Source organism: Ambystoma mexicanum, chromosome 13 (genome assembly GCF_040938575.1).
Source record: "Ambystoma mexicanum isolate Mex_15411 chromosome 13, UKY_AmexF1_1, whole genome shotgun sequence".
NCBI lineage: Eukaryota > Metazoa > Chordata > Amphibia > Caudata > Ambystomatidae > Ambystoma > Ambystoma mexicanum.
Genome location: NC_090938.1, coordinates 96,057,368 through 96,201,546, shown reverse-complemented (window position 1 = coordinate 96,201,546; position 144,179 = coordinate 96,057,368). Strand labels below are relative to the sequence as shown.

Sequence of the window (144,179 nt, the reverse complement as noted above, 5' to 3'; positions counted from 1 at the left end):
TCTGATTTCATTCAGATTTTGCCCAGCTGGTTGATGGCCTTCTTGCCATTGACCTTCAAACCAATCCCCGTAATGCGCCTCTATATGTTTACGTGCATTTAGCCGCTCCCAAGAACATTATTTCAGTCATAGTCAGTCAAGTGGTGGGGAGGGATGAGACCAAACTTACATGGGGTTGTTTTACCCCCCATTGTGGCTTCACCAATGGATATGGCAATTGGCGCTCTCCTGCCAGGGGCTGCATGTGACTTGGTGGGAGTGGATTGACATGCTTGGGATGGTCTGGCGGATGCCAGGCTTCTGCCTTGCAAAATTGCCCCATGGAACAGTGCAGGTGTTTGTAGACATATGTCCATACCAAGCTGGTGTGACTTCATTAGGGAACACCAACTTATTTTTCTCCTTGAGACGTGGGCCATGGATCAGGTGGATATGCAAGGGTACCAATCCTATCACATTGTGGCCCACAAAGGTGCAAGGGGCATCCTAGTGGGGGCCTGTTCATTTGGGTTGATCCACTCTTAAACTGGCATGTAGAGCCTCATCCAACTGACCCAGCCGAACTGCAACATGTGGTAGTAACAACCACTGACGCCCATTGTTTCTAGATGTACAATGTGTATAATAGGCCCAACTCGATGCTGCCAGTAATCAGCACTTTTGATCTAATACTCTCTTCAGATGGGTCTGACCCACCCAGAACCCATGTACTGGTCATCGGGGATCTGAACTTCCAGATCGAACCATTATTGGACCTAGAGGGGATCTGGGAGGACGAGGACGAGTCTTGGTACATAGCCAACTAGTTGCAGACTTCCCAAAAAGGACACACCGTCTTGCTATTAAGACAGCTCTCACCTTGAATGTTCTTGATCTAAGGGCATGCAACAAGCGGTTTGTTAATGATCAGCCGGCCAGGAAAATGTTTTTCCCGCTTTATGGGTTCCACCCTGATTGAGTATTTTTTTGTAGCTGTTAGAGACTGGAAAGGGGTTACTGATTTTCAAGTTGTAAATAGGCATGATAGCGATCATAGGCCCCTAACCTTTAGTTTTCTTATTGGGAATGCCCATCCACTGGATTGCCAGGCTATTCCCAGCAACCAGGAACTGAAAGTCATAGGACATGCACGCAAGGCTGTTACATAGGCCAGTCTGTTAGAATCATATATAAAACTGGATTTGTATAAGGCTATCCTGTAGCAATAATCTGTATGGGAGGGACGCAGGATCAGGAACTCTTATTTGAATGTAATAAAATTACTGATTTGCTTTGATGATTTGATCTGATTTGATTTGTGCATTTGTCGAGCGCTTACCCCAAGGCGACCAGACATTGACTGCATCTAGGTGCTGGTGAAATAATTGATTCAGTAGATACTGCACCTAAAGATAGTCAGTGAATAGATCAATAGATCCCCCACAGTTCCAATGGAAGGCAATTCCAGGACCGGGGGCCAAAGAGGAGAACCGTCTATCACCCAAAGTACGTGTTCTTGCCAGAGGAACTTGCAAAAGGCGCTGGTTCTTCGAGCGAAGATGTCGTTGAGGACAGTACACCTGGATTTTTGTAGTCAGGTACGCTGGTGCCAACCCATGGATGCATTTGAAAACCAGGCAGAGCACCTTAAACAGAATTCTTTGCTGAACTGGAAGCCAGTGGAGATTCCTCCGATATTGTGAGATAGCTGTCTTTCTAGGTAATGAAATAATTAGCCTAACAGCAGAATTCTGGGCAACCTGTAGACTTTTGATTTGAAATTCTTGAGCCCCCAGAAAAAAGAGCATTACAATAGTTTAACCTGGCATTGGTGAGTATGCCTATTACCATTGGGCGATCCTTCTCAGCAATAAGTGATACAATAGGCTTTATAAGTCTCAATTGATAATATATAGATTTGACTGTCTGGCTAATCTGGGAGTTACAGTCCAAACTCAACTGCCAGATGCAGCCCAGGATTTTCACTGTATCTGGGAATTTGGTAGGGACACCAAACAGTGAGGGACAGGGAGTGCACCGGACAGTATTTGTTACCCGGCTCTTAGGGCCAAGCATGATGATCTCTGTCTTTGAGGGGTTTAGCTGAAGTTTATTTGCCAGCATACAATCTCCGATTTTATTGGTGCATGCCAGGACTCGAATTATTGCTTCCCAATGTTGTTTAAGTCTTACATAGATCTGTGTATCGCCGGCATATGAGTGGTACGACAGACCAAATTCAGAGAAGATGCACAGAAATGCACCGATGTAGACATTGAACAATAATGAGGCACCCGACATTCCATGGGGATAGCATTGGAAAGATGGGCCTCCATTTTCCTCTGCTGAGTACGGTTGGTCAAGAAAGACACAAACCACTTCAGAGCTTCATCAGGACAGCCTGGCAAGGAGTATCTCAAAGTCGACTGTGTCGAAGGCCGACGAGCATGCTGACATCCCCTTCGTCGGCGGCCCCCAACAAGTCATCCCAAACTTTCATCAGGGATCTCTCAGTGCTATGCCCTGGTCTAAATCCCGACTGAAAGGGGTCGAGAATCCTATATTCAGCCACATAGTTCTGCAGTTGACTCGTCACAATTTCTTCTAAGATTTTGGCAGGCCATAGCAGGCTGGCTATTGGGCGATAGTTAGATAAAACCTTATGATCCAGTGTTGTTTATTTTAACAGCGGCTTGAGGTATTATTTTTTTCAGGTCTTGGGGAACACAGCCGTGACATAATTAAGTGTTGACCGTTGTTTGTATAACTGTACTAAGGGCAGTAGCATGCTGCTTGGCCAAATATGCTGGGATCGGGTTATATTCCAGGTTAGTGGGTTTAAGTTTCCCCGGAAGACCAATGATTTTGCCAATTGCCACAGAAGAGAAAGTGAATTCAGGGCATGGTACTGCCAAGTTCTGAAAGCCATTTTTTTTCTGGCACATCATCGCAACCAAGACTCAATAGAACAAAACTTCTTTTCAACACATCATTACATTTCCTGGCATGCTCCCTTCCCAGGAATGTTCTCTCTTTGGTTCATATAAATCCCCTGGTGTACCCTCCTGCCAGATATCCTTTCCCAATATAGGTTCAACAATAAGCCCTGGATATCCTGGTTTACTTTCCTGGCAGAATTCCCCCCCTTTTGACTCGCACATATCACCTGGTGTACTCTCCTGCCAGGTATCCTTCTCAAAAAGGTTTCACTAGCTGATGCCTCTTCATAACATTTACATTTCTCTTCAATATTCTCCCAATTCCACCTCTTCAGTGGCACAACCTTGTTGACTTCAGTTAGCACTTGTACCACTTTCCTCTATACTGTTATCTCTAATATAAGGGTTTCTCAAGCTCCTTCTGGCAACCTCTTTTACAATGTTGCTTGCCTCTTGGCAATGTTGTTCCCGGTTTCTCCCAACTACATCTCATGTCAGGAGAATTGTACAACTTCTGCCTCTATGATCCTCTTTTGGTTTATGGCAATGCGGGTTCCAGTTTTCCCTCAATTAACATCTCTTATTAGATGAAATATCCCATGGTTGCTTTCTTGTTCTTTCTATATTAGCTTTTGACTTGTGTCAATGCTGGTTCCTAATTTCCCACAACTGACATATCTTATCAGGATAATTACACCATACCATGCTTGCCCTGTTGTTTCCTCTGTAATTATATTTGGCTGGTATTCAAAACGTTCACTCTTTTGTCTACACACCTATCTGAACACCCCGGGGTCCCCACTATCAAATCCCCAACTCACCGGTTTCTCCTGGCATCTCCGACTTGTGGTTTGATGTAATGACAGATTTCTGCTTTGGGCATGATGTACGCAACTTGTCAGAACAGTGAGCTAGGTTTTCCCAAACAGCCCTTTAAGATGAGTAGCAATACCCTGGAGATGGATGGGAATGCATATTTTATTCATACATCAATAATCAAGACGACACAAATAGTTTGGCAAAGTTTGTCTGTTTTATGTCAAGTATCTAAAACAGGGAGTACAACGAACATCAACAATCACTTGATACTCTGACTCTACCTACTTCATAAAAAACTTGGGCTTTCGTACCCAAAGTTGGTCATCACTGACGTTCTGACCTGCGTCATTACCAACATCATCTTACGTGGCAAACTATAAAAACCTAACGGGAGGTGGGATTGGTTCTAAGTGAACAACTAAGCAGAGGTTCCATATCTGTATAGGGTAACAGAGAGAGGTAATTTGATAGCTAACATTAGGTGGGGCAACTAAGCCCTACCTTCAAAATGGCCACTATGAACGTCACTAAATGTACAATGTCCCATTGGCTACACAAGCTATAGGACCCCCGACTACGTGGTCCCCTACAATTGGTTGGCTACTGACCACCGTCAGTACTTTTCCACCTATGTTAGCATGTCACCCGCAGGCGTACCGACTGGCGGTTTCTTCTGCGCTGGATTTTGGGACGCAGGTACGGGAGGTACTAGTCCCTCCTTTGTGTCCCTTACTGGTTTCTCCTTGTAGCGCGGGGCCGCTGGGAGTATATCTTCTCTCCCGGCCCAGCGGTCCCTGCGTTGCAACTATCCTTTGGAAGCTCTCGCTCTTCCGGGTTCCTTCACTCCTGCCTCGCTCTGTTCAGGCTCCATTCACTCGCGCCCTCCAGCGAGTGTTCTTCTTGCTTTCTCTCCCCTCCAGTTTTCTCTGCTGCCGCCGCGCCTCAGCGGTCTCTGTTTCTCTTCTCTTGCGGCCCCGTCCCCGCGGATAGGCGTCGCCCTTTTTCCCTGCGCTTTCTTTTTCTCTCTCCGCTACTTCCCTGGCGTTTTTTCTCCTTTGCTTCCTCTCCTCCCGTCCTCGCCGCACTATGGCCTTGGCTGGTGGGTGTTCCGGCTCCCACGACAGGACTCCCCTGTTCCACTGCTGTGTTGCCTTCAGTCACACTAACGGATACTATTTTCCTCCGACCATCTGAAAGTCTACTTTCCGCTGGAACTACACCTTCCGTACTACATACCAGAGGAGTCCAAGGGTTTTTTCCCCATTCAGGGTTTTTTCCCCTATTTTCGGCTTGGTTCCGGAAGGGAGGTCCTCGGACAGCTGTTCTCTCCAGCGGTCATGGTGTCCTCCCTCCGTGACAAGCAAGCTCATCGGAAAAAGGAGAAGGATCGTCTACTTCGACGGCGTCTGCAGGATCCCGACAGCGATTCCGGCGGTCCAGGTGAGGGGAGTTCGACAGAAGGGGGAGAAAAGGGAGACCAGGCAATTGAACTGTCACATAGCAGCACGCAGACTGAACAACCAGGTGCGGGTGTGCTCGTCTTAGCACCAGCTTCCCACCAATTAGCATATCATCCATTATCAGCTCAATGGTCCAGTGTCAATTAGTTCTTTGAATTCGGCCTTGAGTTTGTGCTGTTCTCTGAGAATTTCGTTCATCCAACTTCCTTCTATCACGTGACCGGACACCATGAAATTGAGCCTTTTCGTGTATTTGATTTTATTCTTCAATAGTCCTCAGACGTCTTTTGTTTTTGCTTGACCTTTGGGAACAGGAACTTCTGTTCTTTCACGTTAATTGTATCCAATGTCAGCCAATTCCTGTTTGATAAGACCTTGACTTTCTTGGCTCAGTGAACTCCTTAGCTGAACTTTTATTCTGTTTAATTCAATTGCTTTTCTTAACTGCAACACTGAAATGAGGCGTCTTGCTTTTTTCAGTACTGCTTATATGCGTAGTGGAAACATCCATCCTTTACTTAGTCCACATGTATCTATAGAGGTATATATATGTTTATGTTGGCGCTTGCCACGGTCTATCTATTTAAAAGCATGTGGCTAGCTTCATGATTGCTTTGCTGCTTGCGTTTCATTGCTTCTGTACACGTTTAAACTAAGTAAGTATCTTCATCAGGTCTATGGCATAAGTCTCTTCATCTTGATCCCAAGATGTCACTTATCCTTGGTACCTGCTTGTGCTTTATAAATCGTCTGCCTCTCTGGTCCGGTTATCTTTCTATATGGGTATTGATTCAACTTTGTATGACGTCACCATTCATCTTTGCCATTTAGTTTCTGTGCTTCTTCAGGACTCTCGTTCAAATGGCCATCATATTGTCTTATATGCAGGTATGGTTTCCTCAATGGGTACTTTACCTCCCATATTCTCTTAGATATAGGTATTCTTATGGGTACTGCACAGAGATCACGCCCTTCTCTTTGCTGGTTTAACTGTTAAGTATACGTCACATACTTTGGTTCATACTTTTCAGGTAATGTAGGCGGGGCAGTTGGAGTGGGGGTACTTGGCTCCTCCTCTACACTCCCCCCTCTGGGTGATTTATCGACCACTCTCACATCATTTTTTACATCTAGACATCCTGGTCTGAAGACATGCTTCTTAGGGATCCATATCTTTATGGCTCCCTTCAAGCATCCAGCTGATTTCACAAGCTCATCCTTGTTCCATGTCATGAGCATGCACTGTCCACTTGAACTGCAATAGATCCATCTTCCCACATACTTCTTATGGTCCTTGGGATACCGGACTCTCTGATTTCCTCATCAGTCAGATCTTTAGGCTTCCATCCTGGTTCAACATCAATCATAATTTTCATCCCTATGTCTTTCTTTGTTTGCTGTCTTCTTGCACTGTCAGATTATTATCTTGATCACACAGAATCCAAGCATCACTAATAATAACACAGCTCCAAGAAATTTGAACATATCTGCCATCCATTGTGGAACCCACGAGAAGAGTGATCCAAACCAGCTGTCATCACCAATGTCTTCGACCTCTTCTATCACCTGGCCATGGAATTTCGTCAGCATGTCTATGGCCTCTGTCAATGTTCCATTCTCGTCATCATGAGAAGGTATAAATGTGCAACATGATTCTCTGATTTTGGCACAAACACCACCATCTATAGCTGTGATCATGTCCAAGACGTTTCTGTTTTGGAGAGTCATCAGTCGTATGGCTCTCATCTCTTCTCTGATTGCATTGAATCCTTTTATGTTCGTATTAATCGTCTGCAGCAATTCCCATCTGGTGATCTGAAGCTACTTGGTATTTGCTCCAACATGGATCCTTGGCATGAAGATCAAAGTGAACACTGAAGAAGTCTGGCTGAACAGTCTGTGTTCATATGGAATAGCATCAAAGGCTTCTATTGATTTGGCAGAGAAGTAGTTCTCTCTCTTTATTCGATCTATCAGCTCCACAGATCTCTTCTTCCTAAAATGAGCATATACTTTTGGGAAACTATTAATGTTCAGGTCACCTTTACGAATCACCAATGCAGGAACATGGACATTCACCAATGTGCAGATTCCTCCCCAATCTTTAGGCAGTCTGATTTAGGCCTTGGATCCACAAGCTGTCACCATAGCCCCTGGCCCTGACATTCGGGGCCTCTGGACCAAATCGCCGCATTCCTGAGTGGCCCCAAGGGCCCAATCATGCTCCCAAAGACTCTCTTGGAGTCAGGCCTGGCACCTTTGGCGCCAGGCTCATGTTGCAGAAAGAGGGGCTGTAATTTCAATGGGAATAGCACAACATGGATGCCCCCGCATGGTTCAGTTCCAGAACTGAACCATGCGTTCTAGCTCTTTGGGTGTGGTCAGGTCTGAAGACACCTGGGATACCTACAGACCGTAAAACCCACGCCCGAGCTGCAGAACACGCTTCGCGTTGCTCTGCACTCACAGCGTGACGTTCACCGAGGTCTGTTCTCTGCATTCCGAGCCTGCACCTGTGGAAAGAAGAAGGAGAACATCATTATTCATCCTTACCTGCGAGTACTCCAGCGTCCGTTGTTCACTCCAGTGTCCTGAATCTCTGGCATCAAGGCGGACGCTTCCTCTGGAAATCAACCTGGAAGGAAGGAAAGAAACGAAAGACGACATTAGTAAGCGTTCGCATTTCGCATTTAAACAGTAATTCAGAAGCATGATTACCTGAATGGAATTCGCGGTTGGCTTATTCTCATCCCGGCCTTCCATCAATCTGCCGCAGACTACTCGACAGTGATTTCGGACATCTTCCTCTCACCACTCCACATCCTTTCGGCAGCAACTATCCGGAACATCAAGACAACCTGTAAAGAAGAATAACACAGGTTAGCACATCATAAAAGTGCACATAGCGCCACGCACAGCGCAGTCACCTACCATCTCAGGCACAGCCACAGCCAACTCAGCAAATTCGCCATTCCTCCCACACCTGAGGGAGGTAAAAGACATTAACTGGGGCAATAACAAATAAGGACAAACAAGCAAAACAAAGACTTACCTGAAGAACTGAGTCACAGCAGGTCTGACTCACGGGCCCGCGCCAGTGAAGCAACTTGGCGGCAAGGCGCTCCAACCACAACACACCCCTGCACGGAACTGCAGGACGGAGAGCGCACCATATCCAAATCCAAGGTGAGGAAGGCTCTCAGGGGATCGGTGGGGTCACAAGGGAGGTGGGCCCAGAGAGGAGGACTGTCAAGCTGAATCTCCTCCTCCCCTAACTCCTCCTCACCTGTATCTTCTTGTACCTCCTCCAACCTTGCTACTCCTTTCTTCTCCTTGATCTTTATTCCTTCAACTGGTTTCTTCTTTTTTTTTTTGACGTAGGTAGGGACGCGCTCCCTCGGTGGCCTCCGTGATCTGAAATGACTGCAGACCTGGGGGATACCCGAGGAGCACGCCCTTAAAGCGGGGAAAAAGCCACAAGGCAAAAAACCCCAATCTGTGTTCAGTCCGTCCTTGAAAGCGTATCAGTGAATGAAGGAGTACTGCTGCTTTAAGATAGTCTGGACGGACGATTCCCACTGCTGCGGCACACGGAAGAAGTGTAGATGAAAACCGGCAACTTTCTCTTCTTATTCCTCCGACGAAGTTGACAGAATGGAATCAAGACCATAAAGCTCCGTGCGGTCTCACAGTCTTCCGGTTAGGAATCCTCAATAAGGAAATTTGGAAATAAAGTGACCTGACGGAACGAAGGAGAGGCGTTCCAATCCTGATACCAGGTAAGCAGAAAAAGATAAGGAAAGAGAGGTTTAGGAGAACAGGTAAGAACAGATCAAAGGAACGAACAAACTGTGTAGGCGGTACTTAAAGCCAAACGCATAGGCTGAGAGAGGTAGCCGAGAGAGACATGCATACGGAAGACGCATAGTCACTGGAAAGTAACGCGTTGTGAATGAAAGTATAACGAGAGAAATCCCTTTCACCTTACCTGAAAACCTGGAGGCACCGCAAGTGAAGAATAGCGGAAAGGCAATACTAAGAATAGAAGGCTAGGAAAATGGGAAAAGGTTATAGGTTCCGTCGGCCATGTTGGAAATAAACTAGACCGTTAACCTGAAACCGGCAGCCATGTTAGTAGTACCTCCAATGGTGAACGAACCTCCAGGGCTGGTGCATGACAGTATGCCCCCTTCGATACCTGCTTCCTCCGGGCTTCCCCAGATACAATCTATGGAAATGCTGGACGAGTCTGGGAGCATGCACATGGGATCTTGGTTCCCACATTCTTTCTGCAATGGGATAGCCCTTCCAATGGATCAGATATTGAAGAGTTCCTCTCCTGTAACGGGAATCCACAATTCTGGCCACCTCATATTCTTCAGGTTCCTCGAGAGGGGCAATAACAGTTCTTCTCTGAGGTATTTTATATGGATCTTCTTGATGCGTCTTGAGTAACGAAGAATGAAAGACTGGGCGTATTCGCCACAAAGCGTGGGGTGCTTTAGTTTGAAGGCTACTAGTTGATCTGGGACAAGATTCGGTATGGACCTATATACCTTTCTGCAAATTTTCCCATATGAGCCCAGCGGGGTAGATATCTTGTGGATAGCCAGACAGAATCTCCCAGTTTCCAGAGGGGAGTGGGACAGCGTTTGGTATCTGCATTCGCCTTGTATTTCTTGCGGCTGTCTTCCAATGCTTGTAAAGCTTCCTTGTGTGAGACTTTGAGATCCGTTAGCATCTCTTCTATGGCTGGAGTTGTGGTCTTACTTCCGAGGGATAAGGCTCCTAGTAAGTGGTGTGGGTTGTATCCATAGGTACACTTGAACGGGCTCATCTTGATAGCAGTGTGATATGTATTATTATATGCGAACTCCGCCGTTGGTAGCAGGGTCGCCCAATTATCCTGCTCTCTGTTGCAAAAACAGCGAAGGTACTGTTCCAAATTGGCATTCAGTCTTTCGGTCTGTCCGTTTGATTGAGGGTGATACCCAGAGGACAGAGCCTTCTGTATACCTAGTTGGTTGCATAGTGAGTCCCAAAACTTGGAGGTGTGCCCCTGTCAGAGATGATTGTCCTTGGTAAGCCATGTAGCCTTACTATCTCACGGAGAAAGACTGTAGCCGTTTCCGAGGCTGAGGGAACCCCAGTAAGGCTATAAAATGAGCCAATTTAGTGAAATAATCAACTGTCACCAAGATCACCATTCTCTCCTTAGAAGCTGGTAGTTCTACAATAAAGTCCAACGAAAGATTCTCCCATGGGCGTTTAGGTGCCTTAGCCTGATGCAGGAGCCCGAGAGGTCTGTGACGAGGGGTCTTGTTAATGGCACAAGTGGGACAAGTAGAAACATACGAGGTGATGTCCTTTCGCATCGACGGCCACCAAAAACTCCTGCATACTAGTTTGTATGTTGCCTTTTCTCCCTTATGTCCTGCTAAGGGAAGATCGTGACAAAAACTGATGGCTTGTTTCCGAAGAGTAGGTGTGGGAAGAAACAGTGCAGAGTGATGAAACCATAATCCTTCGCGCTCTTGCAACTGGTAGGTCTGCCTTTCCTCCGGAGAACTGTTAATTAGTCCACTTTGAACCTTTTGAAGAAAGAGGTTAGCTATCGTTTGGAAATGATGCATAGGTAGGATCTTCTCCCTCTTAACCTCTGATAGATCTTCCTCTGACCAGCTTCGGGACAAAGCATCAGCTACGCTATTTTGAGATCCTGGTATGTAAGTGATCTGAAAGTCAAAATTGGAATAATAGTACGCCCAGCATGCATGCCTTGAGTCCCTGCACTCCATCTGTTGGAGGACCTTCAGGTTACTATGATCCGTGCGGATAGTGAACTGGTGTGAAGCTCCTTGCAGAAGATGTCTCCATTCTTGACAAGCAGCTTGGATTGCCAATAGTTCTCTCTCAAGTACCAAGTAGTTTCTTTCACTTCCAGTCAAGGTGCGAGAATAGTAAGCTATGGGGTGTTCAACCGCATTACTATTTTCTTGTAACAGGACCGCTCCTAAGGCGCCTCCTGAGGCATCAGGCTCCAGAACGAAAGGTCTATCCTGATCCGGCTGGACAAGGACAGAGGCCGTGGTGAAATGTCGTTTTAAGGCTTTAAATGCCTCCTGTGCTGCAAATCCCCAATGGAAAACCACACCCTTCTTGAGGAGTGCAGTGATGGGTAAAACGAGATCAGAGAATCTTGGAATAAACCGGCGATAAAAATTAGCCAGACCTAGGAAACGTTGAATCTCCTTTAGCGAAGAGGGTTCTGGCCATCGGTCTATCGCTAGAATCTTGTTCGGGTCCATACGAATCCCCTTAGCCGACAAAATGAATCCCAGGTAAGGTACCTCGGAGGCTTCGAAAAGGCACTTCTCCAGTTTAGCAAAGAGATGATTCTCTAATAACCTTCGTAGAACTTCGCACACATGGACACGATGTTCTTCCAAGGAAGGGGAGAAGATCAGTATATTATCTAGATATACAACAACCGATACTTCCACATATCGGTGAAGATCCTGTCCACAAATCTCTGGAACACCTCTGGGGCATTCACCAGCCCGAAAGGCATCACGCAATATTCGAACAACCCTAGCGGTGTCCTGAAAGCAGTCTTCCATTTGTCCCCGTTCTTGATTCTTAACAAATGGTAGGCTCCGCGGAGGTCGAGTTTGGTGAACATCTTTCAATCTCTAACTGCTTCGAGGATGCCTCTGATAAGCGGTATAGGATATCTGTCCCGGATGGTTATGCTGTTCAAGCCCCTGTAATCTATACACGGGCGTAGTTCTTTAGAGTCCTTCTTGGATATGAAAAACAATGAAGCCCCTCCTGAGGACTTTGATGGTCGAATGAGTCCATTTTCCAGGTTAGCTGCGAGATACTCTTTCAATGCTTCCTTTTTCAGTTAAGGATAACAGATACATACGTCCAAATGGAAGAGAGGCTTCCTCCTTGAGGTCTATGTTACAGTCCTCGTTTCGGTGAGGTGGGAGGAGTCTAGGGTTCATCTCTTCAAAAACTCTTGCAAAAGGCTGATATTGCCCAGGTATGGAGGACACTGAGAGACTGTACTGAGTTTTAGCTAGACTGGATTGGACTTCAATCTGGGAGCACCTTGTGCTAATGCAATTTTCTCCACAGAAGCATGAGTCGAAACTTAGTTTGTTGTTAGTCCAGTCAATCTTGGGATTGTGTCTTCTTAACCAGGAAACACCCAATATCAACGGAAAATGTGCCGCCCTGATAACATCAAAGCTGAGGGTCTCTACATGATGATTCATCTCTACTGTTACTGGAACTGTTTCCATAGTAATGGGTCCGGAGGATAACGGACAACCATCCACGCCTTCTACAGGTACAGATCTATCTTTCTCCCTAAGTGGGATCTGATTCTCCTGGGCCCAGGTCACATCGATGACATTTCCTGTAGCACCGCAATCAAGCATAGCCAATACTGAGAGGTTCCGCTTCGGCTTGTAGGAAAAGGATACCTGGAACACCATCAAACGATTGTCATCTATTCCTTCATTTGTGGGTCTGGTAAGGTTGCAAGGGTGTGGGCGGTCGTCCCCATGGTCTCCCTTGCATAAACCTGGGGTCTGGCGTTTCCCTGTCGCTTAGATGGAATATCAGGACAATCCTTGAGGGTATTTTTAGAAGAGCCGCAGTACATACAAAGGTTTAAATCCTGTCTTCTCCTCCTTTCAGCCTTGGTTAGGGGTCCCCTAGTCGATCCTATCTGCATAGGTTCTTCCAATGTGGGATGTTCCCTTCGTCCTTGAGGGGGCCTGTACCGGTGCGGATCCTCTTCCTCTTCTCTTTTCCGCCCGTCTTTCCTGCAGACTGTAGTCTATCTGTAGGACTAGAGTAACCAGTTCTTGGAAGCTGTTAGGACGAACTACTCTGGCCAGCTCATCCTTCAGATCTTCGTTTAACTCTCTTCTGAATATGGTTTGTTGTGCCGTATCCGGCCATCCAGCTGACACTGCCAGCGCTTGGAACTGCGCAATATAACTCTGCAGGTTCTGATTCCCTTGTCTAACATCGAGAAAGGCTTCATATTTACAATACTGGACTTCTGGACGTTCAAACCGGTTCTTGAAGCCCTGTACAAATAGAGTATAGTCATTAACCAAGGGGTCTTGGTTTGTGACCACAGGGGTAGCCCAGGCCAGGGCACTTCCAGTCAAATTGGCTATGATAAACCCAACACGAGCCCTTCCTGACTCGAAGGCTCGGGGCCTAAAGGAGAAGTAAACAGCGCAGGCATCGAGGAACTCCTTAATCGTCTTGGGGTTTCCATCATACTTGCCATATGCAAACGGCATTGGTGGTAGATCATCCCTGCCAGCATCCATGGCTGCGGCCTGCTGGCGAAGAAGAAGGTTCTCGGCGTGAAGACCTTGCATTTCCGCTCTAAGACTCTGTATGGCGTTACACATCTCTTGGATCTGCTCTGGAGGCGCCATGGGTTCACTTGGCGTTGTATACTGTCAAGCTGAATCTCCTCCTCCCCTAACTCCTCCTCACCTGTATCTTCTTGTACCTCCTCCAACCTTGCTACTCCTTTCTTCTTCTTGATCTTTATTCCTTCAACTGGTTTCTTCTCTTTTTTTTGACGTAGGTAGGGACGCGCTCCCTCGGTGGCCTCCGTGATCTGAAATGACTGCATACCTGGGGGATACCCGAGGAGCACGCCCTTAAAGCGGGGAAAAAGCCAAAAGGCACAAAAAACAATCCGTGTTCAGTCCGTCCTTGAAAGCGTATCAGTGAATGAAGGAGTACTGCTGCTTTAAGATAGTCTGGACGGACGATTCCCACTGCTGCGGCACATGGAAGAAGTGTAGATGAAAACCGGCAACTTTCTCTTCTTATTCCTCCGACGAAGTTGACGGGATGGAATTAAGACCATAAAGCTCCGTGCGGTCTCACAGTCTTCCGGTTAGGAATCCTCAATAAGGACATTTGGAAATAAAGTGACCTGACGGAACGAAGGAGAGACGTTCCAATCCTGATACCAGGTAAGCAGAAAAAGATAAGGAAAGAGAGGTTTAGGAAAACAGGTAAGAACAGATCAAAGGAAACGAACAGACTGCGTAGGCGGTACTTAAAGCCAAATGCGTAGGCTGAGAGAGGTAGTCGAGAGAGACATGCATATGGAAGACGCGTAGTCACTGGAAAGTAACGCGTTGTGAATGAAAGTATAGCGAGAGAAATCCCTTTCACCTTACATGAAAACCTGGAGGCACCACACGTGAACAATAGCGGAAAGGCAATACTGAGAATAGAAGGCTAGGAAAATGGGAAAAGGAAAATACGCTGAGAAGCCAGCCGCTATGAGAGACTGGCAGCGCACGTAACGTGAAACGATACAACGCGCAGGGCGCCGGTCTGGTTTGTATGTTATAGGTTCCGTCGGGCATGTTGGAAATAAACTAGACCGTTAACCTAAAACCAGCAGCCATGTTAGTAGTACCTCCAATGGTGAACGAACCTCCAGGGCTGGTGCATGACAAGGAGACTGTGGGCTAAATTCAAACCCCTGTATTCCAGATCAGATCCTTGGCAGAGTGAGAACCCAGGGGAGGAGAATCCAGGTAGAAGGCAGTCCAACCAGATCAGGAGGCGTCTCTGTGAATACCAGGTGAGCGTTACACAAGCCCAATAATGATCCATGATTACTGCTGTTCCGATATTCATTCCTGGTGCATTGAAGATTCGTCCACAGTTCTGATTCTCCCCCATTTTTCTTGTACCATTGTTCCTGAAGCACAATTTAGAACTTTCCAATGGTACTATCTGCAGGGGGTCCTCCTCTGTCTTCGACCCATGACAGCAGTTTATCAAGGTTTGGCCATAATGGTTTACACAACATTTGTGCATTCCTGATTGTTGGTTGGTATTGACCCATTATTACTCAAACTCTGCAGATTACTATTCCTTCTTCCCAGCCATCTGGTGATAGAACAGTTCCCCAAATCTGCATCTGGCCTCTGTTTTCCATCTACGGATATCTTCTGTAGATTGTCCTGTAACTTTCAGTTTTTGATTTAACTCTCTTCTTATTCCAGTTCCTTTTACTACAGGTTTCTCGTATCTAATCACAATATTCTTTGTCTTGGCATTGTTTCATGTCTTTATATCTTCAACATAGTCATCTTAGTCTGGATCTGTCCATTCAGTTGCCCATTTGAGAGAGGCTATTCGACCCATGAACTGGTCTCTTGAACTACAGAAAGCTAGGTGCACTATGCAGTGTGCAGTTAGGACATCTATTTCAATAGCTATGAAGATCTTCGACTTCCCCATGCTGTATGGCAGGAGTGCACATACAAAGCATTCTTCATCTGACCTCTTCTTCCAACTTCTTTCATGTGTTGGTACCATATGTTGTTTCCCAAATGTGCTGTGCTCTCCAGATAATCATTCAGTTCATTATTATCTTCTTAGGTGCTTCTTTTGGTTCTCAAACTCTTCATGTAGTTTCCTCTGACTACGTCTCTCAATGTATCAACATAGCTTCTTCTGGCTGGTTTGTTTGCAGGAACATCCATCCGGGTTCCCTGCATAGACGAAAGTTCAGCAAGTCTTTCCCTCTCCATCTGCCTTTTTCGAGCAGCAGCTAATGACGGCCATAAAGATTCTGCTATAATCTCTATGTGTGACTTTTCTGTGGGACTTGTGCTTGGGCCTCTTGTCACCTGACCAGGTGTGTCTGCATGCATTATCTATGTAGGCCCAACCTTTATTAATTCCTTACTTTGCCTGATCCGCCGACCCTTTCTCTGGTATTTAGAAACCGTTCTGAAACAAGTGCTGTGTCTGATTGATTACTAAAAACATCAATTTCAAGCTCAGGTATCTTCCCATCTTTTCCTGGGACAGGAATAACTATGTAGTGTCTAGGCTGCCTTGTAGTTGCCACGCTCACCTTTTCCTTCTGCTCAGAAACATATACAGGAGTCTTTGCCCCATGTGCTCCTCTATAAAATGCAGTTCTCACTGTCATCAAAAGCAATATGAGTATGAATATAATGCATGTGTGATGATACAAAGGTATGTTACTTTGCAACATCTGCTTCTTGGACAATGTGTGCGTCTGTCTCATGGTGCAACACAATGTTGCTGTTGAAATTCCCCATCTCGATCATTTGATGCTAAGGAAGGAAAAACAAACTTTAATGGATCTGCATTTTTAGATTGCTTTCTGGAATCTGCTGTCTTCTTCAGCACTCGTCCTCGATCAACTATCAGCTTTCTGAATGCTAAAACATGACTTTCTCTTTCTCTCTGGAACCAATTTTTTCACCAGTCGGGATGCAAATGTTCCTTTATTGTGAAGAAAAATGACCTCTGCAAGCCTCTACAAGCTCTGCGTCATATATCAGCTTCCAATCGATACCTCGAATATGCTTCAGTCCAGATGTCATGTTACTTCCCTGTCAGCATGAACACAATGTTTTGTCTTTTATTCACTTCCTCGATCTGGTCCACAATGAAACTGCCACTTTCGCCATAGATAGGACTGAACACATCAGGTCTCCCAGTGAGTTGTCCTATTAAGGGTACAGTCTCACTTCATCACTCGTGAATGGATTTCCTCCATCAACAGTGACACCTCCTATTCTACGCATCATTGGTGGTTCAGTGTTTGTGTTCTGCTGAAGTTGCATAGGAGATTGCTGCGATTGTCCTTGCGGTTGGTTGCCTGCCATTTGCTGTGATTGCGAGCTTTGCTGCACTCTCAGCGCTTGCTGCTGCACTGTTTGATTTTGCACAGATCCATTTCCGCTCAGCTGCGAATATGCAGGTAAATTTGGCATTCCCTGCCTCAAAAACTAATCAATCTGCACCATCCCTTGGCTTCTACACATACGAGCCATGTGCCCTGTCATTCCACATGTCCAACATATAGGCGGTGGTCTCCCCATCTGCCCATATTGCATATTCTGATTACTGGTATGCATATTCTGAAAACCTCCCTGATTATTCTGCCAATTCCCTTGATTATCTTGCCAACCTCTTCCTCGATATCCCCTTCCTTGTGGAGCATATCCACTATTTGTCTGATCAAACTGTCTGGTTATTTACTTGTGGCATGTGCACTGCCTGCTGCGAATTTGATCCGCCTACGCTAGTTAATATTGCCCCTTCAATGGCGTACTTGGACAGTTTTTTCTGAACCAATTTTGCTTCCTCAGCTTTTCGCGTATTGTCCTTTTTGCGATTCTTTTCCTGCAGGAGTCTGCAGTAATGTGCAATGGTTAACTGGATTTCCAACCACGGTTTGGCTTCTATACCCACTAATTTCTTGAGCTGCTTCTGTACTTGCTCTGGCAGCCCTTGGCATAATATATGATAAAATACAGGTATTGATTTCCCGCAAGCCTCACAAGTCTCAAGCGTCCAGGCATCTTTGAAATTTTGAATGTAAACTAACGGATCATCTCCATCCTTCTCTGACATGGTTGCTTCTTTTTATCGTGGCAGCTTTGTGGACTACCTGTCTATGGTTGCCGACACCTTTGCTGACCTACTCTGGATCCCGTTATCCTCCGTCGGTTCTCCCGCCACTCCATTACATTTGGGTGACAAAAGGCAGCCCCGGATCTTCTCTCTCCTTCAGTCTGGTGCACTCTGGCACGCTTGCCTCTCTCTCTGTGGCTCCGCTTCCTGCTCTGCGCACTCTGCAGCCCGATCTGGATTTTCCTTCACTTTCTCCTTCCTGTGTTCCCAATGTGTTTCCCAGATTTAAATGTCCTGCACAGTTGAATGAATGGACAACAACTAGATTGGATTTGCTGGAACCTACTCCTTGGTAGATTGAAATTACGGGAACCTATTACTCGGTAAATTAGAAATTTCTGTTGCATTGGGTAGTTTGAAATTAATTAATTTATTGGTATATCGGATATTACAGAATCAAATATGTAATTAATTGGTCATATCACAATCAACACATTGGTAGAGTGCACATATCAGGATCAACAATTTGCTAAAAAGAGCTAAAAAGAACAACAAAGCAGTATTACGGTCACCCAGAGGATCAAGTTGGAGGAGAGATTGCACTCAGGTAGCAATTTGATTTATTTACAGGGGACTGAAAGATACAAAGTGTCCAAGTCATTCTTTGGCATTCCCACCACCGAAGCAGAGCCCATCATGCTAGACGCATTTAGCGAACGGATCGCCCAGAATGAGAAAACGAAAGCCTAGTCTGATAGGTAGAGGCCAGACTAGAAGAGTTACCAGTAGATGTCCAGGGAGTGGCTTTGGTAATGACCTAGAGCCTCAAAGAAGTATTTCTCACTCACTGGTGACCCAGAAACCTTTAGGATTCTCCAGGGCATGAACACATTCGGCCTAATGTACCAAGATTCGCACTGGAGCAAACCAGGCGATTGCAGTGAACATCTCCGATGTTCCACCTGCTATATTACACCTGATTGACAAAGCCTAAAACTGGAACAAACCTTGAGACGATGGAAGACTCTCCAAAAGTCCCTTGATGCATGTTATGTGTATCTTATTTGTACATGAGCATCTCAGCGATGTTCCAGGCATCCCCGTGTTTGCACCAGCCTTCAGATTGTGAATCCGGTATAAGGGTCCAGATGCACACCTGAGATGGTTACAGGCCCCACTTCATTCACTCCAGTGCAAATGTGTTAATTGGGCCCTCTGTGTCTTTGAGGCTAAGACATGCAACTTTCCTAATATAAGACAATCGGGGTATGTACAACACAAAACGTGACTCCCTTTTTTATTTTTCAAGATATGCTTCCAGATGCACCCCAGTACATCCAGATGTGTGCCCAATTGGCCTACAGCCCAGGTGTCAGCTATAGGACTCTGAGTAGTCCAGGATGCACCACGGCACTGCATGTCGACAGAGGGACTCCCGCTGACTGCTTCAGTGATTTTCTTACTTTTTCATGAGCTTCCAACAAAATCTTACATGGCCCACAGCTGATCACCGTATATAGCATTCTCCCACAGATAGCGCCTGGAAGGCTGTCATGGGTGGCCTGGCATACAGCTGCGGCACAAAGTCTCCCTGGCACACTTGGCAAGTAATGAAGCAGCGTTACCTCTTCGTTCGTGACATCTGAAGGTTCATGAAAACCTGGCACCTTCTGCGGCCTGCAAGCCCTGCAGCTTCCCAGATGTTTTGGACTACTATTCCCATGATCTCTCAGCGTTGCTTATGCTGGCTCGGACTGAAGGGAGCTGCAGTTCCCAACATCTGGAGAACTAAAGGTTGCAAACTCTAGGTGGTTAAAAGTGGGTACTTCTTTGAGTCACTGCTGATCAACCGCAGACTATGGTTTCTGAGGAATACTGAGGCTCTACAATAAGCCTTTGATGCTTTGGGGTATAGGCTACAGCTTAAACCTAAGGCAAGTTATTTTAGAGGGTGGAAAAAAGCCTTACACTATCCGGTGTACTTAATCCTCGTAGTCTTGGAATGAGACGCTGAAAGTCGTTTCAATGAGCACATCAACCACACCACTTGAGGGCAAAATAAGAGGAAAGGGCAGCACCAGACAGAGCCGTATAGAACCCATTTGGCAAGAGCAAAACAAAGACATGTGTTTCCTTTTAATATAACTGTCCAGGCTTATTTCTACATAAGGCAGCAATATCTCAAGCGAATAATTATTCGGTTTCTGTTAATTTTTGTCAAATGCTTTTGATAGGTCCATAAATTCATGTTCAAAATAGAGGACTGATCCAGAACCAGTAAAGCGAATGAGTGTCAGTGCACCAAAGGGCCTTCGTTTGCCGATAAGGCCTCCCGAGCCCCCACAAAAGCCTGATTCTACAGGTGGGATACTTGGGTGAGACTGTGTTCACCATTAGTTGAAGGTGTTTTGTAGATTAACTGCTGGGTCCAATGCCCTGCACATGCTCCCCTGGAATGCATGAGTGTCCCTCTACCAGCAGAACTTTGGGGTTCTTGTGTTACTGTGGATATCAGACATCACATTGAGTTGCCGCTGGGCTCCTCAAGGATCATTTGCGTACGGCCATGCCCCCATGAGATGCAGCGAGTTCAGTGGGTCATCAAACAGTTAACCGCAGATCACCTAATTCCCTGGCACTTTGCAAGGCCGAGGTTCCCTGTTGAGCAGACCTCATTCTGAACACTGGCAAGCTTGTAAGCATATTTGAAGGTCTGAGCTCCATAGAGGTCTATGGGATGGTGTACAACAATTAATATATTTGAGGAGTGCAGGCACCTGCAAGAGGAACCAAACAGCAGTGTCAACAAAATGTGGAGATGGTAACCTAAGGATAATTCATCCCAACACCACTCCATACCTGGGGTCCTAATCGCATAATCCACAAAATAACTTGTTCCATGTTAGATACCAGGCCATCTTTCATCCACAGCACCCTACCATTCCTTGTCCTGCTCAAATGGCCCAAACTGGCCAATTTCCAATTCCAGGTTTTCCCTCCACCAGGCCAACTGGCAAGATGAGATAGGGCAAGCAGACCCTTGCATAGGGCTTATAGCAAAGGGCGCACCTTAGGAAGGGGTGGGTGTCTTTGGCCACCCAGAGAGATTGAAGCAATGTGAAGAGGCTGGGATGTATTCCACAAAACCTGCCAATCAATGGTAGATTTGATGGCAGGAACATGATGGTGTCCTGCACACCTCTCAACTATGTCCTGCCACACTATAGCCAAAAGTCTCTAAAGAATGAAAGCAGACGTCACGCTTTTCAAGATGGCTGCCGACTTCATGCTTTTCAAGATGGCTGTCTCCACTGCCAAGACCCAGGATCCAACTTTACCAAAGAGAATTGAACCTACTTCCATAACGTTTCCACACTCTTCTAAAACTATATAGACCTCCTAATAAACAACATGCAAAAACTAAACTATAGGCTGAGAGTTGACTTGCACAATTATCGGACCTGACAGTATCCTAGACGTGACTTACATTTTATAAAACAATTAAATCTGTATTTATATTATGCTCACTTATATGCAGCTTCAAGCACCTTAAACACAATCTATTACAACACTCACGTTTTTGAAGGAATGTAAAACGCTCTCCGTTAAAACGTGTTAGTTTAGCTTACAGGCCACAGGCTCACTTAAAAAAAGCTTTTGTTACAGCTAATCTAACAGTCAATTGGCTGTGGATTAGTGGAAATCAGGATGAAAAGGAGTGAAGATGGGGGTAATGGCTGGGAAAATGGCTCAGTGGGTTGAGCGCTCGCTGCTGCGACGTGTGTGTGATCTGCAGGTTGCAGGTACAAATCCCGGCAAAGTGGACTCAGCATTTCATCCTACTAAGGTAGATAAAGTGAGTACCCATTTCGATTGGGTAATAATAATAATGTATATAAATATGTGCTACGTAAAGCGTGTTGGAACAAGCTATATAAATATCAAATTATTATTTATTTATGTATACATTTGTATAGCGCACTTAACCCGTGTGCGCCTATTATTATAATTATTATAATTATTATAATGAGACTGGGACAGTACTAGTCATCCATTGCCCATTATAGTTATTTTTCATTTAGATATTCGGAGACATAGCTCATTCCGAGTATGGTGGTAGTCATGGCGCTATTTGCGCCATGACTGCATCCCATGCCGGTACCGACTCCGGTTTGGTTCAATGGGGACTTACCGGTCCATTCTGACCTTGGAGTGACCGGTAAGTCCCCATTTACCAAACCATTCCCCATTGCCATTTGAGCCCCCATAGGGCTCAATGGGAATGGAGAGGGCGCAAATAACGGGCCGGCGTATGCCAAGCCCGTTATTTGCGCCCAGGTCCCTTAACGGGTCCTGCCCTTAACACCTGGTCAGACCAGGCGTTAAGGAAGAGACCCACTAAGGGACCTCATAGTAGGGCGGTAAGGGATTACTGGCACCGGCCTCCTTACCGGTGCCCCGTATCCCTTACCGCCCTACTTGGAATGAGGGCCATAGGCAGATAAAATGATTAACCAAGCTTAGTGGAGGGCCACAGCCGTGATTCGAACCCAGGTCTCCACATTGTATCTATAAAGATGCCGCTAGAATCAGCCTAAACTCAGGCAAGGAATGACATGACACCTAATCAAAGAGGCGTTTTCATTGTAGTCTTTTCCCTGCAGCCATTCACAAGATTTGTTTTCAGTCTTGTAACTATAGTTCATTTCCTGGGATGTATGGTTATTGCTGGACCCCTATTTAAATGTAAATCTGTTGGTCTATCCTGAATGGTGTTGATTTTGAAAGTGGTAAAAATATGAATACGAAGAAGGATAATAATAGGCAGTGCGCTTCCCCCTAATTCTTGGGGGTAACTAAAGAGTGAGAGTGGCCTAGCCTAACAGCTGAACCGAGAAATGAAATCTACTAGTTAGTCAGTAAGTAAAGTATCAGGTATGAGTTTGTTGGGTTGCTTGGCCCTAGCTTTTGAATTAAAGTAGAATGATCTACACGTCAGGTTTCAATTGCATTATTGTATTGGTTCTAAACGAAGAGAACGTTGCAATTCATCACACTTTATAAGTCATAACAAATTGTCATGTTTCACAAATGCTTACAAGTGTCCAGTGTTGCAAAAGTTCAAGTGCTTTACAAAGTGCCACAAGTGTCCGGTGTCACAAATACAAAGGTTTACAAAGTGCCAACATATACCATTTGGATGCAGAATACCGCACCGACAAGGCAACCAGCGCTTATTCACAAGACACATGTCCAAGAGGGACTTTGCTAAAGAAACCACATGAAGCAAACCTCGAGAAGTAGGACACTACAGGTTCAAGATTACTCACCCTTTGAAGTTGATGCGGCTAATGAAGACCGTAACTTCAGTCATCAAACTGTCTCCAAATCAGCGCCCTGATGGCTTCGGATTGGGTGCGCTATACAAATTGCAAAATAAATAAATAAATACATAAAATTAACTGAAAACCATAGACTAATGGCTCTCAACACTTGTGAGATGTAGTTGCTCAAAAGAGAATGAACAACTATGGATGCTATATGTTATGCTTGTGTTGTATCACAATCAGGAAGGACATTACCAATTGAACTTTGTACTAATTGACACACACTCAATTAGGTGTAACATTCACACCAATATTGTAATTGTGCCTTTAGAAAGCCTGGGAAAGGGCGAAACAATCACACATACCTACAAATGCAGTATGTTGGCACTTCGTAAACCTTTGTATTTGTGACACTGGACACTTGTGGCACTTTGTAAACTACTTTTGCAACACTGGACACTTGTAACCATTTGTGAAACATGACAATTTGTAACAACTTATAAAGTGTGATAAATTGCAATGTTCTCTTGGTTTAGAACCAATAAAATGATGCAATTGAAACCTTACGTGTAGATCGGTCTACTTTTATTCAAAGCTAGGTCCAAGCAACCCAACAAACTCGTACCTGGTTAAAATATTCATACGAGGCAGAAGAAGCTCTGGGCAAGGAGGGCTGTTTTGCCGGTGGAGCATATCATGCTTGAAGCGAAACCTTCCTTCACACCCTTAGCTTTGCCTTGCGGTGATTGCTGATATATAATTCAGACACTTGTTTCAACAGCAAGCGCTCCAGTGCTTTCCTCATTTTAGGGAAACTGAAAGAGTTTCTAGATACTTTTTTTTTGCTGCTAGAGAACAACGTGATAAATGTTATGCTTCATGCACATGAATTATATATATGTATATATTGGAGTCTGTCATTTCCATCACATCACTTCACCGATTTCATTTCTTAAACCAAAGAATATCAGTTAGAATAAATATTGTCTTAAACAACAGTATTGCGAGAATGGTTTCTAGGAAGAAAGTCCTCAAGATTTTGACCTCTCCGTAGCAGCAGCGGATGTATTCTGTCTCTAGTGGGCCACCATCGCCACAAAGTGGCGATGGTGGCCCACTAGGGACAGAATACATCAGCTGCTGTGTAGGCGGGCGCATGCATGGGCATTTGGATCAACTCACATGAGCACAAGCATATCTTTGCACACACTCTGTTCAGACTACTATTTGTATAAGTGTATGTTCAGGAGGGAACATATGTGTGGAGAGGCAAGACCTGATTTTCTATTGTTCTATATGTGTACGTGTGTGTGTGTGTATGTGTGTGTTATTTGGTGAATAACAGAGCACACTGCACAGTGTGGACACCTAGTAAGACAATGAGGCCATCCCCCAGTGCTGCTTCGATATTGGTAGTAAAAACAGAAAATGAATTATAGTTTTTTTTTTTATGCCACTCAATATGTTGCAATAGTCCAGCAATTTCATGTAGTACAATGTCATATTCTGGAGAAGAAGAGAAGCCGACGGTATTAGGCAATGTATACCAGATCCCCCTGGTTCATCATCGGGGAGCACGTCTAATTGAAAAACATTTATTTATTTTATTTTTTACATTTATAAAGCGCTCACACAGCCCACAGGCATCGAGGCGCTGTTACAAGAATTGTTTGTTTTTCTTAGTTGCTAATTATGTTTTATTTTTTTTCTTAGTTACATATTTATAACGTGCTTAAACACCCAGAGGTTTGTAAGCGCGGACCCAGGGATCGAACCTGTGTTGCTTCATGTCATCTTGCTTCCAAGACACGCACGCTGCCGCTGAGCTATCCTGTTAATTCTACAAACGATGAAAGTTCTAGAATTGAAAATCAGAAAATGAAAATTGCACATCTGGCTAAAGTCTATAGTTTAGTTTTGTTTCTTTATTTTTACCGTGCGCCGAACCCTGAGGTAACTGGGTGCCAGAGACTTAGAAGCAGGTTACAGCAGTTTAAAGACATACAAGATAATAACAGTAAGTGCAATGACCGGCTTACATGGTGGTTGAGGGGCAAACACAGGAAAAAAATACAGTAGTGGGACATTGGTAAGTATATCAGACAATGGGAGAATTCTTGTTGGCAAGACAAGACTTAGTTTTTGCTCTGACGGTCCAAAAGGATGGTTCTGCTCTAAGGTTCACAGGTATAGCGTTCTATTGTTTGGCCGCTAGGACCGGGAAGCTGGAGCCGCCTGCTTTTTTTAGGGAGAATTTGGGGATGGGTACGCAATGAGAATACACGTTCTAGTTGGTCTGGCCGAGGGGTGTTTGTTGAACTGCCAGGTACTTGGGGGCATCGTTAGAGAGGCATTTGTGGACGATGACGAGTGATCTAAGGGTGATTCCGTCTCGTACAGAGAGCCAATGTGCATCTTGTCTGAAGCCGGAGATGTGTGCATGCCACGGGATACTTAGAGTCGCTCTGAGGGCATTGTTTTGAAGCACCTGCAGTTTGTTCAAATTTCGCTCTGAAGTGCCAAGGAAGAGAGTATTGCAATAGTTGATTTTTGAGAGCACTAGCGCTCTGGCTAGGGTAATGCAGCGGGAAGGTGCTAGGAAGGCTTTGCAGGCATTGTTGAGCTTATTAGGGTAGGCCGTGGAGGAGGCTGTGGCGTTTACTTGTCTTTTGAGCGAGAGTGTGGAATCCACATAAACCCCTAGGGTTTTGATTTCTTTGGCCACTGTCATTAGGTTATCATCTATGTTGATAGAGGTGTAGCAGGGGTCTAGTTTGTTTAGCCGCAGTTGGGAGCCGATGAGGAGGAGCTCAGTTTTCTCATCCTTGAGGCATACGCCATGTTCTGCCATCCAGGCTTAGATCTCCAGGTAGAGGTTGTTAATCTGTGTGGAGTCCTCTTCATAGCAACCTGATAGGGTAATGAGGAACTGGGTATCGTCAGCATAGTTTGTGTATGTGACATCCAGATTATCAAGGCGGTTGAACAATAGCTTGGTGAAGATATTGTATAAGGTCCGCAAGACGCGCAAGCCTTGTGGAACGCCGCAGAGGATGGGGATGGGGGTGAGCTGGAGCCCCCAGCGAGAAGACCCGGGTGGTTTGGTCGCCTGACTGGAGAATGCCGCTGACGCTGTCAGATGTTCCGTGAGGATCTTGTGGTCAATGAGGTCGAAGGCTGCCAAAAGGTCAAGCAGCAGGAGAATGGCTAGATTTCCCTTGTCCTTCACCTCATCCATCTGAATTTTTAAGTCCAGAAGTGCTGTCTCTGTTCCATGCCTTGGCCAGAAGCCAGATTGTTTAAGGCCCAAAAGCTTGTTCTCTTCCAGGTGCTTCTGGATTTGCAAGTAGGCCACTCTGTCTAAGAGCTTTAGGATTTAGGGGACAGTGGTGATTGATATAATTAGTGGGGTTGTTAGGGTCTAGGTTTGGTTTACATCTAATACAATCTATGTGGATCATACAAATTGATAGAAAATGGAAAAAATGGAAAGAAAATACAAATTGTGATGGTATTAAGAGAGTTCATATATATAATAATGCCACTTCACGTGCATTCAATACAAATACCAATGAAAATTAAAAATGTGAGTTTTAGTACCCAATTGCTAGTTATTATTATTATTATTATTATTAGGGTATTTATTGAGCGCAAACCTAGCTTCGGGAAGCAACGGAGTGTTTCAAAAGGGGGAAGAACACAGTGAGGTAAAGGGAAGCAGAGAAAAAGAGAGCGGGAGAGCTAACAAGAGTGGAGGGTGGGCAATTGGCAGCAAGGGATCTACAAGCAACCAGGGGATGAAACAGTGAGGAGAAGATCACTGCGTCTCAGGTAGGGTGGGGAGTGGACAGTTTGTGGACCTAGGCGTTATGAGGGAGCCATTCCTTGAAGAGGAGTGTCTTGAGCTCTTTCCTGAACTGTAGAAGCAATGGGGTGAGTCTGATGCTGGCAGGGAAGAGGTTCCATAGTCTTGAGGCGTAGACAGAGAAGGCCCGTCTTCTGGTTTGTTCTTTCCTGCACTGGCAGAGTTCAAGTTTGCACTTAGCCTTACTTCTGGTGGATCACAGGCCTCCGGAGATGCTGAGTTTCTCAGTGAGGTAGATTGGTAACTTTAGGGGGACAGCCTTATAGATGATGCAACAGGATTTAAAGATTGTACGGGCTTGCAGCAGGAGCCAGTGCAGTTTGATGAGGGTTGGGTGATTTGGTCGAATTTTCAGAGTCTTTGATGAGTCGCGCTGCTAAATGCAGGACATATTTAGTGGTGCCCTTCCACAGGGCATTGCTACCATACAGGTGGGACAGGACCACGGTTGGCCTCGGATCTGAAGTCTGGATGAAGGTCTTCATTTTCCTCAGGAGATAAAGTTGGTAGCAAGCCCTTTGTGTCTTCCTTGCTAGGTGCTGTTTGAAGGTAAGGTGTCTGTCAATGTCGAACCCAAAGGACTTGGCACAGGTGGCAAGCTAGGGTGTGAATCCCTCAAGGTTCATAGCAGAGAGCCAAGTCTGGATGTCAGGGTGTTCAGTGTTGTTGGTCAGTAATAGGAATTCAGTCTTGGAGGGGTTGAGCTTCAGCTAAGCACTGGAAATGTAGGACTTGATAAATGCGAGGCAGGGCCTCGGTTTGGGGATGTCTTTGACGGAGGCTATCTTGAGGTAGATCTGCTGTTCTTCTGTGTATTGGTGGATTTGGATGTTGTGTGGAGTGAGGAGGTTTCTGGTAGCTCCAAGTAAAGATTGAAGATTACGGGGACAGGACGGATTCTTCCAGGACCCCCACAGGTGATGGGCAGGGTTGGTGGTCTGGAGGAATTTATTTGTACAAACTGTTGTTGATTAGCAAGGTAGGATTTGAACCAGCTGAGGATGATCTCGCTGACTCCCATGCAGCTGTGTAGATAGTCGGTGAGTGTCTGGTGGTCTGCTGTGTCAAATGCTGCTGAGAGGTCAAGGAGAAGTAGGAGGCAAGGATGGCCATCATCGCAGAATTTTAAGGGCATTGTTGATCAACTTGATGGTTGCTGTTTCTGTGCTGTACCTGGGTCTGAAACCAGATTGGTAAGAATTAAGGAGGTTATTGGCTTCAATGTATTCAAGGCGTTGTGTAGCTACTGCTTTCTCAAGGATCTTCACTAGGAAGGGAAGATGGATTATGGGATTGCTGTGGTTGTTTGAGTCCAGTATTGGTTTCTTGAGAAGTGGGAGCTGCTGTCTGGTCTTGTGGGTCGAGGGGAAGGTTCCTTGAGTTAGGGATCTGTTGATGATTGTCAGGTAACGGAGCAGTGCGTCAGTCAAAGGGTCTTGAGTACGGAGGCAGAGAGGATGTCATCTACCTATTATGTGGTCTTGAGTGCTGCTAGGGTTGCAGTGAGGTCTTCCATGGTTAGTATCTTAAAAGTTGCCCACGTAGTTGTGGTTCTGTGACATGGGATGTGTAGTGTGCTGTCGGTTGTGGAGTTGATGTTTATGTGTTGGGGGATCATGCTGATCTTGTTGATGAAGAAAGAGTTGATGCCTGTTCTTAATTGTGTAGGATACAAGGCACATTTGTACTTGTGCTAGAAAAAGTAAAAACCTCACAGCAAGTTTCAAATCGATACGAATTTCTAAATAAGAAATTATATATATATATAATCTGTCCTTAATTTATAACAAGGGCTATTACTAGAGTGACCGCAGAAGTCAAATTAAGCAAGTAAGCAGAGCTTGAAGATTCTAGAAGTCAGTTTACTCAATGTCTACCTATATGTTTTTGTTAGTGTGCCAAGAGCCTCGTGTGCGTACATGCATGATGATCCTATCACGCAAAGCAGCGCAATGACATCATCCACAAACTCAAATTGTCCTTAACTGGAACGTAACTTTGCAATACGGTAAAAATCTAATTATAAACAATAGCTGTATGATAAATAGAACATTAGTAAAGAAGTTACATAAAAAAAAGTCAGTTGAGTGTGCATAATTCTACAATATGTTATACTAAATTCAGATAATCCTCCCTGCCTAAAATGTTGACATTGTATCATTCAATTATATTGTACCAGCTAAATATCAGAAATGTCAACCGTCGATATATATACACAACAAAAATCCTGTACTTGTTTCCATAAAACATGTGGCCAAATGCACTGGTTAGTTATCAGTACTTGCAGAATGATCAACCTCATACATTTCCAAGGATGGGCTGGAAGACCTGGTCATATTCCTAATAAAACACTGTGAATTCATATGGGCTGGTGTTAACTGTAACACCATTAAAATGCACAATTAAAAGTAGTGTAGCAAAACATATTTCTGCTCATGTGTTTACAGAAATCCGATGTACATACTGCCACGTACAGCGTGTCAAGAGATTTACAGTCGTTCAAATAGCTCACAACTAATGTGACATTAACACCTGATCCGGCGGGCCGGATCAGGTATTGACGCCATTAGCACCCAGAGTTACCAAAGTGGCAACCCAAGGTGCTAAAAAAAAAAAGCTTTGCACGCGTCCAGTTGAACGAAGGAAAATCCTTTCCCAAGATGGCCAGCATGGAAAGTTAAGACGAGTTCCTCTTCCTTTCCATGGCAGCCAACTGGAGCGCTCAGGATTACGGGGAGCAGCTGCGGGCAGTGGCCTATGCCGTCGCCACCTCCAAAATGTAAGTGGATGGAGGGAGTTGTGGGGTATTTTATTTTATATGGCGACCCGCAGTCGGCCGGCAGCCTGCGGGTTCTGTAGAACGCGACCTGAGATCAGAGATTTCAGCCCCCGTCTTTCGAATCTGATTGGCGCACCCTGGGTTGCCCGGGCCGATAACACCCGACCCGTCTCACGTCACATTAGTTGTCGGATATTTAAAACACTGTATAGTTCTTGAAGCGCTATATGTGACAATATGATCATCGCATTTCTGTAAACACACGAGCTCCCCATTACAATCTGGTGTATAGATATTGGTCTGCTCATATATTTCATATTTATGCAAATCAAAAGTACATATTACCAGATCTAATAGAATGAAGAGTTTACACTGCCCTGATTGTCCAATAGCAAATCATAAAAAGCAAATATACTTAGCATGTTATGGTGGACTAAAAGGTACATTTCGGGATATCCCTCTGATAAATGTGTATTCTAACTATTCAAAGATAGCAGGATAAGTTATTCATTCGCAGCGGGGGAACATTTTCTAACCTATCTATCCAATTTGCCAGTAACATAATTGCAATGACTTCAATGCATCTAAGGGTCATTTTCGGTTCTGGGTGTATCTTTTTAGAGACGCCTATTGTCATCGCTGCATACGAGTAAATCCTTCTGTGTGTTGCTCCTTTTGTATACAAACACCAGGAGTGTATGAAAAAGGTCACATGTTCGACTGTCACATCTTAAAATATAACAGTTGCTGTGGATACTTTTCTTGATCCTGTTGCTACTGAAAGATGAATGCCAGCGGTGGCTTAGGGCCATTCATTTTTGAACATATAAGCAATTGTCTGATTTTACAATTTACTCAATCCAATGTTTTTTTAGTTCTTATGAGACATTAGAACTAATAACTCTATTTCATTTGATAATTCCAAGTGATTTGAACAAAGAGAGGTCTGCCTGCAAGTCAAGGCCCTGAGAATGGTTCAAGGGGTCCTCGAACAGTTCGGGGTCACCCAGCTGTCACTGTGGGACTTTGGCCAGATTTAAAATGAACTGCTAGATAGGTTTCCACTAAAAACCGAATTAAATCTGGGTCAACACCAGATGCAAGGTGTTTGCGCCCATTTGGCGTGAACGTGTCCGGCAGTTTGAGAAGTAGATGTAGGTAAAGGGCGGTCTCTGAGAAATTGCATTGTGTCACAAATTTGGGGATTCCTCATACTATATATAACTTGACTCTCTTGATGGAATCTCATGAAATGTTACAAGAACATTTAGAGTTGTGCCAATTATTATTTGGTAAAGATTTTGTAAATGTTGGCCAAATGATTAAAAGGTTACAGGCATCTGAAAAGTTGCTGTTCCCAAGGAGAGGTCCACTGTACCATAATTACTGTTCCCAAGGAGAGTCTGACTGTGACATAAGTATTGGAACCCTATCCAGACTTAGTACCATATTGGTCTGTCTGTCTGTCTGTCTGTCTGTCTGTCTATCTATCTATCTATCTATCTATCTATCTATCTATCTATCGATCCATCCATCTATCCATCCATCTATACAGCGCCATACACACTCGCTCACATGCTTACTCAGTCACTTCCATGCTCACTTAAACAGACACACACAGACACACACACTGACTGGCTGACCTCAGAATGCCGATAACAAATGCTATGTCAGGATAATTCATTCCTGCCCGTAAAGATCTAATGTATACCTATTAGCCCCTACTCCTACCTATACGCAGCTCTGCGTTGCTTCTCAACGCTAGGCTCGCACTCAATACATATCCAATTTCGAATCAAATCTGAAATAATGTTTTTTGAAAAACAAATGTCTTCAGGTAAGTGCAGGGCTATTATGCAAGTCTATGAAAAAAAGGCCGAGCATACTCGTCCTTGGCACTTAAGGGGTTAAAAAAGCCAAGAAATAGTACTGCTGGGCAATTAAGTGTAAGAAACAGAAAGTGGTGCTGCCACTTATTAGTTTAAACATACCATGGTTAATATATGTATTGATTAGTCAGATATGTTGCCTAGAATTGATCTACCCTTTGAAGCCATACCAGGTCTAATTTTAGGTTCATACAGTCATTATGCAACTAAAGGAAGCTACACCTTGTATATATCAAGGCAGCCCTCTTTAATTGGCTGTATAATTAATGTTGTTCATGTTGTTACTAATTACATATAGTCAAACATTATGGTGCTAATCGTTTCATTCTTAGCAATTTAACATGTGCCGAACTTAACATATTTAAACAAAAAAAATAATGAAAATGTAACAAGAATGGACAGTGCACAGTACGAGTGCCGTCAATTAGTCCCAAAAACGGTATTAATGTGCATTGTTGTAGATACAGAAGGTACTTCAAAAAACAGATGGTCGCAATTATTAAAGACATATGAAAAGAGAAGAAAGGAGAATTAGTGCAGGATCAATTGTAAGTGCAAATATGTGTCCTCAAAATTAGGTCGCGCTGCAGGAAAAAGTCACCAATCCTGGGTCTACGCTGTGGTGGAAATCCCAAGATGTGTTGTGGACTCTTGATTGCTGGGTCCATGGACGTTTCGGCAACAGGTAAGTGCGCCTTCTTCTGGGCCTTGAACCTTGTCTCTCTCTAAAAGAAGAACAAACATGTAAGTTATGGTGAAGTTTAAAAAGGATAAAATGAAGAGACCCAGAGGGTAGGCTCTGGGAGGATGGCCATGGCTTCCAAAGAAGCTGAGGAAGGCGACTCTTCCAAAGGTAAGTACCACTCACCTTATGCGAATACCCTTGAAGGTGGGGCAAGTTGAAAGTGGAGCTGTTTCTGTAGAAGTGTAGGGGCTACTGACACGCCTCTATGGTTGGGTAGTGCGACGTCACCGCTGGGTACATGGAGCAAGGACGCCCTCTTGGAATATGGGCGGTTGTCCCTGTAGTGCGATGGGCTCTGTTAGAAGAATCACAGTAATCTTGTAAAAAAGTGTAAAAAAGTGCAACCAAAGGCACCACAATAATGCTTCTCGTTGATGGAAAAAGAAGAGCACAGAATAGCAAATTAAGTGTCACCTTTTAACTTACCAAGCTAGCAATTAACTATAAAGCAAATACCATCTTTAAACAAGCACCACAAAAGCAACAGTTTTGGCTTTTGTGAAGGCATGGGAAAGACATTTGCCAGGCACTGGCGTAGTGATAGTACTTGCCCACAAGACGGTAACAGCTGCAAAATGCTATGAGTGCCTGGGAATGTGGTAGCTGAACCTATTCACAAGCCAAAACTGTTGGATTTGACAATGCTTGTTGTTAACAGGAGTTCAGTAAATAAAAGTCTGCTTATACCTAAAGTTTGTGAAGGCACGCTTGGTTAAGACAATTTTATTACACCAGTAACACGTTTAAAGCTGTAATTAAGACGTTGGATGGGTTGAAAAAACACAAGCAAGCCCTCACAGCACTACGCTGGATGTTACTGTTAGATGAAGATAGCTCAGAGAGATTCCAGGGCATTGTGTTTTGGGCAGATGTAGTCAGGTAGTGGGTGGAAATTGCCATAGGGATTACCCTTGCTATGGGCAGTCAATGTGTGGATCAATAACCTAACAAGAGCCACAAGGTGTGTGTCCCTCCTCATAACCCATCTCCCTTCTAGCTGTACTTCAATGCAATAGTTTGGGCTGATGTGTGGAGCGCCAAAACTAAAGAATAACCTCCACAATCCTGGAAGGAGTAGCACAGTGCCACAGAGAGGATGTGCCTTCTCCGGCTAGGGGGAGCTACATGGCTGGTTCCCAGAGGAAAATCAATGCATAAAGATGCAGACACCCGGGTGGGGAAGTAGTGTATTTATTGTTTATGTGTAGTGTTTGTGTTTACTCTGTGTTTCATCCACTAAACCATCAAGCTCCGCTGTGGGATTAGATGGGCTCTTTAAAAAGGATATTGGACTGTTCTCCCCTGTCCGAGAAAGGAGACAGCTGGAGACTACAGAAACATGAACCCTGGAGTGCCATGTCCTCGAGCACCCCCTGGTTCTCAGATGATAGCAAAGACAGGCCACGTAAACCAGGTGCGGCCCGCGTAAACTGCTGGCTCGGGCTGAGGCTCAAGATCCCACTATTCGATGAAGAAGAACAGCAGGCATCAGAACTCAGGAATCTTGGATGAGCGGCTAGAATTGAATAAAGATCATAGTGCCGTGCGATAATAGACACGTAAGCAAGGAACAAGAAATAAAATGTGGCATAAATAACGATTAAACAGATCCAACTTAAAAATTCAGTGTCGAGGAACTAACTGGTATTCAGGGGAAGACATTCCAGGTGTGTACCGCCATCACCTCAGGCAGTCATCTGAGGACACAGGTACATGTAACAAATACTGCAACATACTTATTTAGAGTGCGTATGTGGATGAAACTCCGGGTGGTCCTCTGAGGGAAACAGCTACACATATAAAATGATATTCCATTCCAGTGACCCTATACCCCCCCACCCCCTTCCCCTCCCTGTTCACATCAGGTGAGACTTTATGTTCCACAATAGCCAGAATGATCATTTTATATATTACATCATATATCTGTGATGTCATCATTGTGATCATGGGGTGTGCGACAAGGGCCTCATAGTTGAAGTGGCGAACCTACCAAAACTTGCTGAATTCTAAGTGCTTTGTTCCACTATTCCATAGCCATAATATCACTTAAGCTACATTTTTTCACTGAATATATATATTTATACAGGGCTGAGTTCATAAGCTAAATAAGTAGCTTAAGTAAGTGCCTTCTACTTACACTTTTTTGAGCTTAGTAAATTTAGTTTTACTTACACTTTTCTTTTGTACAGCATAGTGAATTTAGTTTTACTTACACTATTCTTTTGTTGAGCTTAGTAAATTTAGTTTTACGTACACTATTCTTTTGTTGAGCATATTAAATTTAGTTTCACTTACACTATTCTTTTGTTGAGCTTAGTAATTTAGTTTTACTTACATTATTCTTTTTTGAGCTTAGTAAATTTAGTTTTACTTGCACTATTCTTTTGTTGAGCTTAGTAAATTTAGTTTTACGTACACTATTCTTTTGTTGACCTTAGTAAATTTAGTTTTACTTACAATATTCTTTTGTTGAGCATAGTAAATTTAGTTTTACTTACACTTTTCTTTTGTACAGCATAGTGAATTTAGTTTTACTTACACTATTCTTTTGTTGGGCTTAGTAAATTTAGTTTTACTTACATTATTCTTTTGTTGATCTTAGTAAATTTAGTTTTACGTACACTATTCTTTTGTTGAGCATATTAAATTTAGTTTCACTTACACTATTCTTTTGTTGAGCTTAGTAATTTAGTTTTACTTACATTATTCTTTTTTGAGCTTAGTAAATTTAGTTTTACTTGCACTATTCTTTTGTTGAGCTTAGTAAATTTAGTTTTACGTACACTATTCTTTTGTTGACCTTAGTAAATTTAGTTTTACTTACAATATTCTTTTGTTGAGCATAGTAAATTTAGTTACACTTACACTATTTTTTGAGCTTAGTAAATCAGCCCAATACAAATATATATGCGGAACTGATTTACTAAGCAAAATAAGCAGCTTACAGAAGTACCTAAGTCTATTTACACCTTTTTTGTTGAGCTTAATGAATGTAGTCTTACTTAAGCTACTCATTTAGTTAATCAGCCCCATACATGTATATGTCTTTTTCAAACCTTGCAGTCATTGGTAATGCTATGATAAAGGGGCAATAACCTGGTATGAAAATTCTTTGTTCAAATGTAATCTTCATTCGGTTGTAATAGTAAGCAGCATGGCTTTGGGATAAGCCAAGTCTTTTGTATTGTACCAGCCAATCGATCGTCCATGACTTTCAGTGACTGGCAACGGAAGGCAAGCCTGCTCATTACTGCTTCGTGCGGCAGCCCATTCTTCGAGCCGGCGGAACGCATACAGTGTAATGTCTCTGCTAAGATCCAAAATGTAATGTGCATGATCTCTTGTGATTTTGGGCGGATGCACAGCATAGAGGCAATAACTTCGAAATACGATTGAACGAACACAGATGTTTCTGCGCAGAATTATCTTTCACAGCAGGCATCAAGCGGAAAGATGCAAATTTGGGGAAGTAGGTTATCCAAATACTTTCAGAAGGATAATCGACAGCAATTCAGACAGCTACTGCCAATTTAAATACAAGACAGTCTTAACATACTAAAGAAACTGAAGTGTTATACATTAAGCAGTTAAAGGAGGCAAAATTGCCAAATCTTGAAAGCAAAGTTGTGTTGTTTAAAAATCTGGACATGTTAAGCTGGTGCTCTTGACGGACATCAATTGGGCGTTGCCGAGTGTAGAAGATGTAATTTTGCATAGGTTTGCTCCAAAGCAACCTCTCGGAGTGGCCTTAATAAGGATAAGAAAATGTGGTAAGAACTTGTAAATTGCACAATGATCAAAGCCAGGTGTGCCAAAGTCTGTGAAATTATACAATGTATGCTGTGCTGGTGTAATTACAGGCATTGTGAGTCTCTGCATGGCATCTAGCAAACCAGTTGAGAAAATGCCCGGGCCTGTCTCATAAGGACACTTTTCTTTTGCTTATAGATAAGTGATGTAGCTGGTTGAATCCAGGTGCCACATTACCAACAACTGATTAAAGAGCTCATGAGCAGTTGATTCCAAAAATAAGGGTGCCTGCCACCCCTTTGGTGGAAAACCCTGAAAGGAATTACCTCAGCTGAAGACTTGATAGGAAGGGTATCCTTCTAGTCCGAGATGTTGGTGCAAGGGAATTGTAGGCGGTTGCAGGAAGTCAGGACTTCATGGCAGCAGCTTCAAGAGCAGTACACATCCTAACACTGTAAGACTAGACAGGAAGGTTTAAAGGAAGGCTTCAGAAGCAGAAGTAAGGAAAGACTGTGACGGTCAACATAGGAAGTGCAGATCAGCAGAAAGGACAGGGGACACATAAAGGAACTGCTGCCTGAATGCCCACTTTTAAGAGAGCCACTTGCTGAACTTCCTCATGATCTAGCACCTTTACACCATTTTGAGTTGGGGAGTGAATTCCTTCCGCCATCTTGGAATGGGCATTTCCAGTCCAACTCTAAGTGCTGCCAGGAGTTTAGCATGAGAAAAGGAGTTCTGGAGGCTGACTCGCCTCTTGTTTGGGACCTACCGAAAAACAGAGAAACTGACATCGAATCAAAGCCCTTCCCTGAACCTGTTTCAGATCACTACAGGACTTGCCGCTGCAAGGAAAAGGAAAAAGTTCATGTGCTGGAGTCACACATTATCAATGTGTCCAACATGTGTGGGTAAAAAAGTATACTGACTCTGATGTCAAGCTGATGTGAAGTTCATGCTACAGAACTAAGTTTATCCTACTTGACCCGATCTCCATATTAATCATATGATTAATTATAAAAACAACACCAATTCAATTGGCCACGGTTATGACCATACAGGGTCTCAATATGAGTTGGGTTCTGTGGTAAAAAAGTGGCAGAAATTCCATTACTGATATAATATTCCAAGGCGTGACCACTGCCACTTTTATAAGCGGTAAGAGAATAACTGCCAATTTTGCTGCACTGTAAAATTCCGAGTTTGACCTTGACGTGGAGTATTCATCTCCATCAAAATGCTGGTGGTAAATCCTGCACTTTATGGTCATAAATGGGAAGATTTAGCATGCAGAATTACTGCTTGCGGTAAATCCCTCAAAAATCCCCATACAGTCCTATGGATTCCAAAAATGGGGACGTACACAACTGTGCAACCACCCCTAATCCCAGTGTAAACCCACGGTACTGAGTGTGGTAACGGTAAACAAACCGGATTGTAAATCTGCAGATTCACCACCAAGTTCGTTATAAGGCCCATAGCGCATTACTCTTCGAGATATGAGTATTGGACTTGGCTTGCTTCCTACCTCCCTAGACAGGAACCATTTAAGTTGCCCATGAACGTATCTCTTTGTTTTTTTTTGGTCACCATGTTGACATTCTCTAGTTTGTTTGATTTTCTCATCTACATAGTAGTCTAAAAAATAATGTTTTCTTTGCCAAAACAACCCAGTAAAAGTTATATTTCCGATTCACCGAATTTTGCAAACAAGATTTTATTGGCCTTTACGTTATAAATTAATTATTTGTTGTCAAGTATTTATATTCCTATAATGATCTGGTTATGTACATGTTTAACTTATTACAGCACACTAGATCAAAAGGCGAGGGCCACTCCTGAATACTTAACAACAGCATATTTACATGTGGCATACCTGTAGAAGCTGCCCGGACCATGAGGCAAGGGTTTACAGAATGTGCACTCATACGTATTGTCACTCATGTTTACTTGCATACCTGTAGTAGCTGCCCGTACCATGGGGCAAGGCTTTACAGAATGTGCACTCATACGTATTGTCACTCATGTTTACTTGCATACCTGTAGTAGCCGCCCGTACCATGGGGCAAGGCTTTACAGAATGTGCACTCATACGTATTGTCACACATGTTTACTTGCATACCTTCAGTAGCCGCCCGTACCATGAGGCAAGGCTATACAGAATGTGCACTCATACGTATTGTCACTCATGTTTACTTGCATACCTGTAGTAGCCGCTCGTACCATGAGGCAAGGCTTTACAGAATGTGCACTCATACGTATTGTCACTCATGTTTACTTGCATACCTGTAGTAGCCGCTCGTACCATGAGGCAAGGATTTACAGAATGTGCACTCATACGCATGGTCACTCATGTTTACTTGCATACCGATAGTAGCCACCCGTACCATGAGGTGAGGCTTTACCAGAATGTGCTCTCATACTTATTTTGTCATTTCATGTTTGCCTACATACCTGATGTAGCCACCCGTACCACAGGCAAGTCTTTGCCACAATGTGCACTCATACTTATTTTGTCATTTCATGTTTGCTTACATACCTGAAGTAGCCCCTTCCTATCACGAGGCAGGAGTTTACCGGAGTGTATTTTCAAGATATACTCTTATGTTTGTGACCCTTTGCGCGGTCTTTCACCTTGTGGAATATGCTATTGTATGTATTGTATGTACTCAATGCTATTTACTGTATTGACTCTTTTCTCTCTCATTTCCTGTACAAGCGCTGTGATACCTCCAGGTCTGGGCGCTATACAAATGAAACAATAAAAATGAAAAAACATTTTCAGGCCATTGTTCACTCCTCACAGAGCATAGGCACACTTCATGCCCTGAGGCCAATACACACGTATAGTCCCTATGCACACTGTCAACATGAATACACAGTACTATGCGCAAAGCCTGACTTGCACAGGGCAGGCCCTGTTGACGCTGGTGGATTGGGATATGTGCACAGAGAATGGCTTTGGCTCTGACATTACTGGATGCTGTTCTGAGGGCTTGGCTGCAGACTATGTTCTGTACCCTATGTGGGATGGGGAACTCTGAGTTGGGCCTTCAACACGCTGCAGATCCCTTGCAGCCAATTGCCCGCACGCCCCTTTTTTTTAGCTGCCTGCTAATTTTTTCTGTGCTTCCCTCACTGTGTTCTCCCCAATATGATTGTAAAGCACGCTGTTGCTTCCCGGATCTAGGTCCTCTCCCAATAAATAAAATAACGATAATAACAGCAGCAAAAACCGTATGGTTGGTAGCGCAACCGGAAGGGACTCATGGAGGTGACACCCATAAAAAGATTTTTTTTAAAGTGAACATCCAATAGTCAATTTGCCACAACTAAACTTAGCACTTTTACATTTTTGTAGGTGAAGCAACATGGCGCCCACCAATTCCAACACCTGATGCATCAACGCTGAGTGATATCGACGGCCTGTTGTTCATCAAGCAGCGCTAGCGTTTCCATGGTCTTGAGTGACATCCGGAAGCTCGTTCCAGGACGTGACGAGGTGCTCTGCTGTACGCGCGGCCCACCCTGTGGTGGACTCTGCCGTACTTTGCTGACCACAGCACGGCACACAGCGCAGTGTAGCAAACCGTGTTTGCGCGCGCGCGCACGCACGCACGCACGCACACACACACATTAAAATCTAATTACGTTAATCAGAAACTGAGGCCGCATAATTATCTTTCATAACTCAACATGATTACTGCAGGTTCTCGCCAACTGCTGCCCAGCGCCATGAATCAAGCCACAAGTTAACAGCTGAAGCAGGTGGTATTTTATCAAAGTTCACACACTGCTATCAGGGACATGCGTGTGGTAACTGGGCCCGTGCAGCGCAAAGCAGCCCCGGTTGCAATGCTACATTATGTTAAGGTTTGCGGACCGATGTATCATTTTGCAATAGGAAATTAATAGGATATGAGATTTCAGTGTCCTGCAGAAGCCCTGATGTAAGCAATCGTTTGGTTTGGGATGCTCAATTTTGCAAGACCGGAGCATTCGAAACAGCCTGATTTTTGTGAACGTCCATCGGCCATTCAAAAGGTATCATTGCAGCCTATTCCGGGAACCGGCGGTGCACTGAGTCTTGGATTCCCTGAATGTTTTCCAATGGCGTTCTGCCATTATAAAACGCCTGTGTGAATTAGGCCCTTTGCGCTGTAGAAGGGAATTCCCCATTGATTAGTGTGGAGGTGTGGATCGAAGCAATAAACACTGCTTGCGCTGTGAAGTTTGCGCCTTCCGTATGATGATTAATTCTTGGCATGTAATGGCTTTACTGGGTTTATCTGCCTGTTTTCGCTGAGGAGAGCGGTAACACATCTGCGCACTGTCTGGTCCCCCGCGGCGAAGTCCCTTCGCATGCACTTTCTTCGCGTATGTGCTGTGCCGCTCCCCGCGATGCCCAAGTGCTTGCTCCTTGTACATTTTGGACACCTTCCTTGTGCTTGTGGTGGTCGGGGGGGATGATGCCAGGTTGCCCATTATGCACTGGACTAAGTCTGACATTCTTTGGTTCAAACAGAGGCTGATGAACATTTTCAGGATAATTCATAGATTTCAGCGCAGAGGCAGCGCACCCGAGCAGTGCAGAGAGCTAGCGTGCGCCAGCGTGCGTCAGCCGTGTGCGCTAAACAGCATTCTGGCACACTGCGTATTCATGGAATATCAAAGCCATTTTGAGCGCTGGCGCAGAGAACATCCCGCAGCGGCAGCTACGCCCCCAGGAACGCCCCTTGCACAAGGATAAGGCATTGAAATCCCCAATGCAGCGCAAAGGGCCGTGCTAACCCTGCACCAGTTCACAGGGCTGGGACAGTGCATTTGGGGGGTGCGCGGGAAGTTTGACACGCGATAGGCGTTGTGCGAGTGGGGCACGTGTATTTCGGGGGTGCGCGTGAAGTATCACACGCGATAGGCCTTGTGCGAGCGGGGTACGTGTATTCCGAGGGGTGCGCGGGGAGAATCACACACGATAGGCCTTGGGGAGCGGGGTACGTGTATTCTGAGTGGTGCGCGGTGAGAATTACACGCGATAGACCTTGGGGAGCGGGGTACGTGTATTCCGTGGGGTGCGCAGGGAGAATCACACACGGTAGGCCTTGGGGAGCGGGGTACGTGTATTCTGAGGGTTGCGCGGGGAGAATCACATGCAGTAGGCCTTGGGGAGCGGGGTACGTGTATTCCGAGGGGTGCGCATGGAGAATCACATGCGTTAGGCCTTGAGGAGCGGGGTACGTGTATCCTGGGGGGGTGCGCGGGGAGACTCACACGCGATAGGCCTTGGGGAGCGGGGTACATGTATTCCGAGGGGTGCGCGGGGAGAATCACACACGATAGGCCTTGGGGAGAGGGGTACGTGTATTTCGAGGGGTGCGCGTGGAGAATCACACACGATAGGCCTTGGGGAGCGGGGTACGTGTATTTCGGGGGTGCGCGTGAAGTAACACACGCGATAGGCCTTGGGGAGCGGGGTACGAGTATTTCGGGAGTGCGCGGGGAGGTTTACACTAGTTTTCGCTGCCACAGGAGGAGTACGTGTACTCCTGGTGAGCCCCAACGTGAATTGGCAGTGTGTGTCCTCCCAGGTGTGCCCTCTCACCCCTCCCCAGGCCCTGCAGGCAGCCCACAAGACAGAGGACTAGCCTGCACCCTTGGCCATGCCCCGCAGGCAGCCCATCCACCCTGGCCAAGCCCCTCAGCCACCCCACATGTCACCATGCACAAGTGAGTACCGACACATGTCCCCCTGCACCCCACCCACCCAGCAGTGACAGGCACCTGCCAGCAGGCCCCGACTCATGTCCCCCCACCCACTCACTCACCCAGCAGTGACAGGCACCTGCCAGCAGGCCCCGACTCATGTCCCCCTGCACCCCCACCCACCCAGCAGTGACAGGCACCTGCCAGCAGGCCCGACCAATGTCCCCCCACCCACTCACCCACCCAGCAGTGACAGGCACCTGCCAGCAGGCCCCAACTCATGTCCCCCCACCCACTCACCCACCCAGTAGTGACAAGCATCTGCCAGCAGGCCCCGACTCATGTCCCCCTGCACCCCCACCCACCCAGCAGTGACAGGCACCTGCCAGCAGGCCCCGACTCATGTCCCCCCACCCACTCACCCACCCAGCAGTGATAGGCACCTGCCAGCAGGCCCCGACTCATGTCCCTCCCCAACAGTCCATGTCAATGTCCCGGAGGCGGGCCTCTGCCCTGGGACGTCATTTAGGGGTCTCACTTGCGACCTCTGTGGTCACCCTTGCGACCTCTAGGAAAAAAAAGAAGTAATATTATTTATTTTTTTTGTAATGCAAGCTCATGGGCTTTGGCCAGCACCATGTGGCTCTTTAGTTTCAGAGGGGCTGGCTTTCTTGTTAAAGCCCCTTAAAAAAAGGAAGAAAAGGAGTGACACAAGTCTAACACTTTCAGCACTGACCCTAAATAAGAAAGATTAGGAATACCAATTTTAGGAATTTCTGGAATTCTATACAATAATTGATAGACTCATTAAAGGTTTATTTCAGGCACACTTCAAGGGGTGAGTCACTGATTTAGTCTGTTCTTAAATGCCTCAACTCAGCCTTTCATCCTTCTGAGGTCGATAAATGAGTACCAACACAGGTTGGGTGATATTGGGTGTATATTTTTTCTATATAAAGCGTTTAAGCATAAGTGCTATATAATAACACATCATTATCATTTGGTCATGGACGTCTGCTTGCATTCACAGTAATTTGGTAATATGGGCCTATACACACTGATCTTAACGATACATATGGTGATCCATTGTTGTATGAAATGTACATCACATTATAGTGATATAATATTTCACCATATTTTTTGTAATGCTATGTGATAGCACTTCTTGTTTTGTCAATGGGTGAAAGGTAGCGTGCCATCGCATCCAGCGATATCACTTCGGGGTGGGATCAAATTACATCACTTCCTGTGATGTCACCAGGGGCCAAGGTTCGTGTGATGTCACTTCCGCTACCCCTGGCATTTTGGTGAAATGACGTCCCTGGCCCAGAGGTTTCGCAGGGATGCAGTCACGGCCTGTTCCAACTCCCTGCGAGTTGCCTCGAGGCACTCAGCCCGCCTCAACGGGGCATGGAGAACTCCGCCCTGACCATGGTGAGCCACGCCTCTTCCTCCCGCCACCGCTCCGCATCTATCCGCTGGTCCAACCGCTGCCACACAGAAAACACTCCCATTCCAGGGTTCTCCTGCCCACCGGCCGATGCCTGCCCCTCTGATGTTGATGGCCCCGAGCCATCATCGCTTCCACCTTGAGCCTGCTGCTGCTGTCCATGTGCCCTGGCCGATGATGCCGGCACATCCTCCATCTGCTGGGGTCCAGTTGCTGGGGTGTCCACCCCTGCTGGACCTCTGACTCCCAACTGTGGCAGGGATGGGAGCTCAACCAAGCTGGCTGCGTTGGTCGGGCCAGGTCCACAGGGGGCCCTGGTGGAATCTGGGCCGGAAGATGACAGCGAGAACGACTGGCGCATAGTCTCCACAGAGGAGGAGAGGGCCGCCAGATTGCTCGACACATGTAGGAACCCTCCGACCAGGGCCCCTCCCAACTGTACCACGTTGCCACGCAGCTCTTCATGATGGCGTGCATGGTCCCCCCAGGAAGCACGCACGTCATCACCAATGACACACGTGCGCAACGCGACACCAATCAGGACGGAACCCATACGGTCAGGGGTCTCCTCGTCCGCAGGTAGTGGAGTGCCAGATGACGTGGGCCTCCCCCCTACCTGTGGACGGGCCTGGGACGGGGCATCCCTGCTGGTGCATGGTGGTGCAGTCCCAGGATCAGGGACAGTGACATGCACAGGCCCCTCCGTGGAGACCTGTACTGCCTCCTGCCCCGGGCCCTGGACTGCACCACTTGTACCAGTGGTACTACCTCCACCAGGCCCCATGTGCGGCTTAGTAGCGGCCTCCTCCTCCTCTGTGGAGACCACCAACCTGGATGTCTCTGCACCGTCTTCCGCCATTGCAAGCCCCTGTGGGGGCTCAACCGGCCCTTCCGCTACAGCCGTAGTGGCAGACGCAGTACCAGTCCCCCCGCTCCCAGATGATGGCAATTCCTGGGAGGTGGCTGGGCCTTGCGTCGCCGCCCGGTGGAGGCATCCCCGCCGCTTTGCTTCACAGCGCCGTCTCCACCCTCTTCTTCACTCGACGCTGCGTAGAGGGAGACATAGAACACAAGCATCAGGGTACTGTACAATAGTCCCCTAGACAGGAAGCAATAACACATTAGTGGCACTGTCAAACGTCACTTTCATCCTGTCTCTCCACAACCTGGGTCAATGCAAGCAACACACATGTAGAAACAGGCACAGCGCATGCAATCAACATCAGCATCCATGTACAAGGGCCTCTATTGACAGAAATGTTGGCTTCAAACTCACATGCATCATGGCTCATACTGATCCCATGCACACACATCACCGGAGGGTCATGCATCAGGGCTTGTACACCATAGACGCAGTGGATACAAGGATGACTAGACTGCATATGTGAATCAACACATCGTCGCGGAAATGTGTCATGTATCCATGGCATTTCAAAGTCACACACACGCTACTCAGACACACAGACATGTACACCATACATGTACATGAGAGCACCACCCATCTCTCACACCCCATCCATGTCCAAGAACAGAGACAGGCATGCATTCATGTGTGCATTCCGCATGCTGCTCCCCATGTCGCATTGGAACACATGCACCATCCATGTGGTTCACGCATGACTGGTCTCACCTGGATTACCATGATGTCCCTGCACACACACATCCATACATGGCCTAAGTCACACATACAGGCAATTAGCTGATTACCAGCACACTGCAACATGCCCTGTTTCACACAGCAATGCATGGCCACTTACCGCTCAACTCCAAACGGGTCTGCCTCTGAAGGATCTGGACGTGGAGCGCTGGGCTTATGCGTTTCAGGACCCTCATCTGGATGTTGGTCAGGCTGACCCGGCACCCCTCTGCATCCTCTGCCTTGGACCTAAAGTCCTCTCAGCGCTTCCGGACGTGTTTGATGTCGCGGGTTGCCACGCACTCTGTGTTGATGGCAACCACTACGTCCTCCCAGATCGTCTCCCGTCATTCCTTGTTGGCGCGCGATGGTGTGAAGAGGGCATCATAATGCCCCAGAACTTGCTTCATCAGCGTACCAACTTCCTTATCAGTGAAGTTGGTAGCCCTCTGCCTCTCTGGCTAGGGGTCGCCAGTGGTCTCGGATGGTGTTTGCCCCGACATGGCGACCCCCGAGGCAGGAGTGGGTGGGCAACTGGGTCCTGGGGTTGGGCTGTGGAGCGATGATATCCCAGTCCGGAGTCTTCTGTTCCAGCAGGGGTGGACACAGCAACAAGAGCCCTGCAGATGGCTGACGTGCAGGCACCAAATAGCAGGGCACGTGGGCAGCAGGAAGACAGGCAGCAGCAGATGGCAGGTGGGAGCGTGCTCGGGGGTATGGGGGGCAGGAAAATGTCCTTTTGGGCAGGAGCGTGGTCTTCCGTGTGTTGTCGCGTGGCCAGCTTGATACGGACTGATTTGGCACTTGAAAAAACTGCACATCAGCATGTAATTTGAGAAAAGGCCCTTAGCGCATAAGGGCGTCTGTGACGTTAAGTGCATGGGTGTTTCCCTCATGACGGGTGCATAGTGATTCAGCATGTGAAAAAACAGCATGTACGCATGTCAATGCGTGTAATCCGAGGAAAGGGCCTAAGTGCGTAAGTGATGTGACGCGGGTGGGTGTTTCCCTCAGCACGGGTTAAAGGTGAGCGGGGCCAGCAGTTTGCTGTACGTGCCTTTCTTGGAGACCGACATGTGTGTTGCTACTTCGTGTTATTTCGCGCACCATCACAACTTCACAGCAGATCAAGGACGTAGCTCTTCTTTTGGCGGGGGTATTGGCTACGCGTGTTTTTCATTATCACGCTAGTCTGACGGTGAGTCGCGCACGCTATTTTTGCCACTGCGGGTGCCCCTGTGTATCGCGTACCCATTTTCGAGGTCATAGTAACCTGCGTGTCCCACACGTACATGTTTTTCATGTCCCTGGGTGCCACCGCGTACTGCGGGAGGTTAATGCCACAGACATGGGTTACCAGGGTTGCGTGCACGGTTTTACTGCAGTTTTGGGGTGCCTGAGCATTGCATGACCCGTCACTTCATCACCGGGGTCACATACAGCCTTGCAGGTGCAGGGGTGCTTTTAAAATCTTGTATCCCACCCCCTTCACCCCAATTGCACAGGACAATTGTCATGTACACCTCCCATTGGAACTTCTCCATCTGTGCCGGCACTACTCCATCTGTGCCATGGTTAGGAGGCCACCAAAGGTGAGGGGCGCCTCAGCTGGGCGTTCTCCTCATGGCGGCCGTGGTCAGGGACGTGGCCAGGGTGACCAGGGTGGCCGCAGAGGGGGAAGAGGCAGGGGTGCGCCACTTCGACACGATGTTGTGCCATGTCTTGGTGCAGTCATGCCACCACCCCCTGTGGTTCCGGGAGATGCAGCTTCTGCATCTGGCACTGGCACCCATGTGACCCTGCAGTCCGTTTCATCGACTGCCACGGGCCCAAGGGTAGTGGTAGCTGCAAGTGCAGCTGTGGACACCACCACCCAGGCTCAGGGTCTGCCAGCGCAGGCTGCTTTGGCACTTGAAGACTCCATAGAAGATTTCCATCAGGTCAGGAGGAACACCGTAGGTGCACGCAGGGCTGCCCTGACCGAGACACGTGTCCCAGGGGCAGTAATGTCATCTGCTGCCCCGACCAGCCGGGTGCTGGCAAGTGCAGGGGCAAATGCCGCCAACAACACCCCGGTTGTGAGTCTACCAACCAGGACAGTCGTGGTCAATGACCCTGCCACAGCAGATGTTGCTGCTCAGGGTGCATTCCAGGGCACCCAGCAGCCACTGACGCAAGTCAGGCCTTCGGTCATCATTCCACCTGCCACTCGGTTTAATCCACTGGTGCCACTGTCCATACTGATCAGGGTGGCATTTGCCAGCCAGGGTCCGCACCACTATCCAAAAGGAGGAAGGTTGCACCTGCAGCACAGGCTGGGACCCCACACAGCCACGACCTCCTGCACTTTGTGGAAGAAGCCTTTCTGTGCGCAGGAACTGGACTTCCTCGTGGACTACGTGCGGGACCACAACCGTGACATGCTAGTGGGGCCTAATTGTCAAACTACGGCTGCCCATCATGATACCCACTGGAAGCAAGTTGCGGAACATGTGAGTGCATTTGGCCATGAGGTGAACACGGCGCAAGAGTGCAAAAAGCGTTGGAATGACCTCAAATGCAGCACTAAGGCAAAGCGTGCCTCAAATTACAACATGACTCTGGTGACTGGCAGTGGGCCGGCACCTGAGGAGGAAGACCTCACTCCGCACAAGTCACTCGTTGCAGAGTTCATACCACCTGAATTGGTCGAAGGAGTGGGAGAGATGCAGGACTTTGCTGCCCAGTCCAGTGAGTGTTGCTGCGTGTTTGTGGAGGCCATGTGTGTTTTACTTGTGTGATGTGCTGTGAATGACTGCCACTACATGTCATGTGTATATGGTTCAGATGTGCAAGTAATGCAATGATTCACTGATGCATGGCTGCTCTGCAGCATGGTGGACATGTGGAGCAGATGGGTACTGTCCTCATCACCACACTTGCCCCCTACTCACATGCTGGTCACCTCGATGCCCTTCCAGTCCATGTACCAGCTCACTGGCCCTTCTGCATGCAGCCTGGGGTGTCCTTCCTCTCTGCACTGGGACCATCTCATGGCATGACTGAGGTGCATGTGTCCTCTGCCTGCATGCGGGTACTCCACGTAGGCATGCTCCCTTGCCCCTTCACCCCCCCTGCACCCCAATTTTACCTTTGCAGTGGTGTGCATAATTTTGCCGTAATCCAATGGCCTGTTCATGCCTCCTGTGTACATGCTAACTTCCACCAGCCAACCTGCCAGACACATGCAGTGGGGTACATCCTTTGTCCTTGATGCAGGGTGTCTCACTTGGACTGTACAGATGGCAGATGCTCCGCAGGGACATGAGTGCCCATTCATGCTCCATGTGCATTCCATGCATGCCCCTATGTGTCCTTGAGTGGATTATCATTGTAGTACGTGTCCAGGGTGACCTACATTTCATGGCATGTCATCAGCCTTCCCATGCCCACTGTGGCTCAGACCTGCGTCCCACACATGTGTAGGGTGTGGCAGTCCGTGTGGCTCACAGGCCTCACCCTGTTTCCGGCCCACTGACTGTCCAACTGGTGTAGTGTCTTCTGCACACATGGGTGTACTACTGAGGGTTCATCATGTGTCCTGCTTACTGTCCCATCATCATCTGCTGTGTTGTCAGTTGACTCAGATGATGCAATTGATGCTAGTCAACACTGTCTGCCAATACACAGGTCTCTGGTCATCCTTTTGATGCCATGCAAGGCATCCCTGCATTTCCACTTAGGGGGAGGGGCGGTTTGCTTGTAGCCATGCAACCCATTGCATGCACATTGCACGTGATGCCTGAACTTGACCTTGCACTGCCTTCACGTTTTCTGATACACATCATGAAGTACTTGTACATGAAGATAGTGAGTAACGTACACATGTTCTGCACTGCATCGACCCACTTCTGAGCCGTATAACACTCTTCTACATGCCTAATCACTGAAGCAATGTCAAGTTGACCCGGCATGCATGGCAGGTTCTCTTTTGTGTGTGACATGTCTACTTCATGTGTTGGCTGTCTGTGTGATGTCTATGTGTGTGTGTGTTGTGTGCTTCTAACATGTGTAGTAATCTTTTCTTCTCTCTACTTTTCAGATGATGACGCAATGGAGCCAGAGGATGGTGTTGTCCTGCCAGGCACATGGTTGTTATCACTACAGCAACCCGGCACAAGTGGGGGTCGTGGGGTGGTAGACCACGAGAACACACATGTGCTACAGACCATCTTGTCTTTGGGTGGCAATGAGTCCAGCCCAGATGACCACTCTGACGTCCATGTTGAGTTGGATGCGCATCAGGTCCATACGTCAGGGGTGAGTGATTCTGATGTGGACACTCCTCTGTCTGCGACACCTGCACTGAGGGGTCAGACAGTGGTGGGACCTCCGCCTGTGGTGGATCGGGATACAGGGTCACCCTCCTCACCAGTCGCTGATGGGCGTGGGCCATCACGTCGACGGGGGCATGTAGTCATGCAGCCGCGGGCGGTGCCAACCCAACGAGGACGGCCGGTCCTTGGGTCCTGCAGGTGTCAAGCCCAGCAACGCGGTGGCCACGCGCCACCGAGGTATACTGAGTGAGAGCAAGACATGACCGGCAATTCAGAACGCCAGGGGGCAGCAATGGAAAACATCGCTGTGAGCATGGAGCGTGTGGCCCAATCCGTGCTCCCCGAGCTAGGCAGGTGCTTCTCCAGCAGCAGGCGGCACAGTCCACGGCCCGCTCGCTCAGGCTGGGCATGGCGGCCTCAGACAGGGCACGCCAGGCTGAAATGTTGTCTTTGCGTCAAGCAATTGTTGCTCACGCAGAGGCACACATGGAGGTCCTGAGGGGTGAGTATGAGTCCCTCAGATCCACTCTGGGTGTCCTCTTGATGTCCCTGAGGGCACGGTCAGAGGAGAGGTTTGAGCAGCTTGAGCGTACCATCTCGGCTGAGCTACGTGCTTGCCGGGAGGTGCATCAGTTGTCCAGCCAGGCCTTGCAGGAAGAACTCTGTGTTACACGTGTTACCTTGCAAGAGGAAGCACACGTATCATGGGAGGTTCTGCATGCAGACCTACGTGTCATTGCCACACAGAACCAGGCTCACCCATCCGGCAGACTTGCTGCCGACGAGGGCCAAGCTGCGGCTAGGCATGGCCAGGCTCCTGTGCCACGTCCTCCTTTTCAGGATGAGCCAGACTCGGACGACGAGGTATCTCCCACAAAGGTCGGGCTGTGCAGGCGTTGAGCCCATGGAGGTTTTTTTTTTACTCAACTTCATCGCATGTGGGTGTTGAGCTGCACGCTGTACCTCCCCCCTCCTGGGTGCCTTCCACCCCGGGTTATATGGGGCCATTTTTGATTTTTCATTTTAGTTTAGTTAGTCAACATTCAATTTGATAGTTAGTTTAATTAGGTAATGTAGGTTTTTTTATAGTTAGTTTAATTAGTTAATATAGTTTAAAATTGCTTGTCTATTGTGCTTTCATGTGACGGTGTGGTGCTTTGTGGCTTTTACAAGCATCCACTGTCTGTTCCAGCTGGGCCCTTCTAGCTTGTCTCGTGTATGTGTTTGCAGCTTGGGGTCCTGACTCACATAGGCCACTCCTGCTTCCCGTATCCATAGGCTCGCAAGGATGGTTCGGTGTTACAGTCAATTTCACAAGGGCTTTGGACTGTCATATCTGTGCCCTGTCTGCTACTGTACTACTTGTGTTAACACCCCTAGTGGGGATTGTAGGGGTCTTATCGACGGCATTTCAGCATTAGAAATGGGTGGTTTCATGAATCAGGTGTCCATTAATTGCTATACATTGTGTTGTATGTTTATTTTCTTTACTGTACATGGGCTTGATGCACTTCATGCTGTAGAGAGTGTCCGCCACCCTTTGCCTGTCCAAGTCACACTGATGGTGGGATGAAATCTGATGTACGTCTCTGACATGGGCCAGTCACAACCAGCATGAAGAGACACACACAGGGGACTTTCCAGCATTCATTATGTGTTTTGTGCCCTGTCTGCAGGAGAATGAGCCTCCAGACCACCTTTGCCGGCAGACATGGGCCAGTGTACGTTTGGCAGCTGGCCACGTTCGGTGGTGCAGACATGCACATGTGTGCGCAAGCAGTGCCATAGGGCTTGTGCTCATACATCCAACAGAAGCAGACATGTTTACAGGAACTCCAGGCAAGGTGAGCAGCACAAGGGACACACACCACAGCCAACCTTACACCAGGCCTGTTGCACATGCATCCTAAGTAGCGCCACTGACGGTCAGCTTGGACAGTTATTGGTGTTGAAGTGCACAGTGCAGCTAAGATGATTTGGTGGACACATGGCAAGTTGCGTTCCAAGTTGTCAGGGGCACATGCAGGAGCTGTCACACATATCCTCCAGTCCACCATGCTCCATAGAAGCAGATGTATAAACCCAGTAGCGTTCAAAGCCAGAAAAAGAAGCTGCGCACAGGGACACACAACGAGGGACAGACTTGTGTGCAGTGCATATCATTTGCATGTTTAAATTGACACATGCACTACCTCTTTTATTTGGGGGATGCCAGAACACTACTTGAACTGAAGTCGTACCTCACTATATGCATCTAGCTGCTTACATAGGGACCATTGCATGATGTGTGAATCTTGACGCATTGGTCTTCCATTTGCCACGCGCCCACGTGCGCCTGACTTATTGCATTGACAGTGTATGAACCATCAGGGGGGGAATCTTACGTATGGGTACAAAGCAGCAGACAAGAGAGTTTGTTTGTGGAGGAGTTACTTGCTTTGGGGAATGTATGGTGTTGTGTGTTATAGACACACACAGATTAGTAACTCTTACTATCTTTGCAGCATTGAACTGCTCCTGTTACCGGACCTGAGAGTGCACAGGCAGGAGGCCAGCACTCACCCCAGAGATAAGTCTCCCTTTGACTTCCATTTGAGTCATTTGGTACAATGTGCATGATGTACATGGTTTCTCTGATTGAGTATGTGTTATTGTGAATAGTTGATTTTTGTCTTTTCCCTCCTTTCCCTTGTCAATCCGACTCCCCTCTCCTGCCCCTCTTTCCGGTTAGCCTGAATAACAATGCCTGTCCAGACAATATATCCCTGACCCTCCTTCCCCACTGTGGTCTCAGAGGCCTGGGTAAGTTTGACCTTGCAGGCGCCCAGACCATGGAGGGGGTGGTTGGTTCGTGCCACTCCTGCGCACGGACACCAGAGCAGTGACACTACCCATCAGTTGGTGCTGCATCATTGTATATTATGTACCAAACATGGTACACATCCTGGTGTAGCATTGTTTAAGTGTGCTAACTTGGTTGTTCCATCATTGTGCTTGTACATGTGCTTTAAAATTTACTGCTACTTCAAGTCATCTACTGGAGACTCTTCAAGTGTTTTCTGCTGCCTACAGGCTTTTTGCCTGGCTTGTGTGTTTGGCTCCTTTGAGTTCTTTTCGATTTGGTATTTTTGCCAGTCAAGGTGGCCTCTGAGGGTGCTGGACACTATTTACACGCAAAGGTGGAAGATGGTGACAAAGGGGTAGGGTGATCCTGTGGCCAGGTAGACTTCAAGGAAGAAGGCTACATACCCCAGACATGGTTGTTCAGTAGGTCATGGTGATATGTGAATGAGGGAGGATGTTTGGTTGTTGGACAGTTGTCGTGGCCTGCAGTGTGATGGGCACCCTGACATTGTTATTGTGGTGTCCTATGTACATGATGTGTTCTGCTGGTGAATGCCTGTTCCTGTGTTGGGTTTACCTTTCAGGTGTGAGGGGATTGGTGTGTTTTGCCATGCTGGGGTGTGCACATGGGCAATGTTCACATGTGATGTGTAGAGGACACTGATGGTCACTTGATTGGACATGCATGTATTGAGTGCATGTCCCTACTGACACACACAGTCGCACTATGATCCACCACGTGTACATCCACCCTTCCATGTCCACATGTGCACACAGTTTGCCTTCTGGGGACCACTGTGTCCCTGCAGCACATGATCTATGACCATTTGTGGATCCTTACATGCGTTAATTGTTTATTTATTTGTTTATTTTGTCCTTTTCATGTGATGGTCAAGGTGTGTCTCTGACACAATGGCTGGTCACTATGCTGTGTGCTGAGCAGTGGGTTGCAGGAGACGCACACAGCACACAGATTCAGGAGTAGGGATTTTGCCTTGCCCAATATGCATGTGAACAGGCATTGATTGTTATGTTCATGCTACAACTGTTGGAATGCTTTTGGTTATGACTTGTTTTGTGTGGGAGGTTGTTGGTCAGTCATTTCATCTGATTCCATGACAGGCGTCATTGTCTGAAGCCACTTTCCATTTATCACATGTCACTTGGTATATTATTGGTAAAGTGTTTGGCTTTTGCTATTGCTTGCCATGTCATGGTGTGTCAGACAAGGGTGATGTGGTTTAGGAGGGTTTGGATGACATACTAGGGATTGTGATGGCCTGTTTTGCAGGGGTGTGTGATACACACCTTGCATGTGTTCCTTTTGGTCAAACACGATTGTTTATGTTTAAGTAGCTAGGGATGCACACAATGTAGCACTTCCATGGCAACATTCTCAGGGTGGTAAGGTTGTGACAATTGACTGTCTCTTTGTCATCATCGATTGTCACCTGGTATGTGCCAGGCCTGTGTGCACTCCGCAGGGGTGGGAGTTTAAGTGAAAAATGTAGCAACAAGCTGGGTCCGGGCTGCCTCGCCATGTGCCCTATCCCCTCCCATGGGCAGTGCCTGTGTCTGTGGTTGGGGATGTGGGGGCACCACCATGTCCACCGGTACACCCTGCCGTGTAGGAACATTGTGCAGGACACATGCTGCCACAATGATCTTGCACATTACTGGGGGTGCATAGAGTAGCTGCCCACCAGAGCGGTCAAGGGAACGGAAGCGTGAGTTTAGCACTCTGAATGTGCGCTCCACTATGCCCCTGGTTGCAATATGGGCAGCATTGTATCTTACCTGGGGTGGTGTGGTGGGGTTCCAGATTGGCGTCATCATGTGGTTGCTCAGAGGGTAGGCACTGTCCCCTGGGGAGGTGATAATGGTTGTGAGCATTGGGGTTTGTGTATTTCTCTGTGTGTGACATGCATGCATGTGCACAGGCATTTGTACTCACCTAGGAGCCATGTGTTGCCATGCTGCCCAGCTTCCAGGGCCTGGCTCAGGGCGGACATTCTGTATATGAAACTGTCATGGGTGGAGCCTGGGTAGTTTGCATAGACGGAGGTGACGATTCCCTTTGCATTGCATACCACCTGCACATTGATGGAATGCCAGTGCTTGCGGTTTCGATAGATGTGCTCAGGGGACCTAGGTGGACGTAAGGCCACATGGGTGCAATCTATGGCACCAAGCACTTTGGGGAAGTATGCCACACTGTAAAAGTCCTGGACTACGGCCTGCCTTTCTGCGGGTGTTCTGGGCATGTATATGTGCCTGCGGACTGAGGGGTGCACAGTCATGATTGCCAACACCTGGTGTAGGCAGCGTGACTGCGTGGCCTATGAGACCCCCCCCCCACTATGGCAGTAGTCCGCTGAAATGACCCAGTGGCCAAAAAATGCAGGACATTGAGCACCTTCTCCAAGGGGCTCAATGCTTGGGAGCAGAGGGTGGGAGATGTAAGGTCATCTTCCCACTCCCTGACCAGGTCTAGGATGATACGAGGTGGAAATCCATACCTGCCGTAGACCTGGTCGTCAGGCATCCCAAAAAGGCTAGTCCGGGTGGAAAAAATGCGGGCCCTGTCTATTCTCCTCCTGCTGCAGTGTCCCACATTCAGTGCTGCGACAAATGGGGCATTCATCGTAGCTGGATATACGAGTTTGTTGTTTGCACGCACTTTTATACTGTGCACGGGGACGCTTACGCCTGCCTTCCTGTGGCGGACGTGTTGCCGCATGTGCGCGTCTTTTTGCGTGCGCTTGTTTCCCGTATTTGATTCCATGAATATGTGTTGTTCGCGTGCGTGTGGGCGTTCCGTGTATTTCCCTGCAGTACTTCCCCAGTTACGCCTTCTTTTTCACACTTTGTTTCCCATTCCGCGTGTTACGCCCCGTGTCCCGCCCCCTTTTTGGTTTGTGTGCCGACGTTGTGCGCTTTCCCTGTGCGCGTCGCACACGCCGTTTGGGTTGTTGCAATGACGTGTGCGCCTGTGTGTGCCACACACGGATTTGGCGCACAACCAGTGGAAAACACGCGCAGGCACTTCCTTGAATCGCCCGCGTGTGCTTGCTTTTTCATGCTTGCGCCACCTTGCGCCAGTTTGTGCTAAGGTTTTCGGCGCACATTTGTTCCATGAATCGGCCCCTTTAACTCTAGGGGCGTAGATGTATGCGCGTTATATGTGGCAGCGTCCTAGCTTAGCGAGGGTAGCCGAATCAAAGAAATGGGTTTCGGGGGTTGGGCCTCCCTGAGAATTCTTTTTTTAAATGGGCTAAAATGGTGCATTTTACTGCACCTTTCGTGAAGAATTGAGTAAAAAGACAGTTTGCAATCAGTTTTGCACGGTAGCACTTGAAAAAACCTAATAGATGCAAGACAGCAACAGTGCACAGGACCATTTTGCAACACATTTTCATGATGCCTTTGCCCACAATATGTGCCAGTATATAAATCATGTTCATGCTGACTGTGCCCATACATGTCCATGCAGGCTGCACCAATATATACCAGAATGACCATATAAGGCTTCCCAGCCAGTTAAAAATGCCATGCTACAGAATTTAAGCATATCCAGAGTGGCTATCCCAAGATAGGTCAGTGTACCACGCAATCACATTTATGTGCACTTTTACCCTTGATGCGAAGTACACAAATGCCATCACCACAAAGGGGCTCATTTTGCAAGTCCCCGTAATTAGGTGGAGGGGACCCATTACGTTTACACTTTTGTGTAAAAGGGTCCCCACTGCCTAATTTTCCTCATTTGCAGAGCAGAGTGCAAAAGGGGAGGGCAAAGAAGTGGCCTATATACTTATGCACTGGACTTTTGCACTTCATAGGGCAAATTGAGCAAACCCTGCATGCTCTGTACACATGGCAGGCAGCGGTGACTATGGATTCCAATGGAGTCCGCTTGCTTTTTGGCAGTGTCAAAAGCTGGCAGACTCCTGAGGAAACCACACCATTTGGGTGGCATGAAAATCCATGCTGGCGTGAATGCTGGAGTATTTGTATGGTGGAGAGGAAGGTGGCGACGGAAACGTAACTTACGTAAGGCAACAAAATCCAAGACCTCTAAATATCTCTCCTCTTTTGATGCTGCTGCAAGTATAAGAGCCCCCTTAACGTGTCCGACTGCTCTCTCAACCTTCCCATTGCCTGGATCGCTTCAGGGCTGTCTTATCATGTGTTATGCTGCATTTGTCCAGACGTTTGATCAGGTTGTGGGATGGAAGTTGCACCCTATTGTCTGTTATCGCGTAAGAAGACTTCAACCTTTCTTAAATATTTCCTTAAAGTGTGAAAATGGCCACGTCCATTGCAATGTCTTGCACAATATTGCGCTCAATCCATTTTGACACTGAGTCCATTACATCCTATTCTGTGTCAGTGCTCCTAAGGCCTATGGTCCGCAAGACCCATAAAGTCAAGTCACAGCTTTTCTCAAACAGTGCCTGGACTCCCAAGGCTCATCAAAAGCACCTGCCTTGTTGTGACGAATCAACATCCTGGGTACCAGTCGTCCTGGGGTGAATATCAGTTTCTAAACCATCAATCAGCCCCACACCTCTAATACACCAGAAGGGATCCGAACATATTGGAATAACAAGAAAATTATAAACCTCCTTGTCCAATTATGGTAACGTGGACGGAACGGCAGGCTTATTTCTGAAAGGTCATGGATCATTGGTTAGTAGCTGTACAGCAAACAAAAATTATTACCCAATGATAAAAGGAGAGCCCAGTTAAGGTTGTATACAAATATCTAGTTTGTTATAAATGCAACAGACAGTCTAACGACAGTACGAAATACAACCCACCCTGTAAAGGAATGCAGAGGACAGTCAGTTTCAAAGAAGGAAAAGGGATGCTCTCTGGTCATAGACGGGCGAAGTTGGTATGGTTAATAACTACAACAGTTTGTCAAGGTTTCTTTGCTTTAGCACAATGGGAGCAATGGGTCTTAAAATGTCTATAGGGGCATTCTGGGAAGGACCAGGGGGACAGAACCACAATGTACCTTTTGCTGTTGTTGTTCTTGGTGCTCGATAGGGTGAAGTCGGCTTCAGGGTGCTTTGCACTCTTCTGTGACAGAGTTCAAGACGGAAGTCAGCCGCAGGTATCATGCGGCAAAACGGTCGTCAAGTGCAGCTGGTCAAATGGCTGCAGGCTGGCCTACACTGTGGTTTGGAATTGTTATCTCAGAGCTGTCCAGCGGTTCTCAAGCACTGGTTGAGATGTCTCGGATGTCTTTAAGCGACTGTGTCTTGACAACGGTCATCATTGCAGTCGGTTGCGGATCAAGGAACTCGAATGGCTCAAAAATGTCCTTTAAGGGAGACTGCAGTAGCTGATCGCTCAGGCACTTCTCCCACCTTCTTCAATGGCTTGTCTCGTCCTGTAAGGCGGACGGCCCACAGCTTGCAGTGTGTTGCAGGCAGCGGCCTTGTCCCTGGTTGGAGGTTCAGAGAGCTTCTAGCATTCTCTATGCAGGAAACTTTCTTCAGAGTCTAGCAGGGCACGCTGTGTGCTGATTAGGAACCGGTATTGGAGTTGGACAGAGGGTCCTCCGATTGCTTTTCTCCCTCTATTTCCTGGTAGAAGTTTAGGGAATGAATTGTGCTATTTGTTTTTTATTGTTTTTTTCTATTTGGCCACAATTGGTTTGACAAATTGAAAACCTTAAGCCAAAACACAAACATATGATTAACATTTTTTTACACAGACATTTTCACGTTCACGTTGTTGATCACCAAAGCACTCCTAGGACTGGGTGTCCGACCACACTTTCTCAGGTGGAATGTTTCGTGAGGTTTTCTATTTTCTTGAAAATCATGATTATAAATCTGACCAGAGCCAAGTTAGTCGTAATTTTCTCCCGTTCCATGAAAACATTCCGCCCTGTTTCTACGTCTCTATTACGAGTGCTTTTTGCTATGTCTCTCAAACATAATTCTATTTCGTTTAGTAGACCTTTACATTCTAAGGTTACATGTTTAAGTGATTCCACTGTGTTAGGTTTGAGACAGATTCTAAAGTTTAGGATTATGCTTTCTTTTAATCTTCTTTGGATCACTTCCCCCGAAGGCAGAATATTTAAACGGAACCTCAGTAGTTGTGACCTGAAGAACCAGTTTGGAAAGAGTTTTAGATATCCTGGAAGCATATTCAGTTTTCTCGGTTTTCTCGGTGTCGTCCAGTAGTCTTCATAACTCTTATAGCTGGTTAACTCCTCCAATGTCTGTATCCAATCTTTTGTGTATAGTTATTTTTTTGTTTTTGAAGGGTTAGTTACCAAGTCTGAGTTTGTTTCATTTAGCTCCTTTAGAAGTAATTCACATTTGGCTTGCCATTTTTGTAGTTGTATGTCCTTGTTGTTTTTCAAGGCGTTATTCAGTACCTTGAAACCTCCCGTTAGGGGCTTTTCGTGGCATTTTCTGTAAAGGGAGATGGTCTTCCAGTCCACTATCGCTTTCAGTGATGTCAAGCCAAGTTCTCTTCTTATAGCTTGTATTGGCAGCGATTTTGGCAGTTGCAATACCGCTCTCCAAAACGTGCCTTCATACTGTTCCCAGATCTTATCGGGTAAGTCGGGTGTGGGTTCTGCTCCATACGTCAAAATTGGAATCACTTTCATTCTGTAGAAGCTTGTTAAGGGTGACATTGAAAATCTGCAGTATTTTTTTAGGAGGATTCGTCCTTGGGCGCTCAAAGTTTTAACCTTTTTGTATAGGTGGTCTCTCCTGTGTGCCTCAGTGGGACTGTTGTTAACACATACTCCTAAGTATATGATCGAGTTCACCTGTAGCAGTCTTTTCCCTTTGAGAAACCAACCAAAGTCATTTTTTTATTAGTTTTTGTTTTTTTGAAAGAGTCATTATTATGGTTTTTTCCCAGGTTAATTCTTAATCCGTTTGCCTCAATATACTTTTCCAAGGCCTCCAGTTGGTGTTGGAGTCCTATTAGCATCTGATCGATTAAAACGATATCATCCACGTACAGAAGTCTCCCTACCGGTGTTCCTCCAATCTGCGGCGGAAATATCATATGTCACAGAATGTATCGTCTATGTGAGAAGTGTATAGATTGTACAGTTCAGGGGCTAGTGGATAGCCTTGCTTTAGCCCCGTAGTGGTGTCTATTTGGTCGGATGTTAACCCTGACTTCTCCAGTCATATTTTTACAAAAGTATTAGTATGTACTCGTTTTATGTTCTCCAAGACTACCGAGGGGTACTGCCATTTTGCCAGTTTTCCCCATAGATTTTCCCTATTGACCATGTCAAAGACCTTTGATAGGTCCACATATGCTATTTATGTATTTTCTTGTCTTTGTTTTCTTTGATTTATTTTTTAGCAGATTAATTAGAAATATGTTAATGGAGGTTGCGCTCCCTTTCACAAATCTTGATTGCCACAGATCTTTTATGCCTGTTTCCACGCTCCAATGTGTTAATGATTTCAGCAATACTGAGGCAAAATGTTTCCCCAGGACATCAAGGCGGGCTATAGGCCTATAGTTCTCTGGGTTTGTCCTAAGACCCTTCTTGTATATGGGGACCCTCACTGCGTTTTTCCAAGAATTCGGTACCTTTCCCCCTTTTATTACATGTTCCAAAAAATGGTTCAAGAAGGTCGCCCATTCTCGTGGATTAGTTTTTAACATCACGTTTGTGAGGCCGTCTGGTCCAGGTGCCCTAGAGTTTTTAAGTTTCTTGATCATGTCCTCTGTTGTCGCTGTAGAATAATCCAGTTGGATGTCTTTTTCATTTAGACTTGGTTCCGATGTTATGTATATGCTTACAGTCTGCTGCATTTGTTCGTAAAATTTGCACCATGTACTTGCTGTTATTGGGTTTAACATCAAGGCATCTTGGGGAGCATTAATTTGGTTTATGGTTCTCCAAATTTCGTGTCTATTTTTGCTCTGGATTTCTTCTAGCATGAATATGGAATCTTGATTTAACATTGTTTTTTTGTGGGGACATAGCCAATTTCGATATTTTTGTTTGGCTTTCTTTATTTCCTCCTCTGAATTTAGGCTCTTGTTTTTTATTAGATTTTTTTATTGTTTTCTTCAAAAACTTTTTCCGTTTAATAATTGCTTTGTCGTATCAATGTTTTTGTGTACTTGACCCTTTGTTGTTTCCTAACTTTTGAGTTGTAGTAAATACTTTCAATAGCGGCAAATAGTCGATTGTGTTATTTTCTACTTCTCTTTGTCTCTTCTCAATTAAGTTTCTCAGATTGAAATTCAAGTCGGGTAGCTTGTCAGCCTTAATTCTTAGTCTATTTCCTCCCATGTTCACATACAATGAGAGATCTGCACCATGTTTGCTTTTTTTGTTGTCACTCAGTTTTTTACACGTCAGCTGTAAAATGTTATGGTCCCTTGCGACGGTGTCAATTACCTCAAATGTTTCGGTTCTATAAGACACGTTTGAGGAAATGTATATCTAGTCGAGTGTAGCTGTTGAAAAGATACCTCTCCATGTTGGCTTTGCGGGAACGTCCCCTTTCAATGCTCCATTTAATAGGACACAGTCTCTTGAGGTTAGGGCGTTGGTCCATCTTGTGCCACATTTTTGTTTGTTCGTACTGTTAGTTATTTCTTCATTCTCCAGGTTGCCCAAGTTTATGCATGACCAGTTTAAGTCACCGACTATTATAAAGGTGGGGTCTGGCCATTTTTCCCTGGATTCGTCTATCCACCTCCCTATATCTTCTGGTAAATTCTCGTTCACTGGTGATGCCGGGTTCCAGTAAACATTAATAATGATCAGAAGTCTCTGTGTGCTTGTTGGCACTTGTTCTGCCTTAATCATTAATACCTGAACGTAAGGGATAGGATTTCTTTCATCCAGTACGTTCCAATTCAGGTCGTTATTTATGGCAATCAGGAGGCCTGCCTGGGGTCTTCCCTTTTGGCCCTTTATGGCTGGGTTTGTTGATACTTGGTAGCCCTCTATCATCGGTGTTTCAATCAGCCATGTTTCCTGGAGGCACATCACCTGGGCCATTAACTTTTGAAGGTTGCCTTGCCTGTAAAGATGGGTGAAGCCTCTTGTGTTCCTCCTTTTAAAATCTATTTCTGTTGCATTTTAGCAGCTACCAATGTAGCTAGCCAGTTCCATTTGCCGTCATCTTCATCTGTTTTTTTGTTTGTCCCCTGGGTGGTATATGGACTCCTTTCTTTTTTATTCTTGCTCCTTTCGTGCTCTTTGTTTCTTTTTCCTTTAGTGGGTTCCCTCTCTTTAGGTTTTGTGTTGCATGAATTCATGTCTTCCTTTTTTTTTTTTTTTTGGTTGTACGTAGTTGTTTATACTTAGATCAAAACCCATTGGTCTTAGGTGTACGGCTCCTTCCAAAAGCAGTTTTTTGACCAATCTCGAGACCTTATGGAGGAGCACTTTGTCTGTACGGTCTTCTTCAATGCATTCCACTATGGCTATATCATTTGATGTTATCAGTCCCAAAGCTGGGATGTTATGTAGTAGCCGGATCACGTTGGATCTATTCAGGATCAGGCCATCGTTATAGTGCAACATTCTCTCCAGAATTAAACCGTCGGGTTGTTCATTCCTACCTATCGTTTGTTGGTCTTCTCTCTCCTTCGTCTTCTGAATCTCTTTCGTCAGTCTCCATATCTGTTGAATTGTCTGATGTTATTTCCTGGTCACTCTCATATATAGTTTCAAGTTCTTCCATCAGGTCTTCCTCATCTGGTATAGAGTGCGTAGTGAAGTCAAAGAGGTTTTGCTCTGCTTCCTCGTCTTCCGAACATTCTTCAATCTCAGGTATTTGTATTTCAACTGTTTTCTTTTTTTCTCTTCATTCTGGAGTGCCTCTATACCCTGATTGGTAGTTGAGGGACATTGTAATGATACTGTTAATTTTTTGACTTTTGTTAGATTTCTGATTGGGCGGTAGTGGTTGGTTCTTTGTTTTTTTCGTGGTTATACTTCCTTTCCCTTCCTTGGTCTTGGAGTCTGGTACTTTTTTTTGTTTTGCTCCCTGCGGTTTCTGGTTTTCCCTTTGTTTTGGTTTTACGAATATATCACAGAGTTTTTTTTCTTTGTCCTCAGAGATTTCTCTCTGAATCCCCACAGATGTTTCTTGTATGTAAGTTTGTGGTTTTGTCTCCTCTGCCATACTGTTCGCTTCACTGATGATCGTTTTGGAATTTTGGGGCACCTCTGTCACTTTCTCTTTGTCATCTTTGTTAATGCCTGCACTGTTATCCTTTGTTGATTTTGTAACTGGCTGGTTTTTTCCAGTATTAAGTAGTTTGCCAAAGGCCTCAGTATCCTGATTGGGGTCTCTGGTATCCCAGTTTGTGTTGTTAGCCAAATGGCTATCTGTTTTTAGTTCAGGGGCCATTACAATTGATTCCCTCCTTTCTGCCAGTTTTCTTTCTTTTCTATCCTTTATTATCGGCTCAAGTATGTCCTGTAACATTTGAGCCACCTTCACGTTGCTATTGTCAAGGTTGTTTTGCACTGATGTTATGCCTTCCACGAAAATTGTCTTTCAATGGAGCATCACTAATAGCGTAGTTTGGTCTTGTAATTTACCAGGTAGGTCCTCGTAGAGCTTCATGAAGGGTTCCAGGATGGCCGCCATTGTTGAGACTAATAAGAATTTTTCTTCGGGGTATCCTTGTAAATTTTGACCTTTTATTGTTGGGTCTTTATTGAAATCCGTCCATGTTTGGAATTCTCTGTTTCCATCTTGTTTCCTGTTGTTTGTGTCCATGTTAATTAAGAGTTTTTCTTTATTAGGGGACGTTTGCAAAGCTTTGTCATTAAAGAGTTTTCGTGTGTCATTGCTACGAGGCGATGTCTGAACAGCCTTGTCATAAGTTATTCCTGAGGATGAAAGTTTTTTTTTTTTTCCTGCATTATTAGGTTTACCTTGTCTTCCATAAATCTTTAGGTCTCTAATATTACTTAATCTAGGATTTCAAGATGGTCTTCGTTAGCCGCTCTTTGTCCTGGCTGTTTTTGGTAGCTAGTGAAATGGGATTGCTTATCCTGCAGTTCGGTTCTGTTGAAGACAAAGCAGCAGGGTCTTAGGGAGTCAGTCAGTTTCTGGGGTTTCCAGATATTCTTTTCCACTTTTTTTTGTTATTTACATGTGGGGATTCAGTTAACGTATTTCTATTCTATTGTCTTCTGTTTGGTAACCACATTCTTGGTTCGTTGATTGTTTGTAAAATGGACCTCTTCATCTGGATCGTGTCATTAACCCTCTGATGGTCTGTCAACTCGGATTCCTTCCTGTTGGTTTCCTCCTAGTTTGTTAAGATGTTATCTCTAAGGTATTGTTGTTCAGTTTCCTTGGCGTCCCTTCTTTTAAGTGTTGATGAATCTGAAGCCTCTTTCGCTCCACTTTCCTCAAACTGAGTATAATACGTCTCCTGATGTTTAGTAGTCATAGTGTCATTTTGTTCAGGTGGTCCCTCTTCCTCGTACTCCCCTTTACATTTACCATTTTTTTCTTCTAGTGCGTTCTCTTGGACTCCAGCGGGGCTGTTGATGTGCCCTTTGGGGTCCTGTTGTTGCTCAATGGCTCCTTTTGGTTGATTGGTAAGGGGCTCTTAGTCTCCTCGCGTGTTTCCCTTCGCTGTCAGGGGGTAGTCCACACTTTGCTGGCTAGAACTATCTTGTTTGTGTGGTTCTGAATTAATTACTTGCAGCTGAGATAATGGGGTTATTGGGCTACGTTCAACATTTTGTTGTGGTCTCAATTCGTCTCCATGTTTGTCAATAAAGGATGCCATACTTGCTCCTATGTTGACTGTAACAGTAATTGGGAACTTTGACAATGTTCCCCCATTTTTGCTATTATGTGGTTTTTTTGTACGGGTCTGTCGGTGTGACTACCGAATTTGATTCTGCCGCCCATGACGGTGTAGAGCAGTCTACTGGTTCTAAGGTTTCGCTGTGCGTCTTCTCATTGTCTCCATGGTGGGCCTCCATACTTATAAGTATTCAAGTCTCACACAGTTTTCTTGCGCAACTATACTTATCTTGGTTTTGGTTCTTCATGGGTGGTCGCCTTCCGCCGTCCACTGTCACCTGACACCGGACACTCTGACCACAGCAGCAAGTAGAGAAAAACTTTGCACAGTCCTTCGGCAGCAAGTGAACAAAAGAAAGATTCCTATCCACGGAGTCAGTCACAGTAGATTAGCTGATCCTAAGGCGCTTGCAGCAAGATAGCAAGACAGAGTTCTCGGCATACCGGACACTCTGACCACACTCCGCTATGCTCTAAACCCGCTATTTGTCCTTGGGCGAGCGTCGGTGTCAGCAGAGGCGTGGCAGTCAGAGGCGGTGCCAACAGGCAGCAAGCAGGCAGCAAGTAGAGAAAGACTTTGCACAGTTCTTCGGCAGCAAGGGAACACAAGAAAGACTCCTATCCACGCAGTCAGTCACAGTAGATTAGCTGCTCTTAAGGTGCTCGCAGCAAGACAGCAAGACAGAGTTCTCGGCACACCGGACACTCTGACCAAACTCGCTTCCTCTTTGTGTATTCTGGCCTTCCTTCACTGGCGGAAGATGTAAGGCAGATTATACCTAAGCCAGGGTACAAGGTTGAGTTCTTCTTTCTTACTTCTTGTGAAGTTTTCAGGTGATGTCCCGAAAAAGAGTGCAACCTGTACTCCTCTCCTCTGCCCATTTTCCCTGTCCATTTTCTCTCTTTTCAAAATCTACAGACCAGTCCGAGACCAGAGGAGTTCCTGCCCTAAGAGCTGCCTGATGTACCTGTGCGTTGAGGGAGGGTGCCTAGTCTTTGAGAAGGGTGGTAACACTGAGGGAAGGTCAGTGTACCCATCCAGTCAACCCAGGTCCCACTCCCACAGTGGCAAGGCTCTGGCCCGTTGCCACTGTCAGAGGAGGATCTGCACACCTACCCATCATCAAACAATTATACTGGCAAATTGTAGGGGGTACCTTTCCAGATAATATATGTAGCTAGTTATAGCTTTCAGTTCTCAACCCCTAATTTTATCAGGTGTTCTGTTTTAACCCTGAGAGTTCGTCAGGTGAGGGAAGTCACCTACCCTGTGACAAACTGGCCTTATAGGCCCACACTGGAGGGTGAACAAGGGTAGCTGTGGCTCATTGCTCACCTAAGGCACCGCTCCAATAAGAGCCTCATTTTAGAGCGCACTACATGTCGCTTAACTCAGTCTATTGTGCCTGAATATGGGTACATAGAGTGGTGAGGTGGCATCTTAATAGTAGGTCCTTCTGTAGATACCTTTGTGGAGTGTGCCCAGATATCCTTCATTTTGCTTGTGTGGAACCCTCACCCAGGGGTGAGGTGGCAACTTCATGGCAAGTCCACCCGCAGATACCTCCCTGGAGAATACACTTGGCACCCTTCATTTTGCTAGTCTGAGCTGGCTGGCAGCCCTCACCCACCCAAGGTGCCTTATTAAGTTCCCTAGTACCAGAGCCACCTAGTCTGTACCAAACTCATCTCCTCGATGTTCACTGGGACTGAATAAAGCTACTAGAGGGCCCCACCTCACCCACTTACCAATTTGTATTGTGTATACATCCTGGTCGTGAGAGCCGAGTATTTCTTTAGGAGCACGAAAGTGGGCCTCTAGAGATCATCTTTGCTTGCAACTCTTTTGTGTGTAGTGCCTGCCTGACCTACCTGCTATTATGTTCAATGATCCTCCAGACACGGTAAGCGTACATTGCAGTTTTATTTGTGTTCTAGCTGCAGCAGCCCCAAACCTTTCCCATCATCACAACTGCTCTTCTTCAAAGCTAAACATTCTATCCGGAACCAAATGATGCATGAGGCCGGTTCCATAACAGGACTCACATATCAAAATCCATAGATGACCAATTACAATGCAGTAACAGTGCAAGATGAATAACTATGTACAAATCCCCTTCTGGGTGTTGGATCATCCTATTGAAAGCCCAACCTAATTTCATGTATGATCTGTTAGACTTATAACTTGCACTTACCTACATAAGACTCCTCCTCCCCTTTACAGGGTGTGTGACACAGCAACCTTTTACCTGTAGTAACCACCTCACATTTCAGAACGACCACCCTCTCTTTACTTCACCTCTCCCCATTACTCAACAAAACTGTGTTACGCAGATCTTTCACCACCTTCATCGAAGTCAAGGACTTTTCAAACCCTTTATCCACTCTCCTACCTTTGCTTATCTTGACTTCCATACCTTCTTTCAAGACGCATTCCTTCACACAATGTTTCTCATCATACCTCTCTTTGGCCCTCTTTTGAGCATTTAACATCCTCTCCTGCAAAACCCCCCCTTATACCACTCCACGCGCTTCCACGCATTTTTACATCCAACCAGGATGCAACCTGTAATTCGCCACCCTATTCCGCAAAACCTTGAACGGGGGAATACCCATCACCTGGTGTGGAGCAATCCTATATTGTACCGCACGCTCTATAACAGTCCGTTCCCAATCTCCTCCTGACGCAATGGCAATTCTAATGACCTCCATCAGCGTCCTATTGAACCTCTCAACAGTTGCATTACCTTTTGGATTATATAGTGCAGATGTAGAGTGCTCAATATCATTATTCTTCAGAAAGACCTGCCTCTCTCTTCCCACAAACTGGGGACCATTACCCGACACTATTTTTCTGGGAAATCCCTCTCTCCAGAACACTGGTTCCAAGAACCTTTTTATCCTCGGGAACTCATGTCCCTCACAATGCACACCTCAGGCTACTTTGACAAGTCCATCAAGACAACTAAATAGGTGCTTTGGGTTCCCCGAACAGACACAGGACCCAAAATATCCATGGCCACCACATCACAAACAGAACTAGGTGGCTCCACAATCTTCATGGGCGCTACACTGGTACATAGAACCGTATCCATGTCCATACATGACTCACACTCCTTCAAGAACAACTCAATATCATGGCCCATACCAGGCCACCAAAACACTTGCCGTATTAGACCCTGTTGCCTTTCTAATGCTGAAATGCCCCTCATTAACAATTTCCAACACAACCCTCTTTGTTCCTTCCAGCACCACTAACCCATGTAAGGAGGCATGATATCAACAGTAAGACAGACACAAGTGCTCACAGTTCAAGGATGTTTATTGAACTTCAGAAAGGGGTTGAAACACGCCTATCTAATCCTAAATCTAACGAAGGGAGCAACCTACGACCATCAAATAATAGTAAGGCAGTCCTAGTGCTGTCTTGTCAATAGAAAAGGGCCTATAGTAATAAACCTATTGCCAATCCTTACCTCTAAATACAAACAGTGTGGGAAACAATGTTTATGCAAAAGAAAGAAGTGTTCAGGAAATAATATGTCAGGATATTCAGGCGGATGGCCTTCCTTCCCCACGTTTTAAGCACAGGACAAGGTGGCACACTTGAGCTTAGCACTGTCTCTGGCTTCTTCAGCACAAGGGTGAGTTCATGCATTAGCATCAGGGCCTTCTGTGCCCAAGTGTCTTTGCCTTTCAAAGTCTCTTCTTTCAGAGGGCCTCATGCATCAAACAAACAATAAGTTCCTTTCCTCTTAGGATTTCACAAGTACTCAATTTCTCAGGTGATTCACTATTGATATTATATGATAGATTATTTATATAGCACCTATACACAATGTGTTTCAATGCGCTTCACAGCAAGGGAGGGAACAAGGGAAAATACAATGACATTCTTACAGGCCATGAACAGTAAGGATGTGAAATTAACTATCGTACACGGCCTGGCGACATTTCAGATATAGCAAGTGCAAAGATACAGATGGGAAGGAATGGGAAACAGACAGGCGACTAGCGTACTTGGCCTGACGACATTTCTGGTAGAGTCGGAATTTTACAAGAGGAGAGGGAGAAGGGATGAGAAGGAGGGAGAGGAACAAGACAAGCGACTATCGTACTAGGCCTGACGACATTGCAGATAGTGCTTGAAGTGGTGGGGGGAACAAGTATGGGAGGGGCGAGACAAACGTTGCTATCATACTGGGTCAAGGGACAATTCTGATAGAATAAGTGCATAGAAAAGAAAGGGAGGGCGGGAGGAGAGAGGGAATGAGCAGGGAGAGGAGGAGAGAAAAGAGAATAAACAATGAAAAAGAGCAGAGAAGCAGAGAGGGAATACAGAGGGGGAGAGTCAATAAAGTTGCAGAGGTCAGTAAAACACATAATGTTTCAGGGAACAGAGAATGTAGCCAAGGAATCAAGAAGGGCACAGCTTGATTCAGGGCCACCCTGAGTGCGAGATCCAGGGGAGGTCCAACATGAGAGCTGAGAAGGTGAAACACCAAGTCAATGGGCCTCATTATGAGGTAGGAGGTAGCCATGGCACTATTAGCGCCATGGCTACCCCCTTACCGCATTCCGGGTCTGTGTTCCCGGAATGGAGACTTACCATGTCATTCCGACCTTTGCGGGACCGGTAAGTCCCCATTCCGGGAAACATTCCCCATTCCCATTTGAGCCCCCATAGGGCTCAATGGGAAGGGGGAAGGCGGCAATAACGGTACCGTAAATTACGGTACCGTTATTGACCCCGGTGTCCCGAAGCGGGTCCCGTCCTTAACGCCTGCTAAAGCAGGCGTTATGGAAGGACCCGCGAAGGGAACTCGTAGTAGGGCGCAAAGGGATTACCGGCACCAGTGTCATTACCGGTGCCCGGTATCCCTTTGTGCCCTACTTGTAATGAGGCCCAATGTGTCATAAGGTCAAATCCAAGCATTGGCAACAGGTCAGTACTGGTGAGACAATAGTGAATCGAGGAAACTCCTGTAGTGAAAGAAGTGTAGGGGGGTGGCAGAAAGGAGAAGGGAAGAAGAGAGCTGGCAAGCAGAGGGGAAGGACATAATGAGGGGCAAGAAAGGGGTGGACTGGGAGGGGGGCAAAAGGACATCTCAGGGGGCTAGGGGGTGGACCACGAAGCACCTGTCCTCACCCCAGCACCGGAGAAGTTGGTGTTGCCTGATGATGGTGGGGATGGCCCTGGGTCCTCCTGGCCTGAACAGGTCCAAACAGGAATTGCCCTTTTCTTCATTTGCCTATGTCCAAACAGGAATTGCCCTTTTCTTCATTTGCCTATGTCCAAACAGGAATTGCCCTTTTCTTCGTCTGCCCAGGTCCAAACAGGAATTGCCCTTTTCTTCATTTGCCTATGTCCAAACAGGAATTGCCCTTTTCTTCGTCTGCCCAGGTCCAAACAGGAATTGCCCTTTTCTTCATTTGCCTATGTCCAAACAGGAATTGCCCTTTTCTTCGTCTGCCCAGTTCCAAAGAGGAATTGCCCTTTTCTTCATCTGCTCTTCACTTTGGACGCCCGGTTGAGAGACACCCTTGATCTAAGAGTTAAGGACAGAAAGGAAGAGGCAGGGATAAGAAGGAGGTGGGGCTTAGGCCAGGTGACCTAGATACACTTGCACCTGCTCCCCCATCTGCAAAGGAAGAGAGGCTGGAGGGCTCCTTAATTAGGGAAAAAGAACGGCAACTAGGAAGGCACAAGGTGGGCGTGGCTTAGGCCTCCTTAAGTGGGCCAAAAGAGTGGCAACCAGGAAGGCACTAGGTGGGTGTGGCTTTGGCTTCCTTAAGTGGGCAAAAAAAGCGGCAACCAGGAAGGCACCAGGTTGGCGGGTGTTAGGCCAGGTGACCTAGATCCATTTTCTCCTGCGCTCCCCATCTGCAAAGGAAAAGAGGCTGAAGGAGGCACCAGGTGGGCGTGGCTTAGGCCTCCTTAAGTGGGGAAAAAGAGCGGCAACCAGGAAGGAACCAGGTGGGTAGGGCTTAGGCCAGGTGACCTAGATCCACCCCGGATCCCCCTCAGCTGGGTTTAAATCCATTTCAACACAGTGTTCAATCAGTCTCCCTCTGCCAGGCTTGGACCAATTTAAATTCACTTTAACACAAACTTGCTTGGACCCAAAACTTTCAATTGAGCTCCCTAGTCGGGCTCAGATCAACTTTATCTACTTTGCCATCAACTTTCTTTACTGTATGAACATATAAGACTTTCAATTGTGCACATGATTTTGCTTGACCCATTGCAGGACCACTTCGATTCACAATCTTTGCCTCTTTTGCTTTTGCCACCTCTCAGTTGGATACCTTACAGAGTCCTTCAAATGAGCATGTACGCGGGGTCAGACCACTCTTTCAAAGGTATCGGATCTTGGTTTCAAAGTTCAATCCCTCATTGTTGTTCCATTTTACTCGCGTTGGTTATCACATGCATTTCATACACTGTTTCGCGTCAGCGCTGACCATACAAAGTTACCGCCTGCAACCTTGGCTGCAACACAGACTGGTCTGGTATCTTCCACCCCAACTCACTTGCTGTGTTGATTTCACTGGCACTGCCTTGTTGTGGGAGCCAAGGACAGTACCACATTAGCAAGTGATTCTCCTGTTGTGATTATCGACGCGGGAGGACCCCGTGTACTTCCGACACACAATGCAGGATACTTCAGCCGGGTTTCCTGGTCTTATGCTTTCTATTATCGAAGTTTCATGAAACTAACGGTTCCTTGCCGAAAGGGTCAAGGGCACTTCCCTCCTCGCGGACCCCTTCTGTTTCGCCGTCCATCTCCTTGTGTTAAACTGCCATCTTGGAACTGCTGTTTCTTCACATGCTTCGCCTCACTCAGAGTGTGCTCTCGTGCCCCGCCTTTTATCCATGTGGGGGAGTGTAATGGAAGTCAAGTGTGCATGATGGTCAGTAATTGCCTACCTCTGCCTGACTATTGTATTAGGACATGTTAGGTAGTGAGCTGTCCATGAGAAAGTGTCCGTGTTGTGAAAGGGGGGGGGGTTGAGTTCCTAAGTATCCTACCTGGCAGGATGGGGTAAAGGTGTTACAGGGAAGGGGATACCATGTCTCACCGTCCGGCGTCCTACTGCCACTCCGCAAAGACCCTGACCCAGGTGAGCCACCCGCACTGGTCCATCCCACAAACTGGATCCAAAAGTGATGGCCGTGTCCAGGCCACCTAGATGACAGATCCCCGGGGACTAGTGGGTGAGACACCTTCACACCACTCACCTCTAGACAAAATTCCTTTCCCCACACTCAATTTCTGTTTCACCTTCCTTTATCTCTTTAAACTTAATCCAGTTCCTCTACCGGCCACCCTCCCTGGACATATTTTGTCACTGCCTTGTAAGTCGTGCCCTTATCACACTCTTCTCTCCAGTCACTTTCCTTGGCAGCTTTACCGTTCACAAGAACCTCACCTTCTTCCTCCCACATCATAACCTCATTCTCCTCTAGGGGATTGCAAGACAAAGCATCGGCAATAACATTTAGCTCACCCTTCACATGCCATACCTTCCATGTCCAATCCCTGAAGCGAGGAAATCCACCTGGTAATCCTCCTGGAAACTCCATCCAACCCTTTCCTTTCAAAGATGCCCACCAAAGGCTTGTGATCAGTCACTACAACAAATGTTCCTCCCCACACAAATTGGCAGAACTTCTTAATCCTCCACACACAGGCCAAGGCTCCCTCTCCACAATGGAATATCGCTTCTCAGCCACCTCCAGAACACGTGACGCAAAAGCAACCATGTGCAGCACATCCCCTTTCCCTTGCATCAATACGCATCCAAGTCTGTCCTCACTTGCGTCAGTGTACAACCCCACCTCCCAATCATCATTAAATCCAACCCCTTCCCTAGTGCCTGTGAGTGTGCATCTATGAGTGCCTGTGAGTGAGCTAGAGTAACCCTGGATAACAGACTTGGATAGTAGGGACTCAGTGGTGCTGACCTACGCCCTGTAGTGATTTAGTATTTGTTAAGACATCTTAGTTTGTGTACAACATCTTTTTGCCTATCAGAATGTGGAATTCTGCAAAGCAGAAAGGGAGCCTTTCCCCAGATTCCCCTGTGGCCCTCATGGCTACAGTGCATGGCCCGGATCTTGTCAGATGGAGGCCAGTATGGCATCAACAGATAAAGCGCCAGAGCCTACTTCCCTGGCCCCTGGAAGCCTCCTTTGATGCGACTCACCTAGCTGCGGTGCGTGTGGTTCTTAAAAGGGAGAAAGTGAACTCAGCAGTTAGGCAGTGGGAGTCCTACATGTTGTGGTCCCTGTAGTGTGTGTCTGTGGAGAGGAAGAAATGGCTGGAACAACAAGTGACCCTAGAGAGGAAGCTAGCACAGGCTAATCTAGAGAAAATGAGAAATGACCCCAGTTATGGGTGTGACCCACTCTTCCCAGTGTTGCCCTAAATGAACTCTTCTGCCCAAGGATGTCCTATATTTTTCTTCATATGCCCACTGCACCCCCAGCTATTCTGCTCCCTTCCCAGTTCCTGCCCCTTGGGTGTACACCCCTGCTGCATCGGCCCCTGTACTGTCCCCCTACGGGGGACAGTATGGGGCTTCTAGAGGACAGCATGAATTTAGTGGGGGAGGAAGAAGAGGTATCATTCACCACTTCCAGATGCCCCCTCGGAACCCCCAGTACTGGGGCTATCAGAGCACTCAGTACATGCCTCAGCATGTCCCAAGCCAGCATTCACCCCCAGCCCGGTGCCCATCCCAGTTAGGTCACTGCATGCATCAGGACCAGTGCGCCTATTGTAAGGAATAGTACCACTGGAAGTACAACTGTCCTCAGCGGATTCAGCACAGCCCTGTCTGCTCAGAGTAAATTGCTGTTTCCTGCACCATGCCTGCCTGGTCCCTTTCACCTCTGTGCTCTGCCTAGACCCCCCAAATCACAATGCAGGTTCTGTCCCAGAACCCCAGCCTGGACAACCCCTGGCCAGATCCCAGACCAATGCCTCTCATCTCCCAGCCAGTAGTAAAAACAGCTGGGGTGCCTCTTCTGGCACCGCCTTGCAACCCTGTCCCCAGCAGCCAGACCAGAGTTCCTTCCAGTTCCCTCAAGCTTGACGGGAACTGGACCCAGATGAAGGTCCCCCTGGCACCCCAAATCCTCATCCTATCCACCCCTTCCCATTCAGTGGCCCCTACATGACAGACCAGGTGGGTAACAAGTGTCCCAGGATGCTGGTGGAGGCAGGAGCCACCTTCAGCACACTGCGGCTGGGGGAGTTCCCGGAGGCCCCTGTGTCTGGCCGGACTGTCACAGCTGTAGGAATTGAGGACATCCCATCTAAGGTGCTGCCTGTATCATTGTGATACACTGTGTCCTCTGGCCCACTACAGCACTCTGCTTGACCCTGTTGCTACCGCCCTAACCTCTTGTCTGTGCGCTGTTGTGAGTTCTGTGTCCCTGGTCCATTCTCCCCAGTTCTCCTGTACAAATTCCTGTTGCAAAACTGACACCATTGCTCCACACACTGGAGGCTAACTAGGGACGAAATGGAACACAAAGCTTGGGGAAAAGATAAAGGAAGAATGGGTTACTACAAGTTGGCAAATGTGTGTGCACAAAGAGGACTAAGTTGGCCAGATGGATTGCCCCTTGCCATCATGTACATGAGAGGTATGCCCAGCCGCGTTGCTGGACTCTCTCTATCTGAGAGCATTATGGCAAGAACAATGCCTCTGCCAGCTGCAGCTTCTCCCTCTGTGAACAGGATGCTTTCGGCACTGACTGATGATTCAGTTTTGGCATATTTCAAACATCTTACTTCGGTCATGTGACAGATCTTCCACCATGTCATCCAAGATTATGTTTAGTGTAGGAGGGAGAGCTAGGACACTGCACCCCATAGCATAGACTATTTTCCTACCAAATCTGTCCTGAAATGCGCACAGAAACCCTGCCGGCATGCGAGCAGCCTATCAGATATTTTCTTGGACCAGTCCTTCTGTGCACACAACGCACCCCCTCCGGGTCCGTTGACTCCCTGGTCCAAAACGGAGGCTCTGACTGGGGTCTCCCACACGGTTTCCCCCATTTTGGCGGCCTCCCACTTCCACCCTATCAACAATCTCCTATATGTGTGAGGTCAAAACCAGAGTGCTTTGCAACAGGAAAGGTAAAGGGGTGAAAACAGGAACCAGGGTATTCCCAGAATCAATATGGCAGACACCATCTCAACGGAAAGAGCTCTGGCCACACTCCTTCGTGATACTAAGTCCCACTCATCTTCCTGTTTTTTGTTGATCAAAGAGTCTTTCTGGTTAATGGATCTCTATGTGGTTCCTGATTAAAGCGGCAGGTCTCCCTTGAAGCTGCAGCGAAACCCGAATATCTGGCTCCTGCAAACCACATTCTCACACCATATGAATGGGGTGCCCCTAGTGGGGTGGCCTACTGTAAACAACAGACTCAACCATGATAGTTCACTGTCATTGATACTGGGGCCGGGAGCTGGCTTCAAGTTGACACAGTTACATATGAAAGGTTGTTGGGTTTCGTGTCTCCTTTCTTAACCTCTGCAGCCAGGTGCCATGTGGGTCTGCTTGAAGTATCCACTGTTGGTATGTTAATCGCTGCCACCAGCTGGAGGGCCTAAAAAAAGAGCGGGAAGATCATGGAGACTTTGATAGTTAATCAGGCTGGCCATGGCAGGGGAATGGTTGGTCCTCCCCCTTCCTGGACATGACATTGTGCAATCCTGGCTGTGACAATACAACTAAATATGACAGGACGGACTGTGCCTGTAGGCTATGTCCACCCAGAGTACAACCTCACTACACACATCCAACCTAACAAAACCAACAACAAGAAAACACATCTTGGGCATTGACAGACTCAATAGACTCATGACTAGAACAAAAATCCCCCACTGAGTCACCTCATCTACCACAACCCCCAACACACCCACCAAATCAGACACCACCCTTAACAATCACCAACACAAAGACCACCCCAACACACCTATCAAACACCTCCAAGACCAACACCATTAATCTCCCCCTTGACTCAGGCAACAGACCGTCTCTTGCCCCCACCTCTACTCTTAAAGGCGCACTCATCAAGGCTCGCTCACTTGGAGCCCATGCAATAGAAATCCATGACCTTATTGTGGACCAACAACTTGATATGCTGGTAGTCACCGAAATCTGGCTAAACCCAGCTGCAGGCCCTCTATTAGCTCTGGCCTTCCTCCCAGCCGTTAGCATCCTCAGAACAGACAGGACTAACACTCAAGGAGGCGGAGTCGCTATAATAGCTAGAACCATCTTGCAAATCAGAGACTGCCCAATAGAACAAATACAGGGTTACAAACTCCTACTAGTAAAGTATACATCCAACCCTAAAACCACCACCAATTTCTTGCTAGTGTACAGATCACCCAACAAAAACACCCACCCCGACATGGACATCCCTCTACTATTAACTCCCATCATCAAGCCCAAAACGAAATGTATAATCCTCGGTGACATCAACCTAGGATACAGTGACCCCCTAGATCTTGACTCACTAGCCTTCCAAACAGCTATGTCAGAAATGAACTTCACACAGTTGATAAATGAACACACCCACTCCAAAGGAAGAACCCTGGACTGGCTCGTCACGCTCAACTCTCAAGTCTCCATTGACTCTATGCTCCATGTTAAGTGGTCAGACCACTTCGTAATCAACTTTACAATAAATAATACTAGAACAGACCACACCACTCCCAAAAAACCAGACACCTTTGAAACCATAAACATTCAAAAGCTTTGACCAGACAACCTCTCCCCCGTTCTGAGTGCAGCACTAGCCAACACGATACGAGGCACCAACACCCCTGCCTACCTAGCAGAACAATATCAACAAAGCCTCACCCATACCATTGATCTACTTGCTCCCATTACCACCAAAACCCGAAGACCGATAAACGATCTTGCTTCTGGTTTAATGAGGAACTAGTGTCCTTGAGACGTATAAAAAGATCATTCGAACACCTCCACAAGAAAAACAACACCCCGGAATCAGCATTAGCCTTTGATGAAGCCAACAAAAAATACAAATCAGCGATATTCACCCAAAAAGCCAATGCCTTTAACCTTCGTATTACTAATGCGTCCTCAGACAGCAAAGAACTGTTCACCAACCTTAGAAAGCTTGAAAACCCTTGTCAAACAACAGCACCCACTAACACCAGTAAAGACTGGTGTACCACCATACAAGACGCCCTATCATCCAAAATCCTACAACTACAAAACAAAATCGATAGCAAAAAAACACTCCTAGCAGATAAAACCACATCCACCATCGCAGTGACCGCAACGAACACCACTCTTGGCCCTCCATTATAATTCACACAAGTTTCTCATAAAGAAGTGCTAGACACCATAGCTAAACTCAAAGCCTCTAACTGTAAAGAAGACCAATTCCCTTCCCACCTAGTTAAACTCTGCGCCCCCACTCCAACGCCTATCATCACCGAATTTGTTAATGCTTCATTTCTCACTAACACTGTCCCCACAAGCACCAAAAAAGCTTGGGTGACACCCCTTCTAAAAAAAACAACCTTGGATCCAACTATACCTACCAACTACCGACCTATTACAACTGTCCCATTTCTCCTGAAAATAATCCATAAAATAGCCTACTCCCAACTACAAAACCATCTGGAACATTACCAACTACTAGGGGACCGACAGTCAGGTTTCCGCCCCAACCATAGCACAGAGACAGCCCTTCTTGATTTGAAGATCCAAATGGATGCCACCACAGAAGCAGGTAAACTCAGCTTACTAATGCTTCTGGATCTCTCAGCGGCCTTCGACTTCGTCGACCATGATAAACTCTGCAACACACTAGCCAACAACTTCAACCTCGCTAAGAATGCCACTGACTGGATCAAATCATTCTTAGCAGAAAGGACTACTAGAGTATCCATCGGTAAAGAATCAGCCGACCCTATGCCAGTCCCGCAGGCGTCCCACAAGGTTCTTGCCTATCCCCCACACTGTACAATGCCTACACCAAGTTGCTCTTCACAGCCCTGGATGCCATGGGTGTCATCTACACCAACTTTGCTGATGACACCCAGATCCTCATCCCACTAACAGGTAACTATGAACAAGATTCACTGTTGGTCAACCAAATCTACTCACTCATACAAAACTGGATGGGCAATAACAGCCTCTGTCTCAATGATGACAAAACAGAGCTACTCATATTAGGCTCATCCACCAAAATCGACGCCCTCGGCACCACGATCCCCGTACTCAAAGAAGTTAAGACTCTTGGCGTCTACTTAGATGCTACCTTAACTATGTCTAAACAAGTAAACACACTTGCCTCTTCCACATCCTACACCTTCAAATTCATCACCCTTAGTCGCATTTTCCTCTCAGTCAACAACTGTGTCACACTAGCCAGAGCTCTCATACTCTCTAAGCTAGACTGTTGTAACATCCTCTTCCTTGGCACTTCCAAATCCAATATAGCCAAACTTCAACTTATGCAGAACAAAGCCCTTAGAGCTGCCCTAGGCATCAAAAAATCTGAACATATCTCCAATATCAGAAGAGACCACCACTGGCTCCCCATCCAAGCTAGGATCCTATTCAAAACCCTGAGCATCACGCATAAATGTATGGCTAATAAAGCTCCCAAGTACCTCAACAATACAGTCATGAAGAAACCCCAGACCAGACTTTTCAGATCCAACAATAACGCATACCTCGAAATCCCAAGATATAAAAGAGAGAAAGCGGGGGTTAGCAGCTTTAAAGTCCTGGCTCCTAGACAATGGAACTCAATACCCTCTAACATCATGAATGAAACATCCTTCCCACAATTCAAAAAATCCTTTAAAACCTGGTTATTCAACAAATACTAACTGAACCCAGAGCACAAACTGCTCTGACTAGACCATCACCTCCAATTGTATATATTTGACTGTTACATTACCTTTACTTGTGTTTCTCTGTTTTATTATTAAGATTGTATTTACCCACTGTCTGTAACTACGCCGTGATACCCCCGGGTCTGGGCGTATAACAAATGTAATAAATAAATAAATACATAAATAAATAAATGGGTCTATGTGTTTGTCGTGGTGGGAGCATAGGCAAATGTGTGTGGATTAGCCCCACACATTTTCCCAATGTGGGTCTACCATCATTCCATTTAATTAAACATTTCAATAAATCTCAGGCAAGTGCATGCCCACCATGCGGATGGTCGAATTCCCCACACTTGTGAGCCAGTTGTCACGGTTAGTGTGCTCATGACATTTAGGAACTACGCCTTCCACTTTGGAGAGCGTACACGGCCAGCAATAGCCTTCCCTCATTGCTGTCTTGATTAAGATCTGTAGAGGAGCAGGTAGACGCACATACCCTAACTCCCAGGCCCTCACCGCCGTCATACTGGAAAAAAAGGAGAAGAGCTGCATGTGGGACCCCCTGTGTTGTCCCTATACCGCATCAAGTGTATGAAAAACACTATGCAGACAACCATACTGAATGTACCCTCACATCGAGAGAGTGAATGAATGTCTGCAGGCACCATTAGACATCATGGAGCACTGATTGACATCTGACGAGGACATAATTATGTCATGAAGAAGATTTATAAGGACATACTGAAACGATATTAAAATAATTAAGAATGGCGATGTAATTGAAGCAACAAGAGAAACACGTACAAAATGAGAATCATGAATGTTAAAAGAAGATAAAGTAACTTGTGGATCAATAAGTGTAAATAGGGAGAAACGTATAGAAGCTTGATATAGAGGAATATATAATGTGGCTACGATGGACATAATTGGAAAATGGACGCCAGTTCATGCCAAGATTCATTCTAACTGCCTCAGAAACAGACCAGAGCTGAAGAGTCAGGAGATGCTGGAAAACAGCTTTGTGTGCAAACGAAGAGGAGTCTATGTTGGCCTGGGATCAAGGTTGCTATTTCAAGAAATAACTGCAAAGCACAAAAGGAGGCAGTCGGATAAATCACGAGTGTGAGACATATTTCTCTTACATTAACGAAGATTAAAACATGTGCAAGAGCCAAGTATTGGACAATTACCAATGAATAAAGCTCATACAAGATGGAGTAAGCATGTGTCTAGAGGCCAAAGGAGCAATAACACCCAGCATAAGCGAATCAAATAGTAGTAAATAGGCGGTCGAAATGGACAAAATTGCGATCTCCTCACATGTGATGCAGAAATCGAAAACAAGAGCTATTCAGTAAGCTGCAATTGAAGATAAGGGATGTGCTTATACTCTGCTGAATGTCCCAGAACAGAGAGCAACGGCAAGGTCAACTACAGACAGGAAACTTTGGCTTATGGTCAAGCTGATGAGAGATGATGGACTAATTGGGAAAGTGGGGAGTAATCTGGCGTGACTCAAGCACCTGGGTTTTGGTTTCCTTACATGCTGCTAGCCAAGCCGAAGGTCTAAGGTTGGGTGGGATAGATATGTTCCCCTAACCAATTCCTCCCGCCAGTAGGTTTTACATAGATGACGCATAGTGAGGTATAAGGCCTCATTGTAATCAAGTTTTTGTGTGTGTGTGTGTTCAAGCATCAATCCGATGTGCGCCGGTGTACCCTGCTTTATTAAATTGAGAATAAAGTAGTACTTTGCCATAGTCTTTGAGTCTTTCTGGTTATTTGGTCTGAGATCTTGAATGGTAATTCCATCTAGCACAAGAGACGCTTCAAGGTGCTAAAGTACAGGTCATTTCGTGGTGTTGTTTGTGTTCTGCTTTAGCGCTTGCTCTCATTGATTCTGTGGGGCGGGCGTAGCCTTATCGTTCGTGAGTAGAACCTCAATGTGAAAGAATAGCTTGCCTGCCACTGGCCGTTGAGACTGCAAAGGCATCAGCCGTAGCGTAATCCTTAGCTTTTGCCAAGCGGAGACTCCTGGGCGTGTTCTTCACCCTTTGCTACTTTCAGCAATTTCATTTATTACATTTATAATGCGCACAATAGACCCATAGGCATGATGGCGCGGACAAGATACAAACAGACAATAATACATAAAGAAAAAGAGTATGGCTTGGGAGCAAGTTCCATATGGGGAAAAAGGCCAAACACTGTGGCAGTGAGCAGCAGACTCTTAACAAAGACGACTGTTAGGCATTCATCAGATAGCAGAATAGCAATAAAAGGGAGGGTACAAGAGAGGAAGTCCAATGAGAGGCTGTAACGTTTAGAGAATCAGATTACATTTCGTAGCACCTGCGGGCAGATGTCTACAACGTTTGAGCAAAGTAGGTAGGGTACTATCCCCACAGCCGACTATGATGCAATGACGTTGTTCATTGTCGCTGCTGCACATTAATCTTTCAAAGATGTTTCTGTTACCCTTGTGCTTTAGAGTAAACGAGGAAGGCAGCTCTGGGGTAGCCAGCTCTGCTCACCTACAACCTATTTACCCCAGATGAAAATTCTTGCAATTTTGCTGCTTGCCTTGCTAGTAGAGTTGAGTACAATTTTTGGGGACCCTTTGGACTCATTATATTATCAGAAGCTTCAGGTCTGCATACAAGCTAAACCAGGGCTTTAAGTGGGCCAGGGCTAGCTGGGGCCAAGCCCCGGCAGTCTCCAAACAGGACTCCCGAGCCGGGGCCCTGCCAAGCCCCACCCCCGACTAGCCTCAGCCATGCCAATACCTCAGTTGGGCAGCCTGGTTAACCGAACCGCTGCAGTTACACAGGCTGCCTGCAGGTGTTAGCACTTCGGTAAATAGCCATCACGCAGCATGAAGCCAAGCTATATCCTTGGAAACAAAAGGAGAGCTGGGCAATCCAGCCCTCCTCCTGTTTCTGAGTACAGAGACATCAGCAGCAGGGTGACCTTTCATTCAAGGAACCAGTGGTTAAAGAGTTCCCTACCACCGGCTCCTTGATGAAAGGACTGCCTGCTGTGTGTGAGCTGGGGCACACTGGTGCCACACCCAGCCGCTTCTTTTGTCTAAAAAGAGGGGCTAGACGCATCAAAGGTAATAATGCCAGTGTGCACCAGCTCTAATTCTATTACTAGCACCTCCCAACCTTAGGTGAGGGGGGGCTTTCCTTAGGGGTGTGGCCTAAGTCCACCTACTTAGGCCAAACCCTCTAAGGAGAGCCCCCCTCGATTTCTAATCCCACTTAATGCACTGAGCTAAACCACCTCCCCCACCCCAGAAATGACCCCATGACCCTCAAGTGGCGCACGCATATTCTAACATTTCTTTCTTATAACAGAATAATCCATCTCTGAGTGCTATGAATAACATTAGTTCTTCATTCATTCATAGTTGAGCTCGACTCCCTTTTTAGGTCTGGCTAGGCAGAGTATTCCCTTCATTACACAGACTAAGGCGAAGGCAAACAAAATAGGGGAATAATAGGAAAAGTACTATAGCGCACAACTGAAAGTTAACTCTGCCTACGCCGAGCAGATTATACAAACAGTGCAGTGTTTACAGTCGCTATGTCTGTGTGAAATAATTATATTTAGGAAGTGTAGTGTTTACACTTGATCTGTGAGTTATGCTGTACTTGGCCCAAACACCCTATTAAGCTTATAACAAGCAATGGCAATATCAACAATTTGGGAATGTGTGTCGTCATGGGAAAGGCACTTGCCAGGCACTGCCGTAGCGGTTTTACCTGGCCAGTAATGGTAGCAGCTGCAAAATGGTGTGAGCGCCAGGGCATCTAACAGCAGTGCCTGGCAAATGCCTACGACTTATACACACAACAAAACTGTTGGTGCTGCCAATGCGCGTTTTTAACAGGGCTTCAGTAAAGGACAAGCAGAGGGCTTATAAATCGAGTTGCCGAAGGCAGACCTGGTTAAGACAGTTTTATGACACCAGTAGTGTGTTTAGAGCTCCAGGTAAGTTATTAACTCTCAGAAGACGGCTTTAAAAAAAACACTGGCAGGAACTCAGGTTTGATGGTAAGGCTTGAGGAAAGTGAGCTCAAAGACAGGAACTGGGTGGGAATGTCCATAGGGTTAGCATGGCCATGCGCAGTAAATGGGTGGTAAAATTGTTCTATGTCATTTCAACGACACCCGTTTTTACTACTGGTGTTTTCCATTGAATTTTTGCCGAAAAAACGTTTGGCTTTTTTTTTAATATTAAAGCCAAGCCCCCGTCATCTACCTATTTTTTTATTCTCGACACCCCCAACCCTTTATGTCCCCTTTCCCAACCCCCACAATTCTAAACGTTTTGTCTACATACATTTCGTGGAAAAACATCCATCGTAAAAACGGGTGTCGATGAACGGACGTCATACCGGTAAGGTAAAAGGAATAGCCAAACAACAGCTACAGGCTGCGTCCCCCTCCTCACATGACATTTTTCCCTAAAGGTGCGGTATAGTAATTAATCTGTGGTGATTTACCACAAAGTAATTCCTTCAAAACGTCATCTAAAAAAGATTGGTATTTGTGGGCAGGCCTGTTTCTTGGCCCGGGCGAGGAGGGCAGCTGGCTGGGGCGCAGTTGCCCCGGGGGCGCAATTGCCCCGGTCCCTGCCCCTGGCTGGAGGGGTTCACATGTCTGGGTTTGTGGCGGCGATTGCAGAGGGCAGAGAGTTCGGCAGCGCCGTAGCAAGTGCTGCCGCTGGCACTGCCTCTTCTGACTGTAATGTCACTTAGTACGTACGGACTACGTGACATTACGGAAGTCAGAGCAGGCTCCCAGCCCACCCGCTCCCTTGACTTTTGCGCCACTTGGGGTGGGGGTGGGCTGGGCTGGGGGCATAAAAAGGGCCTTTCCCGATGGCTGCCCACCGTTGCTGCTGGCTGTTCCTGTGCTCGATACGGCAGAAACATTTCTTTGCAGCTCGGATTTGTTTGTGTGCACGGTGCACCACTTCATCAAAAAGAAGCTAGGTGCCATGTTTATTTTATTATGCTTTGTTCTTCTAAGTCCTTGACCCCTTCGTTTGTGTTTTCCCTGTCAGAGCCGTACTATGCATGATTGCTCTCGTGTGCGTGTACTGAGGTTGTGTTTGTGTCAGCGTGAAAGTATGAGAGTGTGTTTTCACTGGTCCCCTTTTCCCACTGTGTACCCCCTCTGTGTCCCTGTGTCCCAATGTGTGCCCCCACTGTGTCCCAATGTGTGCCCCCACTGGTCCTCTGCCCCACTGGTCCCCTTTTCACACTGTTGTGCCCCCACTGGTCCCCATGTCCAAATGTGTGCCCCCACTAGTCCCCATGTCCCACTGTGTCCCAATGTGTGCCCCCACTGGTCCCCGTGTCGCAATGTGTGCCCCCACTGGTCCCCTTTTCCCACTGTGTGCCCCCACTGTGTCCCTGTGTCCCAATGTGTGCCCCCACTGGTCCTCTGCCCCACTGGTCCCCTTTTCACACTGTTGTGCCCCCACTGGTCCCCATGTCCAAATGTGTGCCCCCACTAGTCCCCATGTCCCACTGTGTCCCAATGTGTGCCCCCAGTGGTCCCCGTGTCGCAATGTGTGCCCCCACTGGTCCCTGTGTCCCAATGTGAGCCCCCACTGGTCCCCGTGTCACAATGTGTGCTCCCCACTGGTCCCCATGTCCAAATGTGTGCCCCCACTAGTCCCCATGTCCAACCGTGTCCCAATGTGTGGCCCCAATGGTCCCCATGTCCCAATGTGTGCCCCCACTGGTCCCCGTGTCCCAATGTGTGCCCCCACTGGTCCTCTGCCCCACTGGTCCCCTTTTCACACTATGTGCCCCCACTGGTCCCTGTGTCCTAATGTGTGTCCCCACTGGTCCCCGTGTCGCAATGTGTGCCCCCACTGGTCCCTGTGTCCCAATGTGTGCCCCCACTGGTCCCTGTGTCCCACTGTTGTGCCCCCACTGGTCCCTGTGTCCCCATGTTGTGCCCCCACTGGTCCCCGTGTCCCAATGGTGTGCCCCCACTGGTCCCCGTGGTCCCAATGGTGTGCCCCCACTGGTCCCCATATCCCAATGTGTGCCCCCACTGGTCCCCGTGTCGCAATGTGTGCCCCCACTGGTCCCTGTGTCCCAATGTGTGCCCCACTGGTCCCTGTGTCCCAATGTGTGCCCCCACTGGTCCCCATGTCCAAATGTGTGCCCCCACTATTCCCCATGTCCCACTGTGTCCCAATGTGTGCCCCCACTGGTCCCCGTGTCGCAATGTGTGCCCCCACTGGTCCCTGTGTCCCAATGTGTGCCCCCACTGGTCCCTGTGTCCCACTGTTGTGCCCCCACTGGTCCCCGTGTCCCCATGTTGTGCCCCCACTGGTCCCTGTGTCCCAATGGTGTGCCCCCACTGGTCCCCGTGGTCCCAATGGTGTGCCCCCACTGGTCCCCATGTCCCAATGCGTGCCCCCACTGGTCCCCTGCCCTCACTGGTCCCCGTGTTGCAATGTGTGCCCCCACTGGTCCCTGTGTCCCAATGTGTGCCCCACTGGTCCCTGTGTCCCAATGTGTGCCCCCACTGGTCCCCATGTCCAAATGTGTGCCCCCACTATTCCCCATGTCCCACTGTGTCCCAATGTGTGCCCCCACTGGTCCCCGTGTCGCAATGTGTGCCCCCACTGGTCCCTGTGTCCCAATGTGTGCCCCCACTGGTCCCCATGTCCAAATGTGTGCCCCCACTAGTAACCATGTCCCACTGTGTCCCAATGTGTGGCCCCAATGGTCCCCATGTCCCAATGTGTGCCCCCACTGGTCCCCGTGTCCCAATGTGTGCCCCCACTAGTCCCCATGTCCCACTGGTCCCCTGCCCCCACTGGTCCCCGTGTCCCAATGTGTGCCCCCACTGGTCCCCTTCCCCCACTGGTCCCGTGTCCCACTGTTGTGACTCTTGGTCTTACAAATCTTCTCAGAGGATAGAACATGGTAGGCATATCCAACTGTTCTATTGTAGAGGTTAGTTCTACAAAGTTATTGAATCATGATGTAATAAAACCGATTTCCTTTGTGTTATATTGAGTTTGGGAGTGGCGCATGGTGGGAGTGGCACGCAGTCGGAAGTGGCGTGCGGGGTGGGAGTGGGGCACTGGGGCGCATTCCTAGTGTTTCGCCCTGGGCACCAAATGAGCTAGAAACTGCCCTGTTTGTGTGTAGGGGATAGAAAGGGGGCGGGGAGGGTTTGGGTTGGGGCAGGAAGGGGAGGGTGGCATAGGAGGATAGGAAGAAATAAATCGGTGACAAATGTTGAGGTAATTACTTCGTGGTAAAGCACCACACAGTAATTACTGTGGTCGAAGTGACATTGTGGCGGCGTCACTTACATGCGACGCTAAGCCAGACTGTTTGCCTTGCTTGCTGGAACGCATTGGGCCCCAGGCCGAGCGGAAGCTCGAGGGGACGCTGCCTTCCACACGTGCGGCTGCAAACATCTTAATTGGCCCGCCTCCCCGTCTCCATTGCTGCTAATGTGTCTCGTGCCTCAGCCACTCCGCAGCTTCTGGCTTTGAAGTGTTGATGGTTTTTCCTCGGCCTTGCAAACTCTTGTCCTCTGAGAAAGCGGCGCGCCTCTGCGCGGGCCGCGAAGGCTCTTTGCGCGCGATCGCGCTCCAGAATATGGAAAAAAGCCCTTTAATCTTGCTTTCCGCGCTCTCTCCCCGTGTATTCCCAACACATCATCATTGTTCAAACAGGACGGGATGCAAATGCACATCGTGCTGCATAATGTGCCTTTTTTTGACGTCTAATTTGAGCTTTTGCTTGACAAAACAGAAGATTTGCAAAGACTGTAAGTACACATAAGTGTGATAGTGCTGGCCTTTCCCCCCTCTTTCAATAGGCGAGCCGTGGCAGGTAATTGTCACCATCGTGCGTGTGTGCTCTTGTCACTCTACCCAGTGCGTTTGATCGCCTCTCGGAATGGTGCTTTGAAGAGGCTTGCAGGCCATATAGCACACACTATTAGCCAAATAAATAAAAAAGACACGTGAAAGTTAGCGTAGCCTCAGCCCACGAAAAATCTCTGTTCCCTGAAACCCCCTCCCTTGCCACCACAACGCAATGCTGCCTAGTTGCCTTTATATATATATATATATATTTATTTATTTAATCGGGGGTAGGGGGCGGGTGGGGGGCGGTATGTCTGGATGGATCCATAGAGGCGTGGTTTTCAAACTTGTTTTATTTTTATACTGTACAACTCCCCCCGCACCCCCTTCAGTAAAATTTGCATACATATCTTAGGTGGTAGTTTAGGAGGCCCGACGGAAGCGATTGCCATTACCATGTCTCCAGTACTGTGCCCCTTTCTCAATAGATGGCTTGATCCTGCCCTTGTACGACATTGCAATTAAATAAAAAATGAAATAAAAACTAACATTATTAGAATGACCTGGGGGCGTGGCTTGGAGCCGACGCGATGCAGTCGCTCCTCTAAAGCCGCCCGTGTACTGCCCGCTGCTATAGCTAAAATTGTGCGGTTCCTGTGGCCTACACGATCCATCAACGCCAGCTATGTGGATCGGAACCGATGGAGCACTAGCAGCTCAAAGATGAAAGCCGGGAGAGGGAGCACTATGGCCGTACTCGTCGCTTGAATCCCGGTCCCCCCCTCTGCCGCTCGGAGAATCCAAGATGGCTGGCGCATGTATGATGGCATGCGCAGTCGGGAGTTGGAGGCGATCCTCCCTGTAGCACTCGAGCCGGAGAGGACGGACGAGCATCCCGATATCCAGACAAGAAGCGTGGACTGTTTCCATCGGCCGGTGAGGGCGGCCCGGGCCCCCCCCTGGAACCGGCGAGGAGCCCGCATGCACTGGCCCCGTTTTGTGCACCCTCTCCCTCTTCCTCCTGGGGCGCCCCGGCCCACGCCGCCTTACAGCTATACATCCAGCGGACGGAGATCTACGCGGGCTGCGTTAGTGGCCCACCTGGGTGCCCGGTGGGGCCTACCTTCCGGCCTATGGACATATGCAACGGCCTTTGAAGCGACTCAATTTCCTGGATCAGAGATGGGAGACCCTCCTCCCAACGGTTGGCGGCAGGAGCCCTCAGCAGGAGCCCCTTGAGAGATTTAAGGTAGGCCTAGCCCGCATACTCTTCTCCCTGAGCCCTTCCTGGGGCGCCCCGGCCCACGGCCCTGCTGCCTGCGGATAAGGCCTAAATTCCGCACTGGCAGCGCTTCTTAGCCTCTGGGGGCCCGTGAGCAGCTCCCATAGCAACTCTTCTTCACCGCTACATCGCTCCCGGCGGCCATTGTCCCGCCGCTGACAACCAGCGCGATGACCAAGCAACGAAAGACCACCAAGTCTTCGGACATAGCAACTCTGCTGACCGCTTCCGACAAAGCTAAAAAACAAGATTCCTGCCCCTCTATCTCACGGGAATCCCTAGATAACAAGGGACCTTTGACGACCAAAGAAGATATATGTGAATTCATGGCGGATATCAAATCAGAATTCCGCTCTTGTATGGCGGAACTCACAACTAAACTGGAAAGCACAGATAAAAAAGTCTCGGAGGTTGAACAAAGAGTGGGAGTTGTTGAGGATCATATCCAAGATCATGCCTCTGCGCTAACTGAGGTCCAACGCTCAATCGGACTATTGCAGGACAAGTACGACATCCTGGAATACAAGCAAGAGGACCTCGAAAATAGGGCCCGGCGCAACAACCTCTATATTCGGGGGGTTCCCACTTCGATCCCAGACAAGGGGTTGGCTGAATATGTGGGCCTCTTTTTCCAATCACTCCTCCCTGACCTCGAAGATTCACAGCTTCTCCTAGATAGCACACACAGGCTGAACCCCCGACGCGGAGTGGAATTGGATGGCCCCCCCGACGTCATCACTAGGGTGCACTTCTTTGCCACGAAGGAAGCCATCTCGGCGATAAGCCGCTCCAAAGACGAAATTACATTTCAAGGGAGCTCCCTCCAGATCTTTCAGGACCTTTCTCCTCTTACTCTTCAAAAGAGGCGAGCCCTTCGCCCTCTAACCACCCTTCTTCAGATCAAAAAATCCGCTACAGATGGCTCTTTCCCACAGCTTTGCAATTTTCCTACAAGGGCTCACTCAGGAAAATTAGCCACCTGGAAGATGCTACCGACATCCTGCGCCCAGATGCTTCCAAACCCTCGTCTTTCCTGCCCTCCGAAGCAACAGCTGACTCAAACCTGGTGGCCTCCCCTAATCCCACACAAGATTCTTGGACGAAGGTTCCCAGATTCCGGAAGAGGAAATAGCCGGATGCGACCCCAGGATGGAGCTTCCACCTCGATCCCGGCTCGCAGCCCGGCACCATGATCCGATCAGCACCCTCAGGAACACAGATAAGCTTCATCCTTAAAGCAGCGGGCATTATTCCACAGTCCATGCCCGGTTCCAAGGCACAGTCCATCTATGAGTCCTTGGAACAAACCACTAAGATTACCTGTAAGGTTAGCCATGTTGGCTACACACTGTTCTATGGCCCTGTTGGCCAAGGGAGGCATTAGACCCGCAAAAGGTCAGCCACCCTCAGTTAAAACTCGGCCTCCCGTTGGCGGCCCGAGAAAAAACCCCACAGGCAGGTTGGGGAATGGCCACGCACTCTCCGCGACATGATGGCTGATCCCGCTACATCTCCCCCTCTCCCACAGAACTCGTCAACCTTCCCGGAACTGGCCCCAGAATATCGAACTCTGAGGTTCGTCTCCCTGAATGTCAAGGGACTAAATTCACCCGCCAAATGCAAGTCCATCCTACAGAAGCTTCAGAACGACGGTGCAGCATTGGCTATGCTACAAGAAACCCATCTGCTGCCGGCAGACCATAGCCGCCTACGCTCCCGAAACTTTCCGAAGCAACTTTTCGCATCTGGGAACTCCAAGAGGGGTGGCACAGCTACCCTATTTGGGAGGGGACTGAACCCTCAAATTCTAGACTCTATAAACTGCCCGGAGGGGCGGTACATGGCCGTGAAATGCCTACTACTAGGACAACTCTATTCTATAATTTCCGTATACGCACCCAACCCAGGCCAGGCGCTGTTCTATGAATCCCTGAGTACAACTCTCTCCCCGTTTCTGGAAGGCCAGATAGTGATTGGAGGGGACTTCAATGGGGTCCCGGACCCCACGAAAGACAAGTCACCCCCACCCAGTGCCGGAGACCTCACCATAGCCCTGGCTCTCCTATAACTATTTAGAACTTTGGGGATGGTGGATTCATGGAGAGTACTCCACCCATCCGAAAGAGACTTTTCCTTTTATTCTTATGTCCACAGAACCTTCTCCAGGATAGATCTTCTTCTAGTGTCCCCACAAATCATCACGTTGACCAACAATGTGACAATTGGCTCCAGAATCTTGTCTGATCACGCTCTGGTGACCCTGGAAATCCGAGTGCAGGAACCAGCTAACCCACAACAGCGCAGATGGACTCTATATGATCCGATTATCAATGGGTGGCCACTCAGAGACGTGATTGCAACCACGATCACCAACTTCTTTAAGGAGAACCCCAGTGAAGACACCTCTACCGCCAATACTTGGGACACAATGAAAACAGTAGTGCGGGGTGAACTGATTGCGCAAGGAGCGGCCTATCATAGACACAAACGTCAAACTCACCAGGGCCTTGAGGAAGACCTTAGAAATGCAGAAAGGACCCATAAGGAGAAGGGCTGGACCCCTAAAACTCAGCGGGCCATCCGGATAGCACAAAAAAAGATCGAGGCCCACTATGCCGAACACACGGCCCACCAAATGGCAAACGCAAATGAGTTTTATTATGCTAAAAACAACAAAGCAAATAAGCTACTAGTGGCCAAACTTGCCAAGGCGAAGAGGAACAATACAATTGTGGGACTGCGGGACCAACGAGACAAGGTCCATTACGCTGACCAGGACAAACTGCAGCTCGCTGCGACCCACCTGACTCAGGTGATGACCGCTCCAGTGCGGGACATGGAGGAACAGAAGGAATACCTACGGGGTGCAGCGCTTCCCCGGCTAAAAAGAACAGCCCGTGACTCTCTGGAGGCGCCTATTACTGACGGAGAAGTGGACGAGGCAATAAAAACCCTTAAATCCCGAGCCCCTGGCCCTGATGGGTATACAACCAGGTTTTACAAGATTTTCAAACCCCAACTATTAGCACCTTTGGTACAGGTGTTTAACTCATTCAGGACCACGGGCACTGTAACCCTGTCCATGCAGGAGTCAATTAGGGTCTTATTACCTAAACCTGGAGGCGATCCGAAGAACCCTGCATCATATAGACCCATTGCCTCGCTCAACATAGATGCTAATATTTACTCTAAAATACTGGCATCACATCTGTCTCAGTTCTTGCCGGAGATAATCAGTGCGGATCAGAGTGGCTTCCTCAGACACCGCTCCACAGCCGACAACATTCGAAGAGCCTTGGATCTGGTGGAACTTGCCTCCCGGGATTCCCGGGAATTGGTGCTTCTGGCCCTGGACGCGACCAAGGCGTTCGACAAAGTGGATTGGACTTTCATGAGGCTCACCCTTGAGGCTTTTGGATTTGGCCCGGAGTTCTACACTAAGACGCTGGCAAATTACAAAGCTCCCAAAACCCTTCTCAGAGTTAATGGCACCCTCTCCTCTCCCACCAACCTAACTTGCGGAACCCGACAGGGATGCCCGCTGTCGCCACTTCTCTTCACTCTAATTATGGAACCGTTTGCCCGGCGGATCAGGTTGAACCCTGCAGTCGAAGGCTTTCAATCAGGAGCGGCACACCACAAGCTGGCCCTCTATGCAGACGATGTCCTCCTGACTATCACGAAACCCCGCTCCTCCCTCCCTCAAGCCCTGGCTGAGATAACGAGCTATGGCAGGGTCACAGGCTTCACCGTCAACTACCGGAAATCAGCCGCCATGGGAGTGGGTTTGACCCGAGAAGACCGAGAGGCCCTAGTTCCGCTGTGCCCAATACAATGGACGACCAAAGAAATTAGCTACTTGGGAGTTCAGATCCCGGCCAACCCAAGCGAGACCTATCGGGCTAATTTTCCCCCATTTTTTACAAACTTGGAGGCAGATTTGAGACGCTGGGTGGCACAAGAGATATCGCTGATGGGCTGTATTACAGCCTGTAAGATGAACTTACTACTGAGATTTCTGTATGCGTGCTCCACACTCCGGGTGCCGGTTCCGGCGCCAGCCCTTCAACGCCTACAGAAGAAAATGCTGCAGTTTATTTGGAGGGGGAAAAAGCCCAGGATCCCTAAATCCACGATGCTGGGCAGCGTGAAACTGGGTGGCCTCGTGGTCCCTAACCTGCAGAAATACCAAATGGCGGCTCAACTGTCCTGTATCCAATCATGGCAAGTCCTCACCAACCACCCTAGATGGGTGGACCTCGAACAAGCGCAATTACCCCTCCCGCTACGCTTTCTCCCACATGTCCCCCCTCCGGAACGGCGACAGTGGCGGAATCTTCCGGCATCCACCAAACACACCATTTCAGTGTGGGACAAGGCGTTGAAACAGAAGAGGATCCCGACGGGGCTCAGCCCCCACTCCCCGGTGTTTATGAACCCGACCTTCCCTCCTGGTCTGTCTCCCCGTAATTTTAAGGCCTGGATTGCAGGAGGCCTAGAGACCCTGAGTCAACTTTTTGAAGGGGGCCAACCCTGCACCTTTGAGCGATGCAAAGAACTCTTTAGGATCCAGGAACAAGATAGATTCACATATACCCAGCTACGCCACTGGTACACCCACCCACAGACTCGCCAGGCGACTACTCGTCCCCCCACAGCCATCAAATTGACCCTTAATGAGCTCCCGCCCCGAGGAAGAATCTCCACTCTATACAAGCGCCTCCAAACAGATTTCCTAACCTCCAAGACCCGGTATATGGCCCTATGGGAGGCAGACCTGGGCCATCTGATTGAAGACCAACAGTGGGTTTATATCTGGTCCCGGGCTCACACCTCCTCATCATGCATCACAAATAGAGAGTGCGCCTACAAGATCCTCCTCCGGTGGTACTACCCTCCCCCAAGACTTCACCACATGAACTCCACACTCAACCCTCAATGCTGGAGGCAATGCGGCAAAATAGGCTCCTTCTTCCACATGTGGTGGTCCTTCCCCAAGGCTCAAGCCTTTTGGAAACAATGCCTAGCGACGATAGCGGACATCACTCAGGTGCGACTGCCCTTGGCCCCTGAACCTATCCTCCTTGGAGCACCGATCCCCAGGATCTTCCCAAGGTCTGGTCCCAAGGCCAAACTATTATCGCAATGCCTACTTGTGGGCAGGAACGTGATAGCCCGCACCTGGAAAACGACGGAAGGCCCTCTCATGCCTTTCAAGTGGATGAAAGTATGGGACATCCTGATCGCAGAGAAGGTGACGGCTGCCGGGGAAGGCACTTTACATCGCTTTCGCGACATCTGGGGTCAGGTATTGGATTTTGACCAAAGGTTCCCGGCCCTGACTTTCAAGCCCTAACTGGCCAGGAGAACTATTCAGGATGGAGATCCCCTGCGGGGACGTGAAGACTGAACTTGAGACCGAAGGGTGGGGTGGGAGGAGCGTCAAATGGTATTACTGTATGCTACATGTCGCAATTGATTAAGCTTTGTATTGCCATAACCTACCTGTTTAAAATAAACACGTTTAAAAAAAAAGAATGACCTAGTTTCAATGTCATCTTGGGTCTGGTGCAAAAATCCATCCACCAAATGCTCCCATATAGTATTTTAGTACCAAAATATCTTGGCTGAATATTTTATCCTGGCCATCAAAAAACCAGGCCAGCCGCCTCCCAAAACGACACGACCTGCTCCAGCCTTACTGATCCTCCCCTGTTGTCTAAATGCCCACTTGTGGGTGCCTGCGTTCCTGCTCACACCCTGTGCAAAGTAACACAACTGATTCACAGAGCGTTTTCCTATGGGATTGTGCCATTATAAAACGCTTCTGCGAATCAGGCCCATAGCTAGACATGCTTGAGTCAGGGCTGCTCAGCACTGGGTAGTGTCTGGCCTGTGTCGTCCTATTCGGGTGGAGGTCCGGATGGATGTGTACTTTGCTCGTTTCTTCGGTAATGGCGCAGGCGAGCTGGAAACTGGTGGAATGGAAGGTTACCTAGAAGAGATCCCAGCGGTTAAGAAGAGTTAGATCAAACACACTTATTTCCTTTTGCTTTCGCTAAACAGGCCCTTTAAGTGGCCGGGGCCCGCCCAGTCTGGATACTCAGGGTTGTACCTCACTGATGAGGTCGGGCATGGCTCAAGGGCACAGCTTGGGGTCTGCTTGTGTCACTGTGCAGAGGTGACATATGCCCATGCAAGCAGTTGGACTTGGGAGGCCCCCATTGCTAGTGCTGTCAACACTGGTTTGTATAGGCTTGGTCGCAGTTTCTAAAGGCACAGACGAGCTAATACATTCAAAGACATCCAAGGAATTCCAAATGATTCAGAAGCGTTGAACCAACAAGTCGCTCCATCACTTTGTGGCTTTGCAATCTGACACATTATCATCCAATCAATTCGGCCTTTTTAGAGTTATCAGGGCAGTGAGTGCCCCCAAGAAGGCTCATTTACATGCATCGGTCTGTGATAAATGTTTTTTCCGCTGCCTGCCATGCAGAACACCCCTATACTGATCCCCCCCCACCAGCAAGCCATCCATCCACTCTGGGTTGAAAGACCCCACCCTATGCCAGCACATTGTGCCCCCTTCACTCTAATGATACTGACACCCCATGCCCTCGTATTTGTTGCCGGTGATGGCCTACCTCCCCCCTAGCCTCGCCTGGTTTATTGTCCACTGGCCAAGCTGCACTGCAGGTGGCCTGCTTGCCCTGGTGTAGAGATATCGCGAGAGTCACCAACTCTAAGTTATTAGGCACGTTTGCCAAGCCGTCTGGCTCTTTATTACTTGCATGTTCCCGGCAGATGTCCCTTATACAATAAAAGACATCCAGCCAGTAATCACGCCTCCTGTCATCTGTGCAAGAGTTTACTACATAAATTGGCGACGAGGATCACCACTGCAACCCACGTGGGAACATGCAAGAAGCGACGCCGCCACCCCCCTTCCTGCAAACTCCAGGTAGGCCTGCCATCCCGTGGCCGCAATGGCAACCCCTTTTCACGACGTACGTAGAGCCGCTAGGAGGGGCAGGATTTTCAGCGGCACGGCGTAGGGCTATGTTACTTAATGCCCTAGGAGTGGAAGGGCAGAGGGTGTTTGAGAGTCTCACCCCGATCCCGGTGGCAGGGGACAACAATGACGTCTTTAAGGAGGCAGTTAGGAGAATAGTGAAGAGATTTGCCAGTAAAGAAAACACGGTGTTGCATAGAATACGCTTTTACACCCGCAGACAAGAAATATCTGAACCAGTCGACGACTACGTCACCAAGCTGCGGGAACTGGCGGCGCTGTGCAGTTTCGGCAACAATGCTGAGAGCCTCATCTGCGATATGTTGACAGTCCACACTAACTGCAGAAAAGTACAAGATAAATTCATTGTGGAGAAAGAATTACAACTTGAGAAGGCGATCGAAATTGCCAGAGCAGTTGAAGAAACAGCGGGAAGACGAAAAGAACTCATGGGAACCCTGAGTTCTGCTGAAGTCCAAGCAGTCACATTTCACTCAAAGAAAGAAAGACAGACACCAGACACGAGAGAGGGGAGAGGAGGTAAGAAAGAACCTCTGAAATGCCACAGGTGCACCAGCACGAAACACCTGGCGTTCGATAGGGAGTGCCCAGCCAGAGACAAAGAGTGCTCCATCTGCAAACGCATTGGCCATTTCTCGTTGGTGTGTCGGAGGAGAAACAAGAAAGTTACCAGTGTAAATACGGATCACAACAGGGAGCGAGAATCGTCCTCAGAAGATGAGGGGAGACCCACGGTCATTATGGTAAACAGCACAAGGGCAAGAAGAGAAAAGCCCCATTGCACAATCAAAATTGACGGTCGAGAAACAAGAGTTATGGCGGACTCTGGTTCGTACCTCACCATAATACCCCTACGGACATACAAGGAAATGGTGGGAAAAGAAAAGGTCCAAGTTCTCACCACACGACACAAACCCACAGTTTTTGGTGGGGCGTCAGTTGAACTACTGGGATATATCAAAGGGAAGGTGGAGTTTAAAGGAAGAGAAACCACCACCAGAGTTTATTTCAGCCACGAAGGCCCAGCAGTACTGGGATGGGATGACCAAGACAAGCTTAAAATCAAACTGGACCTCAGCACAGAAGACCAGGTACTGTCTGTCTGCGCGAGGAATGGGCCCATTGTCAAGAGTGACTACTCAAAACCTTTCTCGGAGGCGCCGGGTCACATCAAGGGCTTTGTCCATAAAATAATGCTCAAAAAGAATGCCGTCCCAGTCAAACATCGAGTGAGGCCCGTGCCAGCAACCGCAAGAGACACTCTCAGGAATCAATTGGACAAAATGAGAGCGGAGGGTGTCATTGAAGAAGTTGAAGCGTCAGAATGGCTGAGCCCAGTAGTGCTTATAAAGAAACCGAACTCACAAGAGCTAAGGGTGTGTATTGACCTTCGCAGTTTAAACTTAGAGGTCATCACTGACAACTACCCACTACCGAGCATAAATGAACTCATTCTGTTGATGAAGGAAGCCAACATTTTCTCAAAACTGGATATGAGAAACGCATATCACCAAATACAATTGCATGAAGAGTCGAAACCCCTCACAGCATTCATCACACCATTTGGCATCTATCAGTTCACCAAGATGCCATTCGGCTTGTCGTCGGCAGCATCAGCTTTTCAACGCATGATGGATGTCTTGCTACGAAAGGTCAAAAATGTCGCGTATTTCCAGGACGACATCCTTGTGTACGCAGGGGATGAACAAACGCATGATGCCACATTGAAAACTGTCCTGATCAAGCTGCAAGAAGCAGGGGTGAGGCTACGCCATGAAAAATGCGTATTCAAAGTGAAAGAAGTCGAATACTTGGGGTACAAAATCTCAGAAAAAGGGATCAGTCCCAAACAAAATTTGATGCACGCAATCATAAAAGCACCGGAACCCACCAGCAAAGACGAAGTAAGATCATTTCTTGGACTGGCGGAGTATTACGCAAAATTTATCCCCAAGTTCTCCGAAACCTCAGCACCACTCCGTGACCTACTCAAAAAAGGTTCGGTATTTTTGTGGCAAGAACCCCAGAAGAAGGCGGTTGAAAGTATAAAACGGCACATCATGGAAGCGCCGTGTTTACAGCCATTTAACCCAGAGTGGGATACAGTCATCACCACGGATGCCAGTGCATACGGACTAGGAGCAGTTCTTACGCAGAAGAAGGGGGACACGGAGCATGTGGTAGCCTTTGCCTCGAAGGCCTTGTCCTCGGCAGAACAGAACTACTCTACCATAGAAAAGGAAATGTTGGCATGTGCATGGGCGGTAGAACATTTTAGAACATATGTGTGGGGCACGAAATTCAAATTGGTGACAGACCACAAACCCCTCATCCACATGCTCAGCCCGGGAGGTACTAAAGTGTCCACACCCAGATTGGCACGCATTGCAGCAAAACTGCAGGAGTACACGTTTGAAGTGCAGCACATCTCAGGTTGGAAGAATTCGCAGGCAGACTGCATGTCAAGATTGCCAGAAGGTAAAGACAAGGCCACCACGTTTCTACAAGGAGAATGCATCGTGGCATCCATCACTGATATAAAAGCACCTGATTATATGGAACTCAGCGAGAAACATTGGCTGGAAGAAGACGGAAAAGACCCGGCCATCGCGAAAATCCGTGAGTGGATCAAGGAAGGGTGGCCAGGTAAAAAAACGGTGCCAGAAGGTATGAGACCCTATTGGAAGGTGGCCGAAGAGATATCTGAAACGGACGGAATAATAATGAAGACGGACCAGATAATCCCACCCGTAGGCATGAGAAGCACCATTCTATGCAGAGCCCACGCTGGTCACCTGGGAAACACGATGACCCGGCGCAGAGTCCGGGAGGCCTACTGGTGGCCGTCCATGGACCAAGAGATTCGCGCCATGATAGAGCGGTGTCATGAGTGCCTCAATAGCGACAAAAGATTGAAACTCAGACAGGCACCCCTAATTCCCACAGAAGTACCAGAAGCAGTGTGGTCAAAAGTGGGCATAGACTTTATAGGACCCCTGGAAGCGATGGCACCAGAACATCGGTACGGCATAGTGCTGGTTGATTACCTATCCAAGTGGGTCGAGGCTGAGTTTGTCCCAAACATTACCACAGCGACGGTAATTGAAGTTCTCACTGAAATTTTTCAAAGAGAAGGCCTCCCCAAGGAAGTAGTAACGGACAATGGGGTACAACTGATCTCACGGGACATGGAACAATTCCTGAGAAAGCACAATATAGGCCAAAATAAGGCGGCCTTGTATCATCCCCAAGCCAATGGGCTTGTTGAAAGGGCCAACGGGTTCATTAAGGGAGCAATCCAACTAGCCACGGCTTCTGGAATGGACCCCCTAAAAACCACTAAAGGAGGCCATAGCGGCCCACAGACTCACTCCAAACGGAATCACGCAAATATCCCCGTTTCGAAGGTTGAGAGGGAGGAGTGCAGCCTCCACGCTCATACCACCATGGTTATCCAAAGTAAGAGAAGATGAAGCAGTGGACATGTGAGAAGTGGTGTGGAGAATTGAAAACAGCAAGGCACGCATGAAAACGTGGAGTGACCAAAGAAGAAGAACCAAGCAAGCGTCAGACATTGGAGGGGGAGATTGGGTCAAAATAAGACCACCGAAAAAAGACCAAATCCCGGGCTCTCGGTTCAGCAGACCCACCAAAGTGATTCACAGGGGAACAAACCATGTCCGCACCGAGGACGGGCGCACATGGAATCTGGAAAGAGTAGCCCTATATCAGAAGAGACAAGAAAGAGCAAGAACCCCGGAGAGACCACATGCTGAAGAAGGAATAGACAATGAGCGAAGGGAAGAACGGGAGCCCGAGAGAAACGACAAAGAAAGGGAAGAAACAGAGATGGGACCGGGATCACCCATGCCAGAACCAGAACAGGAGCAACAGGAAGATCGCACTGGAAAGGGTGACCGACCCAGAAGAGAGCACAGAAGACCGGTGAGATACAGTGACTATGTTTTGCAATGAACTTCCTTTTCCTCACCAAAGGGAGGTGTGTAGAGATATCGGGAGAGTCACCAACTCTCGCGAGATCTCGCCACGGCAGCGAGGACCGCCCCCGCGTGCTTCACGCGCATTACGGGAGCATCAGAGGACGCGGCAAGACGCGTCCTGCCGGCTCCTCCGAGATTAGGGCCTGGGGGCTTGCATCACGAGACATTTCAGTCCCACAGCCCTGCAGCAGTTATTAGGCAAGTTTGCCAAGCCGTCTGGCTCTTTATTACTTACATGTTCCCGGCAGATGTCCCTTATACAATAAAAGACATCCAGCCAGTAATCACGCCTCCTGTCATCTGTGCAAGAGTTTACTACACCTGGCTACCCTACGTGCCCACGTGCGTGTTTCTTCTCAAAACACCACGGGCCTGATTTACAAAACATTTTTCAATAAGATTGCACCTTTGTGAAAGGCTTTTGAAAATCCGGCCGCATGTCTTCAATACATGCAGCTGCGCTGCTGTGTGAGGCTTGGCCAGATAACGCAGGCTGCCTGCTCAACCGGTCTCTGGCCTCGGCGCTGAGAATGCCAAGCGACCAGGGCAATTAGGGCGATTTTAGTTGCGTTTGCAACCACACATAACTATGCATAGAATACTTTGAGGTGGACTTCTGAATGATGGAGAAAACTGTAGGTTTTTAGGAGACCCGGGCCTGAGGTAATTTTGTGTGGTTGCTAATACAGTGCTGGAATCCTAGCATAGGACCCCTTTGTCACCTCCTCTTGACCATTTCGACCAAATATGGTTGAAGTCTAGATAGGTAGCGAGGGCCGAGCAGAAGATCACGCAGTTTCCTGGCACTTCTGCTTCTTCTTACTGATAGATTTTTATCTATCAGCTGTGATTTTTGGATACCAGGCTTGAGCCTCATTACTCCATCTTCTCGGGTTGAGTGTGTAGTTGTGGGTTTGTATTCTTCTTGGTCTGTGTGGTCTTGTGACAGTAGGGCTGGTTTCACAGGGTCTTCGCAGTGATGGGCCGCGGGTAGCGGTTGGAAGGGGTTTGCAGTGGTGGCAGTGAGTCTTCTGATCAGAGGGTTCCGGTTTCTGAACCAGTCCTTTGCAGAAGTTCTTACTCAGCTTCGCTAGATGTTCGTCCAACATCTCGATGTCCAGGTCTCTTTGAAGGTCAGCTATCCTTGTGAAGCTTGGATTTGCAGATGATTTCCGCAGGGCATTGTTCTGGACTATATGAAGACTCTTCTGGTGTCGCTCATGGCAGGACATCCATGCTGGAGAGGCATTGCAGTTTCCTGGGTCTTCCAGGGTGACTTTTATACTCCCAGCCCCTGGCTTCAGGTGCAGCTCACCTACGTCAGCTCAAGAGAGCGGTGCTGCTGACCAGCTTGGCAAGGGCAGGGACGGCTGCCCACCCTGCTCCTCACTGGAGCAGCACTTTGCCAAAAGCATTCACTGTAGCCTGTTAGCATCCAGGCTGCCAGAGAAAGAACTGCCTTTCCAAAGAAAAGATTCTCTGAAGTGGAGCAGACGCTCAGATATCTCATTGGGTTATGCACCTGCGGCGATCTGGGTTCCACATGTATGGCGCAGGTTTTAATCTCAGCCGGCACAGCAGGTCCTTGCATCCTTCTGGTTGACACAGTGAGCGCTATTAAATTAGGCTTTGTTAACAGCGCTACAAAAAGGAAAGCTTGTTATGAAAAACAAGCTACTATTTGAAATGTTTATGCTCCTGACTTCAAGTCCGTTTTCTTTCTCATCCCGCCAACATCACAATAATGATTCCAGAATGTTCTCTTATTTGATGAAGTTAAATCTGCATCAACAATACTTACTAAGAAGAATGATTCCAGAATGTTCTTTTGTTTGGCGCCGCATCAGCAGTTATCCCCCAAAATGGACCTTCCAGAATGATCCAATTTCTTATCGGTAGTCTTCATTACACCGAGTCCTAGTCTTCCCTGTACCAGGACCTGCGTCATGAAATCTACATGCCATACCACAGAGATTTAACCACATGCGTTCTATAATGTGTACTCGCTTCTCCCCACGTGTAAACGTGGTGCTTACTTCACAGAAGTCCTGACATACTGGACTACAGACACGACCCCCCAGTACAGGGAGGGAGGTTGAAAGTACTGGGACGAGGAAGAGCAGGACACGATATAAGGAAGACTACAGTGGAGTAATTGGGTCATCACCTCCACGTCCCTCTTCTTCGTTCCACTCCTTACGTCTTGAAGCATACCCACCACAGATTCGGAATGACCACAAGGAGACACATTATGCAGAACCGAAGTTAATTTAATCGTCAAGTACGCAGACTGGGCAGCAGGGACAGCATGGGCAAAACTGCCTTTCATTTGGCCTAGGAGAGGGAAAGGATAACGATGAGCGAAGATAATGATGAGCGAAAGTCAGAAGGGAGGTGCAAGTGCCAGCAACGATGCCGCCATACCCCTTGTGGAGCAGCCCTCAACCCCATGGGGGGGGAGGGGCAGTGACTTCCATGGAATAGGCCAGCCTGATGGTATCCCGTACCCACCTGCAGATCATCCGCAAGGAGGCTTTTTGACCCTTCCGCAAAGCCCTGAAGTTAACACACAGACTGTTGGACTTTCGGAATGAAAGAGTCCTGTCCGGGTAGGACAGGAGAATCTCTCTGACATCCAGGCGTGCCAGAGCCAGTGCTTCTTCTGGAAGGAGAGCCTGAGGGTTCTGGTCAGCTGAGAGCCTAGGTGGGAGAGGACCTGGAAGAGACCCGAGGAAGAAGCTTAGGAGACGCCAGGAACATGGCCTCCAGGAGTGGGATCCAGGATTGTCCAGGGGTAAACAACAACAGCTTGGCCCTGATGCAAGAGATCCTCTGGATCACCCTGGGGATCAGAGGGACTGGGGACAGGCACAATAAAACCCCCCAGGCCCGGGGAGAGACAAGGCAAGACCCCTTCACCGTCGCCAGGGAGCAAAACACGGGGAAGAGGGAGCTCTCGACTGAGACAAACATGTCTATTTCTGGAGGACCCCAAGCCCTGGTCTTTGTGGAAAATGCCCGCATTGACAGTCTCAGTTCCTTTGATGATGTGAAGGACCGACTGTTCCTGTCCCCCGATCTATTGTCCACACCCCAGGTGGATAGGCTCTAGTGGCTTGGGGGACAGGGAATTGCTTCCAGGAGCGGATCTGGTGCCCCCTCTTGTTATGTAGGCAACCACTGAGGAATTGTCCATGTGAACCGGGACCGCTCTGCTCTGTCACGTACCCCACACCAACAGGCAGTGCCGGCTTTAGTGGCAGCAGCGCCCTGGGCAGAAAAAGAACAATTTGGCGCCCCCCCTTGGTGTAGGCGCCAAATGTCTCTTTTTGTGGTGGGAGAAATGTCATTTTAAAATGAAATGCGCTTGCGGGAGCCGACGCATTTAATAACAATAGAGTGCTGCGGCAACCTATTAAGATGATTATCGACCCACTCCTGTGCCTGAGCAGGGTGGTCATTATCTCAGCAGGGTGCCAGCACCCTATTGTTGTTAATTTCAAAATGACACTTCTCCAACCACGCCAGCTCGGGGAAGCCCTTGAAAGGCTCCCCCGAGCTGGCACCCTGGGGGCTAATGGCGCCCCGGGAGGTCACGCGGCCCGCCCTGCCCTAAGGCCGGCTCTGCCATCAGGGCTCTGTAAATGGCCTCCAACACCTTGACATTCTCAGCCACAGACCATCTTCCCTTGCACCTCTCGGCTCACAATGTGGTCCCCCAACCCAGGCTGCTGGAATCTGTGGTGATGATCACCGGGGAGGCAGGTTCAGAGGAAATCCTGTGGAGAGCTGTTACAGAATCAAGCCCAATTGCAGAGAAGATCTGAGATCAGTCGACACTCTCATGTGCGCCTTGAAATTCCAGGAGTGTGGGTGCCACCTACTGTGTAGATGTGAGAGGAGGGGGTGAAGGTGTAGGCGAGCCCAAGAGGTAACAAACTCTATCGCACACATGAGGCCTAGGACTCTCAGGATGGATCTGGCTGATGGTTCTGAGGTTTGACACTGATGAACGAACGCCGCACTGAGTGAGGTCGCCCTGTTGTTGGGTGGTGAACTAGCCCGTCATCGGTATGAAATACTGCTCCTATCTACTAAACTCCTGCATCAGGCTAGATGGGATTTACGCAAGTTCAAGAGGAGCCTATGGCTCTGGAGGAGGCTGCAGGTCTGCCGTACAGATGACTCCACCGCCAGCGGAGAGGACATTGGATCAGCCAGCTGTACAAACAGCAATGGAGTGGTAACCCTGCTTCATGGAGTAAGCCGACCAGAGGGCCCATGGTTTTGGTGCAGACACGAGGGGCTGACTGGAGCCCGGACGGTAGTCCCACAAACTGGAGATGATCTAGGACCACTGTGAAACAGAGAAAGAGCTAGGAAGCGGGGTGGATTGGCATATGTAGGTAGGTGTCCATCATATCCAAGCAGGCAAGCAGGCAAGCAAATCGCCCTGGGCAATCAGTGGGATGATCCACTGTAAAATCTCAGTCTTGAAAAGTGTTTGCCAAAAGCGTTGACTCGTTTCAAATCGATTATCAAGTGGAGACCTGCTGGGGCATTGAAAAAAAAAGAAGACGATGGAGTAACAGCCCCACCGGGCTTTCTGACGAATGAGGTCCAGTTCTTTCAGAAAGGCGTGGTGCTTGTTTGAGTCTTGAGGTATATTTTTGAGAACATGGTCCGTCTCCAGCAGAATCGACTCAAAATTTCTGGTTGTCCCCTCTGACCACCATCAGGGCCTAGGGATCTGTCTGAAACATCTGACATCAATTGGTTGGAGAAGTGGGTCAGTCACGCCCCAACCTGGGAAGGGCAAGCCCAGTCAGGACTGCTGAGGGTTCCCCAGGCTTCCCACCGGTTTAGCCTGGGGGAAGGGGGGGGGGCTGCGTCTTCTCATGAAGGCAGGTCATCAATGGCCAGCTGCGGTCCTATAGGCTGTTCTAAAGGTGCTCTCTGGTTGTGACTTCTGGGGGTGGGAGCTGGACTTAAGTCGCAAGGTATCTGCATGTGTAATTTCTGCACACTATTCTCCAGATCGTCGCCGAAAAGCTTAACCCCCCAGGAGTGTAAGCTGTAACACCACAGCCCTGAAAATCAGCCTACAGGCGCATCGCTTATAGGAGAAAAAAACTGTCTTCTCTCGACTCTATTGCATCTTAGAACCTTTGGAAGTCCTCAAGGAGTGATTTAGCAGTGTATGAAGCGTAGATGCAGGATCTCATAGTCAGGTCGGCACCAGAGAAGTTCTTGATGGCCGCGTCCACCTTGCGATCTGTTGGATCCCTCACTGCGGGCACAGAGGGCTTCCCAGTCAAACTGGACAATAGGAAGTCCACCTCTGTAGTCATTGGTGATTTCTCGTCAGGCCCTAAGGATTATAGCTTGTTCAGAAAGCGGGGAATAGCAATCGTCTCGATATCTGCCCATTCTTTCAACAGTTTCCTCCTGATGGCCGTAAACACCGGCAAGCCCCTCTTAATTTCCTCCTGAAACTGCGTCACTGTAGGATCTTCCAATGGCTCACGATAGGGTTCCATGAACTTCATGCGGGTTGCAACATGGGAAAGTACCTTAGACACTGCCTTCCGGTCCAGAAACTTCCCCGTTGGTTTGCCTGGCTCATCCGATTCAGACGAGGACAAAGAAGATACGGAGGATGAGGCAACGGCCTTCCTCAGCCCTCCAGATTTCCTGGCTGATCGTTCCTCCCACAGGGTTTCCTTAATCAGAGTCTCAAAGTGGAGTCCCCTCTTTGCTTCCCTCTGCCTCTTTCTGCCACAAGGAGATTCAGAGGTACCTGAGGATGGGAGGAGTCCACATGCTTACATTTATCTCCGGCATTGCCCATTCTAGCGGGTCTCAAAACCCAGTGGGCAGGTATGGTACTAGCAGTAACATCTCGCCAAGCGGGAAGGACCCAGGAAACCTGTTCTGGTCCCTACCATTTTTTGAACCATAGAAACCCCACCCACCAACTGTGCTGAGCATTCAGTGGTGGAGTAAGGGGAACAAAGGCCTTCCAGCATGGTTGAGAAATGGAGAAGGGAGAGTAGGGAACATGCACCTTGGGCTGTGCAACCCCCGCGTCCCCGACATGGTTCTATGTCGTTTTGCCGGCAGGAGTTTTTTCGATGGAATGTTTACCAAACAAATTCCATTGAAAAAAACTCATCACATTTTCTATTTGGGATGGCTCACCCCCAAAGCCCCCTTTCCAATATTAGTATACCTATCCTACCCCTTCCTACCTCTTTTATCCCCTTACCCCATCTATATTTCGATTCGTTTTTTCAATGTAGTTTTTTCTGCAAAAATGTAATTGAAATAAAACCTGTCAGCAAAAGTACACTGTGTTCACAGATGGATGTACGTTAATATTACAAAAACCAAACTTTCGAACTACAAAATCACAAACACAATAGGTTTGCATTTTGTTATTCGAGATTTTTCTTTGTCCCTCCGCAACACAGTTTGTGTATGCGGGGGACACCGCTGCAACCCCCGCCGACCAAAATACCGAATTAGGGGAGCGGGAGACACCCCTGCAACCCCAGCTCCCCTAATTCGGTATTTTGGAATACAAGATTTTTGTAGTCCCAAAATGCGTGACTTTGGCTAATGTGGGATTTTAATTACGGTATTTTTGTTGAATACCTTCACAGGCATGTCCTCTTCCAGTCAGAGACGTCTCTCTGGTGTGTCATTCGCTCAGGTACCATGGAGAGGCACCCACCATTGGAGCCACGGGTACCGGCTGCTAACTCCAGACCACCTGTCCAAGCAGGTAGTCTCATCGCTGTGGCCTAGACGCCGTTCAGGGACGCAGGATCCTTCCGGTGGTGTAGTCGCAGCTGCCACACTGGGAGCCATGGCATGGCACACAGGAACCCGCTGGCCTTGCTCCTTGGCTTCCCTGGCCCACCTCAGGTAGTGAAGGAGTCCTACTCACTGGGTCCACCCGTCACAACCTGGAATACCCCCTCTGCCATGCAGGTGGTGGAGGAGATCCTGTGACATTGCGCTCTCATGTCCTGCCATTCAGGTCACTGCAAGAAACTAAGGACCAGTCCAGAAGGTCTACAACCAATCTCGTGGACTACAGAGACACTTGTGTACAGGCGCGTTATAAATGACTTATCATATCATATCATTATCAGAAGAAAGAACAGGACATGTGTGAGGTAAGCACCACCTTTATAGGGGGAGTGCAAATCATAGATAGCATGTGGTTATATCTCTGCGGGAAGGCAGCTGGCCTTCATGACGTGGGGGCCGGGCTGTGGTAGAGGGGCGTACGGCTAATGTGCATTGGCTTGAGAATGCCTAGGTGGGAGTTGGCTTATTTCCAAGCATTGAGCATGCGTTCCATCGGCAGTGCCGTGTGATAATGGACGGTGGCCCCAGCTAATAGCAGCGATGGCCTGTAACAGGGGCAACTGGGACATAACTCCCTCGAACAGCCCGTGGAATGTGCGCTTATTGCTGTTAACACCCCGGGTTTCCAAATCAAGGTGCAGAGAGGAATAATTTTGTCTGAAATAACCGGCTGCAGCAAACGAGCGGTCCGTTATTGCACAAGGGATTGTGGGTAAATCAGACATCGTTCTATGTCTTTGCGTGCAATTTATTGGACTGTGGGCACAAAGGCATGTCTTGCCACCCACCCCCCTCTGCACCACCTTCCTGTTTCTATAGCATGACTGCCACCAGGCCACACAGCACCATGCAGTAATTCTTCGGCTTCAATAAATGTTCTTCACTATAAAGCATTCTGCTGATTCTGAGAGCTATATTGCAGTATGTCAATTTATCAAATTAAAAAAAGTATCAAAATGCCGCGGTTCAGTGGTGCAAAGGAGAATGAAGGCCTTCCGTTGTGTACCCACTGAGCGGGAAAGGTCAGTAGAATTGGTGAACCTCATCCATTGAGTACTGCTGCATTTTAGCTGAAGCAGCACCTGAGTCCCCACAACCACCGTGCTCGTTTTGGGACACTATGCACCTGTGGCAGCTCGAGCTCGCCAAACAGTGCTCCCCCACTCCTTGCAGAGCAGCTGAGCCCGGCGGGCGGAAGAGGAAATGCAGCAGTCCCCCTCCACCAGCCCCACTAGGCGGGTGGAAGAGGAAATGCAGCAGTCCCCCTCCACCAGCCCCACTAGGCAGGCGGAAGAGGAAATGCAGCAGACCCCCGCCACCCCGCCCCACTAGGCGGGAATTGAAAGTGTCCACTTGGGACGCCAGAACTTGGGAGGATTGGCGCCCGGCCCAGGCCCCGAGTACCCAGCAGACAGACTCTGCAGCGCTGAGTGAACTTGTTTTGTTTCCCCCTTTCTAAAAGCCATTACTGCTGCAAGTCAATGGACCGGTGGAGCCCCGGCCAGTAAAAGGTTTGTGGCTTGGTGGAGTGCAAAAAGGAATACACTGTGAATCCTATCCCCCAGCTGTGACCAGATGAGGAGAGACTGCATGGTGGAAGGGCTTGTGGCTAGAAGGCCATCTCCTGCGTGCTGGGCGCCCCAGCCCTCCCGCAAACATTATATTGGTCGACAGTAATTCCAATCAAGCACGTCTTGGGTTGCACACTAACCCCCTGTTTTTTCAAAAATATATTGTTGAAATAAAACATATTTTGGGCCTTGAAAAATTAGGTCCAACTACACCGGGTTATGGTGAAGTTCAGAGACTTCTAGCGTGCGCAGCTTTGACAGATTCAGTCATATGACACTGGGGGTGCACCAGGGCCCCACCCCTTCCCAGTAAATTTCCTATCACATGCCAGCAGAGTACACCCGCCCATAATCTTCGTGTAGACGGGGTTGGAGGCACTCCGTAGGGACTGAGTTAGCCTCAACACTCGATGGTGAGTACCTCAACTCAGTGGCAGAGTGCCAGGGGCAGTGTGCATCAACTACACGATCTGATGGCTCGTGTAGGTCTACGTAGAACTACTAGTAAATGATGCCAATATTTAAGCCTACTAGTCGTTTATTGCGTTCAAAGATCAAAAAGAGCTATGCAGAGGAGGCGAGGGGCTGGCAGTACTGGTCTCCAAACTCTGGAACTAAATGCGGGGACACCTGAGACTCCAGCAATACCATTGTTAGTTCCGGAAAGGTCTTAGAATTTTCCTACTGCAGAAGGCCTTCACGACATGATTCGTCTGCCCCAGGATAATGTTTTTTTTTTAGAACTGACTAAGTGCAATTGCTGCCAACTAGCCACTTGTCAGCCAGTTATAAATACCAGATACTGCATTCTGGGACTTGTAGTTTGAATGCATTATTACAACTGTGTGCTTGCAAATCCCAGCATGCAAGTTTGTTTCACTTAAAAAAGGTCTCTTGAAATGTTTCGCACATAACACTGTTTCACTTGACATCTATTGAAACAGCTGCCAATATTTCTGATGTAAATAATGCTCAGTGGAATTGAGACATTTTATTATGGCGATAACGGTCGGCAGACTGGGTTGTAACGACGGACAATGGGCTCATCCTTGGCAACATTCTGTGACCAAAAAGATGTAGGATTTTTCAACTTTCAAAAATAGTTATTCCCATAGCTCTCAACCAGTTGTGTTGTAAAGGCAGGTGAAATCACCCGATTTTGTTTTTGGCGGGTGAGACGCCCATTGAAATGAATGGGCGTGCTGGAGGGTTGGCGGGTGAGTCAGCTGTTTACAAGGTGGGTGACACCCGCCAAAAGCGTGTTAGTTGAGAGCTATGTTATTCCCATAATAATGACATCACAGGAAAATACAAAACATATGTTATTGGCACCATTGAAGCATTCTAAAATACACAACCCATCAAACAGCACAACATGGAAAGATGTTGAAATGTTAAAAATGTATAATTCTGAAGGGTAACTTAACACCAAATTCAATGACCTAACTTCACAGAAGGTAATAACACAGAGCTGGTGGGCAACGTTTGCCACTGCTCTGTAACAGCATCCCAGGCAGTACATATTTATTGCAAGTTGAACACTGAATGACATGGTGACTGATACCCCCCTCAGTCTGATAGGCAGATGCTTTGTGATGGTGATACACTCTGCCACTTGCCTTCCCTGGTGGTACACCTAAGGGTTGTCCCGGCAAGAGTGCAGGACAGAGTCAAGTAGCCGTCAGGTCAGTGGATTGGTCTGAGCCCAATCAAAGTAATCACCCACCAGTCCACTGTACAGACAGACTAATTAATGTGTTGCATGCTTTGGCCTGCAGCCTGCCTTAGAATCACCTAAATCACCTGCCACTGTAAAAAGCAGTAGGATCTGTCACTGTAGGCGGTAGGACTGCTTAAAAAGCAGTAGCCTACTGGCTAAATCTGTAGGGCTGGCAAATCCCATGGTATTGGCTCGAGTGACGCAAGACCTAGAACCTTGGTCGTGGGTCCTTGCCAGCCGGTTCAACCATGCCGCCAGCCATCGTTACCATTAGGAAAGTAAATGTGATCTACAACAAGATCGCAGTGCCGGATTACACCCCGTGGAGGCCCCTAGGCAGTCGAAATGTTGCCCCTCCCCTCGCAAATTATCTCCTAATACGCTTTAAATTTTCTAAACCGATTTATTATGAACCGTTGTCGCGGGGCCCCTAAAAGGATTGGGGCCCACAGGCCGGTGCCCACTTGGCCTAATGGATAATCTGGCACTGCACCAAGGAAACAAAGAAAGGAAGCCCCTTTTCCCATTCATTTAATGTAGGCCAGGACGAAAAGAGGAGACCGGCGGCGAGGGATGAAAAGACAAGTGCTAGGCTTTTTTAAAAGGTTTAGAACCGCAGGTGAGGTCGGAAGCGGTGGTTTAGGGCATGCTACGCCCCGGTCTCCAGTTGCTGGTGTGACTTAAGAAGAGCTCAGCAACACAGCCATCATAAAACATGGTGGGAGAGCCTCTTCCTTGGCCAACAGACATCTCCATCCGGATGAAGCACACATTCGGCCCTAGATGTCTGTATTTTTAGACATAAACACAGATTTGGCAAACTTGGAAACGGGTCCAGATGCTTAAGTAGGCATTGGTGAGGCACAGAACTCTGCAGAGCTATGTTTTCCTCCATCTCAAAGCCGTCTGGGTACTGCCAATAGCACTGAGAAGGCACGGTCAGAGGAAGGATATATGTTGTCTCGGTTGAAGGGCTATTTTGCAGGTGACCCTCGTTTACAACATGGTCAGCCACCAGGAATCCCCTCCCGGTAACATCGTAGGCCAGAGGTTTGCAACCTCCGGCTTGCCGGATTTTATGACTAACACTCCCAAGATCCCTCACCGTTTACTCTCCTAGTCGGGGCTGATGGGAATTGCAGTGAAAACCCCTGAAGAGCCATGCAGATGGTCAAGTGTCCATGTAAGGTGGAAGACTTTCTCCGTTTAGATCCACTGTAGAAGAATTGAAGGCGTGTTCGATTGACATTCTTTTGTGTGGTCCTAGCAATAAGATGCACCCCCCGCCAGATTTTCAGTGCACTTTCGCCCCAATGCTTTCCATCTGTCTGAGGTCTGCCAAGGCTATCTTTTCACCAAGGATTACCTAGTGGATTTTGACTTGCATTGTATTTTATTGGAACATGAACACTGATGCTTGCTATAACGACGAGGGTTATCTGGACCCACATAACAATTTCCTTTTTGATAATTGTGGTTGAGAAGATTCAATATATAACTAGAGGCATTTTGATTAATTCTCTGTAGGATGTGGCTGACGTCATCAGCACGCCAATGCATGCCCGCATCAATTTTGACTTCTTTGGTGACATCAATCAAAACAGCCCAGGATGCAGACGCGGCTCAGAAACCAAAGTCAAAGAGATCCTTTTCCTCTTTCTTAAGAAACAAGTAGGTATAGGTGAATAAGGCGACCAGTCCCACAGTGCACTAGAGCATATCAATAATAAGCAAGGCAATTCATCAAGTGTCTGCCATGACTTATAGGCACCCAAGTTTGGTCTTTGCGGAACCCTACGCTGGCGCGCAGTGTCTGACAGGTGGTTGCTCACGCCTTTAATAGTAAGACTCGCTGCACTGCCAGGCTGCACAACTCCTGCTGTGACTATATTGCAGCATGATCACAGAGTGTGATTGCCTTGCATTGTAATGGTGCATGGTATTATTCCAAGGTTATCCAAGTAGCAATTATGGATGGTTGTGCCCACACCCCATCCATCATTGACCATTCCTTAGGTGATTAGCGATTAGATAGTTTTAAATTTGAAACTGGCAGGTGTGTTCGACTATGATTTGTCGAGTCCATCAAATGCATACATAAATATGGTCATATATGTGGTAGGGATCGGGAGAGGTTGGGTATGGGGGGCACACCCCATAATAGAAAAATATTGTTGACAATTGGTGAATCACAAAGACTCGACAAAACATTCCACCTTCCACTTATGTTTGTGGTCATCGAGGCCCCGAAAGCCCGATACACTAAAGGCAGCGGCAGAAAGCACTGCTTTGCGTGCGCTGGGCATCCTGGGACGCGGCCTGCAGGCCGTCCGAGAAGGCAGTGGGGCTGCTTCAGGTATGTGGTGGGGCGAGCGGGGCGGCGTGTCCGCGTAATCGAGGGGATTGTAGGCCCCCCCCCCACATAAAGGGCCTTGTACAGGGTAATGTTAATGATAATGTTAAAGGTATTTGTACTGCGCAACATCACCAACGGAATTGGTCCCCAGGCGCTTAGGTGGGTCTTCAAACAAGGCAGGGGGGATAATCGGGTGACGAGGGAGTAGGAAAGTGAGAGAAGTGATGTCCTGTTGGCAGCTTCAGTTGGGTTTTCACTGTGCGCTGAGCTTGGGTGTGAATATCGGATCAATGTGAGTACTCGTGTGCTATTGGTGCGAGTTATGTGTTGTTTGTTGTTGTGGTGTGGTGAAGTGGGTGCGGTTTGCCATGCAAGAGGGTGGTTGTGTGGATTTTTGTGTGAGTTAAGCATGCAGAAATTTGAGCTTTTGGGTTAGTGGGTTATATGTCGCTTAGTCCTTGTTCTGCGTGTCCGGTTGTCCCGTGAAGAGGGCATATGCTTTCTCTTTCCTGTCAGTCTAATTGTCATGAGTAATGGCGTGGCAAGATCCAAGCGGTGTTATTTCCGACTTTTGTGTACCAGATTGAAGCGTGTATTATCCCCCACTCTGGTACAGGAAAAAAGACATGCCTTTTGTTTTGGGGGTGGCCTTCATGAGCTGGATTACGCAGTCAGTCTTTTGTCCCTGGTCTTCAGACCCTGATCCAGATTTAACCCCTTAAGTGCCAAAGACGACTATGCTCGTCCTTTTTGCATAGACTTGCATAATAGCCTGGCACAAAAACGATGTAACTGCCCATTGTTGACCTGGTTATGTTTTTTTTATAGTCTATTGATCAAGTACACATTGTCACATGCGCCTTGCCCTTCGATTGCTGAGACCGCAGCAGGACTCTATTAACAGGAGTGGGCGCAACTTGTTATTTCAGGGAGACGAGCATATAATCTATATTCTTGAGCGACAGCCGCCTTTCAGGAATTGAGAATGCGGCCGGGCCATTGATCCGCAGCCAGAATGCTCGCGCAGAGGTTATTCTCCCCATCCGCGAGGCCCGCTAGATTGCAAGTCTATTTCGGTAGGTGGTGGGGACAGTGCTTGGCAGATGAGTCAACCACGTGCCTGGTCAGCCTAATTGGATGATGGGGAGATGGAGGAATTCTGAGCTGTGCACAATTGCTAACATTCGTCACTAGGACACCATCTTACAATCAGCAGCTACTAATGGGGGTCCCCATGAACCCTTACTTTGCACCTCTTTGATAAAACCTATCATATGTGATTTTTATCTGAACTAATGGTCTTTCCCAGCTGAGGCAAACGCATGAACTCGGGAGGATAGCTCAGCGGCAACGTGCTTGCCTTGGAAGCAAGACGACCCGGAGCACCACAGGTTCGATCCCCGGGTCTGCGCTTAGAAACGGTTGTATATGAATTGTTTGAATGTCAATTGTTCGAATAACAATTGACCTTAGGCACAATTGACCGAATTTAAACGGTCAATTAGGATATATATGCGGGGGGAAACCCCCTGCAGCCCCCCACCCAATCCAACCCCCTCCCAATCCCCTTATATTATTATTACACCAACCCAACCCATAATATATATTAAAATGACCATACGGTCAATTGTGCAGAAGGTCAATTAGGACCCCTATTATTCGAACAATTGTAAACAAACAATTCGGGTAATACCTTAGAAACCTCTGGGTATTAAGCGCGTTATAAATAACCAATCATATCATCACTCTTAGTATGACAGCAGTGGAGGGAACATTTGGTGCCCCAGGGCAGGTGTTCCTAAGGGGGCAACTGTGGTGCAAATGATTGCAGGACATTGGTGGCTTATTTTCATTTGAGGTGCATTAGTATTTCCCGCTCAAGTCAGAGCAAATGTAATATGCTTGGTGTGGAGCAGCCCCTGCACATGAAAAACGAATGTGTTGGAATGGTGCATCTTGGAGCACAATTGTCGAGAACAACTGGTTAAAACCACATTTACAATTGGATCTGTGGAGGAGCCCTACATGGGTGACAGGTCCCCAACAGTGCATCAGAGCATTGCACAACATTGTCATGAAGCCTTTGTCCGCTTAATGTTCCAATTTTTCTACTGTAAATCTGTTTCATGAGGGTGGCCTCCACATATGTAAGCAATAGCCCGTAAAACACTTGCTACCTGTGCCTCCATATATGCCGCTTCTGCCACTGTAAAACACTTTCATTATGGCGCCCACAAAGCACATGTTCAAACAGTGCATCAACAACCCTCCCCACATTAATGGTCGCATCCTAGACTGGATCACTGACCTCAGCTGCCACGCGTGGGTACGCACCAACAGCCCTGGCCCCTGGTCTGACCACCACATAGTGCACTATACGATCTCGCCCCTCGGGCACGCCACTCCTGCCACCCTGGCGCTACCCGCTACACTAGCACGTAGCTGCGGAAGCTTAACTATGGACGGTATTATCCCATTTCTTAGCATTCTCCAAACTGAAACCCACAGTCCTCTGACCCTAAGCCGCTGGCAGATCTCTATTCCAAGACTCTTAACAGCTGCAATCGACACCATTGCCCCGCTTGTGCCACGCAAGGCTAAACTGGCAGGGCACATCAACTTGTGGTTTACTCCTGACCTCCAAGAACTCTGTGCAAAAACAAGTTTGCAGAATCCAAATGGACAAAAACACCCACCGAGGCCCTGAAACTGGTGTTCACTACCGCGGCCAAGCATTAGAAACTAGCCATCATCCTCGCCAAATCTAACACCTATAATTCTAGAATCAGCAGTGCAAAGTCCAATACCCGTGAAAGTTTCACTATCCTGAGTGATTTAGCAGCCCCCTCAAGCTCTCCCAGTCACCATTACTAAAGATGAAACATGGTGCACCAGGATCCAGGATGCTATGCTTGCAAGAATTAACACCCTCCACAAAAGAATCGACGCTAAGCTTTCTATGCCTAAAATCTTCTCAGCTGCCACCGACCCGCCACCTCATTGCCACCCTCCAAGGCCATCCCTTATTCCGCTTCACTGATGTCACTGAGGTGGAAGGCAAAACCATTCTAAAGGGGCTGAAACCTTCAAGGTGCCAAGGGGACGTTTGCCCAGCTGCCCTCATTAAAGATTGCTCTGAGGTCCTGGCACCATTCAGAATGACCTTTATCAGCGTATCTTTCTCCAATGGCCTTGTTCCTGCCAGCCAGAAGGAGGTGCGAGTACTCCCACTCATCAAAAAACTTTCACTAGACCCCTCAGTCCCAAATAACTACTGACCAATCACAACAGCCCCCTTTCTACTGAAAAATCTGGACAGAGCAGCATATTTGAACATTTGTTACTTGGAAAAGAACCACATTTTGGGGCTGCACAAACCGGGGTTCTGCCCTGGCCATGGCACTGAATCAGCACTGCATGACCTTAGGATCCAGTTTGATGAGATCAGGAATGCGGGCAAGTTGGTGCTAGTACTACTCCTTGATCTATCAGCAGCGTTCGACCTGGTTGACCATAACGTCCTCTGTCATCACCTAACCTCTGCTGCCAATTTTTCACCTGAGGTCTCAACATGGATTGCCTTCTTTCTTGAGGATAGATCCATCAAAGTGTTTGCTGGAATAGCTAGTGCCCCCACCACACCGGCACCCATCTCTTGCAGCGTACCACAAGGATCATGTGTTTCCCCGACCCAATACAATATCTTCACAAGGCCTCTATTTGACTTACTATACTCCATCGGCATAGCCTACACCAACTACTCCAATGATACTCAAATGTTACTCTCGCTCTCTGGCAATTACCCTGAGGACTCCACCTTAAATGCTGCTTAGTAGATGATCCAGCCGTGGATGGCCACGCAACGCCTCTGCCTTACTGATGAAAAGACTGATATCCTTCTGGTAGCCCCTTCGGCGGTGATCAAGAAGCTCAATGCCAAAGATTCATCATTCAACGTTGACGGCAATCCGATCCTGATCTCTTCCTCAGTTAAAACTCTGGGAGTATACCAGGATGCCACTCTTTCGCTCACTCGTCATGTGAGTTCTACCGCCTCCTCGCCCGCATACACCAGTAAACTGATCAATGCATCCAGACCCTTCCTATTCCCCGACTGCTGCCTTACAATTGCCCGAGGTGTTAACGGATCCAGGCTCGACTATTCTAACACCCTCTATGCAGGCACTTCAGAGCACAACATCCGTAAAAGGCAGGTTATCCAGAACAATGCACCTAAAGCAGCTCTCAAAATTCCCAAACGTGAGCATATCATCCCGGCAAGAAGGAAAAAGGTCCAGTGGCTCCCATTCGCGAACTGATTCAATTAAAAACCTTGTCAATTACACACAGATGTCTATCTAATGTGGCACCCACTTACCTGTCACAGAAAATCACAAAAGCTAAAATCTCCAGCCCTACTAGAGCTGCCTGCACCCACCGGCTAGTCCAAGCCAAATTCAAACAGTCAGAAGATGGAGGTTCCAGCTTCCCGAGTGTCTCTGCCAAACAAGGGAACTTACTCTCATCGGCCTTGCGTGACGAGCATTCATACTGCGCCTTCGGTAAATCTTTGAATAATAATGTAATTGTCAATATTTGTAGAGTGCTCCTTTTTTAGTATGAATCATTTCCCGCACTATGCTAATGTTATCTTTATAAGCCACCTAATCCTATGTTTATATTTTTTGCTTTGTTTTGTGTCTGGTCTAAGCCCCACTCTGTTCTCACCCTCATAAACTAGCTCAGCAATTGCTCTCATCTTTGTGCTTTTGTACAGGCACCCTTCCGGCGGGGATTGCCTATGCCATCTATAAATATGTTATTGAGAGTCATTTCTGATCGAAATTGACATCTATGTTCTTCAAATAAATACAATTATATGCCAGGGAGCCTCTGTAAGTCGCACGGTCGCACGCACAGTGCTGGTGTGGGCCCTCACATTCACCACCCAGCCACGATACCCCCAGACTGACCACCAAACACATGCATGCTTCACACACACACCCACACGCACACCCACCTACAGTCACACACCCACAACCTACATTCGAACCCTTGTTCCCATGCTTTTTTTTAATCAACATACCTTATCAACATGATTTCCTAGTTCTGGCTTAAACTTCTGGGTATACACTTTTCTTCATTTGCAGGTACAACAAAACTGCACAATATGGACTGGGCGGGGGTTGTTAAAAAAATATGATGAATGGGTGGCAGGGTGCAACTAGTACGTCACATACGTAGTAATCACTGGAAGGATGGGGACTCTGGCCCATTATAGGAGATACCTTTGCAATAAAATAAAAGATAACAAAAGCTTGGAAGTTTTGCGCCCATTGTTTGACAAATGCTGAAAGCAAAGGGCCAGGGAAGGCAGGGTTTGCAGCTTGCAGTGTAGTTTGCCACCACCATGGGATACCTTTCCATTCATGTTTGAAAATAGCAATGCCAATGCTACACGGAGGGGCAAGTAGGTGTCAGGTGGGGTGCTCTGGCACGCCAGGAGACAGGGGTGTTGCTAGGTCTGGAAAAGATCCGGGCCTACTCTAATGTCGGGGCTAGCTATAGCCTTTTGGTTGTAGTCCCTGAGCTTGTATCGGGGCTACAGCCAAAAGACCGGGGGCTAGAGCCCCCCTAGCAACCTCTCTGCTACGAGGGTCCAGGGTGGCCGACTGGTTCCCCTGCCGCACTTAGTTCCTCTGCTGACTATTTAACAATCTGTTCAAATGTTGCCTTTTTACGCTGTCATTGATTGCTTTAGTCACAGAAACCATGTTTGTAATGACTCAAGGAAGTCATCTTTGCTGTGTTGGCGTTTCTCGGCCCCAACTCGGTCGATTGGACAGGTGCATAAAAGTTACAATTTCTGAAGCCCCCTTGAACGATAGGTTATGCCAATTGGCCTTTGCATAACAACAAACATCGGCAGTGATGGCATTCTGTAGCCATTGCAACAACACATCAAATAAAAATATAAAAAACGAAAAGAAACTCTGTCAAAAGGTCAACATAAATGGGTAAAAGTCTTTGATAAACAAATATCAAAAGTCACAAATTCGTCCTCGTAAATCCTCAAACAAATAGTTGCAACTGAGAATATATATAATCTCAGAACTAACACAAGAAGCAATAAAGCCCCGGTCTGAGGGCTGTATCGAATAGTAACGGCCCACCCTCAAGTTAATAGACACCGCAAGAAACTTTAACTTGGGCCACAGACTTTTGCCCCTTGGTATGCTCTAAAGAGGGGGATATTATTGTTAATTGTACAACCTTTGGGTTCAGATTGAAGTAATTTTGGAGCTTGTATAATGTGCCGTATCGCCACCTTTCCTCGTGCAAGCTTTATGGGGGATTGTGCTGCACCCCAGGTTTGCCAGGACCTTCGTCTGCTGGAGGCAAATGAAAATAAGGAAAGGAAAATGGGAGAGAGAGGACAGGAAGAGAAAGAAGGAAAAAGAGAAACGGAAGGTGGCTTGAAATGTGTGAGTGCATGATGTGGATGTAATGTATTGACGCATCATCATTGCACTTGGCATCAAGGCGCTAGCATGATGGGCTTGTCGGGTGCTTGGGTTAACCCAAGTATAATGAAAGGCAAGATTGATCGGGTCACGCCTTGGATAGACCATGTCCTTTAAAGGTCCAGAGAACTAGGCTGCTAAAACCAAGGACAAAATAGTCCGAAATATGTGTGTTGCTCATGTATAAAATCTATGATGAAGGGGGAAAAGGGATTTGGGGGGGGGGAGAATTCCAAAAATTAACTTAACTTTATAATTGAAATTTAGAATTAAGAGGTACACACAAACCGGTCATTGTTAAGGTGGCCATCTTTACAAGGCGGTTTAAAAAGCAGCAGCGTATCCAAAAGGCATCTGCCATGCGTGCGGCTCTCTATGGTGTAATTCACGTCCATCTTTTTCCCCATTTGCATTTTTGGTAACATTAGTAGCAGATGGCATTTTAACACAGAGAGCCCGACAAAATAGTCAAACTGTAGAGCCATAATGTGGACCTGTTAGAGTTCCGTCCAGTCCCTGTGCCATGCAAACATCCTAAAATGCTGTGTTGTCACCAACAGAATGAACAGCACAGAAAGGGTACTGCAAAGCGCTTCATCAGTCTTTGAAAGAAGTTGCCGTAAATCAAAAGACAAATTAACTTGTTAGTGACATACATGAATGGTCACTAATTAAGCAATAGGACCCTAGGTCCGATAATGCCCCTGGTGCGATAGAAGCCAAAGTGAAGTGAGGGCTTCAACATAGCCCCCCCCCCACTGAGGGCTCTATTGCTATTAGTATTTTTCCTCTAATTGTGAAATGGGGTGGAAACTGTTTTGCAACTCGACAAAAAAAGAAATAAAATTGCTACCAGGGGGAAGGGACTACACATAGTCCCTTCTCTCTTTCCATGGCGGCCATTAAAAAATAGATTAGAAAAAGTAATCAAAATAGCCACCATGGAAGAGGAGAAAGGACATCGTAGTCCCTTTTCCCTTTCCATGGCACCGGGGAAGAAAAGAAAAGACCTCTGAGGGACTTGTGCTCCCAGTGGAGAGCAGCAGGTAAGTCTTTCCTGGCTGGGTAACGACCCATCGAGTGCCAATCAGATAGATTGTCACAATCTAATTGACCCTCACAGGGTACTAATATTATGTATGGAGCAACACTATAGTTAAGTAAACTACAAACAGGGCATTTATTTCAGTACCATATATAATAATATAGGAAACACACTTTATCACTTATATGGACTCCAAATAAGATGCAGTGAGATTAAATGATTGCCCACTATAGCACATGTTCAAAAGTGGCGAAACCGGGATGTGGGTCATTTAACCACTTGACCACATATCGTCCCAGAGTTAGTTGATATAAATACTTGTTGTGGTTTGGGTTTCCTGTGCTTAAATATTGCTCTGCTTATAGTAATGCCTTGAAACAAACACACATTATATGTTAAGCTAACCACACACTGTATCAATCGTCATAAAAACATGTTGAAAAGAAAACAGTGCGAGTTCACCTTTTTTCCCCCAACCTGAATGGAAGGGCACAGGAGCATCATCCAGAGCAATGCGAGCCTACACAAATAGTCCTTATATTTTAAAAATGTAGTCCCTATTTTCTTTATTTTTTAATTTATTTATCGTGCTTTTATTCATATATTTGACTTTTTTACATAGTACATATTATTAAGCGACATATAAAAAAGAGACAATACTTCATCTTGAGACACATAGTTAATCATAGGAGTGAAAGACGAGAAAAAGAAAAAAGAAAGGATACATCTACATTTCATAGGTTCACTTCACAGGGGAATTTTTACAAGATTTAATCCCTTAAGCAATTTTAATAGTTCTATTGACAAGAAGATTTCCTTACCAGCCGATAGCCTGTGCCAAAAATCCTGAGAGTTGAGCCACTCTGAGTGATGCACGAATCTTGTGAAATATTTCTCTCGTAATGAGAGTGTGGCGGTACAGGTAATTAGGAGATGTCTCATGTCTTGAACATACCCTTCGCCACATAGCTCGCATTATCCTTTTTTTCATCGAGTTTATGCCAAATTCTCATGGTTTCTTTTGTTTTCAGTACATTTAAACAAAACCTTAGCAATTGGGCACGCCATTGGGGATAAGGAAATCTTCTTAGATATGGTAGTACATATTTACTTGATGTTTCACAAACTGGTTTATTTGGTGCATTGAGATCTCAAAATAAGGCCCCAGTTGTAATCCAATCGGCTCTTAGCAGGGCACGCTTTACTTTGTCTGGATTGTCAACCGAGTCTCGCGAGTTGCCTCGCAGGGCTGTAAAATGTTATCAGCATCTCTTTTTAGAATGGAGAAAAACTCTCTTTTATCTGTGATTACGTGATCTTTTATATTCTCATTCAAGGAGTGTTTACAGGGGTCTAGACTAGATCAATATATGAGTAATATTTTCCAGTCAAACTGTGAATGGACTATAAGCCCAATTCATATCTAGTCATGCTGTGGGAAGGGACATAGGTAGACATCATGTTTATTTCCTAATCTGACCTTCTATTTTTGCCCAATTAAATTTACGTGCACTTTTTCGTTTAATGTCGTACAATATTGCTGTTATCACCTTCCCTTTATAGAACTTCAACAGGGGTAACAGTGAGAACCTGCACACATTTTTCAGTAGTTTTATTTTGCTGACTTATGTATTGAATGACTTTTGGCTCCATGTCATCAGTCAGGTCTTGCAACGTCAGTGTTGTTCTAAGATTGAACCCTAGATATTTATTATATTGGATTTGACATGATTAATTATTAATTCATTTGCATCTGCATAGCGCTCCATAGCCTTAAGGAGACGCTGAAGTCCAACAGGTGTGTGGTCTATCAGGGCTATATCATCAGCATAAGCTAGAAAGTGCACCAGAGTGTTACCTGTGTTAGGACATGCAAGCGAATGCACCAATAAGAAGTCTGCTAGGTCTGCCAAATAAAGATTGAAAAGGTATGCAGCTAAAATACACCCTTGCCGTACCACATTGACAGTGGTTATTTCGGGAGAAAGGTCTCCTTTAAGTTTTAATCTTACTCGAAAGGTGGTATGTTGATGGAGGGCAATGATGGCAAGAAGGCCCTCTGGAATGCCCCAGCTTCTTAGTTTGGTCCACATTTATGTTTAATTTATTTCACATTCATTTAAATAAAATAAAATTAAAATAAATAAAATATCATATCATTTTGGCTCAATTCACCAAATAGAAAGTATTTGTGAGGTCAATCAAAGCAATATATGTTAGTAAGTTTGATGCATGCACTCCGATCTTCTGATGTGTAAATGATCAAACCATTGAGTGCAGTAGAGAGGCCATTCCGAAACCCAGTCTGTTGCTTGGCTAGAATTTTCCTGCTCTCAGCCATTTTCACTAGATCTTTAAGGACCATGCCTGAGAAAATGTTGCTATCACAATCTAGGAGGACTATGGGACGATAGTTACTAAGGTCCATTCTACTTCTTTTTTTATGGCTAGGTATGACAATAGATCGCCCCCAGGAATCTGGTAATGATTCACTTTTGATGACGTTAGCAAAAAGGCAGCTTAAGATATTATACCAAGTTGGCGTATCTGATTTTAGAATTATGGTTGTGAGGCCGTTGGGTCCAGCAGCGCTGGATCTTGATGATTTTGTAATGAGAGACTCTATTTTGTTTTTAGATATAGAGAGAACCCAATTGTTTTTGCCCCTGCTGACTATTGGGGCATGTAAGGATGTTGAGAGGTCTCTTGAAAACACTCTACCCACGAGTGGCCTGAATTAGGGCATGATTGTTGCATACATTGCGAGACGGTTTGGCTGTTAATTTCCAGCCAAAACGTTTCTTGACTGTGTCGGCAAGAGGGCTTGCAGCATATGTTGACCATCACGAATATTTCATGTTTGTCTCTGTATGCATGACCAGTGGCAGTATATATTCTTAAGATCCTTATTTTTCTGCTTCATGGTTTTGTCATCAAAGCCTTCTTTTTGAAGTTCTTGTAGGTTTTTATTGTGCATTTTTTATTTATATAAGTATCCTCATCAAAATAATTAAATTGGACTTGAGTTTTGAAGTGTTTATTGCTTGGGGGCAGTCTAAGTCCCAGAGAAACTCGACGTTACTGCCAGGGGCACAAAGATGTTTTATTACGACTTCATGGGCGAGTTCTATTATGTAACTTAGTTTGAAGTTTAGCTTTTTCCATTGTTTTGGGAAGCTTACTACCCGGTGTCCTTGATTAGCTACTTGGATACTATTAGGGTACCCATTATTAATACAGGAGCTATCAACCATGAAATTGACCTGCAGAGATCTACGATCGCTACGTTTCATAAAAACAACATTAAACTGTGTCCAGTAGTGATAAAGTTCCGTCGAAGCTTTGATGTAGTCAATCATAGACATGGCCTTTCCGTTTGACCATGTAAAGGCAGGGACCAAGTCGTTGCTCATATCACCATTAGGAATCGTCATGTTCCAAACGGAGAACCAAATGTACCACAATTCGCTGTTCATATTGTTTGTATTTAGTTTTTCTTTATGTCTAACAATGGGAGAACAATATGCATTAAAGTCTCCTCCCATTATGATGAGATCGTCCTCAAAGGAGATATATATTTCCACCAAAATTGTTGAGAGTTCATCAAGGAATGGCAAAATGCTCTTGTTTGTCGGTTTCCAATAGATATTAATTAGGATAAGTCCTCTTCAAATTTCTCCCCATTTAATTACACCTCTAACAACAAGGATTCCTGCAGTGTCACAATTTATGCAAATAATGTCCTGTCCTATGGTGTTACCAACTGCTCTTAGCATGCTCCCAGACGGTCTACCTTCATTCGGACATGTGTCTGATTTTAGGTGACTGTATTTTTGCCTATTACACCATAAGGGCTTTTTTAAATCCCTGGTAGTGTTGCAGGACGGTTATCAAACACTTCGATGTTCACATTTCTTAGTTCGTCAGAGCACATTAATAGTGCTTTCCTTCCTTCACTTGAGCTCAGGATAATTTTAATTAAGGAAGTGCAGTTTTCGTGAGGAAAAGAGATCTGTTCGATGTCTTTATCTGAAAATAAGTATAGATCTTGCACTTTTTCATGTGGGCCAGTATGTTGCTACGATCAGTCCTTTGTGTCCAGAAGTCTGAGGTGATTGTCTCAGCCATAATTTTGGAGCGGCAAATAATTTGATGGTTTCAAGTGATTGAGCCAAATTCGGTCTTAAGGAACTTGTTGACTCTTGTTCAACAGGGTTGTCTGAGGTTGACACTACAGAAGCGGCTGAAGCATGGGGGACTTTAATTTAGATGTTTCGATATTCTCAATTACCTCCATGTCCGAGCGATTTTTCTGGCAGAAATTTGGCACGAGGCGCAGCGGTTTTTGCGGGACTAATGGTTCAATTAACCACTCACCTGTTTGGCAACCAGTGCTGGTCTTTGATTTTAATTCTGGTTTGTTGATATGAGGTTACTTTCACTTCAATGCATGCCGAGGAGTCCTCATTTTTGTTTTTTATCTTTTTCTTTGAGGGGCCTGCAGTGATATCAGATGTATTTAGTGCAGTTTGCTTATCTGTCAAGCGTTCAAATACTGTGATCTTATTTAAAGTCTTGAAAAACATTTATTTGCTTGATTGTTTTTTTTCTTTATCTTTAATTTGTCGGCAGGCTTGACTGTATCATCTTTATCTACTCCTGATGTCTTCGGAATTTTCTTATTTCCTTTTTTCTTTACTTTCCTTCGGTTGATGAGCATTTGAAGATGGCTGTTGCTCCGCATTATCTTGGTTTAAAGCGGCAAGCTCTAGCATGTTTTTAGTTTTTGCCACATTTTCTGTTGTTAGAGTGGAGTGTTGAGCGGGCCTGTTGATGACAGACCTGGGTGATCCGATTTGGTCCAGTTCTTGTTCGTATATCATTTGGCCAATCTCATGAACTCCTCCAGTACAAAGGCAGAGAGTGGTGTGTCATCCCCATAAAAGGGTTTGTTCATGTCTACAGCTGCATCTACTGTTGTTGGATTTCTTTAAATCCATTCAAATGCATTTAACGTCCTTCCACATCTATTCATTGAGTTTTGAAGTCGTTAAGCGTGTTTGTATGTTCTCTGCTGATTAAATACAGCAGGTCAAGTGGATATTTTACTTGTGTATTAAGAGATGTGTTTAGACCCACCAAAGAAGACTCTCAGCTACCCACTTTTTTGGATAGTTCCATGCGGATGCCTGAATACATGTGCACTTGTTTTTTCAAGGAGTCAAACACATTAACATGGGAGTTCAGTACACAACTTAGCACCTTTAGAGTAGTTTCTTGCGGAAGGTGCATTGTGGAACAGTATTACTCCACTGTGAGAGGGGTGCTCTCTCTCTGAAATTAGTACTCTCGTTGGAAGGGGCAAAATGGATATTTAGTGGGGTCATTGGATTATGAAAAACTTGCCCACCATCAATTTGATCATCTTGTCCCGATGAGGAATTCTAAGTACTTCCTGAGACCTTTCACCAAGTATATTTTCTCGCGTGGGAAGTGCCAGTGCCAATAGAGCACCTTAAGCAGCCGGGCATTTTTGCAGTGTACTAATTTCATCTGATATACTGTTCAGCGTGTCAAGGCTCCTTGATAGTTTTTTTTGCGTCTTCCAAGGTCACATGTTGTTTGTTTCATAGAAGTTGAGATTGTGTACTCTAAATTCTGATTCCTAGAGGCTTTAACCAAGTGCCTTGCTACAGGAGAAAGTTTGTACAAGGCAGGACTATCGACAAGCAGAGCACAGTCTTCGTCCAGAGCTGTTGACATTGTCTGGTGTGGCACGGCAGAAGGAACTGGTGGTGAGAAAAGATATGACATTCTGCGTTGAATGCCATGAATCTCACCAGAAGGGGCGAATTCAGGCGCTCTTAGATTGTCTTTCATTGAGACACTTCTTAGGTTATATATAATATGTAATGGGGAGGAGCTTAATCAGAATGTATAGTACTGATCAAAAAAAGAGCTTATTGTCCACGTTTTTCTCCCCATAACGCCTTTGAGGTATTGCTGCTCGAGTTTTTTTATAAAGTCACACACACATGTATTTAATTTTTGTGTGTGTTCAAGGAGGATTTTAAAAATGTGGTCAATAAATCATTTGGCACTTACCCAATAGGAGGGTTTTTCGAGGCTGTTCCAAATCGAATGTGGTTCGAGTGCTGCGCACGTCAGGAGTTGTGTGGCAAGGCGCGCTGGCTAAGCCTCATTCGCAAAGGGCCGTCGGGATGTCCGGCAAACAAGGCAAACACAGCCAACACACTCGCAGCACACCACTGTGCTTCGCTTTAGCAGGCGAATATATTGCAGGCTCCACCGTTACAAATGCAATGAAAGAAAGACTCCACTTGGGTCCATGTGAAGCAAGGAAAAGCCTTTCAGCCACAGCCAACACACTTGCATGCACTCCGCTGCGCTTCGCTTTAGCTGGCGAATATATTGCAGGGTCCGCCTTTACAAAGGCAATGAAAGAAAGACTCCACTCTGGTCTGTGTTCAGCAGGGAAAAGAGAGCCTCCTTGCAGCCACAGCCAACACACTCACAGCACTCCGCTGCGCTTCGTGTTAGCTGGCGCATATATTGCAGGGTCCGCCTTTACAAAGGCAGTGAAAGAAAGACTCCACACGGATCCATGTTCAACAGGGAAAAGAGAGCCTCCTTGCAGCCACAACCAACACACTCGCAGCACTATTTCAGATAGCATGTAGCACACCCCTGCCATTTCTCATCACCCATCGTTTTCATTACTTAAGGGACAAGAGACCCCACCAATTGCCCCGACTTCTGTGTCTGTGGCCATCAATGTCTAATTACCCCATTCATAAGGCTCTGTTGACACAGAACAAGGCGTTAAGATGTTTCACAGACCGCTGTGAGAGGTGCTCTGCTGCGTGCAGAAAGGCTTTAATTACGCCAAAAGCAAAGTTGGGACATTTCCACGCCCCAGACCGGGTGTGTGTGTGGGACGTGGCACACAACGTATTATATACGGGACAGTACTGCAAAATACGGGAGGGTTGGCCACCCTAGTTCCAGGTGACCAATAATGACAGAGGTTTTAGTTTATGAGATTAGACTTCCATGTGATGGATTTGACCTCTAATATTTGTTTAATACACCAAATTAAAGTGAATATAAGTCTAATGAAATAGCAGACAAAGTTCCCTGAATTACCAACCTGTACCCCTTCCAATATATCACAGAATATAACATCTCAAATGTCTATTGCAATGTAAGAGCACATAAAGCCGGTCTATCTCACCCCTGGGACATGCAGAAAAATAAAAACGGATCTTAATCGTATTAAGGATCTTCTCTTTCCAGATAGGCCTGGTATTGCCAGCCTCCTTCTTCCCAGCAGCCTTTGTCCAAGCAGGCATTGATGGAAACATAAGCATAGAAGAAAGCCTGCCATAGAAATGGAACGCGCTATTCTGGAGTGGAAAGGGGCCTCTGAGAGGCAGCAAGGCAGACACAGATACGGGTCCTTGAAGCGAGGCACGGAGCACAGATAAGGGTGCCTTTGGGGATTAGGGCAGGGAGGTGCGTGGAAAGTGAGAGGGAGCAGGCCAGTGTTCAATGTGTCCGATTCTCCTGCTCTCTGGCCCATGCTGGTGGGGGCTGGAGAGCTGGAGCGGGAATGCCTGAGAGGGCACACTGTGCGGATAAATCCACATCCACTCCGCTTCTCATCTGTCGGCCGACTGCCTCCCACTCTGGGGTGACGTTATCCCGTTAATTACACGTACCGCCTTGCAAAGTCACGTGAACATAAAATCCCTATTCATTTCCCTTAATAACACAAATGTCAACTCAATCACAATACTGTAACTCACGCTAACAGTTCTCCGTTAGCACACATAGTCACTTAGCTTTCTTGGTGGTTTGGGGCCGCCCTCAGGAGGTACCGGCTATGCTGCCGAGCTCTGGGGTCAGGGCCGGTGTGGGATCGCTGCGTTCCATCGGACTGCAGGGCTGAACTGTCCACTTCGGCTTCTACTTCAGATGGGCCGGGGGTCTTTTGCCATCAACCTTCTTGGGTTGGTTCTGCCACCATTGTCTCCGCCTCCGCGGCCACTGTGTCATTCCATTGGTCAGGCTCCTCTCTCCACATGATCGGGGGAATTTTCTTGAACCAAGATGCGTTCCTAGTGATGAACTTTCCATCCCGTTCTGCTTTGATCATGGTTCCTCTTCGTCTGGTCACCGTCCAGGGGTGGCTTCAAAAGAGCTTGCCAGCTTCGTTCTTGATGGGTTCCTGAGGACCAATACCTCATCCTCAATATTGTGGTGTGCCTTCCTGGCGCGCCGTTTGCTGCTCTTTTGTTCGTTTGCTCTGACTCTTTTGTTGTGGGTCCTCTGCTTATTCATGGCTTTTGCCTTGTGCTGGTGAAGAGGTATGGAGGAGCGTAACATCACTCAGAACAGTTTCTGCTGGGGTAGTGTCAGTTGACACATGTGGCATCACCCTGTAATTACGGAGGAACTGGTATAGTTCAAACTCCTATGGAGCTTCTTGGTCTTTGTCGATCCTGAGGACCTTATTGATTGTTCTCATGAAGTGTTCCACACCGCTGTTCGCCTGGGGCTACCGTGGTGCGATGAGGTGATGTGTTATTTGGTGGTCATCCATGTATTTGCTTAATTCACCCCTTTTTTATGGGGGCCCGTTGTCACTTTATATGTGCCTGGGTACGTGTGTGTTGCAAACATCTTCTCCAGGGCTGACAAAGCTGTTTCCGCCGATGTAGATTTGACCACTGCTAGCTCCGAATGTTTGTCCATTGCTACTTGTACTGTGCAAAAATCGACACTCACTGATTCCCAGTGGACAGTGCCGTTTGGGGCGGATTGGATTGGTTTCCGCCGTTACTATTTGACCACTTCTACCTCTGAGTATCGTTAGTGTTCGTCCATTGCTACTTGTACTGTGCAAAAATTGGCATTCACTGATTCCCAGTGGGTGGTGCCGCTTGGGGCAGATTGGATTGGTTCTGGTAGTGGGGCCAGGCACGGGAGGTAGGATGATATGATTTACTCAACCTTTGCATCGATCTGTTGGAACCACACTCGGCTCTTATCCTTACCCTGGTCCTTACTCTGCCCTGGTGGCCTGCGTGATCTAAAACCACTATTCTACCTTGCAGGCTAGGTGGCACCAGGATGCGTGTCCCTCTCAAGATGAGGCGTTCATCCCTGATGGACAGTGTGTGGCAGACCGTAAACACCCCTGCCAGGAAGTTCCTTCCATCCATGGTGTGGTTGTGGTTGTTTTGGAGGAAAGAGTTCCATTCCCCTTCCAGGACGGCGTTCTTATAAACAGACATATGTGTTCTTCCATATCTGTGGACTCCGAAATTTCTGCCGCCCAGGTGGTTCGCGGGTGCCTGGACAAAATGTCTGCAGGCTTGTCTGCTCCTGGTCTGTATGCAAGGTCGAAATCGTATTCTTGCAGCTGTCGCATGCAGTCATTTCCCAATCCACGCCGGGTGGTGCTGCACAGAGCAGGTGAAAATAAGGAAGGATGAGTGGTTTGTGCTCTGTGTAGGTTTTAAACTTCTGCATGTACAGGTATAAATGGAAGTGTTTGCACCCTCACAGAAGGGCGATGGCTTCTTTCTCGATGTGTGAGTAGCGTTGTTCTGTGGGGTGAGGGCTCTGGATGCGTATGCCACTGGTCGTGTTTCTCCTGATGGGGTGTTTTGCACTAGTATGGCTCGTAGGTCCACAGGGTTTGCATCCACATGCAGTTCTGTCTGCAAACGGGTATCATAGTATGCCATGGTGGTATCAGCTGACAGCGACTCTTTGATGCTCTCAAAGGCTTCTTCACACACCTTGTCCCACTCCCACTTGGTGTTTGATTTGATCAGGGCTTGCAGTGGTTCTGAGAGATCGTGGCCAGGTTGTTGATGAATCTCCTGCAGTAGGTCACATCCCCTGGAAACTGAGAACATCTGTGGGTGTTGTTGGTGGTGCCACTCCCTTAACATCAGCTACATGGAGGGGGTCCCCCGACACGCCACTGCTGTTGAACACATAGCCGTAGAAGATTAGCTCCTCCTTAAGGAACTCGCACTTGTCCCTGTGGATGGTCAGACCAGCTTTGTCTAGCTGGCCGAGTACTGCTGTCAACCTGCCCATGTGTTCTGTTTTGTTTTTGCCGTACACTAGGATGTCCACTGACATTTAGGACCCCGCGAGGCCCTGTAGGATGGTCTGGATGGTTTGTTGGAATACTTCTGCTGCAGATGATATTCCAAAATGTAATCTTTTTTCTGAGGCTTGTGGAATCTGCTTAGATCACATGCTGTGCATAGGCCGACATCTAGTGGAAGCTGCGGAGTATTACAGTTTGTTTTTCGAAACTCGAAAATGGGCGTCGACACAGGCGTGCCAGTAATACTATCCCTAGTGTGACGTCCACTGTACCCAAGATCCCTCACGCGTCTGGGATCCTCAGATTGTTTTTTTCCGCCATACTGGTCTGAAGCATCTTGCGGAGTTCCCTGGCCTTAGCCATACTTTTGCTAATTATTGAAGTAAAATTATTTATTTACATCCTTCCCCACCCCAACGTCGACCCTCGACACTCGACGACGGCTGGAGAAGACATCGACCGTCGGCTGCTGCACGACGGATCTGAGCCTCGGAAGGCCGCTGGCCTCGGCCCGGGCCTAGTAGGCCGCTGGCCTCGGCCCTGCAAGTAGGGAGAGTGGGGGGTGGTACATACTCTTCACTCTTAGTATATAGGTACACCTTATATATTTCCTACACTTACCAACCCGCTGCCTCAAGGTGCGTATGGAGGGTACCCCTTTCCAATTCTGCCCCAAGTGCAACCGCAAATACCCTTGGGTCGACAGGCACGCCACGTGCAATCTCTGCTTGCCGAGGGACCACCCCGAAGCGAACTGCAGAGCGTGTAGTAGGTTTAAGCCTAAGACACTTAAGGACCGTTCGACAAAGCGTTGGGCCCACCACGCCAGGCAGGCAGCCATGGCAGCGGAGGGCGCCTTCAGCGATGGCAGCTACGCCGTACTTTCGGACGGTGAGGGCATTACGGCGTCGAAAGACTGCCGAGCGCAGGTCCCCGACCTCGGAAGGTTGTCCGGCAGGGGGGCTATGGGGAAGACCCCCGGCGACGCAAGCGCTACACACCCTACACACACTAAGCACACTAAGTCCAACCGAACCTCGACGACGTCGACTTCTCGGAAAGAGGCACAGATAGAACGGTCCGACTCGGTGTCCTCTGGGCGCTCTCGATCGAGATCGCCGCATGACGCAAGGCAATCATCCACTCTTGCCAAGAGTGCCTCGCTCCCTAGAGTAACGGAAGTTCGATCGTCGGAAGACGAAGACGACTTCCACCCCCAGGCCACGCTCCAGGAGACCGAGGCCGCAGTTAACACCAGCGAGGCCCCACGCTCAAAACAAGGTACCTCTCCCGACCCTCGACGCCAGGCGTCGAAAGTCTCTGAGGCCTCCAAGGGGCAGGGAAAACATTTTTCCACGCACGGGGAGGGGGGGGAAACAGCGGAAAGCACAGCCTTCCACTCCTGTAAGACCATCCTTCCACCCTAAGCAGACAGTCAAACATAAATCTACTGGGACATCAACATCCAGCAAGGCTACCCTTGATAAGTCCTCTAAGTTGCCTACTAAAGCCATACCCTGTTCCAAAGAATGGTCCAGTGAAGACATAGACAGGGTCATGTCAAGGATGTCTTCCTTAGCTGATTTTTATGACAAGAACCCAGAACATTTCCTTTCGTATGACCCTCAAGGGGCCACACCCTCAGGCTCCTCTGATCCTATCCCCCTAAGTAAAAAGGCCCGGTTCGAAAGATCTGAACCCTTCGAGGTGTAGCCTTACTCTACTCCATACTCTACTCCACACCCCAGATACCAAGGAGAGCCTTTCCCTGAAGGGGACCAGGAGTTTACAATTATGGAGGAACAAACCGGGACTGAATACTATGCGGACGATGAGGACCTGGAGGAGGTAGAAGACGAGCAGGAAATTTACAGAGTAGATTCCCCGGTAGAAAGCGAAGCCCCAGTTACCGACTCGCCAGTTGATAACCAGCCCCTCCTTAATGAAGTTCTCGCTCGCGCGGCAGAACATTTTCACATCGACACCCACGGTGTACAGGAGGAAAGGGACTTCGCAGAAGAGTTGGTGGGAGAAAGGAGGCCGGTCGCTCAAACCATCCCTATCCTTAAATCCATCCAACGTAGAATAGATCCATCCCTGGTGAATCCAAACCTCACCATAGCCGTCAACCCCAGAGTCGAAAAACTTTTTCGGGCAGCCCAGTCTGACCCTCTTTATATAAGAGGACAGCTTAAACCAGACTCCCTAGTGGTTACCAATACTCGGAAGAGGGCTGGGACACCCTTGTCGTCATCAGAAGCTCCTCCCGACAAGGAGAGCAAAAGACTATACGGGTTTGGCAGGAAGGTAGCCTCAACGTCCGCCTACCAAGCAAGGATTGCAAACTCCACCACCCTATTGGCAAGTTACAACTGCCATCAATGGGAAGAGGTCGCGGCGCTCATAGCCTCTGCTCCTGAACCGTTAAAGGGCCAGTTGGCTCGGATCTCGGCAGAAGGGAGAGCCGTGTCTGGTTGCATATTAAAAGCAACTTTTGACGCCGCGGACAACGCAGGAAGATTGATAGCAGAAGGTACTGTTATCAAGAGACATGCGTTGTTACGGCAGTCGGGGTTCAAAACAGAAACACAGGCTTCATTAATAGACAAGCCGGTGGAACCCGATTTATTGTTTGGGAAAGCGGTCGAAGACGCACTTAAAAATGCCAAGGACGAGTACGAGACTCTCAAATCCCTTGGCCAGCTTACCAACAAACCCCCTAATCAGAGGGGGAACAGTAATTTTCGTCGACCACGCGGCCAAAATTCACAAAGAGGCAACTATGCCCAAGGACAGGGTACACAATGGAACAACAACCAGCAGTCTACCCAGAGTTACAGCAAGGGTAACAAAAGAGGTCGTGGAAGAGGCAGAGGCAGCCCCAACAAGAGAGGTGGCACGCCTCCACCAAAGCAGTGACGCTCAGTTCAGGGTCCCTTCTCACGCAACCCCAGTAGGGGGACGCATTTCCAACTTCACCCAGGCTTGGGAAGGGATCACCTCAGACAGATGGGTGCTGTCAACAGTGTCCACAGGATATTGTATAGAATTACTGCAGCGTCCCCGGAACCACCCTCCACGACAAAGAATACACTCCTTAGAACATCAGAAGATCCTTCTCGAGGAGATCGCCATTCTGCTAGAAAAGGACGCGATAGAACTCGTCCCAGGACACCAGGTAAACAAGGGTATCTATTCAACTTACTTCCTTGTGCCAAAGAAAGATTTGACAATGCGCCCAGTATTGGACTTACGGCCTGCCAACAAGTATGTCAAGCCCCAAAAATTCCGTATGACCACGCTACAAGAGGTAATCCCCCTCCTAAAAAAGGGGGATTACATGGCAACCTTGGATATGAAAGATGCTTATTTTCATATTTCCATGCTCCCAGCGCACAGAAAATACTTGCGCTTCAAAGTGGACAGTCGCCACTACCAATTCAAGGTACTGCCCTTCGGGATAGCTTCAGCACCAAGGGTATTCACCAAGGTACTGGCGGTGGCAGCTGCACACCTACGCAGGGAGGCAATCCCAGTGTACCCTTATCTGGACGACTGGCTCATAACGGGGGAGACCCCAGGAATTTGCAGGTCAAACATTCAGAGGACTATCGACCTCCTCCACGAATTAGGCTTCTCTATCAACGAGAAGAAGTCAAGTCTGGTGCCAAGCACCTCAAAACAGTTCCTAGGAGCAATCCTAGATACTCAAAAAGGGTTGACCTTCCCTTCGGAAGAGAGAATTCGGAATATACTACTGCAAATTCCACATTATCAGTCAGGTCAACAAATAACGGTACGCAAAGCAATGCGGTTACTGGGCATGATGGCGTCATGCATTTACCTGGTCCCCCATGCGCGTCTGCGCATGCGTCCCATGCAGGAATGGTTGGCGAAACAGTGGTCTCAGGCAAGTGGTCAGTGGGACGATCTAGTGGTCGTTTCGCCAACACTCGTACAGAGCTTACACTGGTGGACAAGAGAGAATCTCGCAAGGAGAAAACCCTTTTACGATCCCGAAGTACAGGCAGTGGTGACTACAGATGCATGCCTGACTGGGTGGGGAGCTCACCATCTCCACCACACAGCTCAGGGTCTCTGGTCTCACTCAGTAGCCAAGAACCACATCAACCTGCTAGAGCTTCTGGCAGTATTCCGAGCGCTTCGGGCGTTCGAGCCCCATCTGCTAAACTTGTTGGTGCAAATCCGGACGGACAGCACGACAGCCATGTTCTATCTGAACAAACAAGGAGGGACTCGTTCGCCAAATCTGTCCAAGCTTGCCCAGAAAATCTGGATATGGGCACTCAGACGGAACATCTTCCTGTCATCACAACATGTTCCAGGGGAGCTCAATTCCCTAGCGGATGCCCTAAGCAGAGACTCCCTCCCAGAAGAACACGAATGGGTCCTTCACAGAGATATCGTAGAAGATCTCTTCTCTCAGTGGGGTTTCCCCACTATAGACCTATTCGCTACAAGCGAAAACAAACAATGCCCAGGATTTGCATCCAGGTTCCCCCAGCCAGACTCCCAAGGGAACGCCCTGTGGATGAACTGGTCAGGGATGTTTGCGTACGCTTTTCCACCAACTCCTCTCATCAGGAAGGTGGTGTACAAGATGAACAAGGAATCGATGACGCTCATCCTAGTTGCTGCCATGTGGGCGAGACAACCATGGTTTCCACACCTACGCAGGATGGCGGTGTGCGAGCCCATCAAACTCCCAGCCTGGTACAACCTACTGTCCCAGCAACAAGGTCAAACAGTGCACCAGGAACCCAACTCAATGAACCTGGCAGCATGGCTCCTGAGGTCATAGAGTTTGGGCATCTCAATTTACCACAGAGGTGTATGGACATCCTAAAAGAATCCAGGAAACCAAACACAAGGCACTATTACTTTGACAAGTGGAAGAGATTCGTTATTTGGTGCCAGAATAAACAAATCAACCCAGTTGATTGCACTCCTTCCAACGTTTTAACATACATGCTCCACCTGCTGGACGCAGGTTTGGTTTTTAACTCTCTGAAAGTACACCTGGCAGCCCTCTCGGCTTACACCACATCCCATAACAAAGTATCGTGGTGGAAAGTACCAGTAGTTAAAGCCTTCATGGAAGGAGTAAAGAGACTTCACCCTCCTATTTCGAACCCACCGCCAGGATGGGACCTCAATGTGGTGCTAGCTAAGCTCATGGGCCCCCCTTTCGAACCCATGCATAAAAGTAGTCTCAAACACCTGACTTATAAAACGGCCTTCTTAGTAGCCATTACCTCTATAAGAAGGGTCAATGAAATTCAGGCTCTGTCAGTGCAGGATCCTTTCTTTACTATCCACAAAGACAAACTGGTTTTACGCACACACCCTAGGTTCTCACCTAAATTTATATCTAAATTCCATGTAAACCAGTCCATCGAGCTTCCGGCTTTCTTCCAGAACCCGCAAAGCTCGGCTGAGGTGAAACTACACACCCTTGATGTGCGTAGGGCGGTCCTCTACTATGTAAATAAAACCAGACCGCTAAGGAAAACAGATCAACTGTTTGTCTCCGTAGCTACAGGCAGAGAGGGGGATCGCGTCTCTAAAGGCGCGATCTCGAAGTGGATTATCAACTGTATACAGCTCTGTTACTCTCTTTCTGAAAAAACTCTGCCTTTTACGCCAAGGGCCCATTCTACTAGAGGCATTGGGGCCACTTTGGCTTTCATTGCAAATGTTCCCCTCGACACCATTTGCAAAGCAGCTACTTGGAGCTCTATTCACACTTTTACTCAGCATTACTGCATTGACACTCAGTCCAAGACAGATACACAAGTGGGACAAGCGGTTCTAAAACACCTGTTTGCTCATGACCCTTCTCACATCCCACCTCCTTCTTCGGGTACTGCTCGCTAATCTATGCACAGCATGTGATCTAAGCAGATTCCACAAGCCTCAGAAGGGATACATTACTCACCGTAATCGTATTTCTGATGCTTGTATCTGCTTAGATTCACATGCAACCCACCCTTCCTCCCCTCCGAGAGAAGGCGCATGATTGCTTGTAGTCTTACCTTTCTGTCTATCTGCTTGGATTATCTGTACTCACGCTACTCCTCATGCTTCCTCATGTCAGAAAAAATACAATCTGAGGATCCCAGACGCGTGAGGGATCTTGGGTACAGTGGACGTCACACTAGGGATAGTATTACTGGCACGCCTGTGTCGACGCCCATTTTCGAGTTTCGAAAAACAAACTGTAATACTCCGCAGCTTCCACTAGATGTCGGCCTATGCACAGCATGTGAATCTAAGCAGATACAAGCATCAGAAATCCGATTACGATGAGTAATGTATCCCATATCTCCTCAGCCCTAAGTGCGTCCAGAATGTTGTTATATATCTCGAGGCGAGACCAGCGTGAGCTGGTGATAGTCTGCGTTTAGGTTTATTTTGGAGATAATCTTGGACCCTCTGAGGTCCGCAATGATTTAATCAAGTGTTGAGGTGATGTGTCTCTCCCGAATGATGGCCACATTGGGTAGAGGCAGGTCAATGCATATTCGGATCTTCCCCGGTTGCTTAGGTTACTACCATCGGGGAGACCCATGGTGTTGGTCCTGTTACCTCCTCAATTATTCCAGCTTTCTCCAATTTGCGTAGTTCTTTGGTGACTAGGTCCCTCATGTGGAAGGGTGTCCTCCGGTGTCACACTGCTTGCGGTTGTATGGTCAGGTCAATGTTTAGTTTGATTACTTTGTCCTTCAAACACCCGATCCCTTGGAGTAGCCTGGGGTGTCTCGCTAGGAGGTCGCAGATTTGTTCATCCTCTGTGATGTCGCAGATGAAACTGATCAGCCCAAGGTCTTCGGCTGAGCTCCAACTGAGCAGGCATTCAATTCCCAAATCTACAACATATATTTTGGACTGAATTTGCGGTCCCCCATTCCTGCTGAGTGCGTGGCGAAGCTGACCTACCATCGGTATGGGCTTCCTGCCGCCGTATGCGTATAGTTGTGCATGTGTGTGCTTCAGCATTGGTTGGGGTTCCATCTGGCACAGTCTATTGAGGGCACCACGCTCACTGAAGCTCCAATGTCGATGGTCATTGTCATCTCTTGCTCACCTACTCAGATGTTGCATCAGGGTCTTCTCTTCTTACTCTTTGACTGCTGTTCCCTCGCACCAGTATTGAAATGATATGTACCTTCCCTTTCCTTTTCCGTGGCTGTTGTGCTGCAATTGCTGTCCCGTCCTCTTGTCTTCTTCCTCCCACTCTGCCGACAAGTAGTCGTTTTCGACTTCAAACTGCCATTTTTTTCCCTGCTTCTTGTTCTTGTGTGTCATCTTCCTGGCTGGTAGTCGTTGGCCTTCTGGGGTACCCGAAGATTGGCACACTTTGGCATAGTGATCCAGTTGGCCACATGTGCCGCCCTGTTCTGGGCAGTTGCACCTGCCATGTCGCTGTTCCCCACCCATCTGCAGTCGTTGGGGCCCAGAATTCTGGGTCGCCACTCATGGGTTTGGGTGGGTCTGCTGTCATCCCCTTGTGGTTGTGATACCGCAATCATAGGAGCTGGTGTCAGCTGTAGCTTTTGCAGGGTTGTGTTCATGTGAGCAGCCCTCGCATATGAGATCCCTTTCTCGCATAGTGTTATCTTCTGTAGTTTCTCTGAATAGATTGTGTTTATGATCAGTTGTCTGATCTCTTTGTCAGTATTTTCAAACTCACATGACAGTGCTAGCCACCGCATTCGGGTGTGGTAGGCGTCAAGGGTTTCCGTCCCGCATTGTAGCGTTGTGCAGAAGTTGAAAATCTTATCATCTGGGTTGAGCTGGGACATGAAAGAGGGTGCGTGAGGGCGTCTGTTGCCTGTATTCATCGTCCTCATCCGGCGCACACTGGTGTATGTTGAAAATGTGTAGTGTGTCATTCCCTACATTCAGTAGCCGGTTGGAGCAAATTTTTATTTTGGCGTAGTAATATCGTTGCAGTCGATAGCCATTTAGAACTTCTGTATCCACAGGGCCCACCTGGATTCCGACTGATGATGGTTCTGAGTATGGGTCGAAGGGGGCTATGGTCATGCCCATTTGCGCCTGCGTACGCGGTGAGAAATTTGGGCTGAATGTGGGTTCCAATCTTGCGGGTGTGGATGGCCCTGGCATGGCAGCCATTGTCAGCTATGTTGAGTGGGGCTTGGCCAGCCACTCCTCCCTAAGTACAGCTTCAGGGGCCTGGACCCACCTGTATGTAGGGTTAGCCGCAGCATGTTGCAGATTTAAAAAAAAATGTTTCTTGTATTCTCTCTTTCTCTGCCATAGTGGGGGTTTCTGCTCCAGCAGCGGTGTGGGGCCTCACCTGTAGTGGGCTTCCAGGGATTTCATGTGCGTATGTGCTGCCTGTAGGGCCGTGTGCAGATTTCACGTGGCTCTGTAGTATAAGTTGGGCCCTGCGCCCTGGCGAGATGCATTTGTCTTTCATCTTTTGTTTTTCATGGGGCCCCAGCTACCTGGGTCATGTTGCCCCTTTATCGCCAGTGTTGAATGTGTCACTTTGTCCTGCTCTCCTGCCCGTGATGGTGGGGGCTGGGCTGGGAGAGCTGGAGCAGGAATGCCTAAGAGTGCGCTGCTGCGTGGTTAAACCCACATCCACTCCGCTTCTCATCTGTCAGCTGACTGCCTCCCACTCCGGGGTGACGTTGTCGTTTATTACACGTACCGCCTTGCACGGTCACGTGAACATAGTAGCCAGGAGAACAGCAGGAAAACCAACAAATAAAGTCCTGGGGCCTAAGGTGGCAGCCTACCAGCTTCAAGCACAGGCTTGCATTTGTAAATGAAGCATGCCTTTCTGCGAAGCTGTTTGACCTGCGCGGGTTTATCCAGGTTCATATTGAACTTAAGAACCACAAGCCTGCCCTGGCTAATTTACATAAGCGGGTTATCCCTTTTTGCCCCTCCCCAGCCCATAGCTTCCTCTGACTCCAAGCTCTCCACAATTGACACCTCAGCACTCTACCCCAAATAGCTACATAGACTTTTGCATAGTGCCCAACTTCCAGTGCTGAAGCATTGCAGCGCTGTTGACTTGTCCAGATGCTTGCAGGCCCGAGCGTGGATGGAACTCTGCATGTTTGGAGATTTTACTAATGCCTGTCATGTTGGGTGTCACGCAGGAGAGTCAGAGAAGAGTACCGATTGTGGTGTTGTATTCCTGTGAGTACACCTAATGCATGCTGGTGTTGGCGCAAATGCCACGGCCATTGACATAAATACGCTGCATCAATTTGTATTTTGAGGTCGCAATTTGGATTTTGTTGTCAGTCTATACTCATAGTGTGAATTCTGAAGAGTAGTGGATGAACGCAATGGTCGGTTTGGTAATGGGCCTTGCGTGTTGTGTAGAGTAGTTAAAAGGTAATTCACTGCCTTGCCTTCTACCATTGTCTTCTCCAAGTGCTGGTCCAGCAAGGTTGTGTACCCTTAGTTTCATTTTGAGCCTACCCCCATTCTTAGAATACCATGCTGTTTTCTTTTTTTCCTCTTTTCAGAGGTCTGCTTGGATATTGTTATATTCGTTGTGGTGCGGTCCCTTTAAGACGCGGGGTGTGATGTCATTCGTGCTACCAATAGATGGACCGTCACACAAGGCATGTAGTTAGTGAACGAGCGGAGCCTGAAGCTACAGCACAAGTCCCTGTTTCTTCTTGTGGCTGCACCGAGTCCCCACGCTACCCAGGGCACCTCCCCTCAGAGCGAGAACGATGGTGACAAGGAGGTCACTTGATGCGTGAATGACTTCACGCCGTCAACTGACCCTAGCGGTGCTCTCCGACCATGCTGCTATCCCTGTGAATACTGTGGTGAGCCGTGCACACGCTCCATTCCTTCCAGACCGCGCTGTGGTGCCACGTGAGGGGCAGAGTGCACAGAGGCTCCGTATTGTTAAGGGCACATGTTGGACTGCACCCCCTCCCTGAGTTAGCGGCTCCACCAAGGAGTGCTAGTGCGCCTCGGAGGCCTTAAAAAAAATATATATATTAAGGGAGAATTTATTTTTGCTTTCTCTTCTCTTCGATCTATGGACAATCTATCTGGGTTTCAAGATTCAGCAGGTTGATTGACCTGGCACGCCTGGAAGTGCCCTTGACCCAAGAGTCGCGGCTCCCTCGAGGAGTGTTTGTGCGCTCAGTGTGTGTGGTGATTGGGCCTGAGCACTGAATTGTTCTGGGATAACTTGTGGAACAGCGCCCCAAGATGGTTGATAATGCAGGAGTGGCCCCAGTGGCTGCACAGATGCCTGGACAACAAGGGTCACTGGCCCCTTTGGTGGAGTTCGATATCTCAGGTGCCCCATCCAGTCTGGGCCCCCCAGTGGAATTTGTGGATGGAAAAGCTGGAGATGTATTTTAACGCTCTGGGTGAAATTATTGACCATGCCATGAAATCCCTGCTGCTATATCCTGCCGGTCCGGCAGTGCACAAAAGTTTCAAGACTGCGTCCTGTGGCTAACTCTTTCTTGGCTGCCAAGGCTGTGCTGAGGGAGTACTTTACTCCAATGGTGAACCTTGATTATGAACGCTTTGTAATGTGCTATGCTAAACAGAAGGATGACGATGAGTCATTGGATCCGTTCCATGATAGACTGAGGCAGCTGGCGATCTCGTGTGCATGGAACAATGAAGATGAGGTAGTTTGTCAAAAGCTAATGGAGGGCTGCTCTTCCAGCAAAATGAGGAGACAGACCTTGAGAGAGCCTGGCATTATGCTGGCCACAATTCTCGAGATGGGTTGATCCCATGACTTGGCTGATGTACGTGCATCCAAAATGGAGGCTGCCATGAAAAGTAATAAACTGAAGGATGTGTGTGTGATAGGAAGACAACAAATGTCCAGGCTTGTCAGGAAGGGTATGTGGCCCAGGAAGAACAAATGGGCAGAGATGCCATCACCTTGCCCGTAGTGTGGGTATGATTTTCTGCATTCCACTGACTGTCAGGCAAAAGGACACACGTGCGGGAGATGCAGAGTTGCCAACCACTTCGTGAGGGTGTGCCGAGCTCCTGCGCCACCACACCATTGAGAGGCCCAACCATGCCTCGACCATTCATCCCACGACAGCTCCAAAAGGTGGCATATGTTGAACCCGTTGAGGAACAGAATGAACAGTTTGTTGAAGATGAGGATGAAGAAGAGGAGTTTTTATATCAAGTGTGCGCGAATTCAGCAAGAAGAGGAAACGCCAACCCAAGTGTGTGGTATGTGTGAATGGGACCAATGTCCCTGTTCTCATTGACACCGGGGCTTCGGTCAGGTTGTGGCCCACTTGCACTGTGTCACTCTGGATGGTCCTCTGGCGCTGGGAGATTCCCAGGTGTGCATTTTTATGTTTGGTGGCAAGACACCCCTGCCACTGCCACTAGATGGCATATTCATCTCGGACGTTACTCATGAAGGGAAGAGGATAAAGACCAGATTCTTTGTTACAAAGGTCAGCGAGACCAAGCTGTTGGGTTGTGCCGCTGCCGAGGCCCTGGAAATGGTACGTTTTGCTACTGGGGTGTACATAGAGGACGTAGTCGCTGGTGGAGAAATTTGCGGATGTGTTCTTAGCATTGGGAAATTAAAAAGGGGACGAATTTGCCTGCACATAGACGAGTCTACAGACAGTTGCCTTAAAACACCAGAGAATTCCTTTCCATCTGAGTGAACAGATAGAATGAGAACCGGATAATCTTGTTCAGTTGGATAATATGGAACCTGTGACTGGTCCCATCCCATGGGTCTAGCCAATCGTGGTGGCTCGGAAACCAAAACAACCTGACTCTGTGCGCATCTGTGTTGACATGCACCTCCCCAACAAAGCCATCAAGAGGGAGAGACACATAACACCAACTATTGATGACATAGTTGGGGACCTACAAGGAGCAGTGTTCTTCAACAAACTGGACCTAAGAGCAGGGTACCATCAGCTGTTCCTACACCCGGAGTCTCGGTACATCACGACCTTCACTACCTGCTGACGAATATACAGCTATAAGAAGCTCCGTTTTTGGGTCTCCTCAGAGGCTGAGGTGTTTCACAACTCTGTATGGGGCGCATTGGCTGGTATCCCTGGTGCGCTGAACAATAGTGGGGCACATTTGCTCACTTGGGCTCACACTTCACAAGGACAAATGTGAATTTCTGCAGAGAAGGTTAGAATTCTTTGGTTTTGTGTTCCAGGAGGGAGGATTTCGACTGATCCGGCCAAGGTTAAGGACATCAAGGACACCAGGTCCCATAAAATATCTCAGAGGTGCACAGTTTTCTGGCGATGGTGACCTACTGCAAGCGATTAATGACCGGGCCACGTTTTGGAGCCATTGCGCGGCCTGAGCAATGGACACCTCTGGAGCAATATGCATTTGATGAGATTAAGAAGGCCCTCACGGATGATGGCACGTTAGCATTCTTTAACCCGGTGGAGTCCTAAAGAAGTGATTGTTGACGCAAGCCCTTTTGGGCTGGGGGCTGTGTTCACCCAAGTGGACAGAAGCAGGAGTGTGAGGCCAGTTGCATTTGTGAGTAGGGCTTTGTCTGCAGCTATATAACGCTATTCCCAGATCGAGCAGGAGGCACTCGCTGTACTGTGGTAGATTCAGCAATTTTCTCCTGTACATTTACGGACGACCAGTGACTTTAATCACAGATCATAAGCCGCTGAATCCAGTAAAGGCAGGACCCTAGTCTAAACCACCTGCAAGGAACGAAAAATGTATAATTGATCTTTTGGAGTATGAAATCAGCCTGATCTATCCCTGATCTATCGTCCTGGGAATGACAATGCCAGAGACTATCTCCCTAGGCATCCCCACAACCCCACAAGATACTCAGATCAGGAGGTGGCAGAGATGGACATTTTGTCTATATGCTCACAGATGCTATGACGCCGAATAACATGTTGGTGGAAGAACAGAAAGAGGCATCTGGAAGCAATGATTGCCTCAGGACTGGAAGGTGTTTGCGAGTTTGGACAAGTGAACAAGTTCTGCCCGCATGATATTAGAACAGCTCTGGCACGTCAAGCTGACATTCACGGATGATGGACTGATAATACTGTTGATAATACAGTTGTCCCGGGAGGATAGCTCATCGGCAACGTGTTCGCCTTGGAAGCAAGACGACACGAAGCAACACAGGTTCGATCCCCGGGTCCGCGCTTAGAAACCTTTGGGTATTTAAGCTCCGTTATAAATACGCAACTAAGAAAAAAAATAAAAACAATTACGCAACAAAAAAAAAACTATTCCTGTAACAGCGCCTCGATGCCAGTGGGCTGTGTGAGCGCTTTAAAAATGCAAAAAAAAATAAGGGAATTGAAGATGCTAATTTCTTCTAAACTAATCCAGAGGGATTGATTTAGCCCACCATCGACACCAGGGGACAGCCAAGACAAAGTCTTGCTTCGGATGAAAGTATGGTTTTCCGGGTCTAGAAGATAGTGTTGATGACTTTGTCAAGAACTGCTTTTGGTGCCAGGCCTGTGTGCAGAAAGAGCCATGGATCTAATCCATGCCACAGAGCTGCAAGCCATGGGATGTAGTACATATGGATTTTGGGTCCACCAGGCGGGACACACACTTCCTGGTAGTAATATATCATTGGTTGAGATATCTGGTGGTCAAGCTTGTGGCATCCACTGCTCTGTCAGATGAAATACCAGCCCTAGAAAAAGTTCTTGCATCTCATGGCCTACCTGAGGAAGTGTGCGTGGGCAATGGGCCGCTCTTCCAAGAAGAAGGTTTTGCTGCATTCATGCAAGAGTGTGGGACTCAACACCTTAAAGTATCACCAATGTGGCAAAGGGCGAATGGGAAGGTCGAACGCTTCATGCAGACCCTGAACAAGGTTTACAGAATTGCCCATGGCCAAAGCCTGTGTCTCAAGTGGGCACTATATCATTTTCTGTGAGAATACCGTACAACACCTCACTGCTCCACAGGAGTTCCCCCGGCAGAGGCACTGTTCAACAGATGCCCCAGAGGTCTAATACCTGGAGCACAGGGTCCCTGGTGAGATTGATAAGTATTAGAAGATCAGAGAGAGAGGGAGAATTCAAGGTGAAAATATCAGAAGAGGACTGTGTGACTATGATCTAACCCTGGGTGATACTGTTCTGGTGTGATCCCATCATCCTGAGGGTAAGCTGTCCCTGACCTATGAACCCGACTGTTGGAAGTGGTGGATGTTAAAGGCTCGATGGTCACGGTGTCCAATGGTCATGACACTGCCACCAGGAATTCTTGTTTCTTCAAGACGTTGGATGCATGGGGCCTCCTGCAAGAGGGGACTGATTCCGCACTTCCGATGCTAAGAGTGTTGGTGATGAGGCTGATCAAGAATTCCCTGGTGCGGAGGAAGACTGGTATCCTGAGGGTACAATGTTCTTTTATCACCAGGCTTTAAACGTGGAAAGAATAACAAAATATTTAATTGCATTTTTTTTGGGGGGGTGGGCAAGGGCATATAAGGAGTTGGGGGGGTCGAGAATAGTTAAAAGGGGGTGGGTGAAGGGGGTTTTGGGGGGTGGAACTCGCCCTAAAAAAAAGAAAATTCGATGAACGTTATCGTTGTTCTTTACGCTAGAAAGCCTGACGATTAAAGAACATGGAACCATCCTGAGGAACATGGTGGGACAGAGTATGTAGCTGACAATGTCCTGGACCAGGCAGAAGTGAGGAGGTACCCTCAGAGAGAGTCGGGGAGTAGGCCAGCACATTAGCAGGACTATGCGGTGGATGTGTGAAGTGCACATTGCTTATCTCTATGTTCCTAGGTGTGCAATGTTTAGTATGTTAAAGAGTTAATGTTTTTTGTTGAAACTTTACGGAAAAGGAGACGTGTGGTGAGGTCCCTTTAAGAGATGGGGCGAGTGTGACGTCATTCGGAGTTAACAATAAATGGGGCGTCACGCAAGGTATGTAGTTAGTGCACGAGCGGAGCCCGAAGCTCCAACACATGTTCCTGTGTCTTCTTGTGGCTGCTCCCAGCCCCTGCGCTACCGAGGGCATCTCCTCTCAGAACAGCCGTCCATTTTATTTTGGGGCAGGACTGAACTGAACTCCTAACACACACAAGTGAGAAAGTGACTTTAATGATCTGAAGGTACCTCCATTTCCCTGCTCTGTGTGACAAAGAACCCTCATAAGTAAACATTCCCCATAACACCCCCTCCCCATTCATATAAGCAAATACCGGAAGAGACAGGTGTAACTAAACATCCGGGGTCACAGTACCCCAATCAAATAAACCCCCCAGACACAAACATGAAGTGGAAAGCATGCGTTACTGAACATGTACGTGTGAAATGTAAAACGTTTGCAAAATGAAACATGTAAAATGTAAGTTGTATGATATAGTTGCTGGGTTCTCTGTAAAGTTGATAAGTAAGGCTTCCGGTTCTATGGTATGTATTTTTGCACAATTTCCGTCTATACTTATCCATATTTGTTTTTCGTTATTTTATTTTTTATTTATTCACATGTCTTGTTTATTAAAAACACAGTTTTATTAAGGTGTATTTTTGTGTTTCCCTTCACAAACAGGAACGCTCTTAAGGTGCGAACCCCAAAACAATGCGCTTATAGTTCTAGCATAGATGTAGTTATCCTGTGTGCGGCTTCTTCTCCCACTTTAGAGAGGAACTTAAAAAAGAACCGAGACACAGCAGACGTCTACGCTGAAGCACCAAGCGGCTCAATCCCGGAGGTAGGACCATGCCGACTACATGGTGGGCAGAGGGATCCCAGAGCCCACAGAATGCTGCCGATCCCAGGAGGGCGGAAAGCCTGTGGAACCGAGATCCCCCTGAAGCGGAAGACCGACCCACAGCTGATGTGGCACACCAGTGTCCAGGAGCAACGATGCCCAGCAGAACCCGCCACAAGAGAGCCGACGACCATGGAAGTGCGGTTTCGCAGCAACAAGAGCAGCCACCTCCCCGCTGAGCAAAGCTACAGACTCGGGAGGATAGCTCAGCGGCAACGCGCTCACCTTGGAAGCAAGACAACACGCAGCAACACAGGTTGTGCTTAGAAACC

The 144,179-nt window shown here is 47.5% G+C and overlaps 1 long non-coding RNA gene across 1 annotated transcript; it reads right to left on the bottom strand.

Annotated features, from left to right (window-relative positions):
- Positions 1-31,380: 31,380 nt before the first annotated feature.
- On the bottom strand, positions 31,381-124,327 carry LOC138520929 (uncharacterized). The gene is made up of 3 exons (XR_011282892.1): positions 124,064-124,327; positions 32,394-32,565; positions 31,381-32,250 (listed from the first exon to the last, which is right to left on the bottom strand). It is a non-coding gene; the product is annotated as an uncharacterized lncRNA (long non-coding RNA).
- Between the last annotated feature and the right edge of the window lie 19,852 nt (positions 124,328-144,179).